Below are 144,179 nucleotides of genomic sequence, written 5' to 3'. Positions count from 1 at the left end.
AAAAACGATTGGTTATAGCCCATGTTTTTTGAAAATTTGAAAAAAAAAGTTAGCCTCGTTTCTCATCATTTTGGACCATGGGCTATAGCCCATATCGTACGGCATACTATAGCACGCCGTTTTTCATCATTTTGGAGGATTTGAAAAAAATGAAAAAATGAAAAAACTATGGGTTATAGCCCATGTTTTTTGAAAATTTGAAAAAAAAAGTTAGCCTCGTTTCTCATCATTTTGGACCATGGGCTATAGCCCATATCGTACGGCATACTATAGCACGCCGTTTTTCATAATTTTGGAGGATTTGAAAAAAATGAAAAAATAAAAAAACGATGGGTTATAGCCCATGTTTTTTGAAATTTTGAAAAAAAAAGTTAGCCTCGTTTCTCATCATTTTGGACCATGGGCTATAGCCCATATCGTACGGCATACTATAGTACGCCGTTTTTCATAATTTTGGAGGATTTGAAAAAAATGAAAAAATAAAAAAACGATGGGTTATAGCCCATGTTTTTTGAAATTTTGAAAAAAAAAGTTAGCCTCGTTTCTCATCATTTTGGAGCATGGGCTATAGCCCATATCGTACGGTATACTATAGCACGCCGTTTTTCATCATTTTGGAGGATTTAAAAAAAAATGAAAAAAAAAAAAACGATGGCTTTTTATAGCCCATGTTTTTTGAAATTTTGAAAAAAAAAGTTAGCCTCGTTTCTCATCATTTTGGACCATGGGCTATAGCCCATATCGTACGGCATACTATAGCACGCCGTTTTTCATCATTTTGGAGGATTTGAAAAAAATGAAAAAAAAAAAAAACGATGGGTTATAGCCCATGTTTTTTGAAAATTTGAAAAAAAAAAGTTAGCCTCGTTTCTCATCATTTTGGACCATGGGCTATAGCCCATATCGTACGGCATACTATAGCACGCCGTTTTTCATCATTTTGGAGGATTTGAAAAAAATGAAAAAAATAAAAAACGATGGGTTATAGCCCATGTTTTTTGAAAATTTGAAAAAAAAAAGTTAGCCTCGTTTCTCATCATTTTGGACCATGGGCTATAGCCCATATCGTACGGCATACTATAGCACGCCGTTTTTCATCATTTTGGAGGATTTGAAAAAAATGAAAAAAATAAAAAACGATGGGTTATAGCCCATGTTTTTTGAAAATTTGAAAAAAAAAAGTTAGCCTCGTTTCTCATCATTTTGGACCATGGGCTATAGCCCATATCGTACGGCATACTATAGCACGCCGTTTTTCATCATTTTGGAGGATTTGAAAAAAATGAAAAAATTAAAAAACGATGGGTTATAGCCCATGTTTTTGGAAAATTTGAAAAAAAAAGTTAGCCTCGTTTCTCATCATTTTGGACCATGGGCTATAGCCCATATCGTACGGCATACTATAGCACGCCGTTTTTCATAATTTTGGAGGATTTGAAAAAAATGAAAAAATAAAAAAACGATGGGTTATAGCCCATGTTTTTTGAAATTTTGAAAAAAAAAGTTAGCCTCGTTTCTCATCATTTTGGACCATGGGCTATAGCCCATATCGTACGGCATACTATAGCGCGCAGTTTTTCATCATTTTTGAGGATTTGAAAAAAATGACAAAATGACAAAAACGATGGGTTATAGCCCATGTCTTTTGAAATTTTGAAAAAAAAAGTTAGCCTCGTTTCTCATCATTTTGGACCGTGGGCTATAGCCCATATCGTACGGCATACTATGGCACGCCGTTTTTCATCATTTTTGAGGATTTGAAAAAAATGAAAAAATGAAAAAAACGATGGGTTATAGCCCATGTCTTTTGAAATTTTGAAAAAAAAAGTTAGCCTCGTTTCTCATCATTTTGGACCATGGGCTATAGCCCATATCGTACGGCATACTATAGCACGCCGTTTTTCATCATTTTGGAGGATTTTAAAAAAATAAAAAAATAAAAAAACGATGGGTTATAGCCCATGTTTTTTGAAAATTTGAAAAAAAAAGTTAGCCTCGTTTCTCATCATTTTGGACCATGGGCTATAGCCCACATCGTACGGCATACTATAGCACGCCGTTTTTCATAATTTTGGAGGATTTGAAAAAAATGAAAAAATAAAAAAACGATGGGTTATAGCCCATGTTTTTTGAAATTTTGAAAAAAAAGTTAGCCTCGTTTCTCATCATTTTGGACCATGGGCTATAGCCCATATCGTACGGCATACTATAGCACGCCGTTTTTCATAATTTTGGAGGATTTGAAAAAAATGAAAAAATAAAAAAACGATGGGTTATAGCCCATGTTTTTTGAAATTTTGAAAAAAAAAGTTAGCCTCGTTTCTCATCATTTTGGACCATGGGCTATAGCCCATATCGTACGGCATACTATAGCACGCCGTTTTTCATAATTTTGGAGGATTTGAAAAAAATGAAAAAATAAAAAAACGATGGGTTATAGCCCATGTTTTTTGAAATTTTGAAAAAAAAAGTTAGCCTCGTTTCTCATCATTTTGGACCATGGGCTATAGCCCATATCGTACGGCATACTATAGCACGCCGTTTTTCATCATTTTGGAGGATTTGAAAAAAATGAAAAAAATAAAAAACGATGGGTTATAGCCCATGTTTTTTGAAAATTTGAAAAAAAAAGTTAGCCTCGTTTCTCATCATTTTGGACCATGGGCAATAGCCCATATCGTACGGCATACTATAGCACGCCGTTTTTCATAATTTTGGAGGATTTGAAAAAAATGACGAAATGAAAAAAACGATGGGTTATAGCCCATGTTTTTTGATTTTAAAAAAAATTTGCGGAGTATTGCAGAGGAGTTGCAGAGTGTTGCGGAAAAATGACTTCAATGACTTCTGAGACCATGGACCAATGAACCATGTAAATACAACACATTGAGCAGGGCACTGCAGGGAGTTGAACCCCGTTCCAGTAAACCAGAAGTACGACACCAGTGCCTTAGTTTTTGTGTTGTCATTTACAGGTCCTTTACATTTCAACAGTAAAGTAATATATAAAGAAGAGAAATACAAAAGCACAAAAATAAAATTTTCGAATTACCGGTATTTGCTTTGATTTTTTTAACTTTCTCTTGCCGACCTCCCACATTTCATTCGATGATTAACAAAAAACAGTGTTGGATCTGTAAGGATCCATTTGGTTACACGTGCGTGCGCGCGTGCGTGCGTGCGTGTGTGAAATTTTGAAAAAAAAAAGTTATCCTCGTTTCTCATCATTTTGGACCATGGGCTATAGCCCATATCGTACGGCATACTATAGCGCGCAGTTTTTCATCATTTTTGAGGATTTGAAAAAAATGACAAAATGACAAAAACGATGGGTTATAGCCCATGTTTTTTGAAATTTTGAAAAAAAAAGTTAGCCTCGTTTCTCATCATTTTGGACCGTGGGCTATAGCCCATATCGTACGGCATACTATGGCACGCCGTTTTTCATCATTTTTGAGGATTTGAAAAAATTAAAAAATGAAAAAAACGATGGGTTATAGCCCATGTCTTTTGAAATTTTGAAAAAAAAAGTTAGCCTCGTTTCTCATCATTTTGGACCATGGGCTATAGCCCATATCGTACGGCATACTATAGCACGCCGTTTTTCATCATTTTGGAGGATTTGAAAAAAATGAAAAAATAAAAAAACGATGGGTTATATCCCATGTTTTTTGAAATTTTGAAAAAAAAAGTTAGCCTCGTTTCTCATCATTTTGGACCATGGGCTATAGCCCATATCGTACGGCATACTATAGCACGCCGTTTTTCATCATTTTGGAGGATTTGAAAAAAATGAAAAAATGAAAAAACGATGGGTTATAGCCCATGTTTTTTGAAAATTTGAAAAAAAAAGTTAGCCTCGTTTCTCATCATTTTGGACCGTGGGCTATAGCCCATATCGTACGGCATACTATGGCACGCCGTTTTTCATCATTTTTGAGGATTTGAAAAAAATGAAAAAATGAAAAAAACGATGGGTTATAGCCCATGTCTTTTGAAATTTTGAAAAAAAAAGTTAGCCTCGTTTCTCATCATTTTGGACCATGGGCTATAGCCCATATCGTACGGCATACTATAGCACGCCGTTTTTCATCATTTTGGAGGATTTGAAAAAAATAAAAAATAAAAAAACGATGGGTTATAGCCCATGTTTTTTGAAATTTTGAAAAAAAAAGTTAGCCTCGTTTCTCATCATTTTGGACCATGGGCTATAGCCCATATCGTACGGCATACTATAGCACGCCGTTTTTCATCATTTTGGAGGATTTGAAAAAAATGAAAAAATAAAAAAACGATGGGTTATAGCCCATGTTTTTTGAAAATTTGAAAAAAAAAGTTAGCCTCGTTTCTCATCATTTTGGACCATGGGCTATAGCCCATATCGTACGGCATACTATGGCACGCCGTTTTTCATCATTTTGGAGGATTTGAAAAAAATGAAAAAATAAAAAAACGATGGGTTATAGCCCATGTTTTTTGAAATTTTGAAAAAAAAAGTTAGCCTCGTTTCTCATCATTTTGGACCGTGGGCTATAGCCCATATCGTACGGCATACTATGGCACGCCGTTTTTCATCATTTTTGAGGATTTGAAAAAAATGAAAAAATGAAAAAAACGATGGGTTATAGCCCATGTCTTTTGAAATTTTGAAAAAAAAAGTTAGCCTCGTTTCTCATCATTTTGGACCATGGGCTATAGCCCATATCGTACGGCATACTATAGCACGCCGTTTTTCATCATTTTGGAGGATTTGAAAAAAATGAAAAAATAAAAAAACGATGGGTTATAGCCCATGTTTTTTGAAATTTTGAAAAAAAAAGTTAGCCTCGTTTCTCATCATTTTGGACCATGGGCTATAGCCCATATCGTACGGCATACTATAGCACGCCGTTTTTCATCATTTTGGAGGATTTGAAAAAAATGAAAAAATGAAAAAACGATGGGTTATAGCCCATGTTTTTTGAAAATTTGAAAAAAAAAGTTAGCCTCGTTTCTCATCATTTTGGACCATGGGCTATAGCCCATATCGTACGGCATACTATAGCACGCCGTTTTTTCATAATTTTGGAGGATTTGAAAAAAATGAAAAAATAAAAAAACGATGGGTTATAGCCCATGTTTTTTGAAATTTTGAAAAAAAAAGTTAGCCTCGTTTCTCATCATTTTGGACCGTGGGCTATAGCCCATATCGTACGGCATACTATGGCACGCCGTTTTTCATCATTTTTGAGGATTTGAAAAAAATGAAAAAATGAAAAAAACGATGGGTTATAGCCCATGTCTTTTGAAATTTTGAAAAAAAAAGTTAGCCTCGTTTCTCATCATTTTGGACCATGGGCTATAGCCCATATCGTACGGCATACTATAGCACGCCGTTTTTCATCATTTTGGAGGATTTGAAAAAAATAAAAAATAAAAAAACGATGGGTTATAGCCCATGTTTTTTGAAATTTTGAAAAAAAAAGTTAGCCTCGTTTCTCATCATTTTGGACCATGGGCTATAGCCCATATCGTACGGCATACTATAGCACGCCGTTTTTCATCATTTTGGAGGATTTGAAAAAAATGAAAAAATAAAAAAACGATGGGTTATAGCCCATGTTTTTTGAAAATTTGAAAAAAAAAGTTAGCCTCGTTTCTCATCATTTTGGACCATGGGCTATAGCCCATATCGTACGGCATACTATAGCACGCCGTTTTTCATCATTTTGGAGGATTTGAAAAAAATGAAAAAATAAAAAAACGATGGGTTATAGCCCATGTTTTTTGAAATTTTGAAAAAAAAAGTTAGCCTCGTTTCTCATCATTTTGGACCATGGGCTATAGCCCATATCGTACGGCATACTATAGCACGCCGTTTTTCATCATTTTGGAGGATTTGAAAAAAATGAAAAAATAAAAAAACGATGGGTTATAGCCCATGTTTTTTGAAATTTTGAAAAAAAAAGTTAGCCTCGTTTCTCATCATTTTGGACCATGGGCTATAGCCCATATCATACGGCATACTATAGGACGCCGTTTTTCATCATTTTGGAGGATTTGAAAAAAATGAAAAAAAAAAAAACGATGGGTTATAGCCCATGTTTTTTGAAATTTTGAAAAAAAAAGTTAGCCTCGTTTCTCATCATTTTGGACCATGGGCTATAGCCCATATCGTACGGCATACTATAGCACGCCGTTTTTCATAATTTTGGAGGATTTGAAAAAAATGAAAAAATGAAAAAACGATGGGTTATAGCCCATGTTTTTTGAAATTTTGAAAAAAAAAGTTAGCCTCGTTTCTCATCATTTTGGACCATGGGCTATAGCCCATATCGTACGGCATACTATAGCACGCCGTTTTTCATAATTTTGGAGGATTTGAAAAAAATGAAAAAATAAAAAAACGATGGGTTATAGCCCATGTTTTTTGAAATTTTGAAAAAAAAAGTTAGCCTCGTTTCTCAACATTTTGGACCATGCGCTATAGCCCATATCGTACGGCATACTATAGCACGCCGTTTTTCATCATTTTGGAGGATTTGAAAAAAATGAAAAAATAAAAAAACGATGGGTTATAGCCCATGTTTTTTGAAATTTTGAAAAAAAAAGTTAGCCTCGTTTCTCATCATTTTGGACCATGGGCTATAGCCCATATCGTACGGCATACTATAGCACGCCGTTTTTCATAATTTTGGAGGATTTGAAAAAAATGAAAAAATAAAAAAACGATGGGTTATAGCCCATGTTTTTTGAAATTTTGAAAAAAAAAGTTAGCCTCGTTTCTCATCATTTTGGACCATGGGCTATAGCCCATATCGTACGGCATACTATAGCACGCCGTTTTTCATCATTTTGGAGGATTTGAAAAAAATGAAAAAATAAAAAAACGATGGGTTATAGCCCATGTTTTTTGAAATTTTGAAAAAAAAAGTTAGCCTCGTTTCTCATCATTTTGGACCATGGGCTATAGCCCATATCGTACGGCATACTATAGGACGCCGTTTTTCATCATTTTGGAGGATTTGAAAAAAATGAAAAAAAAAAAAACGATGGGTTATAGCCCATGTTTTTTGAAATTTTGAAAAAAAAAGTTAGCCTCGTTTCTCATCATTTTGGACCATGGGCTATAGCCCATATCGTACGGCATACTATAGCACGCCGTTTTTCATAATTTTGGAGGATTTGAAAAAAATGAAAAAATGAAAAAACGATGGGTTATAGCCCATGTTTTTTGAAATTTTGAAAAAAAAAGTTAGCCTCGTTTCTCATCATTTTGGACCATGGGCTATAGCCCATATCGTACGGCATACTATAGCACGCCGTTTTTCATAATTTTGGAGGATTTGAAAAAAATGAAAAAATAAAAAAACGATGGGTTATAGCCCATGTTTTTTGAAATCTTGAAAAAAAAAGTTAGCCTCGTTTCTCAACATTTTGGACCATGGGCTATAGCCCATATCGTACGGCATACTATAGCACGCCGTTTTTCATCATTTTGGAGGATTTGAAAAAAATGAAAAAATAAAAAAACGATGGGTTATAGCCCATGTTTTTTGAAATTTTGAAAAAAAAAGTTAGCCTCGTTTCTCATCATTTTGGACCATGGGCTATAGCCCATATCGTACGGCATACTATAGCACGCCGTTTTTCATAATTTTGGAGGATTTGAAAAAAATGAAAAAATAAAAAAACGATGGGTTATAGCCCATGTTTTTTGAAATTTTGAAAAAAAAAGTTAGCCTCGTTTCTCAACATTTTGGACCATGGGCTATAGCCCATATCGTACGGCATACTATATCACGCCGTTTTTCATCATTTTGGAGGATTTGAAAAAAATGAAAAAATAAAAAAACGATGGGTTATAGCCCATGTTTTTTGAAATTTTGAAAAAAAAAGTTAGCCTCGTTTCTCATCATTTTGGACCATGGGCTATAGCCCATATCGTACGGCATACTATAGCACGCAGTTTTTCATCATTTTTGAGGATTTGAAAAAAATGACAAAATGACAAAAACGATGGGTTATAGCCCATGTTTTTTGAAATTTTGAAAAAAAAAGTTAGCCTCGTTTCTCATCATTTTGGACCGTGGGCTATAGCCCATATCGTACGGCATACTATGGCACGCCGTTTTTCATCATTTTTGAGGATTTGAAAAAAATGAAAAAATGAAAAAAACGATGGGTTATAGCCCATGTCTTTTGAAATTTTGAAAAAAAAAAGTTAGCCTCGTTTCTCATCATTTTGGACCATGGGCTATAGCCCATATCGTACGGCATACTATAGCACGCCGTTTTTCATCATTTTGGAGGATTTGAAAAAAAATAAAAAAATAAAAAAACGATGGGTTATAGCCCATGTTTTTTGAAAATTTGAAAAAAAAAGTTAGCCTCGTTTCTCATCATTTTGGACCATGGGCTATAGCCCACATCGTACGGCATACTATAGCACGCCGTTTTTCATAATTTTGGAGGATTTGAAAAAAATGAAAAAAAAAAAAAACTATGGGTTATAGCCCATGTTTTTTGAAATTTTGAAAAAAAAAAGTTAGCCTCGTTTCTCATCATTTTGGACCATGGGCTATAGGCCATATCGTACGGCATACTATAGCACGCCGTTTTTCATCATTTTGGAGGATTTGAAAAAAATTATAAAATGATGGGTTATAGCCCATGTTTTTTGAAATTTTGAAAAAAAAAGTTAGCCTCGTTTCTCATCATTTTGGACCATGGGCTATAGCCCATATCGTACGGCATACTATAGCACGCCGTTTTTCATCATTTTGGAGGATTTGAAAAAAATGAAAAAATAAAAAAACGATGGGTTATAGCCCATGTTTTTTGAAATTTTGGAAAAAAAAGTTAGCCTCGTTTCTCATCATTTTGGACCATGGGCTATAGCCCATATCGTACGGCATACTATAGCACGCCGTTTTTCATCATTTTGGAGGATTTGAAAAAAATGACGAAATGAAAAAAACGATGGGTTATAGCCCATGTTTTTTGATTTAAAAAAAAATTTGCGGAGTATTGCAGAGGAGTTGCAGAGTGTTGCGGAAAAATGACTTCAATGACTTCTGAGACCATGGACCAATGAACCATGTAAATACAACACATTGAGCAGGGCACTGCAGGGAGTTGAACCCCGTTCCAGTAAACCAGAAGTACGACACCAGTGCCTTAGTTTTTGTGTTGTCATTTACAGGTCCTTTACATTTCAACAGTAAAGTAATATATAAAGAAGAGAAATACAAAAGCACAAAAATAAAATTTTCGAATTACCGGTATTTGCTTTGATTTTTTTAACTTTCTCTTGCCGACCTCCCACATTTCATTCGATGATTAACAAAAAACAGTGTTGGATCTGTAAGGATCCATTTGGTTACACGTGCGTGCGCGCGTGCGTGCGTGCGTGTGTGAAATTTTGAAAAAAAAAAGTTATCCTCGTTTCTCATCATTTTGGACCATGGGCTATAGCCCATATCGTACGGCATACTATAGCGCGCAGTTTTTCATCATTTTTGAGGATTTGAAAAAAATGACAAAATGACAAAAACGATGGGTTATAGCCCATGTTTTTTGAAATTTTGAAAAAAAAAGTTAGCCTCGTTTCTCATCATTTTGGACCGTGGGCTATAGCCCATATCGTACGGCATACTATGGCACGCCATTTTTCATCATTTTTGAGGATTTGAAAAAATTAAAAAATGAAAAAAACGATGGGTTATAGCCCATGTCTTTTGAAATTTTGAAAAAAAAAGTTAGCCTCGTTTCTCATCATTTTGGACCATGGGCTATAGCCCATATCGTACGGCATACTATAGCACGCCGTTTTTCATCATTTTGGAGGATTTGAAAAAAATGAAAAAATAAAAAAACGATGGGTTATAGCCCATGTTTTTTGAAATTTTGAAAAAAAAAGTTAGCCTCGTTTCTCATCATTTTGGACCATGGGCTATAGCCCATATCGTACGGCATACTATAGCACGCCGTTTTTCATCATTTTGGAGGATTTGAAAAAAATGAAAAAATGAAAAAAACGATGGGTTATAGCCCATGTCTTTTGAAATTTTGAAAAAAAAAGTTAGCCTCGTTTCTCATCATTTTGGACCATGGGCTATAGCCCATATCGTACGGCATACTATAGCACGCCGTTTTTCATCATTTTGGAGGATTTGAAAAAAATAAAAAATAAAAAAACGATGGGTTATAGCCCATGTTTTTTGAAATTTTGAAAAAAAAAGTTAGCCTCGTTTCTCATCATTTTGGACCATGGGCTATAGCCCATATCGTACGGCATACTATAGCACGCCGTTTTTCATCATTTTGGAGGATTTGAAAAAAATGAAAAAATAAAAAAACGATGGGTTATAGCCCATGTTTTTTGAAAATTTGAAAAAAAAAGTTAGCCTCGTTTCTCATCATTTTGGACCATGGGCTATAGCCCATATCGTACGGCATACTATGGCACGCCGTTTTTCATCATTTTGGAGGATTTGAAAAAAATGAAAAAATAAAAAAACGATGGGTTATAGCCCATGTTTTTTGAAATTTTGAAAAAAAAAGTTAGCCTCGTTTCTCATCATTTTGGACCGTGGGCTATAGCCCATATCGTACGGCATACTATGGCACGCCGTTTTTCATCATTTTTGAGGATTTGAAAAAAATGAAAAAATGAAAAAAACGATGGGTTATAGCCCATGTCTTTTGAAATTTTGAAAAAAAAAGTTAGCCTCGTTTCTCATCATTTTGGACCATGGGCTATAGCCCATATCGTACGGCATACTATAGCACGCCGTTTTTCATCATTTTGGAGGATTTGAAAAAAATGAAAAAATAAAAAAACGATGGGTTATAGCCCATGTTTTTTGAAATTTTGAAAAAAAAAGTTAGCCTCGTTTCTCATCATTTTGGACCATGGGCTATAGCCCATATCGTACGGCATACTATAGCACGCCGTTTTTCATCATTTTGGAGGATTTGAAAAAAATGAAAAAATGAAAAAACGATGGGTTATAGCCCATGTTTTTTGAAAATTTGAAAAAAAAAGTTAGCCTCGTTTCTCATCATTTTGGACCATGGGCTATAGCCCATATCGTACGGCATACTATAGCACGCCGTTTTTCATAATTTTGGAGGATTTGAAAAAAATGAAAAAATAAAAAAACGATGGGTTATAGCCCATGTTTTTTGAAATTTTGAAAAAAAAAGTTAGCCTCGTTTCTCATCATTTTGGACCGTGGGCTATAGCCCATATCGTACGGCATACTATGGCACGCCGTTTTTCATCATTTTTGAGGATTTGAAAAAAATGAAAAAATGAAAAAAACGATGGGTTATAGCCCATGTCTTTTGAAATTTTGAAAAAAAAAGTTAGCCTCGTTTCTCATCATTTTGGACCATGGGCTATAGCCCATATCGTACGGCATACTATAGCACGCCGTTTTTCATCATTTTGGAGGATTTGAAAAAAATAAAAAATAAAAAAACGATGGGTTATAGCCCATGTTTTTTGAAATTTTGAAAAAAAAAGTTAGCCTCGTTTCTCATCATTTTGGACCATGGGCTATAGCCCATATCGTACGGCATACTATAGCACGCCGTTTTTCATCATTTTGGAGGATTTGAAAAAAATGAAAAAATAAAAAAACGATGGGTTATAGCCCATGTTTTTTGAAAATTTGAAAAAAAAAGTTAGCCTCGTTTCTCATCATTTTGGACCATGGGCTATAGCCCATATCGTACGGCATACTATAGCACGCCGTTTTTCATCATTTTGGAGGATTTGAAAAAAATGAAAAAATGAAAAAACGATGGGTTATAGCCCATGTTTTTTGAAAATTTGAAAAAAAAAGTTAGCCTCGTTTCTCATCATTTTGGACCATGGGCTATAGCCCATATCGTACGGCATACTATAGCACGCCGTTTTTCATAATTTTGGAGGATTTGAAAAAAATGAAAAAATAAAAAAACGATGGGTTATAGCCCATGTTTTTTGAAATTTTGAAAAAAAAAGTTAGCCTCGTTTCTCATCATTTTGGACCATGGGCTATAGCCCATATCGTACGGCATACTATAGCACGCCGTTTTTCATCATTTTGGAGGATTTTAAAAAAATGAAAAAATAAAAAAACGATGGGTTATAGCCCATGTTTTTTGAAATTTTGAAAAAAAAAGTTAGCCTCGTTTCTCATCATTTTGGACCATGGGCTATAGCCCATATCGTACGGCATACTATAGCACGCCGTTTTTCATCATTTTGGAGGATTTGAAAAAAATGAAAAAATAAAAAAACGATGGGTTATAGCCCATGTTTTTTGAAATTTTGAAAAAAAAAGTTAGCCTCGTTTCTCATCATTTTGGACCATGGGCTATAGCCCATATCGTACGGCATACTATAGGACGCCGTTTTTCATCATTTTGGAGGATTTGAAAAAAATGAAAAAAAAAAAAACGATGGGTTATAGCCCATGTTTTTTGAAATTTTGAAAAAAAAAGTTAGCCTCGTTTCTCATCATTTTGGACCATGGGCTATAGCCCATATCGTACGGCATACTATAGCACGCCGTTTTTCATAATTTTGGAGGATTTGAAAAAAATGAAAAAATAAAAAAACGATGGGTTATAGCCCATGTTTTTTGAAATTTTGAAAAAAAAAGTTAGCCTCGTTTCTCAACATTTTGGACCATGGGCTATAGCCCATATCGTACGGCATACTATAGCACGCCGTTTTTCATCATTTTGGAGGATTTGAAAAAAATGAAAAAATAAAAAAACGATGGGTTATAGCCCATGTTTTTTGAAATTTTGAAAAAAAAAGTTAGCCTCGTTTCTCATCATTTTGGACCATGGGCTATAGCCCATATCGTACGGCATACTATAGCACGCCGTTTTTCATAATTTTGGAGGATTTGAAAAAAATGAAAAAATAAAAAAACGATGGGTTATAGCCCATGTTTTTTGAAATTTTGAAAAAAAAAGTTAGCCTCGTTTCTCAACATTTTGGACCATGGGCTATAGCCCATATCGTACGGCATACTATATCACGCCGTTTTTCATCATTTTGGAGGATTTGAAAAAAATGAAAAAATAAAAAAACGATGGGTTATAGCCCATGTTTTTTGAAATTTTGAAAAAAAAAGTTAGCCTCGTTTCTCATCATTTTGGACCATGGGCTATAGCCCATATCGTACGGCATACTATAGCACGCAGTTTTTCATCATTTTTGAGGATTTGAAAAAAATGACAAAATGACAAAAACGATGGGTTATAGCCCATGTTTTTTGAAATTTTGAAAAAAAAAGTTAGCCTCGTTTCTCATCATTTTGGACCGTGGGCTATAGCCCATATCGTACGGCATACTATGGCACGCCGTTTTTCATCATTTTTGAGGATTTGAAAAAAATGAAAAAATGAAAAAAACGATGGGTTATAGCCCATGTCTTTTGAAATTTTGAAAAAAAAAAGTTAGCCTCGTTTCTCATCATTTTGGACCATGGGCTATAGCCCATATCGTACGGCATACTATAGCACGCCGTTTTTCATCATTTTGGAGGATTTGAAAAAAATAAAAAAATAAAAAAACGATGGGTTATAGCCCATGTTTTTTGAAAATTTGAAAAAAAAAGTTAGCCTCGTTTCTCATCATTTTGGACCATGGGCTATAGCCCACATCGTACGGCATACTATAGCACGCCGTTTTTCATAATTTTGGAGGATTTGAAAAAAATGGAAAAATAAAAAAACGATGGGTTATAGCCCATGTTTTTTGAAATTTTGAAAAAAAAAGTTAGCCTCGTTTCTCATCATTTTGGACCGTGGGCTATAGCCCATATCGTACGGCATACTATGGCACGCCGTTTTTCATCATTTTTGAGGATTTGAAAAAAATGAAAAAATGAAAAAAACGATGGGTTATAGCCCATGTCTTTTGAAATTTTGAAAAAAAAAGTTAGCCTCGTTTCTCATCATTTTGGACCATGGGCTATAGCCCATATCGTACGGCATACTATAGCACGCCGTTTTTCATCATTTTGGAGGATTTGAAAAAAATAAAAAATAAAAAAACGATGGGTTATAGCCCATGTTTTTTGAAATTTTGAAAAAAAAAGTTAGCCTCGTTTCTCATCATTTTGGACCATGGGCTATAGCCCATATCGTACGGCATACTATAGCACGCCGTTTTTCATCATTTTGGAGGATTTGAAAAAAATGAAAAAATAAAAAAACGATGGGTTATAGCCCATGTTTTTTGAAAATTTGAAAAAAAAAGTTAGCCTCGTTTCTCATCATTTTGGACCATGGGCTATAGCCCATATCGTACGGCATACTATAGCACGCCGTTTTTCATCATTTTGGAGGATTTGAAAAAAATGAAAAAATGAAAAAACGATGGGTTATAGCCCATGTTTTTTGAAAATTTGAAAAAAAAAGTTAGCCTCGTTTCTCATCATTTTGGACCATGGGCTATAGCCCATATCGTACGGCATACTATAGCACGCCGTTTTTCATAATTTTGGAGGATTTGAAAAAAATGAAAAAATAAAAAAACGATGGGTTATAGCCCATGTTTTTTGAAATTTTGAAAAAAAAAGTTAGCCTCGTTTCTCATCATTTTGGACCATGGGCTATAGCCCATATCGTACGGCATACTATAGCACGCCGTTTTTCATCATTTTGGAGGATTTTAAAAAAATGAAAAAATAAAAAAACGATGGGTTATAGCCCATGTTTTTTGAAATTTTGAAAAAAAAAGTTAGCCTCGTTTCTCATCATTTTGGACCATGGGCTATAGCCCATATCGTACGGCATACTATAGCACGCCGTTTTTCATCATTTTGGAGGATTTGAAAAAAATGAAAAAATAAAAAAACGATGGGTTATAGCCCATGTTTTTTGAAATTTTGAAAAAAAAAGTTAGCCTCGTTTCTCATCATTTTGGACCATGGGCTATAGCCCATATCGTACGGCATACTATAGGACGCCGTTTTTCATCATTTTGGAGGATTTGAAAAAAATGAAAAAAAAAAAAACGATGGGTTATAGCCCATGTTTTTTGAAATTTTGAAAAAAAAAGTTAGCCTCGTTTCTCATCATTTTGGACCATGGGCTATAGCCCATATCGTACGGCATACTATAGCACGCCGTTTTTCATAATTTTGGAGGATTTGAAAAAAATGAAAAAATAAAAAAACGATGGGTTATAGCCCATGTTTTTTGAAATTTTGAAAAAAAAAGTTAGCCTCGTTTCTCAACATTTTGGACCATGGGCTATAGCCCATATCGTACGGCATACTATAGCACGCCGTTTTTCATCATTTTGGAGGATTTGAAAAAAATGAAAAAATAAAAAAACGATGGGTTATAGCCCATGTTTTTTGAAATTTTGAAAAAAAAAGTTAGCCTCGTTTCTCATCATTTTGGACCATGGGCTATAGCCCATATCGTACGGCATACTATAGCACGCCGTTTTTCATAATTTTGGAGGATTTGAAAAAAATGAAAAAATAAAAAAACGATGGGTTATAGCCCATGTTTTTTGAAATTTTGAAAAAAAAAGTTAGCCTCGTTTCTCAACATTTTGGACCATGGGCTATAGCCCATATCGTACGGCATACTATATCACGCCGTTTTTCATCATTTTGGAGGATTTGAAAAAAATGAAAAAATAAAAAAACGATGGGTTATAGCCCATGTTTTTTGAAATTTTGAAAAAAAAAGTTAGCCTCGTTTCTCATCATTTTGGACCATGGGCTATAGCCCATATCGTACGGCATACTATAGCACGCAGTTTTTCATCATTTTTGAGGATTTGAAAAAAATGACAAAATGACAAAAACGATGGGTTATAGCCCATGTTTTTTGAAATTTTGAAAAAAAAAGTTAGCCTCGTTTCTCATCATTTTGGACCGTGGGCTATAGCCCATATCGTACGGCATACTATGGCACGCCGTTTTTCATCATTTTTGAGGATTTGAAAAAAATGAAAAAATGAAAAAAACGATGGGTTATAGCCCATGTCTTTTGAAATTTTGAAAAAAAAAAGTTAGCCTCGTTTCTCATCATTTTGGACCATGGGCTATAGCCCATATCGTACGGCATACTATAGCACGCCGTTTTTCATCATTTTGGAGGATTTGAAAAAAATAAAAAAATAAAAAAACGATGGGTTATAGCCCATGTTTTTTGAAAATTTGAAAAAAAAAGTTAGCCTCGTTTCTCATCATTTTGGACCATGGGCTATAGCCCACATCGTACGGCATACTATAGCACGCCGTTTTTCATAATTTTGGAGGATTTGAAAAAAATGGAAAAAAAAAAAAACTATGGGTTATAGCCCATGTTTTTTGAAATTTTGAAAAAAAAAAGTTAGCCTCGTTTCTCATCATTTTGGACCATGGGCTATAGCCCATATCGTACGGCATACTATAGCACGCAGTTTTTCATCATTTTTGAGGATTTGAAAAAAATGACAAAATGACAAAAACGATGGGTTATAGCCCATGTTTTTTGAAATTTTGAAAAAAAAAGTTAGCCTCGTTTCTCATCATTTTGGACCGTGGGCTATAGCCCATATCGTACGGCATACTATAGCACGCCGTTTTTCATCATTTTTGAGGATTTGAAAAAAATAAAAAATAAAAAAACGATGGGTTATAGCCCATGTTTTTTGAAATTTTGAAAAAAAAAGTTAGCCTCGTTTCTCATCATTTTGGACCATGGGCTATAGCCCATATCGTACGGCATACTATAGCACGCCGTTTTTCATCATTTTGGAGGATTTGAAAAAAATGAAAAAATAAAAAAACGATGGGTTATAGCCCATGTTTTTTGAAAATTTTAAAAAAAAAGTTAGCCTCGTTTCTCATCATTTTGGACCATGGGCTATAGCCCATATCGTACGGCATACTATGGCACGCCGTTTTTCATCATTTTGGAGGATTTGAAAAAAATGAAAAAATAAAAAAACGATGGGTTATAGCCCATGTTTTTTGAAATTTTGAAAAAAAAAGTTAGCCTCGTTTCTCATCATTTTGGACCGTGGGCTATAGCCCATATCGTACGGCATACTATGGCACGCCGTTTTTCATCATTTTTGAGGATTTGAAAAAAATGAAAAAATGAAAAAAACGATGGGTTATAGCCCATGTCTTTTGAAATTTTGAAAAAAAAAGTTAGCCTCGTTTCTCATCATTTTGGACCATGGGCTATAGCCCATATCGTACGGCATACTATAGCACGCCGTTTTTCATCATTTTGGAGGATTTGAAAAAAATGAAAAAATAAAAAAACGATGGGTTATAGCCCATGTTTTTTGAAATTTTGAAAAAAAAAGTTAGCCTCGTTTCTCATCATTTTGGACCATGGGCTATAGCCCATATCGTACGGCATACTATAGCACGCCGTTTTTCATCATTTTGGAGGATTTGAAAAAAATGAAAAAATGAAAAAACGATGGGTTATAGCCCATGTTTTTTGAAAATTTGAAAAAAAAAGTTAGCCTCGTTTCTCATCATTTTGGACCATGGGCTATAGCCCATATCGTACGGCATACTATAGCACGCCGTTTTTCATAATTTTGGAGGATTTGAAAAAAATGAAAAAATAAAAAAACGATGGGTTATAGCCCATGTTTTTTGAAATTTTGAAAAAAAAAGTTAGCCTCGTTTCTCATCATTTTGGACCGTGGGCTATAGCCCATATCGTACGGCATACTATGGCACGCCGTTTTTCATCATTTTTGAGGATTTGAAAAAAATGAAAAAATGAAAAAAACGATGGGTTATAGCCCATGTCTTTTGAAATTTTGAAAAAAAAAGTTAGCCTCGTTTCTCATCATTTTGGACCATGGGCTATAGCCCATATCGTACGGCATACTATAGCACGCCGTTTTTCATCATTTTGGAGGATTTGAAAAAAATAAAAAATAAAAAAACGATGGGTTATAGCCCATGTTTTTTGAAATTTTGAAAAAAAAAGTTAGCCTCGTTTCTCATCATTTTGGACCATGGGCTATAGCCCATATCGTACGGCATACTATAGCACGCCGTTTTTCATCATTTTGGAGGATTTGAAAAAAATGAAAAAATAAAAAAACGATGGGTTATAGCCCATGTTTTTTGAAAATTTGAAAAAAAAAGTTAGCCTCGTTTCTCATCATTTTGGACCATGGGCTATAGCCCATATCGTACGGCATACTATAGCACGCCGTTTTTCATCATTTTGGAGGATTTGAAAAAAATGAAAAAATGAAAAAACGATGGGTTATAGCCCATGTTTTTTGAAAATTTGAAAAAAAAAGTTAGCCTCGTTTCTCATCATTTTGGACCATGGGCTATAGCCCATATCGTACGGCATACTATAGCACGCCGTTTTTCATAATTTTGGAGGATTTGAAAAAAATGAAAAAATAAAAAAACGATGGGTTATAGCCCATGTTTTTTGAAATTTTGAAAAAAAAAGTTAGCCTCGTTTCTCATCATTTTGGACCATGGGCTATAGCCCATATCGTACGGCATACTATAGCACGCCGTTTTTCATCATTTTGGAGGATTTAAAAAAAATGAAAAAATAAAAAAACGATGGGTTATAGCCCATGTTTTTTGAAATTTTGAAAAAAAAAGTTAGCCTCGTTTCTCATCATTTTGGACCATGGGCTATAGCCCATATCGTACGGCATACTATAGCACGCCGTTTTTCATCATTTTGGAGGATTTGAAAAAAATGAAAAAATAAAAAAACGATGGGTTATAGCCCATGTTTTTTGAAATTTTGAAAAAAAAAGTTAGCCTCGTTTCTCATCATTTTGGACCATGGGCTATAGCCCATATCGTACGGCATACTATAGGACGCCGTTTTTCATCATTTTGGAGGATTTGAAAAAAATGAAAAAAAAAAAAACGATGGGTTATAGCCCATGTTTTTTGAAATTTTGAAAAAAAAAGTTAGCCTCGTTTCTCATCATTTTGGACCATGGGCTATAGCCCATATCGTACGGCATACTATAGCACGCCGTTTTTCATAATTTTGGAGGATTTGAAAAAAATGAAAAAATGAAAAAACGATGGGTTATAGCCCATGTTTTTTGAAATTTTGAAAAAAAAAGTTAGCCTCGTTTCTCATCATTTTGGACCATGGGCTATAGCCCATATCGTACGGCATACTATAGCACGCCGTTTTTCATAATTTTGGAGGATTTGAAAAAAATGAAAAAATAAAAAAACGATGGGTTATAGCCCATGTTTTTTGAAATTTTGAAAAAAAAAGTTAGCCTCGTTTCTCAACATTTTGGACCATGGGCTATAGCCCATATCGTACGGCATACTATAGCACGCCGTTTTTCATCATTTTGGAGGATTTGAAAAAAATGAAAAAATAAAAAAACGATGGGTTATAGCCCATGTTTTTTGAAATTTTGAAAAAAAAAGTTAGCCTCGTTTCTCATCATTTTGGACCATGGGCTATAGCCCATATCGTACGGCATACTATAGCACGCCGTTTTTCATAATTTTGGAGGATTTGAAAAAAATGAAAAAATAAAAAAACGATGGGTTATAGCCCATGTTTTTTGAAATTTTGAAAAAAAAAGTTAGCCTCGTTTCTCAACATTTTGGACCATGGGCTATAGCCCATATCGTACGGCATACTATATCACGCCGTTTTTCATCATTTTGGAGGATTTGAAAAAAATGAAAAAATAAAAAAACGATGGGTTATAGCCCATGTTTTTTGAAATTTTGAAAAAAAAAGTTAGCCTCGTTTCTCATCATTTTGGACCATGGGCTATAGCCCATATCGTACGGCATACTATAGCACGCAGTTTTTCATCATTTTTGAGGATTTGAAAAAAATGACAAAATGACAAAAACGATGGGTTATAGCCCATGTTTTTTGAAATTTTGAAAAAAAAAGTTAGCCTCGTTTCTCATCATTTTGGACCGTGGGCTATAGCCCATATCGTACGGCATACTATGGCACGCCGTTTTTCATCATTTTTGAGGATTTGAAAAAAATGAAAAAATGAAAAAAACGATGGGTTATAGCCCATGTCTTTTGAAATTTTGAAAAAAAAAAGTTAGCCTCGTTTCTCATCATTTTGGACCATGGGCTATAGCCCATATCGTACGGCATACTATAGCACGCCGTTTTTCATCATTTTGGAGGATTTGAAAAAAATAAAAAAATAAAAAAACGATGGGTTATAGCCCATGTTTTTTGAAAATTTGAAAAAAAAAGTTAGCCTCGTTTCTCATCATTTTGGACCATGGGCTATAGCCCACATCGTACGGCATACTATAGCACGCCGTTATTCATAATTTTGGAGGATTTGAAAAAAATGGAAAAAAAAAAAAACTATGGGTTATAGCCCATGTTTTTTGAAATTTTGAAAAAAAAAAGTTAGCCTCGTTTCTCATCATTTTGGACCATGGGCTATAGCCCATATCGTACGGCATACTATAGCACGCAGTTTTTCATCATTTTTGAGGATTTGAAAAAAATGACAAAATGACAAAAACGATGGGTTATAGCCCATGTTTTTTGAAATTTTGAAAAAAAAAGTTAGCCTCGTTTCTCATCATTTTGGACCGTGGGCTATAGCCCATATCGTACGGCATACTATGGCACGCCGTTTTTCATCATTTTTGAGGATTTGAAAAAAATGAAAAAATGAAAAAAACGATGGGTTATAGCCCATGTCTTTTGAAATTTTGAAAAAAAAAAGTTAGCCTCGTTTCTCATCATTTTGGACCATGGGCTATAGCCCATATCGTACGGCATACTATAGCACGCCGTTTTTCATCATTTTGGAGGATTTGAAAAAAATAAAAAAATAAAAAAACGATGGGTTATAGCCCATGTTTTTTGAAAATTTGAAAAAAAAAGTTAGCCTCGTTTCTCATCATTTTGGACCATGGGCTATAGCCCACATCGTACGGCATACTATAGCACGCCGTTTTTCATAATTTTGGAGGATTTGAAAAAAATGGAAAAAAAAAAAAACTATGGGTTATAGCCCATGTTTTTTGAAATTTTGAAAAAAAAAAGTTAGCCTCGTTTCTCATCATTTTGGACCATGGGCTATAGGCCATATCGTACGGCATACTATAGCACGCCGTTTTTCATCATTTTGGAGGATTTGAAAAAAATTAAAAAACGATGGGTTATAGCCCATGTTTTTTGAAATTTTGAAAAAAAAAGTTAGCCTCGTTTCTCATCACTTTGGACCATGGGCTATAGCCCATATCGTACGGCATACTATAGCACGCCGTTTTTCATAATTTTGGAGGATTTGAAAAAAATTAAAAAATTAAAAAACGATAGGTTATAGCCCATGTTTTTTGAAATTTTGGAAAAAAAAGTTAGCCTCGTTTCTCATCATTTTGGACCATGGGCTATAGCCCATATCGTACGGCATACTATAGCACGCCGTTTTTCATAATTTTGGAGGATTTAAAAAAAATGAAAATATAAAAAAACGATGGGTTATAGCCCATGTTTTTTGAAATTTTGAAAAAAAAAGTTAGCCTCGTTTCTCATCATTTTGGACCATGGGCTATAGCCCATATCGTACGGCATACTATAGCACGCCGTTTTTCATCATTTTGGAGGATTTGAAAAAAATGAAAAAATAAAAAAACGATGGGTTATAGCCCATGTTTTTTGAAATTTTGAAAAAAAAAGTTAGCCTCGTTTCTCATCATTTTGGACCATGGGCTATAGCCCATATCGTACGGCATACTATAGCACGCCGTTTTTCATCATTTTGGAGGATTTGAAAAAAATGAAAAAATGAAAAAACGATGGGTTATAGCCCATGTTTTTTGAAATTTTGAAAAAAAAAGTTAGCCTCGTTTCTCATCATTTTGGACCATGGGCTATAGCCCATATCGTACGGCATACTATAGCACGTCGTTTTTCATAATTTTGGAGGATTTGAAAAAAATGAAAAAATAAAAAAACGATGGGTTATAGCCCATGTTTTTTGAAATTTTGAAAAAAAAAGTTAGCCTCGTTTCTCATCATTTTGGACCATGGGCTATAGCCCATATCGTACGGCATACTATAGCACGCCGTTTTTCATCATTTTGGAGGATTTAAAAAAAATGAAAAAATAAAAAAACGATGGGTTATAGCCCATGTTTTTTGAAATTTTGAAAAAAAAAGTTAGCCTCGTTTCTCATCATTTTGGACCATGGGCTATAGCCCATATCGTACGGCATACTATAGCACGCCGTTTTTCATCATTTTGGAGGATTTTAAAAAAATGAAAAAATAAAAAAACGATGGGTTATAGCCCATGTTTTTTGAAATTTTGAAAAAAAAAGTTAGCCTCGTTTCTCATCATTTTGGACCATGGGCTATAGCCCATATCGTACGGCATACTATAGGACGCCGTTTTTCATCATTTTGGAGGATTTGAAAAAAATGAAAAAAAAAAAAAACGATGGGTTATAGCCCATGTTTTTTGAAATTTTGAAAAAAAAAGTTAGCCTCGTTTCTCATCATTTTGGACCATGGGCTATAGCCCATATCGTACGGCATACTATAGCACGCCGTTTTTCATAATTTTGGAGGATTTGAAAAAAATGAAAAAATGAAAAAACGATGGGTTATAGCCCATGTTTTTTGAAATTTTGAAAAAAAAAGTTAGCCTCGTTTCTCATCATTTTGGACCATGGGCTATAGCCCATATCGTACGGCATACTATAGCACGCCGTTTTTCATAATTTTGGAGGATTTGAAAAAAATGAAAAAATAAAAAAACGATGGGTTATAGCCCATGTTTTTTGAAATTTTGAAAAAAAAAGTTAGCCTCGTTTCTCAACATTTTGGACCATGGGCTATAGCCCATATCGTACGGCATACTATAGCACGCCGTTTTTCATCATTTTGGAGGATTTGAAAAAAATGAAAAAATAAAAAAACGATGGGTTATAGCCCATGTTTTTTGAAATTTTGAAAAAAAAAGTTAGCCTCGTTTCTCATCATTTTGGACCATGGGCTATAGCCCATATCGTACGGCATACTATAGCACGCCGTTTTTCATAATTTTGGAGGATTTGAAAAAAATGAAAAAATAAAAAAACGATGGGTTATAGCCCATGTTTTTTGAAATTTTGAAAAAAAAAGTTAGCCTCGTTTCTCAACATTTTGGACCATGGGCTATAGCCCATATCGTACGGCATACTATATCACGCCGTTTTTCATCATTTTGGAGGATTTGAAAAAAATGAAAAAATAAAAAAACGATGGGTTATAGCCCATGTTTTTTGAAATTTTGAAAAAAAAAGTTAGCCTCGTTTCTCATCATTTTGGACCATGGGCTATAGCCCATATCGTACGGCATACTATAGCACGCAGTTTTTCATCATTTTTGAGGATTTGAAAAAAATGACAAAATGACAAAAACGATGGGTTATAGCCCATGTTTTTTGAAATTTTGAAAAAAAAAGTTAGCCTCGTTTCTCATCATTTTGGACCGTGGGCTATAGCCCATATCGTACGGCATACTATGGCACGCCGTTTTTCATCATTTTTGAGGATTTGAAAAAAATGAAAAAATGAAAAAAACGATGGGTTATAGCCCATGTCTTTTGAAATTTTGAAAAAAAAAAGTTAGCCTCGTTTCTCATCATTTTGGACCATGGGCTATAGCCCATATCGTACGGCATACTATAGCACGCCGTTTTTCATCATTTTGGAGGATTTGAAAAAAATAAAAAAATAAAAAAACGATGGGTTATAGCCCATGTTTTTTGAAAATTTGAAAAAAAAAGTTAGCCTCGTTTCTCATCATTTTGGACCATGGGCTATAGCCCACATCGTACGGCATACTATAGCACGCCGTTTTTCATAATTTTGGAGGATTTGAAAAAAATGGAAAAAAAAAAAAACTATGGGTTATAGCCCATGTTTTTTGAAATTTTGAAAAAAAAAAGTTAGCCTCGTTTCTCATCATTTTGGACCATGGGCTATAGCCCATATCGTACGGCATACTATAGCACGCAGTTTTTCATCATTTTTGAGGATTTGAAAAAAATGACAAAATGACAAAAACGATGGGTTATAGCCCATGTTTTTTGAAATTTTGAAAAAAAAAGTTAGCCTCGTTTCTCATCATTTTGGACCGTGGGCTATAGCCCATATCGTACGGCATACTATGGCACGCCGTTTTTCATCATTTTTGAGGATTTGAAAAAAATGAAAAAATGAAAAAAACGATGGGTTATAGCCCATGTCTTTTGAAATTTTGAAAAAAAAAAGTTAGCCTCGTTTCTCATCATTTTGGACCATGGGCTATAGCCCATATCGTACGGCATACTATAGCACGCCGTTTTTCATCATTTTGGAGGATTTGAAAAAAATAAAAAAATAAAAAAACGATGGGTTATAGCCCATGTTTTTTGAAAATTTGAAAAAAAAAGTTAGCCTCGTTTCTCATCATTTTGGACCATGGGCTATAGCCCACATCGTACGGCATACTATAGCACGCCGTTTTTCATAATTTTGGAGGATTTGAAAAAAATGGAAAAAAAAAAAAACTATGGGTTATAGCCCATGTTTTTTGAAATTTTGAAAAAAAAAAGTTAGCCTCGTTTCTCATCATTTTGGACCATGGGCTATAGGCCATATCGTACGGCATACTATAGCACGCCGTTTTTCATCATTTTGGAGGATTTGAAAAAAATTAAAAAACGATGGGTTATAGCCCATGTTTTTTGAAATTTTGAAAAAAAAAGTTAGCCTCGTTTCTCATCATTTTGGACCATGGGCTATAGCCCATATCGTACGGCATACTATAGCACGCCGTTTTTCATAATTTTGGAGGATTTGAAAAAAATGAAAAAATTAAAAAACGATAGGTTATAGCCCATGTTTTTTGAAATTTTGGAAAAAAAAGTTAGCCTCGTTTCTCATCATTTTGGACCATGGGCTATAGCCCATATCGTACGGCATACTATAGCACGCCGTTTTTCATAATTTTGGAGGATTTAAAAAAAATGAAAATATAAAAAAACGATGGGTTATAGCCCATGTTTTTTGAAATTTTGAAAAAAAAAGTTAGCCTCGTTTCTCATCATTTTGGACCATGGGCTATAGCCCATATCGTACGGCATACTATAGCACGCCGTTTTTCATCATTTTGGAGGATTTGAAAAAAATGAAAAAATAAAAAAACGATGGGTTATAGCCCATGTTTTTTGAAATTTTGAAAAAAAAAGTTAGCCTCGTTTCTCATCATTTTGGACCATGGGCTATAGCCCATATCGTACGGCATACTATAGCACGCCGTTTTTCATCATTTTGGAGGATTTGAAAAAAATGAAAAAATGAAAAAACGATGGGTTATAGCCCATGTTTTTTGAAATTTTGAAAAAAAAAGTTAGCCTCGTTTCTCATCATTTTGGACCATGGGCTATAGCCCATATCGTACGGCATACTATAGCACGTCGTTTTTCATAATTTTGGAGGATTTGAAAAAAATGAAAAAATAAAAAAACGATGGGTTATAGCCCATGTTTTTTGAAATTTTGAAAAAAAAAGTTAGCCTCGTTTCTCATCATTTTGGACCATGGGCTATAGCCCATATCGTACGGCATACTATAGCACGCCGTTTTTCATCATTTTGGAGGATTTAAAAAAAATGAAAAAATAAAAAAACGATGGGTTATAGCCCATGTTTTTTGAAATTTTGAAAAAAAAAGTTAGCCTCGTTTCTCATCATTTTGGACCATGGGCTATAGCCCATATCGTACGGCATACTATAGCACGCCGTTTTTCATCATTTTGGAGGATTTGAAAAAAATGAAAAAATAAAAAAACGATGGGTTATAGCCCATGTTTTTTGAAATTTTGAAAAAAAAAGTTAGCCTCGTTTCTCATCATTTTGGACCATGGGCTATAGCCCATATCGTACGGCATACTATAGCACGCCGTTTTTCATCATTTTGGAGGATTTTAAAAAAATGAAAAAATAAAAAAACGATGGGTTATAGCCCATGTTTTTTGAAATTTTGAAAAAAAAAGTTAGCCTCGTTTCTCATCATTTTGGACCATGGGCTATAGCCCATATCGTACGGCATACTATAGCACGCCGTTTTTCATCATTTTGGAGGATTTGAAAAAAATGAAAAAATAAAAAAACGATGGGTTATAGCCCATGTTTTTTGAAATTTTGAAAAAAAAAGTTAGCCTCGTTTCTCATCATTTTGGACCATGGGCTATAGCCCATATCGTACGGCATACTATAGGACGCCGTTTTTCATCATTTTGGAGGATTTGAAAAAAATGAAAAAAAAAAAAACGATGGGTTATAGCCCATGTTTTTTGAAATTTTGAAAAAAAAAGTTAGCCTCGTTTCTCATCATTTTGGACCATGGGCTATAGCCCATATCGTACGGCATACTATAGCACGCCGTTTTTCATAATTTTGGAGGATTTGAAAAAAATAAAAAAATAAAAAAACGATGGGTTATAGCCCATGTTTTTTGAAATTTTGAAAAAAAAAGTTAGCCTCGTTTCTCATCATTTTGGACCATGGGCTATAGCCCATATCGTACGGCATACTATAGCACGACGTTTTTCATAATTTTGGAGGATTTGAAAAAAATAAAAAAATAAAAAAACGATGGGTTATAGCCCATGTTTTTTGAAATTTTGAAAAAAAAAGTTAGCCTCGTTTCTCATCATTTTGGACCATGGGCTATAGCCCATATCGTACGGCATACTATAGCACGCCGTTTTTCATCATTTTGGAGGATTTGAAAAAAATGAAAAAATGAAAAAACGATGGGTTATAGCCCATGTTTTTTGAAAATTTGAAAAAAAAAGTTAGCCTCGTTTCTCATCATTTTGGACCATGGGCTATAGCCCATATCGTACGGCATACTATAGCACGCCGTTTTTCATAATTTTGGAGGATTTGAAAAAAATGAAAAAATAAAAAAACGATGGGTTATAGCCCATGTTTTTTGAAATTTTGAAAAAAAAAGTTAGCCTCGTTTCTCATCATTTTGGACCATGGGCTATAGCCCATATCGTACGGCATACTATAGCACGCCGTTTTTCATCATTTTGGAGGATTTAAAAAAAATGAAAAAATAAAAAAACGATGGGTTATAGCCCATGTTTTTTGAAATTTTGAAAAAAAAAGTTAGCCTCGTTTCTCATCATTTTGGACCATGGGCTATAGCCCATATCGTACGGCATACTATAGCACGCCGTTTTTCATCATTTTGGAGGATTTGAAAAAAATGAAAAAATAAAAAAACGATGGGTTATAGCCCATGTTTTTTTAAATTTTGAAAAAAAAAGTTAGCCTCGTTTCTCATCATTTTGGACCATGGGCTATAGCCCATATCGTACGGCATACTATAGGACGCCGTTTTTCATCATTTTGGAGGATTTGAAAAAAATGAAAAAATGAAAAAACGATGGGTTATAGCCCATGTTTTTTGAAATTTTGAAAAAAAAAGTTAGCCTCGTTTCTCATCATTTTGGACCATGGGCTATAGCCCATATCGTACGGCATACTATAGCACGTCGTTTTTCATAATTTTGGAGGATTTGAAAAAAATGAAAAAATAAAAAAACGATGGGTTATAGCCCATGTTTTTTGAAATTTTGAAAAAAAAAGTTAGCCTCGTTTCTCATCATTTTGGACCATGGGCTATAGCCCATATCGTACGGCATACTATAGCACGCCGTTTTTCATCATTTTGGAGGATTTTAAAAAAATGAAAAAATAAAAAAACGATGGGTTATAGCCCATGTTTTTTGAAATTTTGAAAAAAAAAGTTAGCCTCGTTTCTCATCATTTTGGACCATGGGCTATAGCCCATATCGTACGGCATACTATAGCACGCCGTTTTTCATCATTTTGGAGGATTTGAAAAAAATGAAAAATTAAAAAAACGATGGGTTATAGCCCATGTTTTTTGAAATTTTGAAAAAAAAAGTTAGCCTCGTTTCTCATCATTTTGGACCATGGGCTATAGCCCATATCGTACGGCATACTATAGCACGCCGTTTTTCATCATTTTGGAGGATTTTAAAAAAATGAAAAAATAAAAAAACGATGGGTTATAGCCCATGTTTTTTGAAATTTTGAAAAAAAAAGTTAGCCTCGTTTCTCATCATTTTGGACCATGGGCTATAGCCCATATCGTACGGCATACTATAGCACGCCGTTTTTCATCATTTTGGAGGATTTGAAAAAAATTAAAAATTAAAAAAACGATGGGTTATAGCCCATGTTTTTTGAAATTTTGAAAAAAAAAGTTAGCCTCGTTTCTCATCATTTTGGACCATGGGCTATAGCCCATATCGTACGGCATACTATAGGACGCCGTTTTTCATCATTTTGGAGGATTTTAAAAAAATGAAAAAATAAAAAAACGATGGGTTATAGCCCATGTTTTTTGAAATTTTGAAAAAAAAAGTTAGCCTCGTTTCTCATCATTTTGGACCATGGGCTATAGCCCATATCGTACGGCATACTATAGCACGCCGTTTTTCATCATTTTGGAGGATTTGAAAAAAATGAAAAATTAAAAAAACGATGGGTTATAGCCCATGTTTTTTGAAATTTTGAAAAAAAAAGTTAGCCTCGTTTCTCATCATTTTGGACCATGGGCTATAGCCCATATCGTACGGCATACTATAGCACGCCGTTTTTCATCATTTTGGAGGATTTAAAAAAAATGAAAAAATAAAAAAACGATGGGTTATAGCCCATGTTTTTTGAAATTTTGAAAAAAAAAGTTAGCCTCGTTTCTCATCATTTTGGACCATGGGCTATAGCCCATATCGTACGGCATACTATAGCACGCCGTTTTTCATCATTTTGGAGGATTTGAAAAAAATGAAAAATTAAAAAAACGATGGGTTATAGCCCATGTTTTTTGAAATTTTGAAAAAAAAAGTTAGCCTCGTTTCTCATCATTTTGGACCATGGGCTATAGCCCATATCGTACGGCATACTATAGGACGCCGTTTTTCATCATTTTGGAGGATTTGAAAAAAATGAAAAAAAAAAAACCGATGGGTTATAGCCCATGTTTTTTTAAATTTTGAAAAAAAAAGTTAGCCTCGTTTCTCATCATTTTGGACCATGGGCTATAGCCCATATCGTACGGCATACTATAGCACGCCGTTTTTCATAATTTTGGAGGATTTGAAAAAAATAAAAAAATAAAAAAACGATGGGTTATAGCCCATGTTTTTTGAAATTTTGAAAAAAAAAGTTAGCCTCGTTTCTCATCATTTTGGACCATGGGCTATAGCCCATATCGTACGGCATACTATAGCACGCCGTTTTTCATAATTTTGGAGGATTTGAAAAAAATGAAAAAATAAAAAAACGATGGGTTATAGCCCATGTTTTTTGAAATTTTGAAAAAAAAAGTTAGCCTCGTTTCTCATCATTTTGGACCATGGGCTATAGCCCATATCGTACGGCATACTATAGCACGCCGTTTTTCATCATTTTGGAGGATTTGAAAAAAATGAAAAAATAAAAAAACGATGGGTTATAGCCCATGTTTTTTGAAATTTTGAAAAAAAAAGTTAGCCTCGTTTCTCATCATTTTGGACCATGGGCTATAGCCCATATCGTACGGCATACTATAGCACGCCGTTTTTCATCATTTTGGAGGATTTGAAAAAAATGAAAAAATGAAAAAACGATGGGTTATAGCCCATGTTTTTTGAAAATTTGAAAAAAAAAGTTAGCCTCGTTTCTCATCATTTTGGACCATGGGCTATAGCCCATATCGTACGGCATACTATAGCACGCCGTTTTTCATCATTTTGGAGGATTTGAAAAAAATGAAAAAATGAAAAAACGATGGGTTATAGCCCATGTTTTTTGAAATTTTGAAAAAAAAAGTTAGCCTCGTTTCTCATCATTTTGGACCATGGGCTATAGCCCATATCGTACGGCATACTATAGCACGTCGTTTTTCATAATTTTGGAGGATTTGAAAAAAATGAAAAAATAAAAAAACGATGGGTTATAGCCCATGTTTTTTGAAATTTTGAAAAAAAAAGTTAGCCTCGTTTCTCATCATTTTGGACCATGGGCTATAGCCCATATCGTACGGCATACTATAGCACGCCGTTTTTCATCATTTTGGAGGATTTTAAAAAAATGAAAAAATAAAAAAACGATGGGTTATAGCCCATGTTTTTTGAAATTTTGAAAAAAAAAGTTAGCCTCGTTTCTCATCATTTTGGACCATGGGCTATAGCCCATATCGTACGGCATACTATAGCACGCCGTTTTTCATCATTTTGGAGGATTTGAAAAAAATGAAAAAATAAAAAAACGATGGGTTATAGCCCATGTTTTTTGAAATTTTGAAAAAAAAAGTTAGCCTCGTTTCTCATCATTTTGGACCATGGGCTATAGCCCATATCGTACGGCATACTATAGCACGCCGTTTTTCATCATTTTGGAGGATTTTAAAAAAATGAAAAAATAAAAAAACGATGGGTTATAGCCCATGTTTTTTGAAATTTTGAAAAAAAAAGTTAGCCTCGTTTCTCATCATTTTGGACCATGGGCTATAGCCCATATCGTACGGCATACTATAGCACGCCGTTTTTCATCATTTTGGAGGATTTGAAAAAAATGAAAAAATAAAAAAACGATGGGTTATAGCCCATGTTTTTTGAAATTTTGAAAAAAAAAGTTAGCCTCGTTTCTCATCATTTTGGACCATGGGCTATAGCCCATATCGTACGGCATACTATAGGACGCCGTTTTTCATCATTTTGGAGGATTTGAAAAAAATGAAAAAAAAAAAAACGATGGGTTATAGCCCATGTTTTTTGAAATTTTGAAAAAAAAAGTTAGCCTCGTTTCTCATCATTTTGGACCATGGGCTATAGCCCATATCGTACGGCATACTATAGCACGCCGTTTTTCATAATTTTGGAGGATTTGAAAAAAATGAAAATATAAAAAAACGATGGGTTATAGCCCATGTTTTTTGAAATTTTGAAAAAAAAAGTTAGCCTCGTTTCTCATCATTTTGGACCATGGGCTATAGCCCATATCGTACGGCATACTATAGCACGCCGTTTTTCATAATTTTGGAGGATTTGAAAAAAATAAAAAAATAAAAAAACGATGGGTTATAGCCCATGTTTTTTGAAATTTTGAAAAAAAAAGTTAGCCTCGTTTCTCATCATTTTGGACCATGGGCTATAGCCCATATCGTACGGCATACTATAGCACGCCGTTTTTCATCATTTTGGAGGATTTGAAAAAAATTAAAAAATGAAAAAACGATGGGTTATAGCCCATGTTTTTTGAAATTTTGAAAAAAAAAGTTAGCCTCGTTTCTCATCATTTTGGACCATGGGCTATAGCCCATATCGTACGGCATACTATAGCACGCCGTTTTTCATAATTTTGGAGGATTTGAAAAAAATGAAAAAATAAAAAAACGATGGGTTATAGCCCATGTTTTTTGAAATTTTGAAAAAAAAAAGTTAGCCTCGTTTCTCATCATTTTGGACCATGGGCTATAGCCCATATCGTACGGCATACTATAGCACGCCGTTTTTCATCATTTTGGAGGATTTAAAAAAAATGAAAAAATAAAAAAACGATGGGTTATAGCCCATGTTTTTTGAAATTTTGAAAAAAAAAGTTAGCCTCGTTTCTCATCATTTTGGACCATGGGCTATAGCCCATATCGTACGGCATACTATAGCAAGCCGTTTTTCATCATTTTGGAGGATTTGAAAAAAATGAAAAAATAAAAAAACGATGGGTTATAGCCCATGTTTTTTGAAATTTTGAAAAAAAAAGTTAGCCTCGTTTCTCATCATTTTGGACCATGGGCTATAGCCCATATCGTACGGCATACTATAGGACGCCGTTTTTCATCATTTTGGAGGATTTGAAAAAAATGAAAAAATGAAAAAACGATGGGTTATAGCCCATGTTTTTTGAAATTTTGAAAAAAAAAGTTAGCCTCGTTTCTCATCATTTTGGACCATGGGCTATAGCCCATATCGTACGGCATACTATAGCACGTCGTTTTTCATAATTTTGGAGGATTTGAAAAAAATTAAAAAATAAAAAAACGATGGGTTATAGCCCATGTTTTTTGAAATTTTGAAAAAAAAAGTTAGCCTCGTTTCTCATCATTTTGGACCATGGGCTATAGCCCATATCGTACGGCATACTATAGCACGCCGTTTTTCATCATTTTGGAGGATTTGAAAAAAATGAAAAAATGAAAAAACGATGGGTTATAGCCCATGTTTTTTTAAATTTTGAAAAAAAAAGTTAGCCTCGTTTCTCATCATTTTGGACCATGGGCTATAGCCCATATCGTACGGCATACTATAGCACGCCGTTTTTCATAATTTTGGAGGATTTGAAAAAAATAAAAAAATAAAAAAACGATTGGTTATAGCCCATGTTTTTTGAAATTTTGAAAAAAAAAGTTAGCCTCGTTTCTCATCATTTTGGACCATGGGCTATAGCCCATATCGTACGGCATACTATAGCACGCCGTTTTTCATAATTTTGGAGGATTTGAAAAAAATGAAAAAATAAAAAAACGATGGGTTATAGCCCATGTTTTTTGAAATTTTGAAAAAAAAAGTTAGCCTCGTTTCTCATCATTTTGGACCATGGGCTATAGCCCATATCGTACGGCATACTATAGCACGCCGTTTTTCATCATTTTGGAGGATTTGAAAAAAATGAAAAAATAAAAAAACGATGGGTTATAGCCCATGTTTTTTGAAATTTTGAAAAAAAAAGTTAGCCTCGTTTCTCATCATTTTGGACCATGGGCTATAGCCCATATCGTACGGCATACTATAGCACGCCGTTTTTCATCATTTTGGAGGATTTGAAAAAAATGAAAAAATGAAAAAACGATGGGTTATAGCCCATGTTTTTTGAAAATTTGAAAAAAAAAGTTAGCCTCGTTTCTCATCATTTTGGACCATGGGCTATAGCCCATATCGTACGGCATACTATAGCACGCCGTTTTTCATAATTTTGGAGGATTTGAAAAAAATAAAAAAATAAAAAAACGATGGGTTATAGCCCATGTTTTTTGAAATTTTGAAAAAAAAAGTTAGCCTCGTTTCTCATCATTTTGGACCATGGGCTATAGCCCATATCGTACGGCATACTATAGCACGCCGTTTTTCATAATTTTGGAGGATTTGAAAAAAATGAAAAAATAAAAAAACGATGGGTTATAGCCCATGTTTTTTGAAATTTTGAAAAAAAAAGTTAGCCTCGTTTCTCATCATTTTGGACCATGGGCTATAGCCCATATCGTACGGCATACTATAGCACGCCGTTTTTCATCATTTTGGAGGATTTGAAAAAAATGAAAAAATAAAAAAACGATGGGTTATAGCCCATGTTTTTTGAAATTTTGAAAAAAAAAGTTAGCCTCGTTTCTCATCATTTTGGACCATGGGCTATAGCCCATATCGTACGGCATACTATAGCACGCCGTTTTTCATCATTTTGGAGGATTTGAAAAAAATGAAAAAATGAAAAAACGATGGGTTATAGCCCATGTTTTTTGAAAATTTGAAAAAAAAAGTTAGCCTCGTTTCTCATCATTTTGGACCATGGGCTATAGCCCATATCGTACGGCATACTATAGCACGCCGTTTTTCATAATTTTGGAGGATTTGAAAAAAATGAAAAAATAAAAAAACGATGGGTTATAGCCCATGTTTTTTGAAATTTTGAAAAAAAAAGTTAGCCTCGTTTCTCATCATTTTGGACCATGGGCTATAGCCCATATCGTACGGCATACTATAGCACGCCGTTTTTCATCATTTTGGAGGATTTAAAAAAAATGAAAAAATAAAAAAACGATGGGTTATAGCCCATGTTTTTTGAAATTTTGAAAAAAAAAGTTAGCCTCGTTTCTCATCATTTTGGACCATGGGCTATAGCCATAGAGTTATTATACAATAGAGAAGACACCCAGAGAAAATCCTGAAGCGCAATGGACATAGTGGCCGAAGAAGGTATTGCAGTTTGGTAAGGTTTTGCCCTCAAACACATGAACGCGCACTAGGCTCCGCCCACTCCAGCAAGTTTCAGCCAGCTCTCTGAGCTCTGCCCCAGAGCGGAGCGCTGAGAGACTGACCGCATTAAAACCAGGAAATGTCTTATCAGGACTTTTGCTCATTACTTATTATTCTGTGTATATAAAATATAGATAATTTGTCTAATCTCTAGTTACATCAATATTGTTCTTGTAAAATAGTTGGTTTGTGACCAAGTATTAAGATTATAAAGATCGCTTATGTCATTTTGACGGCCAGGGACTTCCCATTCACTTACCATAGGCTTCTGCTGTAGAACTCCCGAGTCCGAATTCTTTTTTTTTTTTTTTAAATAGCAGCTGTACATGAAATGTTAATGTTGATTTAGCATCAACATGATTATTTACCGATATAAATACATGGTTTGATAACCTACAAGTAGGCGAAAGTCATTTTGTGTGTAAATTACATTTATTCTGTTTGGACAAAGTGCAGTTAAGAAAAGGTGGAGATCAAGGAAGAATTTCTCTATGTCACATGTGAAGTGTAAAACTGGGAATTTCACCCAAGGAATCCATGATGAAGTGCTAAGATAACCACAATAATAACCCAGATTCGTATTGATGTGCTTACCGAGATAATCAAAATGCTTTCATTTTAAACCAACCTCTGAATTAAAACATTGGGTTCTGCAAAAGTCACAGATCAAATTGCAATGATTTTTAAAATAATCTATTATTCACACTGGATAAACAACAGTGGGACTGGAATACTGTACATCCAAGGTACTCCTTCCTGATGGGATGCTATGGCAATGCTTACTATCAGAATATTTAACGTTTTCTTTTAAACATTTTTAACTAAATATCTTCCTTGGGTCCTATTAACAGAATAAGTGAACTTGGACACTAGGGGGGGTCAGTGCCTTAGAGTATATATACTCTAAGGTCAGTGGAGAACACATTTCCCTTAGGCACCATTTACACTGACAGCCAAATCTAGCCTGAATCAGATCTATCTGTGCCACATCCAGATTGGAATCTGATTTGTTTAAATAAGTCTAAATGGACAGGTCACATGGAATCTGTTTTTTTTTCCAATCCCCATTTAACATTCAGAGGTGAATTGTTAAAACCTGGTTCAGGAACATGACACCATATGCTGGATATATTTCATTAACCACTTTGTTTTACATTAAATAGCTAAAGAAAATGGAAAGCTCACATGCTGTGAGCTTGTACTCGTTTGTTTAGATAATCGATATATTTCATTAGGCACTTGTACTATATGTTCACCAGATTAGATTATGTTATATATTTTAGAATATTTCTATTATTACCAGAATTAAAATACCTAAAAGACAAAACACATTATTTTTTTATAGTCCATGTGATTCCACAAAAATGATCATGAAGACGCATAGTTTTGACATGATGATATCCAGTTCTGATATCCAATGAGAACAGAATGAGAATGAAACAATAAATGTATGTCTTAACCGATTGAGTAAGCTGCATGTTGTGGTAAGATTGTCTCCCTGTAATTTAAATTTTAGCTTGAAGGTCACAGGTGTCCCAGCTTAAACCAGAAGATGAAGTAATCATACAATCATCATCATACAATCATACAAACATCAACACAGTATGGCTCTATTCTGGATAGAATTATCCAATTATCCATTGGATAGAATATACATTGAAGTGAGGGGCACTCTTATCATCATACATCATCATACATCACATTCCGTGCTCAGTCAATGAAATCATCACTATGTGGTACACACAAACACAAAGCTGGGCATAGGAGGGGCTGGCACCCCTTGAAAATACCAACAAAACACAGACACAGTATTTTGGCTTAATCTCTTGAAGCGAGTTTAAGTGTGTTTTTGACACACTCATGACGGACAATCGGACATATAGGCAATGAAACGGTCAGTAAAGTGGAATGAATCACAGCATTATATCGCCCCTTGCTGCAGAATGGGAAAGAATGCAGAATATTTTCATGGCTTATAATCTAGGACAGGTCAGACGATCAGTTGAGGCAATTTATTATTTGGTACAGAGTCACACTCAATTCAATTCAATTCAATGGGCTTTATTGGCATGAGAAAACATACGTTTACACACACTCAAAGAGTACGGCAATTTCCCCGTTTTGATGTGCCTTCTCATCAATTCATTATGCATAAACAAACATTTCACATGAACAAACAATATTGGTAAAACTAACACATTTGAGTACGTTATATACATTTTATTTTCACACATTTAGAGTCCGACCGGCTGAGAGCAGCCTGCATGACTACCAGAGGCTATACCGTGTGCGCACTAGGCTGTGCCCGGCCGGTGAGAGGGGACAAACGGACGTGAGCAGGGCTGCATCCCAGCTCTCTGCCGCAGCATGGAACTCCGAGTGCGAAATAGCGATTATGCAACAGCTTACCCTAAGACCTACACGTCAACTCAATGTCATTGTAAGGAAGCTTTTCGAGCAATAAAATAATTTTTTTTATTACACTTTCACTTTGTATGACGCAAAAGGCCACCTCAAAACCACTAGCCTTTACTGCGCTAGCCACTCAGCTCGGCTAGATGCTAGGTCACGTCAGAGCCTGAGATATAGACAACATAGCGATGCGCGTTCACCACGAGTAGCACGCACACGCACACACGCACGATGCTAGTTCATGTGTCGGTCGTCGCGCGTTCATGTGTTTGAGGGCAAAAATCCAGAATGCACAGGGCTCCTAAACCGGAAGGAGGAGTGGATTCGCCTCATGCGCTTCTGAGCAACTCAATGCAAGTGGACGGGAGGAGAACTTGGGTGCCGTCTCTATTCATATATACTCTAAGGCTATAGCCCATATCGTACGGCATACTATAGCACGCCGTTTTTCATCATTTTGGAGGATTTGAAAAAAATGAAAAAATAAAAAAACGATGGGTTATAGCCCATGTTTTTTGAAATTTTGAAAAAAAAAGTTAGCCTCGTTTCTCATCATTTTGGACCATGGGCTATAGCCCATATCGTACGGCATACTATAGGACGCCGTTTTTCATCATTTTGGAGGATTTGAAAAAAATGAAAAAAAAAAAAACGATGGGTTATAGCCCATGTTTTTTGAAATTTTGAAAAAAAAAGTTAGCCTCGTTTCTCATCATTTTGGACCATGGGCTATAGCCCATATCGTACGGCATACTATAGCACGCCGTTTTTCATCATTTTGGAGGATTTAAAAAAAATGAAAAAATAAAAAAACGATGGGTTATAGCCCATGTTTTTTGAAATTTTGAAAAAAAAAGTTAGCCTCGTTTCTCATCATTTTGGACCATGGGCTATAGCCCATATCGTACGGCATACTATAGCACGCCGTTTTTCATCATTTTGGAGGATTTGAAAAAAATGAAAAAATAAAAAAACGATGGGTTATAGCCCATGTTTTTTGAAATTTTGAAAAAAAAAGTTAGCCTCGTTTCTCATCATTTTGGACCATGGGCTATAGCCCATATCGTACGGCATACTATAGGACGCCGTTTTTCATCATTTTGGAGGATTTGAAAAAAATGAAAAAAAAAAAAACGATGGGTTATAGCCCATGTTTTTTGAAATTTTGAAAAAAAAAGTTAGCCTCGTTTCTCATCATTTTGGACCATGGGCTATAGCCCATATCGTACGGCATACTATAGCACGCCGTTTTTCATAATTTTGGAGGATTTGAAAAAAATGAAAAAATGAAAAAACGATGGGTTATAGCCCATGTTTTTTGAAATTTTGAAAAAAAAAGTTAGCCTCGTTTCTCATCATTTTGGACCATGGGCTATAGCCCATATCGTACGGCATACTATAGCACGCCGTTTTTCATTATTTTGGAGGATTTGAAAAAAATGAAAAAATAAAAAAACGATGGGTTATAGCCCATGTTTTTTGAAATTTTGAAAAAAAAAGTTAGCCTCGTTTCTCATCATTTTGGACCATGGGCTATAGCCCATATCGTACGGCATACTATAGCACGCCGTTTTTCATCATTTTGGAGGATTTGAAAAAAATGAAAAAATAAAAAAACGATGGGTTATAGCCCATGTTTTTTGAAAATTTGAAAAAAAAAGTTAGCCTCGTTTCTCATCATTTTGGACCATGGGCTATAGCCCATATCGTACGGCATACTATAGCACGCCGTTTTTCATAATTTTGGAGGATTTGAAAAAAATAAAAAAATAAAAAAACGATGGGTTATAGCCCATGTTTTTTGAAATTTTGAAAAAAAAAGTTAGCCTCGTTTCTCATCATTTTGGACCATGGGCTATAGCCCATATCGTACGGCATACTATAGCACGCCGTTTTTCATAATTTTGGAGGATTTGAAAAAAATCAAACGCAGCTTGCGGAGTCAGTTCAGTCAGTCAACCTCAAGGGAAGTTCTTGCCATGCTCAAAGGCCCATGCTATGCTCAAGGGGTTAACATGCTGCATTACTATGTGGGAGTATACGTGTGTACAAGTCTCACACGTCATTCGCCGATGCGGCAGTCAGCTGACTAACTGGGCAGGCTACTTAAGCTCACTAGTCTCCATGCTCTTCCTGCCTTCCTCTGCTCATGGTTCCCAGCTGCATGTGATGTTTTCTGTTCCTCGTGGTTGTTACTACTGCTTTTGCTGTCTGCGGGTGCAGCTACTGCGTCTGCTGCTTAAATTATGCTTCTCAGCTACTGTCCATGCTGTGATAAGGGCCTGCAGGTTGTATGCAAAATATTGAGTTTGATATGATTCTGCTGATGCTGAGTTCTATCATGTGGCTTCAACAAGCTTCATAATAGCCTGTTCTGGTTATTAAGCCGGATGCGCAGACAGTGCTGCACCTTCTATTGTATGTGGTATATGTGTCTACAGTCAAAGCCACGTTTTCATTTAGCTGATGTTTGCCAAGCCAGCTCAGGCGCAGTGTTTGTCCCCTCCAGCTATGGGTTCTCAAATCATGTGCAGTGGTTGCCACGTGCGCTTTTATAAGCAACGTTGGGCTTGTTTTCTGTAGTCAATGTTTGTTCTGGTTTTGGTCAGGGGCCCAAATGACCTTGTCCAATGAAATGTGTTGTTCAAGTCAGCATAGTCATTGGGGTGTATATATATTGTAAGTTAAGTTCTCATGTGGTGAGTCCTAGTCGGGCATGGGATGGTTCTACACCTAGTTGCTTTCTTTCTCAAGATCTGGCAACTCAGCTGCCTGTTGTGTCTCCTAACAGTTTCATTCATTTTGAAGCTAGACTTCAGTCACACTCTGCTTACCAAAGTATTAACAAGTATTACCTAACACTTTCTATATGTGCTTGGAAAGTATTGCTGTGAGTTAACTACCTTAATGGCAATCTCTATATAGATTTGGTGCTTTAATACTGCTTGTAGCCATGTGGTTTGTTGAGGTTCCTCATTGCCACGAGGGTTGTTCATGCTAAACTAATGCTAAAGCTAGCACCCTTTTCACCCTGTGATGTATCATGCTTCAGTTTATGCCTGGCTAACACTAATACTTCTATGCAGCAGCAGCTGTATAAGAGCTTTCTGCCCGTCAATTAATTCATACGTGGCATTATTAATCTTAAAGTTTTTTCCATGTTTCCAAGGACCGTATCATACGTTATTGTTAATTCATCTCAATGGATTTCAGTCATGCGCAGTGTCATATTAAAGTAGGTTAAGATTGCAAATTGCATTTGCAGTAATCTCATGTCAAGTGTCATAGCCTTCTGTCTAGTTTATTTACTTCCGTAGATTTGTTTCTAGCTGTTATTTTGGATGTATTTCTTATTTATTTAATTAGTGCTTCCTTTGTCGTTCTATCATGTCTCAGCTTCACTATCCGGGTTGAGCTGTCTTGGAGAAGAGCTAAAAGCTTAACAAACTGCTGCCTCCGTCCGCCCCTCAAGCCTATCTAGCTGTCGGTCCAGTCACTCTAGCGTATACCCTCCTCACTCTCTTTGAGGTCAGAAGTTCAGATTAAAATATACGTATACGTATATAGCGTCCTGTCACCGTGCGTCCCATTGCCCATTCGTCACTTTAAATGTCTCAGATTCATATTGTATGTTCTGTTGATCAGTCCTCGAGTAAGATTAGGTAATGGCAGTTGCTTTGTGGGACTGAAGATGTTTCAGAAGGTGGTAGGCTAGCAGCTTGCTGTGTCGCTTCATTTCTGCACAGCTAACATCCACTGCCAGGAGCTCTAAATTGAAACTCCTAAGCATTAATTCATCACTTATCTGCGAGAGGATCTGGGTTGAAGGAAGGCAGCCATAGACTATGTCTATGTTCGCAGCAAGCTTGGCTTCTGTGTCGCAGTGCTTGTGCGACCTATCGGTTGTGGTTTCCCCGGTGCAGTCTGGGAAATGTACTCTGCCAGTTGTATTCAGATCAGTAATCGATTTGAAGTCGCTCAGTGCCACTATAGTATTGAGTAACAGCATTAGGAAAATGTAACCAAATGTAACCAAGTGTAACCCTAACCCTAACCTTAACCCAACAGGATAATTATGTCATGGTATACATGGAGGCCTCATATCTGGTCTCGAAACGAGCCTCCAGATTCCTAGGCTGCCCCTGGTTAGTTGTGTGACCTCATGCAGCGTGTCATCAGGACGACGGATCCAAATGTTTGGCTCATGGTGCTCATTAAACGTTAAAGTAGTCTATAGTAGTGCAAGATGGCCAGTATATCTTGTTAACCTATTCACCGTTGCAGTTAGTAGGGATGGGGCAGATTTTCTTGTGGCTGCTTGGTAGCTACTTTTTCAGGTGGAATCCTACTGTAAGCCTGCATTTTCTGGTACCAGCTCAGCGGCCTCGTGGTTAGACCCGGACTGGGAGGTTGCGGCTCGATCACCGGCTGGGTCATTCCAAAGACTAAAAATAAAATGGGACCCAGTGCCTCCTTCGATCCTCGGCACCAATGGTCGGAGTGGAGTAAGTCCCTGCGTCATACTAGTGTCACGTCCAGGGGCTGTACGTGTACATCAATCTGCTCACTCTGCTGAAACAAGTTAGGCTCCTGCCCTCGGGCCTCATGACTCGGCAAGGCTGTTTTCTGCCCATCTTAGTTATTGCAACTAATGGCATGACAGTAATCAATTCATAGTTAATTGCATAGATGTTGTCAAACAACCGTAACCTTTGTCATTGCTTCTTCATAGAAGCTGTTTGGCGTTGTGTTAAATTAATTTATAATATTAATTAATTATTAATACTAATTAATATTTTATACAAAAGTGGCTATTCAGGACAGGCACATATCTAGGCATGCTTTCTCTCAAAGCATATCATGTTTTATCTGTTATCTGTGGCTCATCCGTTCATCAGGTCATGACCCCCAGATGATCTTCTGGTCCTAAGCTTTCTTTCAGCACAATCACAGATGTCCTGGGTCGCTCAGTCAGGAGATTCACCAATACTTCTTCAGCCGGTGTGGGCCCGTTGGGGTTTCTTCGAAAGTGATGGTTCTAGTATCTAGCGAAGAAGTAAGTCCATCACCATCACCCACGTGCAGGCTGCAGTTCTGTCGATCCCGCAGCATTATAGATTTCTTGCATGGGACATAGTAGTGTATCTCATCTTAGTTCTGGACGAGGGTGGTCTCGAACAGTTCTCGGGTCTGTATGACATGAAGCTTATTTTAACTTCTTTAAAGCTCATAATCAATTGCTCAAAGGCTGCATGAAGAGCATATGCCGCTTATGTAAGTTATTCATAAAGGGCCTCTATCACTTGGGTGTTTAAATAGTTTAGGATTAAGATCTAAGGCTTCTCTCTTTAAGTATTGGTATCTCGGCTTGCGCGGTGTGGGAAGTCTCTCCTGCTGATCTCGACCCTCAGCATGATCTCTGTTTTCCGATCCGTGCTAGGATCCCCTATTCACTCTTTAATTCATTCATTTAGTCAGGATGAAGTATAAGTAACTCTGTCTCTGCTTGTGTCTTTAGTTCTGCATCGGGCAACCTGCTCTGGCTGTGTTCTGGACTCCGTCAGGTGGCGTGAGCCCTGCTTAATCGGCTATCGGTCTCCTCAGCTCATTCCCTGGCTACTCCCGATTCTACCGCCACGCTGATGCATCAGTCGCCACCTGAAACTCAGGCCAATGGTCCTCAGCTGCCCATGAATCATCATGTGCATCTAATCGGAAGAGCTTTCAGTTGTTTATTCAGAATGTAATGAGTGCAAGTGCTGTATTCGATCAGGGATGGTAATCTTATTTCCTTGCATATACGGTGGTCGCTGGGGGCAGTTAAATTGGTGGCATTTCACAAGCTAATGTTAATAATGGTTCGTTGATGTTCCTCTACAGTGGCATTAAAGGAACATCGGGGTAATGGTGGTTTCCTCACTCTGGCGTTAGAGGGATGTTGGGGTAACATGAATGGTCGCACTACATGTAAGATCTGTTTCGCTGGGTGAAGTTCCTACAGGTCGTTATAAGCTAATGGCTTATAGTTCAGTTTCTCCTCAAGCTCATGTTTATAGTGGCTCTAGAGAAACAGTGCATGCCGATGGAGTTTCCTCATTATGGCATAGATGACGTCGGCATAACGGCGAGCATGCCGATGGCGTTTCCTCATACTGGCGTAGAGGACGTTGGCATAACGGCGAGCATGCCGATGGCATTTCCTCATACTGGCGTAGAGGACGTTGGCATAACGGCGAGCATGCCGATGGCGTTTCCTCATACTGGCGTAGAGGACGTCGGCATACCGGTGAATGGTTGCACTACACGTAAGCCCTGCGAAAGCAGCGTAGAATATTCCTCCATATGCTATGGAGGAATACCGGTGAATGGTTGCACTACACGTAAGCCCTGCGAAAGCAGCATAGAATATTCCTCCATAATGGCGTTATGGAGGAATGGCCTATCGGCTAGCGCAGCCATGCAGGCCTCATTCAGCTTAAGCTTAAAGTCTAGCATGCCTATTCTCAAAAATGGTTTTGAGTCCGGCGCTCACCCCACACATATAACTTTCCCAGATAAGCCTCACGATTACCAGCGTGGCGTCATGGCACACATAGCTCACATAAAGTTAAAATATCCGTGCAGATCCAGAAATTGCATAGCCGTTGCATTTCGTCACTATCGAGTGGGATATCTGCCCGGATGGGTATCGGTTGAGGATTCCCGTAGGTTTGATAGATTGAAATATTTTCAATGTAGGAATACAGTACATTTTAAGCACAAACTCAATACAGAGACTGTCCACTGTGAGTGTAAGCCCCGCGAAGCAGCGTAGAATATTCCTCCATAATGGCGTTATGGAGGAATGGCCTATCGGCTAGCGCAGCCATGCAGGCCTCATTCAGCTTAAGCTTAAAGTCTAGCATGCTTATACTCAAAAATGGTTTTGAGTTCGGCGCTCACCCCACACATTATTTTTCTCAGCTAAGCCTCACGATTACCAGCGTGGCGTCATGGCACACATAGCTCACATAAAGTTAAAATATCCGTGCAGGATCCAGAAATTGCATAGCCGTTGCATTTCGTCACTATCGAGTGGGATATCTGCCCGGATGTGTATCGGTTGAGTCTTCCCGTAGGGCGTTCTCGGTTCTGCTTGTTGGGGGGTTATCCGTGCAGGTTCCAGAAATGCATATTCGCATTTCGTCACTGTGCATTCATAGTGGGTCACCTGCCCGGATTGACGGTGAAGGTTCACCGAAGGTATGCGTGTTGGGGGGTTATTGTATATCTATCTCCCTGCTCTTATGTTTTATGTTGTTGCTAATCATGCCGAGCAGGGAGAATTCCAGCAGAGCCGAACGCCAAGTCAAATATCATATGCACACTTGTTACTCATGCTGCAATAAATATTGTTTAATCTATTCGTGAGTTGTCTGACTGAAATCAAACGCAGCTTGCGGAGTCAGTTCAGTCAGTCAACCTCAAGGGAAGTTCTTGCCATGCTCAAAGGCCCATGCTATGCTCAAGGGGTTAACATGCTGCATTACTATGTGGGAGTATACGTGTGTACAAGTCTCACACGTCATTCGCCGATGCGGCAGTCAGCTGACTAACTGGGCAGGCTACTTAAGCTCACTAGTCTCCATGCTCTTCCTGCCTTCCTCTGCTCATGGTTCCCAGCTGCATGTGATGTTTTCTCCCACCACCACCCCAGCACCACCGGTGGGCTCTGCTATCTATGCTCCCCATGGGGGGTTATTGTATATCTATCTCCCTGCTCTTATGTTTTATGTTGTTGCTAATCATGCCGAGCAGGGAGAATTCCAGCAGAGCCGAACGCCAAGTCAAATATCATATGCACACTTGTTACTCATGCTGCAATAAATATTGTTTAATCTATTCGTGAGTTGTCTGACTGAAATGAAAAAATAAAAAAACGATGGGTTATAGCCCATGTTTTTTGAAATTTTGAAAAAAAAAGTTAGCCTCGTTTCTCATCATTTTGGACCATGGGCTATAGCCCATATCGTACGGCATACTATAGCACGCCGTTTTTCATAATTTTGGAGGATTTGAAAAAAATGAAAAAATAAAAAAACGATGGGTTATAGCCCATGTTTTTTGAAATTTTGAAAAAAAAAGTTAGCCTCGTTTCTCATCATTTTGGACCATGGGCTATAGCCCATATCGTACGGCATACTATAGCACGCCGTTTTTCATCATTTTGGAGGATTTGAAAAAAATGAAAAAATAAAAAAACGATGGGTTATAGCCCATGTTTTTTGAAATTTTGAAAAAAAAAGTTAGCCTCGTTTCTCATCATTTTGGACCATGGGCTATAGCCCATATCGTACGGCATACTATAGCACGCCGTTTTTCATCATTTTGGAGGATTTGAAAAAAATGAAAAAATGAAAAAACGATGGGTTATAGCCCATGTTTTTTGAAAATTTGAAAAAAAAAGTTAGCCTCGTTTCTCATCATTTTGGACCATGGGCTATAGCCCATATCGTACGGCATACTATAGCACGCCGTTTTTCATAATTTTGGAGGATTTGAAAAAAATAAAAAAATAAAAAAACGATGGGTTATAGCCCATGTTTTTTGAAATTTTGAAAAAAAAAGTTAGCCTCGTTTCTCATCATTTTGGACCATGGGCTATAGCCCATATCGTACGGCATACTATAGCACGCCGTTTTTCATAATTTTGGAGGATTTGAAAAAAATGAAAAAATAAAAAAACGATGGGTTATAGCCCATGTTTTTTGAAATTTTGAAAAAAAAAGTTAGCCTCGTTTCTCATCATTTTGGACCATGGGCTATAGCCCATATCGTACGGCATACTATAGCACGCCGTTTTTCATCATTTTGGAGGATTTGAAAAAAATGAAAAAATAAAAAAACGATGGGTTATAGCCCATGTTTTTTGAAATTTTGAAAAAAAAAGTTAGCCTCGTTTCTCATCATTTTGGACCATGGGCTATAGCCCATATCGTACGGCATACTATAGCACGCCGTTTTTCATCATTTTGGAGGATTTGAAAAAAATGAAAAAATGAAAAAACGATGGGTTATAGCCCATGTTTTTTGAAAATTTGAAAAAAAAAGTTAGCCTCGTTTCTCATCATTTTGGACCATGGGCTATAGCCCATATCGTACGGCATACTATAGCACGCCGTTTTTCATAATTTTGGAGGATTTGAAAAAAATGAAAAAATAAAAAAACGATGGGTTATAGCCCATGTTTTTTGAAATTTTGAAAAAAAAAGTTAGCCTCGTTTCTCATCATTTTGGACCATGGGCTATAGCCCATATCGTACGGCATACTATAGCACGCCGTTTTTCATCATTTTGGAGGATTTAAAAAAAATGAAAAAATAAAAAAACGATGGGTTATAGCCCATGTTTTTTGAAATTTTGAAAAAAAAAGTTAGCCTCGTTTCTCATCATTTTGGACCATGGGCTATAGCCCATATCGTACGGCATACTATAGCACGCCGTTTTTCATCATTTTGGAGGATTTGAAAAAAATGAAAAAATAAAAAAACGATGGGTTATAGCCCATGTTTTTTGAAATTTTGAAAAAAAAAGTTAGCCTCGTTTCTCATCATTTTGGACCATGGGCTATAGCCCATATCGTACGGCATACTATAGGACGCCGTTTTTCATCATTTTGGAGGATTTGAAAAAAATGAAAAAAAAAAAAACGATGGGTTATAGCCCATGTTTTTTGAAATTTTGAAAAAAAAAGTTAGCCTCGTTTCTCATCATTTTGGACCATGGGCTATAGCCCATATCGTACGGCATACTATAGCACGCCGTTTTTCATCATTTTGGAGGATTTAAAAAAAATGAAAAAATAAAAAAACGATGGGTTATAGCCCATGTTTTTTGAAATTTTGAAAAAAAAAGTTAGCCTCGTTTCTCATCATTTTGGACCATGGGCTATAGCCCATATCGTACGGCATACTATAGCACGCCGTTTTTCATCATTTTGGAGGATTTGAAAAAAATGAAAAAATAAAAAAACGATGGGTTATAGCCCATGTTTTTTGAAATTTTGAAAAAAAAAGTTAGCCTCGTTTCTCATCATTTTGGACCATGGGCTATAGCCCATATCGTACGGCATACTATAGGACGCCGTTTTTCATCATTTTGGAGGATTTGAAAAAAATGAAAAAAAAAAAAACGATGGGTTATAGCCCATGTTTTTTGAAATTTTGAAAAAAAAAGTTAGCCTCGTTTCTCATCATTTTGGACCATGGGCTATAGCCCATATCGTACGGCATACTATAGCACGCCGTTTTTCATAATTTTGGAGGATTTGAAAAAAATGAAAAAATGAAAAAACGATGGGTTATAGCCCATGTTTTTTGAAATTTTGAAAAAAAAAGTTAGCCTCGTTTCTCATCATTTTGGACCATGGGCTATAGCCCATATCGTACGGCATACTATAGCACGCCGTTTTTCATTATTTTGGAGGATTTGAAAAAAATGAAAAAATAAAAAAACGATGGGTTATAGCCCATGTTTTTTGAAATTTTGAAAAAAAAAGTTAGCCTCGTTTCTCATCATTTTGGACCATGGGCTATAGCCCATATCGTACGGCATACTATAGCACGCCGTTTTTCATCATTTTGGAGGATTTGAAAAAAATGAAAAAATAAAAAAACGATGGGTTATAGCCCATGTTTTTTGAAAATTTGAAAAAAAAAGTTAGCCTCGTTTCTCATCATTTTGGACCATGGGCTATAGCCCATATCGTACGGCATACTATAGCACGCCGTTTTTCATAATTTTGGAGGATTTGAAAAAAATAAAAAAATAAAAAAACGATGGGTTATAGCCCATGTTTTTTGAAATTTTGAAAAAAAAAGTTAGCCTCGTTTCTCATCATTTTGGACCATGGGCTATAGCCCATATCGTACGGCATACTATAGCACGCCGTTTTTCATAATTTTGGAGGATTTGAAAAAAATGAAAAAATAAAAAAACGATGGGTTATAGCCCATGTTTTTTGAAATTTTGAAAAAAAAAGTTAGCCTCGTTTCTCATCATTTTGGACCATGGGCTATAGCCCATATCGTACGGCATACTATAGCACGCCGTTTTTCATCATTTTGGAGGATTTGAAAAAAATGAAAAAATAAAAAAACGATGGGTTATAGCCCATGTTTTTTGAAATTTTGAAAAAAAAAGTTAGCCTCGTTTCTCATCATTTTGGACCATGGGCTATAGCCCATATCGTACGGCATACTATAGCACGCCGTTTTTCATCATTTTGGAGGATTTGAAAAAAATGAAAAAATGAAAAAACGATGGGTTATAGCCCATGTTTTTTGAAATTTTGAAAAAAAAAGTTAGCCTCGTTTCTCATCATTTTGGACCATGGGCTATAGCCCATATCGTACGGCATACTATAGCACGCCGTTTTTCATAATTTTGGAGGATTTGAAAAAAATGAAAAAATAAAAAAACGATGGGTTATAGCCCATGTTTTTTGAAATTTTGAAAAAAAAAGTTAGCCTCGTTTCTCATCATTTTGGACCATGGGCTATAGCCCATATCGTACGGCATACTATAGCACGCCGTTTTTCATCATTTTGGAGGATTTAAAAAAAATGAAAAAATAAAAAAACGATGGGTTATAGCCCATGTTTTTTGAAATTTTGAAAAAAAAAGTTAGCCTCGTTTCTCATCATTTTGGACCATGGGCTATAGCCCATATCGTACGGCATACTATAGCACGCCGTTTTTCATCATTTTGGAGGATTTGAAAAAAATGAAAAAATAAAAAAACGATGGGTTATAGCCCATGTTTTTTGAAATTTTGAAAAAAAAAGTTAGCCTCGTTTCTCATCATTTTGGACCATGGGCTATAGCCCATATCGTACGGCATACTATAGGACGCCGTTTTTCATCATTTTGGAGGATTTGAAAAAAATGAAAAAAAAAAAAACGATGGGTTATAGCCCATGTTTTTTGAAATTTTGAAAAAAAAAGTTAGCCTCGTTTCTCATCATTTTGGACCATGGGCTATAGCCCATATCGTACGGCATACTATAGCACGCCGTTTTTCATAATTTTGGAGGATTTGAAAAAAATGAAAAAATGAAAAAACGATGGGTTATAGCCCATGTTTTTTGAAATTTTGAAAAAAAAAGTTAGCCTCGTTTCTCATCATTTTGGACCATGGGCTATAGCCCATATCGTACGGCATACTATAGCACGCCGTTTTTCATAATTTTGGAGGATTTGAAAAAAATGAAAAAATAAAAAAACGATGGGTTATAGCCCATGTTTTTTGAAATTTTGAAAAAAAAAGTTAGCCTCGTTTCTCAACATTTTGGACCATGGGCTATAGCCCATATCGTACGGCATACTATAGCACGCCGTTTTTCATCATTTTGGAGGATTTGAAAAAAATGAAAAAATAAAAAAACGATGGGTTATAGCCCATGTTTTTTGAAATTTTGAAAAAAAAAGTTAGCCTCGTTTCTCATCATTTTGGACCATGGGCTATAGCCCATATCGTACGGCATACTATAGCACGCCGTTTTTCATAATTTTGGAGGATTTGAAAAAAATGAAAAAATAAAAAAACGATGGGTTATAGCCCATGTTTTTTGAAATTTTGAAAAAAAAAGTTAGCCTCGTTTCTCAACATTTTGGACCATGGGCTATAGCCCATATCGTACGGCATACTATATCACGCCGTTTTTCATCATTTTGGAGGATTTGAAAAAAATGAAAAAATAAAAAAACGATGGGTTATAGCCCATGTTTTTTGAAATTTTGAAAAAAAAAGTTAGCCTCGTTTCTCATCATTTTGGACCATGGGCTATAGCCCATATCGTACGGCATACTATAGCACGCAGTTTTTCATCATTTTTGAGGATTTGAAAAAAATGACAAAATGACAAAAACGATGGGTTATAGCCCATGTTTTTTGAAATTTTGGAAAAAAAAGTTAGCCTCGTTTCTCATCATTTTGGACCGTGGGCTATAGCCCATATCGTACGGCATACTATGGCACGCCGTTTTTCATCATTTTTGAGGATTTGAAAAAAATGAAAAAATGAAAAAAACGATGGGTTATAGCCCATGTCTTTTGAAATTTTGAAAAAAAAAAGTTAGCCTCGTTTCTCATCATTTTGGACCATGGGCTATAGCCCATATCGTACGGCATACTATAGCACGCCGTTTTTCATCATTTTGGAGGATTTGAAAAAAATAAAAAAATAAAAAAACGATGGGTTATAGCCCATGTTTTTTGAAAATTTGAAAAAAAAAGTTAGCCTCGTTTCTCATCATTTTGGACCATGGGCTATAGCCCACATCGTACGGCATACTATAGCACGCCGTTTTTCATAATTTTGGAGGATTTGAAAAAAATGAAAAAAAAAAAAAACTATGGGTTATAGCCCATGTTTTTTGAAATTTTGAAAAAAAAAAGTTAGCCTCGTTTCTCATCATTTTGGACCATGGGCTATAGGCCATATCGTACGGCATACTATAGCACGCCGTTTTTCATCATTTTGGAGGATTTGAAAAAAATTAAAAAACGATGGGTTATAGCCCATGTTTTTTGAAATTTTGAAAAAAAAAGTTAGCCTCGTTTCTCATCATTTTGGACCATGGGCTATAGCCCATATCGTACGGCATACTATAGCACGCCGTTTTTCATAATTTTGGAGGATTTGAAAAAAATGAAAAAATGAAAAAACGATAGGTTATAGCCCATGTTTTTTGAAATTTTGGAAAAAAAAGTTAGCCTCGTTTCTCATCATTTTGGACCATGGGCTATAGCCCATATCGTACGGCATACTATAGCACGCCGTTTTTCATAATTTTGGAGGATTTGAAAAAAATGAAAATATAAAAAAACGATGGGTTATAGCCCATGTTTTTTGAAATTTTGAAAAAAAAAGTTAGCCTCGTTTCTCATCATTTTGGACCATGGGCTATAGCCCATATCGTACGGCATACTATAGCACGCCGTTTTTCATCATTTTGGAGGATTTGAAAAAAATGAAAAAATAAAAAAACGATGGGTTATAGCCCATGTTTTTTGATATTTTGAAAAAAAAAGTTAGCCTCGTTTCTCATCATTTTGGACCATGGGCTATAGCCCATATCGTACGGCATACTATAGCACGCCGTTTTTCATCATTTTGGAGGATTTGAAAAAAATGAAAAAATGAAAAAACGATGGGTTATAGCCCATGTTTTTTGAAATTTTGAAAAAAAAAGTTAGCCTCGTTTCTCATCATTTTGGACCATGGGCTATAGCCCATATCGTACGGCATACTATAGCACGTCGTTTTTCATAATTTTGGAGGATTTGAAAAAAATGAAAAAATAAAAAAACGATGGGTTATAGCCCATGTTTTTTGAAATTTTGAAAAAAAAAGTTAGCCTCGTTTCTCATCATTTTGGACCATGGGCTATAGCCCATATCGTACGGCATACTATAGCACGCCGTTTTTCATCATTTTGGAGGATTTAAAAAAAATGAAAAAATAAAAAAACGATGGGTTATAGCCCATGTTTTTTGAAATTTTGAAAAAAAAAGTTAGCCTCGTTTCTCATCATTTTGGACCATGGGCTATAGCCCATATCGTACGGCATACTATAGCACGCCGTTTTTCATCATTTTGGAGGATTTGAAAAAAATGAAAAAATAAAAAAACGATGGGTTATAGCCCATGTTTTTTGAAATTTTGAAAAAAAAAGTTAGCCTCGTTTCTCATCATTTTGGACCATGGGCTATAGCCCATATCGTACGGCATACTATAGGACGCCGTTTTTCATCATTTTGGAGGATTTGAAAAAAATGAAAAAAAAAAAAACGATGGGTTATAGCCCATGTTTTTTGAAATTTTGAAAAAAAAAGTTAGCCTCGTTTCTCATTATTTTGGACCATGGGCTATAGCCCATATCGTACGGCATACTATAGCACGCCGTTTTTCATAATTTTGGAGGATTTGAAAAAAATTAAAAAATAAAAAAACGATGGGTTATAGCCCATGTTTTTTGAAATTTTGAAAAAAAAAGTTAGCCTCGTTTCTCATCATTTTGGACCATGGGCTATAGCCCATATCGTACGGCATACTATAGCACGCCGTTTTTCATAATTTTGGAGGATTTGAAAAAAATGAAAAAATAAAAAAACGATGGGTTATAGCCCATGTTTTTTGAAATTTTGAAAAAAAAAGTTAGCCTCGTTTCTCATCATTTTGGACCATGGGCTATAGCCCATATCGTACGGCATACTATAGCACGCCGTTTTTCATCATTTTGGAGGATTTGAAAAAAATGAAAAAATAAAAAAACGATGGGTTATAGCCCATGTTTTTTGAAATTTTGAAAAAAAAAGTTAGCCTCGTTTCTCATCATTTTGGACCATGGGCTATAGCCCATATCGTACGGCATACTATAGCACGCCGTTTTTCATCATTTTGGAGGATTTGAAAAAAATGAAAAAATGAAAAAACGATGGGTTATAGCCCATGTTTTTTGAAAATTTGAAAAAAAAAGTTAGCCTCGTTTCTCATCATTTTGGACCATGGGCTATAGCCCATATCGTACGGCATACTATAGCACGCCGTTTTTCATAATTTTGGAGGATTTGAAAAAAATGAAAAAATAAAAAAACGATGGGTTATAGCCCATGTTTTTTGAAATGTTGAAAAAAAAAGTTAGCCTCGTTTCTCATCATTTTGGACCATGGGCTATAGCCCATATCGTACGGCATACTATAGCACGCCGTTTTTCATCATTTTGGAGGATTTAAAAAAAATGAAAAAATAAAAAAACGATGGGTTATAGCCCATGTTTTTTGAAATTTTGAAAAAAAAAGTTAGCCTCGTTTCTCATCATTTTGGACCATGGGCTATAGCCCATATCGTACGGCATACTATAGCACGCCGTTTTTCATCATTTTGGAGGATTTGAAAAAAATGAAAAAATAAAAAAACGATGGGTTATAGCCCATGTTTTTTGAAATTTTGAAAAAAAAAGTTAGCCTCGTTTCTCATCATTTTGGACCATGGGCTATAGCCCATATCGTACGGCATACTATAGGACGCCGTTTTTCATCATTTTGGAGGATTTGAAAAAAATGAAAAAAAAAAAAACGATGGGTTATAGCCCATGTTTTTTGAAATTTTGAAAAAAAAAGTTAGCCTCGTTTCTCATCATTTTGGACCATGGGCTATAGCCCATATCGTACGGCATACTATAGCACGCCGTTTTTCATAATTTTGGAGGATTTGAAAAAAATGAAAAAATGAAAAAACGATGGGTTATAGCCCATGTTTTTTGAAATTTTGAAAAAAAAAGTTAGCCTCGTTTCTCATCATTTTGGACCATGGGCTATAGCCCATATCGTACGGCATACTATAGCACGCCGTTTTTCATAATTTTGGAGGATTTGAAAAAAATGAAAAAATAAAAAAACGATGGGTTATAGCCCATGTTTTTTGAAATTTTGAAAAAAAAAGTTAGCCTCGTTTCTCAACATTTTGGACCATGGGCTATAGCCCATATCGTACGGCATACTATAGCACGCCGTTTTTCATCATTTTGGAGGATTTGAAAAAAATGAAAAAATAAAAAAACGATGGGTTATAGCCCATGTTTTTTGAAATTTTGAAAAAAAAAGTTAGCCTCGTTTCTCATCATTTTGGACCATGGGCTATAGCCCATATCGTACGGCATACTATAGCACGCCGTTTTTCATCATTTTGGAGGATTTGAAAAAAATGAAAAAATGAAAAAACGATGGGTTATAGCCCATGTTTTTTGAAATTTTGAAAAAAAAAGTTAGCCTCGTTTCTCATCATTTTGGACCGTGGGCTATAGCCCATATCGTACGGCATACTATAGCACGCAGTTTTTCATCATTTTGGAGGATTTGAAAAAAATGAAAAAATAAAAAAACGATGGGTTATAGCCCATGTTTTTTGAAAATTTGGAAAAAAAAGTTAGCCTCGTTTCTCATCATTTTGGACCATGGGCTATAGCCCACATCGTACGGCATACTATAGCACGCCGTTTTTCATAATTTTGGAGGATTTGAAAAAAATGAAAAAATAAAAAAACGATGGGTTATAGCCCATGTTTTTTGAAATTTTGAAAAAAAAAGTTAGCCTCGTTTCTCATCATTTTGGACCATGGGCTATAGCCCATATCGTACGGCATACTATAGCACGCCGTTTTCATCATTTTGGAGGATTTGAAAAAAATGAAAAAAATAAAAAACGATGGGTTATAGCCCATGTTTTTTGAAAATTTGAAAAAAAAAGTTAGCCTCGTTTCTCATCATTTTGGACCATGGGCTATAGCCCATATCGTACGGCATACTATAGCACGCCGTTTTTCATCATTTTGGAGGATTTGAAAAAAATGAAAAAATGAAAAAACGATGGGTTATAGCCCATGTTTTTTGAAATTTTGAAAAAAAAAGTTAGCCTCGTTTCTCATCATTTTGGACCGTGGGCTATAGCCCATATCGTACGGCATACTATAGCACGCAGTTTTTCATCATTTTGGAGGATTTGAAAAAAATGAAAAAATTAAAAAACGATGGGTTATAGCCCATGTTTTTTGAAAATTTGGAAAAAAAAGTTAGCCTCGTTTCTCATCATTTTGGACCATGGGCTATAGCCCACATCGTACGGCATACTATAGCACGCCGTTTTTCATAATTTTGGAGGATTTGAAAAAAATGAAAAAATAAAAAAACGATGGGTTATAGCCCATGTTTTTTGAAATTTTGAAAAAAAAAGTTAGCCTCGTTTCTCATCATTTTGGACCATGGGCTATAGCCCATATCGTACGGCATACTATAGCGTGCCGTTTTTCATCATTTTTGAAAAACAATGAGGAAATTACAAAAACGATGGGTTATAGCCCATGTTTTTTTAAATTTTGAAAAAAAAAGTTAGCCTCGTTTCTCATCATTTTGGACCGTGGGCTATAGCCCATATCGTACGGCATACTATAGCACGCAGTTTTTCATCATTTTGGAGGATTTGAAAAAAATGAAAAAATAAAAAAACGATGGGTTATAGCCCATGTTTTTTGAAAAAAAAAGTTAGCCTCGTTTCTCATCATTTTGGACCATGGGCTATATCGTACGGCATACTATAGCGTGCCGTTTTTCATCATTTTTGAAAAAAAAATGTAATAATGAAAACAAAATTTGTATGTCTACTTGGAAGTTATGCACATTTTATGATAGGCCACTCCCATTGCATCTCCCCCACCCCTTTTAGCCAATTGGTCTGAAAGCACATGACCTTCATGCAACATTTCAGTCTTCTACAGCAAATATTGTAGCTGCTAGAGGGACGTTTAGGAAGATTTGACAAAACCGCTGGCGGCCATTTTGAAAAATGGCTGCCACACCCACCAGAATAAGAATTTGGGATGGCCCAATATCCAGTTTCGTTACCAATATATCGGTCAAAACTTCTGCCAAATTTGGCGCTTACGTCATAAAATGAACGATAGGTTAGCTATGCCGCCTCACTATGGAACGAAAATCATTCCGAGACCATGGGCTATAGTCCATGATCTTGGAATGATTAGTCTATTTTTTCAAATCCTCCAAAATGAAAAACGGCATACTGAAAAACGAGGATTTGAAAAAAGTTCCATGGACTTCTAATATGGACCCCCAACCCCCAACTGACTGCCGAGTGTGACCGTGGACTGCCATTTTTGGTGGAAGGAGAAGAGAAAACCAAGAGTACCTTCGGGCTTGTCCCTAAATAGACTTGTAACCCAAATGTAGAGAGTACAAACGCAGTAAAGAACCTGGGGGTTATCATCTCTGAAAAGGCAACAATGAGCAGAAAATGAACCATGTAAATACAACAAATTGAGGGCACCGCAGGGAGTTGAACCCCATTCTGGTAAACCAGTAGTACCACACCAGTGCCTTAGTTTGTTTTGTTGTAATTTACAGGTCCAAAAGCAATCACATTCATAATAATTTGAATCATAATGGACTATAAATGATAGCCATGATTATGTCTTACAATTGAAATCGAGAAGAAGACTAAGGAAAACTCCTCAGACATAAACTAAGAAAATATTTTATTTTTCCGTGCTCATAAAGAGCTGCAAAGTGCTAAAAGTGAAAAGTGCAGCAGAAAACCTTTGGGTCATAGGCCCATCGTCAATGCCTCGCCTACTGACCGGCATGAATTAAGTTTTAGCTGCAAATGGCAGCATAAATAAATCACATCAATACACACCACATAATGTGATGTGAACTGACACGATGAAGCTTCACTCGCACATTATAAAAGACATACATCACATCAATCCACATCACATACCTAACCCTAGCCCTAACCCTAAATTCATCATGTGATGTGGGGATGACGTGATGAAGCCTTACTCACCAATGTGAAATGATACGAGACATAAACACACATCACATACCGGGCCTGTGTTCATATGTGATGTGGGCTTAGATGAAGCTTTACTCACAAATTGGATCTGATAATATAGCACAAACAATGCTCTTATGACCTAGAGGTTTGCTGCTGGACTTCTCACTTAAAGCACTTGGAGCGCTTTATGAACATGAACAAAACAAAAAGATTCTTGGTCTCCGCCCAAGCAGTTGGCCTTAGGTTTGTGGCCAGTCTTTCTAGCCAGTTGTCCCACATTTCTATTTTAAAATCTACATGTTTTCAAAAGAATTGCCCACATTTAAATATACATTACAATTTATGCCATTTGTGGACGATTGACAAATTATACGAGGTGCAAATTATGCAATGGCAGAAGCATTCTTTGGACCCCAGTATTTGTCAGCAATACAGCAACACTATGAACATGAGAACACAACATACATACAACACTGAGGATGACATTAGAACACAAGAGCAATGAACAGAGTGCATGGCGTGCAACGAGCTATCCGCAATTTGTGAAATAATCACATAAAAATATCACATAAATGCACATCACATACCGGCTGTGTTCATATCTGATGTGAACTGACGTGATGGCGCTTTACCAGCAAATGACACAACGCAAATGACGTGAAACGATACAGCTCCAATCAAATGATTAGAAACTGTATGAGAGACACGACCCGACACACGCACCACATACACTAGTGAAGAACTAGTGATAGATAGGAAAGAAAGAAATGACTTATGAAAAATAAAGCAAAATGCGATTAAAAACTCTGACCAGAAAAAACAATAACTTTATTAAAGCAAAGAATAGAAGAGAAGATGAAAGGTCGGGGTAGAAACCGTGCATGTTCGATACTAATAGGTTATATTCAATAATGGATGATCTTTGCATCGTGAGCTTGTAGATCAGCTATTTGCTACTTTAGTGTGTGACACTGTAGCATGACCAAGTAAGGAAATTAATTTACAAAAGGTTGAACTATGGAGATACAAGGTTTCTGCCCGACATCAAAAGATAATAAACTACGCCCACTTACCTTCAATATCAGCACTAAACAAAACAAACTAACCAACGAAGAAAATCTGCCATAATTTTCTTCCTGTTAGTTTGGACAGATCTACAGCATAGAAGGCTGTAAACAGTGTTAAGCAGGCTACATGCTACCATAATGATACCGGAAATAAGTTGCATGACGCCAAATCACATTTTGTACACAGTCCACTAGTGAAGAACTAGGGCAATGGGCAAGGAGAAATAAAAAAAATACTTTTTTTTATTAAAAGAGAAAGGAAATAGAAATTCGAATAACTCGACACAGAAAACAGCACAGAAAGACTACAACAGAACATACATAATGTGATGTGACGTGACGCGACAGCTTTACCCGTAAATTATGTTAAACAATACATAAATCACATTGCGGCATGTGATGTAGAGTGGCATTATACACAGATTACGTGAAACGATACACGGTGCGAATGACAACCTATGGTAGCATGTAGCATGTAGCCCACTTACACAAGCATCAGGAATCAAAAGGTTCATTACTAACCTTCACTGCCAACAGCACCCAGGAGTGGCAACAGCACTGTACCTTCAATACCGACGTCGCCTTGTCAGCTTCACGTTCTGAAATGACAAGAAAAAAATATATCTATTTAGTTGTCGGCCTACAGGATGACATTTTGTAAGTCATAACAGTCACTGAAAGCTGTGTCACCAATATCTTACTTTATTATTGTCACAAATTGTGATTAAAGCTCCTATAAGCAATAATGTCAATTTTAATGATTTTTATTTCATTCAGCAATGAGTAAAACACACATGATTTAGTCTCTGCGATACATCTAGGGGCCACAATCTGCAGTCAAAGATATTCCTAGAAGCTTTGTCATTGGTCAGAGAAAAAAAAAGAACCCGGTCAAAATGACTGACCAATCAGGAAGTAGACAGGCAAATCGACCAATGACAAAGCTAGGAACATCTTTGAATTCAGATTGTGGCCCCAAGATGTGTCAGAGTCGAGACAATATTGTTTTACCCATTGCTGGTAGTCTGAATACCAATTTTTTTTTTAAGTAATTACATTTGACATATTGCTTATAGCAGCTTTAATGATTCAACCCATTAAACGGCGACTTCACCCCTTTTGCAACCAGAGCTTATTTTAATGATGTTTGGGAGACAAGAAACACTTTCCTGTGTTTTTTATGTGGGTAATCGTCGTTTTTAGATATGTAGTATTTCAAAAGTGTCCATGGGCTCCATGATGTCATGGACAATGGGCTCACTTCCTCCCTAGACTACATGTTGTCTCAGTAAGACAGCCCTCCCCTATGCACAAGGAGCAGTGCACCAAAGCATTATGGGAATTGTAGTCTGGGTAGGAAGTGTCCATGAAATCATGGACACATTGAAATACTAAAAACACATAAAAACCTCAGTAAGGTTTTTCACCCAAACATATGTAAAATCATATGTATGACAATGAATGGTCAACTTGACATGTAATGGTGACACTGCCCTTGTTTCTACTACAGCCACATGTAATCCAGGTACATACCATGGGGGGGCTTCCGTCGCTCAGTTGAAGATAGCCGGTATTAATAGAGCCGCGTAGGTTGTATGGCACAATACGTCCCGAGCACCGTACGCCTCGTAATCTCAGGGAGCGTTCGTTGACACCGTTATACGTTTCAGCTCAGCCGAGTAGACACTCTATTATCAATACCAGCCATCTCCTGATGACCCCATCCAAGGTCACACATGACACCAAGGTCACATGATTAACCTGCAAGACATAAATAAAAACAACATTACTCTTTATCCAGATTTCATACATTGTAAAATTCATATAATATTTCACTTTATCGTCTACTCAGGCTTATGTGAACACTGCAGACAGCTTTTAAGTTGCTTGATTCAGTATTTAAATATTCATTTTAGCTTTTTAGCATTTTAACTTAAAAACTGTCTGTAGTGTTCACATAAACCCGAGTAGATAATACAATGACAAAAAGTTCGTTTTTTAAAGTGAATTGTCCCTTTAAGATATTGGTAAAAAAAAATCTAAACTTCAAAATCTACATTATATAACTTGAGTCAAAGTTAAAAGGTTTTGGCATCAAAATGTACTTAAACATTTCAAATGGGACAATCTGCATACTTGGTCATTTTGAACAGAAAAAAACCTTTTGAAAATAGCAGATCTAAAAGCTCACAATGTGTCACATCACATTCACAATGCATTGTGAGCTTGTAGATCAGCCATTTTCACAGACAAGACAATGCTTTTGTTGCGATCAAGGCCCAAGGCCTCAGTCACACATAAGCATATGTTCTGGGCTCTGCCTGCATGTGTTTGATTGCCCCCCAAAATCAAACACAAATGTTTGGTCAAAGCATGTGCCTCCCATTGGAAATGCATTGGGGCGGCCATGTTTTTTTTGTGTGATCGAGGCCCAAGGCCAAAGAACGAGTCCTATAAAAGGACAAACATTGCTGACATTGTTGTCCATTTAGTGTCACAATAAACAACAGTCTTATAAATACTCTGTTTAAACAATAAACAGTGATATAAATCATCTTAATGTCTAAACAACAACAGTGCTCAAGGATAAAACCGTGTTTCTCAAACAAACGCTTCTTACCTTGGAACAAACAGCTCTGCTCACAGACAGCATGAAGTGGATCCCAAACCAAACAGCATGCTGGGAAAAAACATGGCGGCTCCTATTTAAATCCAAAGCCCCGCCCACTGGATCCGGTCACCTGTTCAACTAGTCCGTCCGTCATTGGTCCGTTAGTCAGAGTGATTTGTGTTTGGATTGTTGATGTAACTGCTGTGTGCACCACACACACACACGCACGCACGCACACACGCACTCATGCACTCACGCACGCACGCACGTGCATTATTTCACCCTTTGGTTGGTTATAAAGGCTTATATTAATAAACACAAGGACGTGTGTGTCTGTGGCTGTCTGTATCAGCCTTTATAGGTTTGTTTATTCCGCCATCTTGTTTGATATTTGTTTGAGTGTCACCACCATCAGCCTTTAACAGGTGTTCAATCAGGCAAATGAGCACCAGCAGCCATCTAGCAGCTGATGCACTCTGGGAGATGTAGTTGTTGAGACTGTAGAAGTTGTCTGAGGTGTCTTGTAGAAGATCCATGCTCCATTTATGAGTTTTAACTCAACAATAACGATTCATTATGAACTAATAACCTATAAGCTCATCAAGTGTGGTAGGACAAGGTGTCAAATCTTGAGGTCCTGCAGAAGTGTGGTCTACCCAGTGTTGAAAGCCTGATCATCAAGGCCCAGTTCCGGGCAGTAATGATACTGCCTGTGATACTGACATGATACTGATACGATGTAAAACTTTTCTCAACAATATGACCCGTAATTACATTATTAACTGTGAATTGAGCGGCTACATGTAACACATTATTACATGATTACATTATGCAAAAATCCATTATTATGTTATGCTCTCATGATGTATTACATTGTGACCTTATTAGCCTACATTATGGGCCTTTACTACATTTAGGTTATCACATTATGAACTGTTATTACATTATGTGCCGTTATTACATTATGAGTTGCTATATTAGACTCAGTATAATTATGATATTCTAACTACCATAACATCCCTGAAACTGGCACTGCTGGGAAGGCAATTCCCAGCTGCCTTTGGTCTAGACCTCTGGGTTTAAGTAGAAGCGTTTATGACTGATTGGACTTGATGGCTCGTGCTGTTCTTTGGTCTTCCCCGTGTCAGGCTAGTTCAGGATAAAATGCAATTATTTCACATAGCCATCTTTGTGTTTCTTTTAATACTGGTACCAGACACCATTTGTTTTTCAAACAGTACAATACGTATTATACATGCAAAGTACTATTACTACTAGCAGTTTTTCACACGATTTAAGGAAACGGATGACAGAAAGATACAAAAAAGAGAGAAAAGCAAGACTATAAAGTTAAAATAAAAGCTGTCAATGTGATCTTCTACTTCATGTTGATATTTTTTTGTCCAGTAGTTTCAAGTGGGGAGAAATCATCCATAGTAATAGGCTAAATAACAAAATAATAAAACAATGCAAGAAACCAATTTAAGCTTAAAGTTGTTGCTTGTGCAAAATAATTGGAAACTTTAAAAAGTAGGCCTGGTTTCCAGCCCATAGACCCCGCCCACTAACGTCGTTGTAGCTTCCTTGTTGTAGTCACGGAAACAGTTGACAGCGTGACGTCAGATTAATGTATATAGGAGAATAGAAAAGAGAATCGCATTTGTACTGTACAAATGCGATTCTGTACAAATTGTACATCATAGAATTAATACAAATAGGACAGTGAACAGGATTAGTGAAGCTAAGGTTGCACCGTTTTCACCGGCAATATTTAGGTGACGGACCTGGACAAATTACTTCCTTCCGGTGGCCACTGTCAACATGTTAAACAAACAACATGGCTGCATCACCTTCATCAAACGAGGAGATCATATTATCAACTCTGATCGGCTTGTGCGACGGGGAGCTGCTGGACACCAGGCATCATCATCACTCGTCTTCTTTCTCCACCAACAAGATCGGGGACTTGCCGGACATCGTGCCCGCGGTGTGCTGGCAGCATCCCCGCTGCAGTGTGTGCGAGGCGGCGCTGGTGCATGTGGTCCAGATCTACTGTCCGCTGCACTCGTCTCCATATCATAGATGCATACATGTGTTTGCGTGCTGCAGTCCCTCCTGCAACGGGAGACAAGACACCTGGAAGGCTGTGCGATCTCAGTGCCTAGAGACCGACTTGAAAGCTACAAAAACCCAAGTGGTGGAAGGTAATGTACTGTTACAATTTCAAATCGGATATATTTTTTGAATATACCCAGTACTAGTAGCCTACTTTTAACCCAAGTAGAAATTTAACTTTCACTTTAGTAACATTTGACCTAGCCTAAGACTTAGACTCTCATAGATGTATTTATCGATTCATGTCAGAATCGATAAATACATCTACGAGAGTCTAAATCGTAGCCCCTCTCGGAACTCTAAAGTTTAGCCCTGGTGGCCCAAAATAGCAGATTGTAGATCTATTTATGTGTGACAAAGTGATTTGGTGTAGACTGAAAAGCCTACACAAGTCCAGTATAGGATGGAGGACAATTTTACAATGAATTCACATCTCCACGATATCATTATTTTGGTGGCATAATTGTATAATAAATGCATCCCTATGTTTGTGCCGAATCTGGGGGAATCAGAATCAAAAGTGGCGCTCCCTGCCTCCCTCTGTGTTGTGCCAATGGGCATGTAATGATTATGGTCCCATCCCTCCAACCAAGCAGTGAATGGTCTTCCAGTGAGCAGCAGCACAGACTGGTGTGAAGATGCTGATGACTGGGGCATGGGCGATGAAGACCCCCCAACACACCCCCACAATGCAGCACCAATACACACAGGTATATCCATCATATCGATATATGCCATAACACCAATCAATTTAAAATCACCAGGCTGCCAGAGTGTATGCCATTTTTTTAAATGATTATACAAAATAAATGCTTTTGGACAAAGGTTAATTCCAATTGTGTGCTTGTCCATATTATCCAGCTGCAGAGTTGGAGATCAAGGCACCTATAGCCGTTGAGTGTGATGTCAGCGAGGAGCTAGAGGATCTGAGAGTGACTGAGCAGCAGAGTGTTCCTGTCCTTCGTCCATTCTACATCAGTGTGACGGAGGAAGATGACCTGCATGCACAGCAAGGTTTTGTTTTGACTTTGTTTTCAATTTTGTTATTAATTGATTTTATTTTGGTAAAAGAAATACAACACAATATAACTTAAACCCAGGATATCGTCTTTGTTGGGAGGGAGCATCGACAGAAACGATATACACAGTACACACAAGTGTAATGAAACACTTATTTCCAATGTTGTCCTGAAAATATATGAAATAAATAGTCCAATAATTAACATAATAATGACCCTGGGTGCAGAGGATGTCTTGGAGCATCATGTACGGCAGCTGTTGAAGGAGTACGAGCGAAGAGAAGGAGTGAGAGTGGGGGAACTTGACGACTGCGACACTGGTGGAGACGGAGAGAAGTATGAGAAGGCCAAAGCCAGACACGGTGATGCCGTCTTCTCTAGGTCAGTAGTTCTCAAACCATTTTGGGCAAACAAACATTTTGATAAAACACAATTTAATTGTTAATCAGTTTTCATGATGGCGTTCTTCTCCAGGTTCATGAAGAAGATCTCCATCTGTCCGGAACAAATCCTACGCTACAGCTGGAACGGCAAACCTCTCTTCATCTCGGAGCCTCCTTCTAACATGAGCCAGATGGTTCCTCCCTGTAGCTCCTGTGGAAGCCCCAGGACCTTTGAGTTCCAGCTAATGCCTGCTCTGGTGAGCCTGTTGCGGCCTAAAGACTCTACCACCACAAACTGTGACCCGGCAGCGGTCCTGGAGTTTGGAACCGTGCTGGTGTATACGTGTAGGAACAGCTGCTGGCCCTCTGGCTCCAGCAACACGCCTCGAGAAGAGTTCCTTTTCGTCCAAGCAGACCCTGACCAGAAATTCTTTAAGTGACTCAATGTCAGGTCCGGGAAGACCACCATGGTTCTAAATTAGCCTGAAAACCAGACTAATCTGCTGCTACAGAAGAATGAATAAATAAATATATCTCTCTAATGATATTAGTCTGACCATGCTAGGCTAGTTCCAAATCAGTGCAACGTTACCCATTTGGTCTGCTGCAGACAGATTAAAACCCTTGTTTTTAATATTTAAGTAATTAATGAAATAAAGGATTTTTTTTCTACTTCAACTGGACAGAGCTGCCTTGGACCCTCTTTTAAGTTCGCCACCTTATATCTCCTTCCACAGTGACATTGACTCAAGGTATAGAACTTTTTAAGAACTCTTGTGCTTTGCCAGATTAAAACCGGTGTTTTTTCACAGAATGTCTTATTTGGCGGACATTTTGACCACATTTTTCCTTTTATTGTCGATGGCAAATATGAGACGTGTGGGGACAAGATGACGTAATTTTTCCCTTCATTGTCAATGGCATTTAATGTTTGTGTTGCAGACATTTTGTGGGGACAAAAGCTGTAGATTTACATATCATGCAGTGTTGTCAAATGAAGGGTGCACATCAGGGTTAATGTTACTTTAAGGTTCAGGTAAAGGGAATACTACCGGTTAGCCCTGATTGAAGGCTGCTATAAGTGGAAACATGTTGGTTTAATAAAGAGTCTTCTCTTAAATATTTGGATTGCTCTGGATCTGTCTTTTTTTTAGTGGTGCAACCACTCCCTTACGCCTTACGGAGCTGTGTGTGGCTGGCTGGCTGCCTGCCTGGGTGGGTATGAGCACGAAAATAGCATGGTTGTTTTTCACCACCTGTGGATGTTCCGGAGACCCCCACATGGTAACTGTCATTTCTCTACCGTTTTGGACGTGGGGTGGCTCGCCGGAACCGGGCCGGAACCCTGGGCGTGGTCCTGTGGGTCTGGAACTTCCGGGGACCCCCACACGGAGTTGCACCACTCACTTCACACGGGTGTGATTTTTTTGTTGACAATTGTTGTCCAGGATTAGCACCTTACTACTTTTACATCTTTTATACCTGCACGGCTCAGTTGAGCACCTGGTTGTTTGCTTGCCTCTAAAGGGAATACTAGTTGAACTTAAGGAGTGGCGTCTGTTAACACAGTGGTTCCCAAACGTTTTCATGTCAAGGACCCCCAAATCGACTGAATGGACAATTGAGTGTTTGTGTAAAAAACAAACATTGAAGACGAAGGTGAGTACGCAAATTCGGATTGGCCGGAATGAGATGATGTATGATTTCTTTCTGTTTAATATCAACATAGGCCATAATGGTGAGGTAATTCTTCTTTCTCACAGAAGCCTAAAGAGCAGATTTTCTACATCTTTTATTTTTGATTTGAAACTCAAGATACACATTTAAAAAGTTTAAGTAGCTTTAGCTTCACTCAAAAACATACAAGTTACACTTGATGGGGAAATGTTCTTTTGAAAGAAAAATAGAAAAATGTACAGAAAATATACAGGAAAAAAACAAACCTACAAAAAGTGGATATTCCAAAGCACGTTTGTTTTTAAATCTGCAATATCCAGAGTATCAAAAATAGATTCATCATTAAATGAATTAGTCAATAAATAACACATTGTCCTCATTTTGGGGCAAACCTCAGCCTCTGTACCTACATCACAAATTGGTTCTTATAAATTATGTAACATTTAACCTATTGCTTAAATTAGGCTAATTCAATTTACAGATTTGTGCTATTCTTTAATTTAAATTAAAAGTGAATTGTCAGGTAAAATCTTTGGTTATGTAAATGAGGTATTATAACCATCTTTGCTACAAAAAGGCTTTTTATAAATGTTTCAATCCAACTAAAACTCCTGAGATGCATGAAGCAAACAAAATTTGGCCTAATAACCAGTGGTGGAAATTTTAGATTATTTTTTTAATGCTTTATACTTTCACTCCCACACCTCAGAGGCACATATCGTAGTTGTTTACTACAATTATTTGAAAACCTTTATAGTTACTGTAGATTATTACAAAACTTACATTAACCAATTAATCTATCAATTTATTTTGGAGCCATCAAGCATGTTGAAGCGATTTGGACATTTGCTTTATTATTTGCTATGAATTATGCCTTATGAAATGTTTTATGTTGGCCTTATTTTGTTTATTGCTGCCAGCTATTATTAATATGATGATCATCTGATTATGGCGATGTGATGTCCCAGAAGGTGACATCTGGGTGTCACAAGTTTACATTTGGGTGTCACACTGTGATGAGACAGGTGACTGCAGGTGATCCAAAACGGAAACCAGAGTGGCTGGGCAAACATTTTCAACCACATACCTGTACGTATTTATAAACAGAATAAGCCTTCTACGAATTCCTTTGTTTATTTTACTTGAATCGAAAGTCAGGCTGTTCATATTTATGTTTAATAAATTACCTGAAATGACAGGAAATGTTATGTGCGTTTTTAATCCGAAGCCGCTCTAACAAAGGTTAACAGGTACGGTCGCCCCTTTTCCATCTCGCCCCACTACTTTTCCTAGCTGTAAATAACAAACTTAATTCATGTTGGTGATTATATAAAAGGTATTATCATATTAATTTATCATTGTTAACTAAGTTCACTCTGTATATCCACAGGCATAATAGCATGATGCCATTACAAAACATGAAATTACACGAAATGAACTGCTAGAAGGTCCTAAATTAACCTAATTAAGCAGTCGCCGTCTGTCTCATGTTATTCTTTCTTAATCTTACAGAGTACTACTATACAATCAAATAAATCTATATACAAGAACATTTCAGAGAGGGAGGGAAATACTAAATTAACTGTTAACTACATTAACACAGTTCGCGGGGCGAGTTGGTAAAGGGGCGAGTCGTTTGGTATTCTAACAAAGTATGCTTTCCTGCCAATACTTTGTATACAAGCCTTTTGCTTGTAAGAAGAGAATGTTGTAGGTAAATTGTTTTATTGTATTGCTACTTCTGATCTACTACTCTGTAAAATAATGGGAGTACTTGTTCCACCACTGGTAATAAATAACCTCATAAAACTAAACTGCAGACATGCTGCGTCTAGAAGAGGCACTGTAGTTTAGCCACCCATGATACGTAAAGTACAAAAACCCTTAGTTCAGTCAGTGGTTCTCAAGCTGCGGGCCGCAAGGGTTCTGCATATCATTGCTGACAGGGCAGAAACCTCTCATCTCCATAGTCTTAACCTTTTGGGTTTTTTCGTAACTCCCTACTTGTACTATTACTACAGTGTCACAGAAAAGTATCACAAGTATCAGATGTGCAAGCTCGAAACGAAATCAGCTGCAGCTGTTCTAGTCTAGTAGGGGTGAGATAGGTCCCCCTGCATCCGAATGAATGTAACCATTTTTAGGACCCATTTAAGTGATCGATGGGTGAGTCGCAAATATTTTCTTAGTTAACCCATTCTGCAGGGCGGGAACCCCTTTTGGTGTTTTAAGGATTATGTTATACTGTACTATTGAAAAATAGCAGATCTACAAGCTTATAGTGTGGCACTTGGTGCCGCGCTATAAGCTTGTAGGTCTGCTATTTTTTTTAAATCGTGATAATAAATCTTTGCTTCTGTGGGTCTCTGGAACTACATATTTTCAGATGGGGTCGGCGACGAATTTCATATTTTTGGGGTCCTTGACATGAAAAACCTTGAGAACCACTGACATGTTTTTTTTTAGAAGACATTTGTAGAATCGTCCTCAGGTCTAAATGGGTTAAATGCATAAAAATAGCACCGGCATCGACACGTGAAGATGCCTTTATACGCCACCACACAACTCCGTCGTGAAGATGCCTTTATACGCCATCACACAACTCCGTTGTGAAGATGCCTTTATACACCATCACACAACTCCGTCGCTTGCAGACAGCGACTGACATTCAAGCTAACTTGTTTTACTTCAGGTTTTGTCGGCAAGTGACACCTTGGAGCAGTGGCGTATAATCGTCGCTGTCAGGGCGGACACATTGTATGTCCAGAACAGTTACTTTTGAGGAAATCGGGTTGAGTTAAATATTTACTCACAAGCTCTTGTGAATACTCATTGGTTCAATATTTATAAAAACTTCACAGATATAACCACTAAACACTTTCAAAATGTTTGCGATGCCTTGTGAGCTTGTAGATCGGTTATTTTAGCCACTTTTGCACCGCGCACTTGTATGATGAAGTAGTAGGGTGTTAAAATGTACGAAAACAAACCATAATAGCTTGAAATATGGAGATAGATGGTTTTGTGCCTCGACAGCGACGATTCTAAGCTTGAGCAAGGAGAACATAATTACTGAAGGCTTCCGCAGTATTGCAGTGCTGTGTCAGCAGAGTTCTGGTCCCAGCCATACGGGTCCTGGGCTCCCAGGACCATGTCATCACTGCTGCTCAGCTGGAAGGTGTCTCTGTCGATGATTTCGTTCACTGTGAGAAGGAAACACAGTAACAAAATTGTGTAAGTGAAGTTATAATTCACCCTTTGTCAGACATCTGATTGGTCCCTGACTGACTAACCAGCAGGCCCTGGTTCAGCCTTGTTTATGTTAAATTTGCCAAAACATCATTTTGGAAAAAACTAAAAACAAACATGATATGTCCAGTCACCATGCTGCACCTGTAAGGCTGTACCCTAGCCCTGTTTTTAGGACTCGAACTTCAGGAAGGAAAGAGCAGGAAGAGCATGCAGTCTAGTGAGCTTACTGTAAGTAACCCGCCCAATTGGTCAGCTGACAGCTGCCACATCAGCGAAAAATATTATAAATAATATTTTCGGTTCATTAAGAGCTGGAGAGACATAAATGTCCCTATGTTTGGGTCGTGCCATAGGCCAAAGCAGGTAATGTTTTTCAAGAATAGCCAAAATGTTATCAAAATGTTCTAGATTAGCAATTTTCTGAATACAAATTTGAATGTATAAAACTAGAATTTCATGCCCGCTACGCGGGCATTCATTCCAGATTACGTTGCCGCGCACTATGGGAAGAAGGAAATTGCGGGAGTTGACTCCACATGTAGTAACGGCGCGCATGTTGTAGTTGCATTCGTCCAAAGCAAACTTCAATTGAAATAAAAGAAATGGTTTTTCATTTTCAGGTCATTAACGCTTTTCATGAGACAAAAATAAATCTAAAATGCAATTTATAGCCTATTATAAAATCCCAGGTTGATATAATACACAATCCTCTGTGATCACCAACTCACCAGAACATCTCACATTAAAAACGTTTGGATTGTCATGTTTGAAAGTATTGTACATGCAACACTGAGCCTGTAAGCTGTGTGATGCTAACGCGCTAACACCGTTAGCATGGTCTGTCTTGGTCAAATAAAAAACGGGCAATGTAGACACACAAGGTTACATGAGTTTATAATGTTACATCGTGTGTTTCTGTGGTAAACAACTCATGTTAGGTCTGCGCACACTGTACGTTGCTATGGCAACCTGTCATCAAATGCTGCTAACGTTAGCATGTGTGCTATCAGGCAAAAGCTGAGATAGATATAAAACTACTACTGGGGAAAATGTCATACAAAACACAACACCTAAAATCGGAATGTTATTGTGACCTATTGAGCACAAACAGACCATCATGATTTGCTTGCTGGACCTATAATTAATTTATTTGCATTACATTTCCACTCGCCCATATAAATGAAAAGCAAGATGGCTGCGACAGATTGTGAGATAGACGGAGAGAACAGAGCTGGTGACGTGTGAGCCAGGGCAGTGTTGCCAGGTTTGCGAATTGTAAGCGAGTTGTAGTGTATGTAAGTAGCGTGGTTTAAAGGCCTTGTTTCTGGCCCTGTTGGGGCAACAGCATACTCGGGGGTGTGGGTGATTGGTGTATTAAACAAATGCATTGCCGGCGTGAGTGTGGAAGTGAGGCATTAATTTGGCAGTGCAAAGACTAATGTTTGACGGCTGGTGGTCTGCTTTGTGGTTGGGCGCCTTATGAGGAGATAGCTTTTGAACACTGCGAAGGGTAAGTGTGTGACGTCACTGCCCGTGTGAGTGTGTGTGTGTGTGTGTGTGTAGTGTGTAAGATGGTGTTGTGGGTGTTGCAATAGCGACGTAGCTGTTGTGGCTTTGGGTTTCTTCTGGGTACAACGTATTGCGTACAGCTTTTTGGGTACCTTTTGGGGCTTCTCCAATGTATAATAGATAGGGCTTAAGTGGTAAATACAACCAATAAAATAGATCTATCTACCTATCCTGAAAGGAAAGTCTGGTGGATTTGAAACTTCTGAGTCAGTGCACTGACCTTTAACACGTAAACATTTAACTTATTTAACACTTAAACACTACATTTAACTCTGTTTAAGACATGAGACCTGGACTTTCTTTTCTCTTTCTTTCTTTCTTTTAAGTTTCTAGGATCTGCAGGTTCAGCCACAGGGGGGTAGCAGAGTGCCTTTAGGGCGGCTGTGGATCAGGAGGTAGAGCAGGTCGTCCAATGATCCATGGGTCAGCGGTTCGAATCCCGGCTCCTCCTGTCCACATCGAAGTGTCGAAGTGTCCTTGGGCAAGACACTGAACCCTACATTGCCTCCAATGAGTCGGTCGGTGTGTGAATGTGGGAAGTGAGGACGCTGGCGTCGACTGTTCGCCGCCTCACCTCCCAATGTATGAATGAATGAACCATTGTAAAGCGCTTTGAGCACTTGGAAAAGTGCTATGAAAATGCAATTCATTATATATTGATTATTCTAATTTCAACCACTTAAATTATTTTTTATTAGCAAAATATAGGCTATTTGTATTGTTGCAACATTTATGTGGTAGTGTGTATAACAAAGTAGGGCGTTAATTTATAAGGAAAAATAGTTGAAATATGGAGATACAAGGTTTCTGCCTCGTATCTCGTATTCTGACATGGCAACTAAAAGAATGGCTCCAAACAAATTAGCGAGTGTATTAATACTCCCCCAGTGCTGCTGAAAACAAGAGGGAATGGTTCTAGATAGAACCTCTATACATAGCACTCGCCACTCTCACAAAGGTGCTGTGGTTTTCTGAAACCTGAGCTTATGTGTGACAGCAGATGAAAGCCAGCGCACATCAACATGCACTCAGGCTGTGTGTTTATTTTTGAAGTTTTCTAAATTTGTAAATTGTATGAAACAGATGCCGGGCACATTTATGCTAAACAATTTGACTTGTTCAATTACAAATAGTGATATATTCAAGAGTAAGAGTTTTTGTTGTGCGGTGATCTCAGTCAATTGGTTTCTCAATCAACCGTAACGTAAGCTACACCCCTCCATCTTCCATTTATTTTAAGCTCAGTCCACACCAATGATTTGCAGTGGTCTAAATTTGATTTAATTTGAAAAGAAAAAAATATAGGTATAACGAAAACTGCCATGTTGAATTAAGTTTTTGTTAGATTTTTACTTTTCAATACTTTTCAACACTTTTCAATACTTTTCATTGGTTCAATATCTTTTTAACCAACACACAGACATAAGGGCATTCATTGATTTATGGAAAACCTGAAAATGGAGTTAGCTGGTTTCTGCCGGACAGCAACGAATATTAATATATAGCCCTATTTTATACTTTGGGGTTCTAGGGCAACTGCCTATCCAGCCGACTCAAAGCTATCCACTGCGCTGACTGAGTTTGAAGTCGGTCGGTCGAGTTCTACAGATACGTGAACTACAGACGTACAGAGATGCTGTGCATTTATTGTAAAGATGAAAACAGGTGAGGCGGACCTTTAAGTTGAAAAAGAAACATTGGAGTAACTTCTTCCATCACTGCAAACAAAGCAAAGAGAGACAGGACTAAATAAAGCGGGTGAATGTCAAGTTCAAAGCCCTACAGCCCGTCGCACGTGGCTCTTATTTCCATCGCCTCGTAGGGCGGGAGTGGCCATGGCGTCTTTTTGGAGTTCCCGTCATAGTTGCCCTATGCTAGGACAGCTGGCATATTGTCACTGTTGGGTGGAAACCTTGTATGTCCAAAACTGTTACTTTTCAGGAAAAAAAGAAAAAAGAAAATTATCCAATGGATCCATCCATTGTAGTTATTATTTAGTCACACGCTCTTGTTAATACTTTAACTTTCACATTGAATAATAGCTAAAGTAACGCAATGTGACACGTTGTGAGCTTGATCAATACTGTTTTGCTTCATAGATGACATCAATTCGTGAACAAACATAAAATGTTGAAACATGGAGGCAGGTTTTTGCCTGACAGCTGGCATTCGGTAAGTGTGGCAGATTAAAATGGGAGGTATCTTTAGCACGCCTCCATCAGCGGCACACACACACACTCACACACACACCCCCACAATTTAGGCATTTGGCACACGCGCACACACACACACAATTTAGGCCTTTACCACACACACTTTAAAATGAAAGCATTTAGCACGCGCGCACACACAGTCATCACACACAGTCATCTCCTCAGCCAAGCAACCAGTGATGGAAGAACTACTTTGATTATTATTAGTATTAGTATTAGTAGTGGGCTGTTATAAATGGGCTAGTGGGGCTCAGTCCCCCTATCCTATGAAAGAAAGATGAGAAATTAAATTGTTATTAAAATGTTTTAGAAGAGTTTATTTTATATGCTGGTATAACCTAGAGCAGCAACAGCTGCTTGAGTTAGGGTTATTAATGTTGGGGAAAGTCAATATGGAGACTCAAATTGATGGGGGCCACCGAATTGCAACACAGAGGCACACTGAGCCGGTGAAGAAGAACAGGCATGCATTATCACATTTCTGTAGGACACATGAGCTCGCTCTACGGGGGTCAGACGAAACAGCGACTTCCCTCCATAGAGGCGTGTTTCTGGACCTAGTGGATCAGTTACAATCTTTAGACAGCCATTTAGCTGATCACCTGTCCAGCACAAATGTTGCAACGTACACGTCTTAAGACCAGTCAAAATGAGTTGCTTGATTGTATGCTATCTGTTTATGAACAACAACTGGCTCATGATATCTCTACGGCACCATTTGAGACACAAATGGTGCCGTGGAGATATCATCAGCGCAAGCCGACGAGACAACGGATGTGGCCTGCACATGCCAGTGCGTATTTGTGCTCCGCTATATCATGAAGGCTCCATTGTGGAGCGATTTTTGGGTTATTTCCAGTTAGTGAACAGAACTGCAGCGGAACTTGAACAACTCATCACAGAGAAGCTTCAGCCGTATGAATTGGATAATAAGTTGATTGCACAGACGTAGGATGGGGCAGCAGTAATGAGTGGCGCGACATGCAGGCTTACAGGTCAGACTGAAAGAAACCTATCCACGACACACACTTTCTAACTGAGAACAATCTTCGCAACACCTTTTCTGAAAACTTGAAATTGACCCAAATAGCCCTCACAACCCCCATGGCAAGTGCTGATTCAGTGGAGTAGAAGTATAACATAACAAACAAAAAAGGAAATACTCAAGTAAAAGTACCTAAAAATTGTACCGAGGTACAGTACCCGAGTAAACGTAGGCTACTTATAGTTACTTTGCACCACTGCCCTCAAAACTATAATTAACCCAGATCAGTTGGCAATAGGGGGTCGGTCAGGCCAACATGTCTCTCAGTAGGAGAGCAAACACACGGCTCAGTGCTGTGGGCATATGGTGACAAGCAGACTGTTTCACAACTGTGTGTTCTGGGCAAACACACAGCTTGTGTGACAAGAGGTGATTAATTAAATCTGCTAGGCGTGGGGAGAGCAGCCTGAGGGCCTCATGGTCCACTTGGAATCACAGCCAAACCGTTACTGGGAACAACAACAGCACCCCTGCTGTGCGTGCGTGTGCGTGTGTGTGTGTGTGTGTGTGTGTGTGTGTGTGTGTGTGCGCTGTGCAATGGCATCTTTTTTGGTTTCTCTGCCTTCCATCATCAGGCGATAACGTCGCTATCAGAATCTCCACTTTTTGTGTTTTTCTCGTAAATTAATACCCTACTTTGTCATACTACAGTAAAAAAAACAATTGGGATTTTTAAAAGGCAAACAGAAATGTAATTTTCTGAATTAAATTTACTTGAATTTGCTATGCTCCAAAGTTGAGTGCCAAAAACACAATAAAATTGTTAATCACACCGTTTCTATGACAATTCACCCTTTGTCAAGTCCCGGCCGTGGCTGTGCCCCTCTTCACACCCACTGGTTGGCGTTTTGTGGTTGGACAAAAATCCTCTCTCTCCATCCACTACCATTGAAATAAGGTGTTTTTCAGTTGCTTCGTATTGATATTCTGTGCACTCAATTCTTATTTTAAAGTTGGTGTCAGCAAAAAGGAACATCACAGGTGCAGCATGGTTACTGGGCATATCATTTGTTTTTAGTTTTTTGCTTTAGCAAATTCAAAATAAACAAGGCGGAACCAGGGCGGCACAAGGCAGGAAGAGACTGCTATATTGGTCAGTCAGGGACCAATCAGAAGGCTGACACAGGGTGAATTATTTGGCAATGCCTACAAACGTACCGTCATCCAGCGTAATCTCCTGGAGGCCCATACAGGCCTGGTGTGGCAGCTCGTCTGGTTCCTGCTTGATGCCGACCACATCTCCAGAGCTGGAGAACAGGGAGTGGGGTGCCGACGCATGCTGCTTCTGGGGGTCCACACAGCTGAGGAGGAGGACTCTCCTTGGAGATCCAGGAGAGGAGACCTGAGGCTTCTGGGGGGAGGAGGCGGCAGCCTGGGTCGGGATAATTATGAAACAAAAAGGCTGGTAAACGAGGCTAGGGTCAAGAGGAGGCTTGGTTCTTATAGTGAACTAATAGGCCTACTTAACCAAATAACGGAAACATTTTAGTTAACTGAAATAAAAATGTAAATGAGGCTTTACAAAATAAATTATCATAATAATAATAATAATAATAATAACTAACTGAAACTGTGTTGTGCGTTTACAAAATAAAACAAAATCCCTGTTATCCCTGTCAATATTTTCAAAAATAGTGAAAATGTACATCAGAAGCTCACTCAGCGTCACAACTCGAGCTTGTAGATCTGCTATCTTCTGACTACACCTTATTGCATCAACAACTAAAACTAACACTAAACCTAATAAGAAGTTAACTAAACTAAAACTAAACCATACCATCTTCGACTGTTTCTCCAGAGTCGGGGGATGAGGGCTACGAGTGTTCTCCTACTAAAGTGGCTATTTTGGTCACCCGTCTAAATCCATAAAACACCTCCGCTACCGGTCACATTATGCATAGGTGTGGTTTGGACTTTGGGCGTTACAATAATTAAACCAATCACCGTGCCACACTGCCACATGCCATTTAGTCGGGGGCCCCGGGGATATTTTGGTTCAGATTCTCGCAAATTCGCCAAATTTGGCACAGATGTTGTCCATACCGTACTTAATCATTTTAAGATGGGTGCCAAGATTGGCGCCCCATGGTACTGCCATATTGCGCAATCCAATATGGCTGCCACCCGGAAAAAAACGGAAAGTCATAGAATCATAAATGATACAACTTTTTACGGGGTTTCTGGGTCGTAGAATCTGATTCTGGTGTTGTTTTAATCATTTGAGGTCAAGATTACCCCTCAAGGTCAAGTTTACTCATCAAAGTTAGTATATAAAGGTAATATTGGGGTAAAATCCAATATTTCTGGTGCGCCATGCCAGATGCTACCCCCAAAAAGTTATTTTTTTTCCATTATAAGTTGTAGTTGTATATGTATCAATGTTTCACAACTCAAAACAGTAGATTGTTTATTATAAACAACAAACTAAGTCCAACTTCAACAACAGTAAACAACAGTAGGGGACAATGTAATCAAAATAGTTACTCCGTAAAACTTGCTAAAATCAAAAAGTTAGATCACAATGTTGTCTTTCACATTCTTTGTGTCTCCATCCCTTGCAAGGTGTGGAGTTACTGGCTGTCATCTTCATTATTAAGGCACCCACCTTCGCATTTGCAGAGGATTGTGCATCGGACACCGATACGGTGGCATTTGCACCTTCCCATGCATCCCTTGAGGCAGCCACAGCGCACAAGAAGGTCACATGCTGCTGATGCATCACTAAGAGTGGTCCACAGTGGTTGCCATGTGCCAGTGCCATCTTTGTGCCAGCCCCACTCACTGAAGTCAGGAATTTCCTGCTGGACCAAGGTTGCCTGATTCCACCGAGAGCCACCAAGAGAGCCACCGAGAGAGAGCACCGAGAGCCACCGAGCCTGGCGGACAGAGGGTCTCTGCGATCTGGGACAAAGTCTGACATTCTTCAATGCCTCAATGCTAGCACAGGTCATGCAGCTTCTGCCAAACAAGCTACCGTTGTGGTGTTGGATATGGCAGCAGTCATCCACATGGTGCGCCCCACAACAGCAAAGACATTCAGCGAGTATGTCTTGCTCAACATTACACCATTTCTGGAGGCCCAAATGACAACTAGTACCCAACGCATTGATGCTGTATGGGACAACTACCCAGAGGAAAATAACCTAAAATATCTTACACAGAAACGGTGTGGGAATGGTTCACGGACAAAAGTCGTGATGGTAGCACTCCAATTCCTAAGCATGAATGGAGTGGCTTCCTAAAAAACGAGGACAACAAAAAGGAGCTCTTCTCATTCATCAGCACACAGATCTCAAAGAATGACATGCGTGGAAATCTCCTTCTGACTACCCGCTTTGAGACTGTGCTCTCCAACATGCCTTGTGATGTCACAAAACTACAGAAGTGCAACCATTCTGAGGCAGACACCAGGATCCTCCTGCATCTGGCACATGCAGCAGAGCAGGGTCATACAACAGCCTTTGTTCGCACCGTAGACAGCGATGTTTTGGCAATCCGGTTTTTCGAGACCCTTGGCCTAACCGAGCTCTGGGTGTGTTTCGGTACTGGTCGAAAATATCGTGACATACCAGTCCATACCATCTACTCTGATCTCGGTCCATCAAAGTCATTGGCACTACCCCTCTTCCACAGCTTAACAGGGTGTGACACAACTTCCCAGTTTCTTGGATGTGGCAAGAAGACAGCTTGGGCAGCCTGGAGAAGCATACCAGACCTCACCAACACACTAGTTGCTCTCACAAACACCCCTGACCTCTTCAGTCTTGAGTCTGTGCATATGCAGAACATGTACAGCAAGGGGTGTGGTGCAGCTGGTGTCAATGAGGCCAGACATTGCCTCTTCACCACTGGAAGTAGATCACTGGAAAACCTCCCACCTACCCAAGCTGCACTGTTCCAGCATGTCAAGCGAGCGCTACTGCAGGCAATTTTCTAGTGGAATCAGGCAACCTCGGTCCAGCAGGAAATTCCTGACTTCAGTGAGTGGGGCTGGCACAAAGATGGCACTGGCACATGGCAACCACTGTGGACCACTCTTAGTGATGCATCAGCAGCATATGTGACCTTCTTGTGCGCTGTGGCTGCCTCAAGGGATGCATGGGAAGGTGCAAATGCCACCGTATCGGTGTCCGATGCACAATCCTCTGCAAATGCGAAGGTGGGTGCCTTAATAATGAAGATGACAGCCAGTAACTCCACACCTTGCAAGGGATGGAGACACAAAGAATGTGAAAGACAACATTGTGATCTAACTTTTTGATTTTAGCAAGTTTTACGGAGTAACTATTTTGATTACATTGTCCCCTACTGTTGTTTACTGTTGTTGAAGTTGGACTTGTATTAGTTTGTTGTTTATAATAAAGAATCTACTGTTTTGAGTTGTGAAACATTGATACATATACAACTACAACTTATAATGGAAAAAAAAAAACTTTTTGGAGGTAGCATCTGGCATGGCGCACCAGAAATATTGGATTTTACCCCAATATTACCTTTATATACTAACTTTGATGAGTAAACTTGACCTTGAGGGGTAATCTTGACCTCAAATCATTAAAACAACACCAGAATCAGATTCTACGACCCAGAAACCCCCTAAAAAGTGGTATCATTTATGATTCTATGACTTTCCGTTTTTTTCCGGGTGGCAGCCATATTGGATTGCGCAATATGGCAGTACCATGGGGCGCCAATCTTGGCACCCATCTTAAAATGATTAAGTATGGTGTGGACAACATCTGTGCCAAATTTGGCGAATTTGCGAGAATCTGAACCAAACGGCCCTTTTTTCCCCCTGGGGCCCCCCACTAATTGCCTTTAAGAGATCCCTTATCCGTTGCCTGTTGTGCCCAGTGCTATATTACTTCATAGCCTTAGCTTAGCCTTACGGCCTATGCTCATAGCCCATGGAATAGTGATTCTTTGCTGCCTTGAAGTCTCACTTGTGCTGCACCCTACCTCCCTTGCGGTTTTCTTTTTCTTCCCACCGCGCAGAGCCAAGAACACTCATCTTTTCATTGAGTCACAACTCGCTCAGATCAAATTTTTTTAATTTCAAAGTGCTGTGTAATCTCCGAAATTCAAGCTTTCATTTGGTATATAGATTGTGCGTGTAGGCCGTCTCTACGAAAGGGTATCAAGCGAAAAATAAAGTTCGGGAAATCGGATTAAACCCCATTTGTTGCGCTATGCCTGGGGTGATGAAACTGAACGAGCAAATGGAATCGCGCACAATGCCTGGCACAAGTTAAATAACTTCTTTGACTAGACAATTATATAAACACAATGGACACAAGGAAGTGACAGGCACTGTCACTTTTTTTTATAGGACAATTACAAAGAGATCCGTATGAGAATAAGCAGAGATGAAGCAGCCTGACTCCGCAGACATCTCCAATGCAGGCGCGCAGCACACGCCGCTCTATACCAAACTAATTTGGCATTACGTTTACGGGTGCTTTTAAACTCCACTATGCGCCTTCCCAAATGTGGTGACCAAAATAGCCATTTAGGGGAAAGTGTGCCAACACACCCATGACCACACCTCTAGGCGCAAATACCGGTGTCTGCATAATGGATAGCAGCGCAGGTGACGCTGGACCACCATAATAGCATTTAGGGACAGAGCAAGCTCCTATACTCGGAATTTTCGGACAGCGGCTGACTTGCGGGCAGCGTCGCGAAAACAGAGCCCCTTATCCGTAAACTACTTTGCCTTCTCTTTTTACTATTTTAAAAAACTTTTTTAAATAGTTCAAATAGCCAATCTACAAGCTCACAACGTGTCATGTAGATCGGCTAGTTGAACTATTAAAAAAAATATATAAAAAATAATACATTTTTAAAAAAGCCAAAGAAGTTTAGGGATAAGTGGTTTTGCACGGACGAAAATAGACCATAATCCCCCATCTGGTCCTTGGTCTGCCTGGGGGCCTCCCCCCAGGACCTCCCTAGGGACACTCAGGAGGCATCCTTACTAGATGCCCAAACCACTGGCTCCCTGCCAGGTGAAGGAGCAGCGCCTCTACTCTGGGGCTCTCCCGGGTGACTGAACTGAAAGGGAGATCATTTCAGCCACTTTGTATCCACAATCTTATTCTTTAACCCCAGCATCTGTATTCTGGGAAAACCCAGAACTTCATGACTATAGGTTTTAAAAACTAAACTAGCGGAACCGCTTTAAATACTAATGTAAAATAAACTGTCATTGATAACACAAACTCAAAATGATAAAGATAACATAATAATAACGACAAAGACAAAACTATAATAACCTTGGTTTGAGGAGCTGAGAGGTGCAAGCTGGTTGCCCCCGAGGTGGAGAGGGACTCGGGGCGGCCCGTTGAGGGGAAGCGTGCTATGGGATGGCTGGTGACGGAACAGACCGGGGCAGGGTGGTGGTGCTGGTGCTGATCAGGCCTGAGGGGACCACTCTGGTGTTCAGACCGAGTGGCCGGGACGACAGGCGATCTTACGGGAGAACTGGACTGGTGGCTGTAAGGCACGGTTTTGGGCGAGGGCATGGTCTGTGAGGCCAGTCCAGGGTCTACGGTTTGCATAGTGTTTATCCGCGGCTGTCCCGCCACGTCAGGACCAAAGCCACGCTGAAGGTGAGAGGGGTACGTAAGTGGAGAAGGACCTAAAAGAGAAATCAGAACATTATTGTCATGTCACATGTTTATAGGTGTAACAAATAATCTTGCCCCATGAAGTCCGTATTAGGGCATTAAGCAACTAGTCGTCTAGTTTACTACCGTAGTCGACTAGTAAATCCACTAGTCGACCTTGTTGGTCGACTAGTGATATAACTATAAATAGTTATATGCGTATATAACATTCGGAACATCTCGCAGGCAGGACATAACAGAATAGTCATGAAGATGATTGGGTGGTTAACACAAAAAAGTCTGAGATTGTTATGAGCGAGGAGAATTTAACCTGCTGATAATTATTTCATTGGCCCAGTTTGAAGCTTTGCTATATTGCTGCCATATAAAGACAACACCCTCTCGATCCTCGATTGTCCCTTTGATAAAGTGTGTTTCTGTTGCTGCCTCAAAAACACTGCAATATACAGAAAAAATGATAAAACCTTGTCTGAAAACAAAACAAAACATGAATAACAGACAAAACGTTCAGAGGCAGTGGGTAAAAGTGATTGACAAAGTGAGGTCGAATCTTTTAGATAAAAAAGGTCAAAACGTGTCGCACCGCAGTTCAAGCTTGCAGATCTGCTACTTTTGATGCTTTTGCGTGACGCTGTAGTATGATTAGTGTAGGGCAGCAGTGTCTCGGGGGTAGAGTGGCCGGTAGAGCGGTCGGAAGGGAAAGCGGGCTCCTCCCGAGTTAGTGTCGACTCTGAACCCCTAATTGCTCCCGATGTGAAGGTTGGTGCCTTGCATGGTTTCCCCCGCCATCTGTGTATGAATGTGTGTGTGTGTGTGTGTGTGTGTGTGTGTGTGTGAATGGGTGAATGTAATTCACAATCTATGTAAAGCACTTTGGATAAAATAAAGCGTTTTATTATAAATGCACCATTTAGCTTATAAAGCAGGGTGTTAACTTACGAAAAAAACTCAAAGATATGGCGGTTTCTACCCGACAGCGATGATAAGCTACAGTACATAAGATGCAGCAGCACACATGTGGCACACAGGGCCTTTGTGCGGAAAAAGGAAAAGTTCTCACGTGCAGGTGAATATGCCGGCTGCGGCGGAGCCGGGTAATCGTAGAGCGGCCTGTCAGGACAGAAGGCTCGGTCGGGGGAGGGCAGCTGAGCCACCATCATTGAATAGACGCCAGGTGGATTATGGGCCGGCATGTAGTCCAATTCACAGCGCTCCTGCTTTATCAGCGGAGCTCCGGCGGCGCCGCGGCCACCGGCAGGGACGAAGCAGAACGGCGCCGCAGTGGCGCCCGCCAAGTACGTGAAGCTCTGAGTTAGGCTCCTTTTCCTTCTGCCGTTGGACACGTAGAAGTGGACCTGTGCTGCGCTGGTGCTCTTATTGTTGTGGTATGGGGGGATCTCCACCACGATGCTGCACTGAAACACACAAAGGAGGATGTTGCCATTATGGCCTGTCACAATTTTACATAATATCTCCATATTTATTGTAACGAAGTGGTCCTCCGTTACTTATATTTTGCACATTTATGCTTATTTTGCACACATATTGTACCAGTGTTTGATTGAAGTATTTATATTTGCACAGCATAATGCACTTTAGTCAGTTGTATTTGCACACAAAGGAAAAGTCATGAGTTGAACTGGTTTATTGAACGTATTATGAACATGGGAGTTGTTTCCTATCTGGCAGGATAGGTAATATGTAATATTAGACTGTGTTATGCGTAATTGAATACTCTGTCTGTTCCAGTGTGTTCGGGCAAAGGAGTCCCCAGGCTACCAGAGCACCATATATTGGTCTGGACTGGACCACAGTGAAATGGCCAGGGCGTGTTTGAGTTATGCATTGGAGCTGCTAATGATAATGGGATATGTGATTTATCTTGTAATAGTGGGCATAATTGATATTTACTTACCTGTGTAGTGATATAGATTTATAGGCTCATGTGATGTGGGTTATGTGGGGTTCAGAAGTGTTGCATGTTTGACCGGTAATATGGTAGAGTCTGCACTGATTGTTTCAGCTGCCTATCAAAGGCTGCCAGGAAGTATACCTACCCCCTTTTTTGAAACTCCTCGCCGCTCGTCCTACACACTTCCACTTGGTTTGAGCATAGATATATAAATAATTGAGACGGCACCGGAATTCCCCTCCCATCCACTTGCATTGCGTCTCTATTATTTATATATCTATGCTCAAACCGAGTAGAAGTGTGTAGGGCGAGGGGTGAGGAGCTAGTTTAAAAAATGGCCTCAGTGTTAGATCAGTGAGAGGACATGGTGGAGCTGCACCAACATGTCCTATGTCTTTGCTGCTTGTGTCATGCCATTTCCCATGCTGTAACCTTTTTTTCTGAATAAATCACGGTGTGGCTGCATTTTACCTCCTGACTCTGTGCTCATTTCCTGCCGCTTATTGGGCCGACACTACATTTATATCCAACCGTTTTAGTTTTTTCCCCATAAATGAATGCCCTACTCCTACTTGATCATACTACATCGTCACACAAAACATCAAGTTGAAATAGCAGATCTACAAGTTCACAATGCAATTTGGAAAGTATATTAAATATGTCAGTCATGACTTTTTATTATATATATTTTAGGTTAATTGTCTGGCCTTGTTTTAAAGGGAATTCATTCAACATGCATTAGTTATGTTGGTAAACTTACACTTTTGCTCTTTTCAGGAATAGCTTTCACATCTACTTCCCACTGCGTTCTTCCATCTGAGGGACAAGAAAACAGTTACTCACAGCTCCCTCTCAGCTAAATTCTTACACTGTCATGCTTAAATTAAAGCAATACTTCACCCTCAAAATGACTAGAACTTGAATACAAGATTTGATTGGGCCCGATGCTGATCTCGAAATTATTGAGGTTTTGACCAAAAGATAATCAAACATGTTTTAATCTATTTGAAAATCTTTGTGGGTCCTTGGCAAGAAGAGTTTGAGAACCACTAACAAATAACAATATCGTCTAGACAGTTTCAAACCCCCCAAATGATTATACTGTATATATTTTTTTAAACTAAAACAAATACATTGCATGGATGCACCTGGGACGTATCCTCAGTGATGTTTCCTGAGGTCAACGTGGTTTCGGGTCTACCAACATCATACCCCTCACTCAGGCGACCCAGACGGGGTTGATCAAATCCCGACTTACGTCCCAGTAGCTACCCTCAATCAGTCCATCAGGGAATGAGCAAGGCCACACAATCCGTTGCTCCGGAACTACTCTGGAGCAACGGATTGCGTGGCCTTGCTCATTCCCTGATGGACTGATCGGGGGTAGCTTCATCACAAAATCTAAATATCCACCAGTTAAAAAGTACTCATTTTAAAAGTCAGTGTACTGTAAATGCATGCACTCAGTCTTACCGGGACCCTTCTCCACAAAGATGACCCTGGATTCAGGGGACAGGTTGGAGCCAGTGATGACCATCTCCGGCCCCCCGTCAACAGCACAGCTAGATGGGCTGAAGCCATCTACCTGGGGAAGCTCCAGAGCTGAACGCTGGGCTGAAAGGGAAAATCATTTAGTACACAATACTTTGTCTACACTCATGGTCCAGATCTGGGCTACAGCAGAGGAAGACCACACTGGGTGATACTCCTGTCAGCTAGAACAGGAAACTGAAGCTATATTACGCAGAAACAAAGATTGGTGATTAAAATGTTGGAAAAAACATTGCCTGGTCTGATACATTCTTGGATGAAATTGGAAACCCACCTGTAAATGTATTTCCCGTTGATAAAAGAACTTGATAGACAGGGAGACCCATTACTGAACAGTCTATAGGCTATATAGCAATGGTTAAACTATTTATTTTAACAAAAGAATACCTCTTACAGCACTTTTAATCACCTCGTTAACCAGTGTACCCCAGGGGTCTACTTGGCCCCCTCATTGTCTTCCTAGTCTACACCAACTCTCTTCACCGAGCCGATCAGCAAGCTCACAACGTGTCACTTTGTGAAGCGGTATGAGCTTGTAGATCGCCTATTGCCGCCAAATGAACTCACAGCATTCTATGGGGACAGAAGCTGCCTGCAGACACAGGGCTCTGCCGTCGGGCTGAGGGATGTAGACCCGAAACACCACACGTGCTCGTGTGTTCTTCCGCCCAATATCTGTCTCTCCTTTCCGCAGCTCGATGTCTGAGTTCCGCAGCTTCAGGATGCCTGCGCAGTCGATGCTGAAGATCAAGAAATACATTTCATTTAGTTGACATGCTTTCTTTCCTAAAAGCATCATTGTCTCCACCAGGCCGAAGGCATGGGGAGAGTATGTTTTGCACTCCGTCCGTGTATCCGAACCTCTGCCCCAAATTATCCAGAACGGCCTGTTATAGCACCACCATGAGGCCTATAACTGCACTGATCTGCGTAAAAGGTGGATTTAGGAACGAAATCAAAGCCGTAAGAATAAATGGCACCCTCTGTTGTGCAGACAGACACACACACACACACACACACACACACACGCACACACACACACACACACACACACACACACACACTTGAAATGTTTATTTATGTCCACATAATGAGAAGTACAGGAATACCTTGTACAAAGGACATAAACACTGCCAGTGCAGTTTGACAGTGGGCAGCCAGTTACACACACACACACACACACACACACACACACACACACACACACACACACACACACACACACACACACACACACACACACACACACACACAGTACAGTACAGTACAGTACAGTACAGTACAGTACAGTACAGTACAGTACAGTACAGTACAGTACAGTACAGTACAGTACAGTAACACGTAGTTCAGACGGGTCTGTTTTTTCTTTCACATTTAGTCATTAACATTGATAACGAGGTTATATATTGTTAATTTGTTAGAATCAGCTTTTTAGTTATTTTATGTGCTAAAAGAGTGCATTCGAGAGCCGTTTCACTGTGCAATGTAAGTCAACGAATAAGGAGACTATTATTGGAATACTATCCTCCTAACCCAATGGGTTGTTGGGCCACCGCAAACAAATGTCTGTAGAACGTACATTTATAACCAACGGTGCAAGATGTCTTTCCAATCGGACTAGTTACATCATGTCACTATAACTACACAACAACCTCTACCAATGTGTACTTGTGCTTTAACCGCTCCTTGGCTGTGGCTCACCGCTCCAAGAGATGGGTAAAATGCGGAGAACAAATTTGACTGTGGTAACGTGTGTGACAAATCGTACGACAACAAAAATAAAAGAAACATTACCTGATCGTCATGCCATTTTCTGGCAGAAGAGGTATCTCTAGAGCCTTTGTGATGCCTACAGTCTTCTCCAGGCACAGAGTCGACACGGTTTTCCCAGTGACTCTGTGTACTTGGTAGAAGGCGTGAGGTCTCAGATATCTCTCGTCAGCTGTTCCTATGAACACCTGCAGGTTGACTGGCTGAGCACTGTAGCCACTCAACTGTAAACAAGCACAAGCATTGCATTGCATTAAGGCAGGCAGTGCCATAATGATTTTTCAAAAATAACAGACCTACAAGCTGAGCTTTTAGATCTGCTATTTTTCAATAGCTAAATTATAACATAATGTTTAAAACACCAAAAGGGGTTCCCGCCCATAATGGGTGAAATCAATGGTATCATAATTACTTTTAGTGATGTGGCACACATACAGCACGACGACGTGCTATTAAAGAGCTCTTAACAAGTCTTCTCTCATGTGGTCAACGAGTTGACAACTTACATTTAAGTTGTTTATGTTCGGATATGGGCCAAAATGTCAATATTGTGCTCGTTTTTCCTTTTCATACAATTAATATCAACATCAGTAAATGTCGGTCATCGACCATAACAGCAATGTTTCACATCGGTGATCAATTTGGGGGGTCCTTGACATTGAAAATGTTTGAGAACCGCTGACCTTGACGACAGGGTGGCCTCCAGAAGCTGCCTTGACAGACCCCCGGCTCCCCTCCGTCTCATAGTGGGCCCTGTGGTGGGCTCTTGGCTGCACCTCAATCTTCAGCTCACAGGGGCCATACTTGCTGGGCAGGGGCCAGTCCAGAGGGGGCAGCGATGAGCTCCTGGAGACGGGAAACAATACATAAGGCTTAGACCAGCTTTTTGCAGAGCGCGAATTCTGTACCCAAGATCTGTCTGTCTCCCATTTGTGCCTATGCATAATGTTATCAACAACAACAGCAGCAGTCGATGCATCGTTTCTGACGTGCGTCGTCCCGGAGTAAACCGGTCTAGTGGTAATATTAAGGAACCAAAATGAAGATAGTGTTAAACACGATAGCTACTTCTACAACTACAACCTCTGCTTCTGCCAATGATAATGAAAGAAGCACCAACCTGAACAGGGGAGTGGTGCCAGGTGTGGGCTTGTTCCAGCTGAAGGAGGGGACCGGGAGAAACAGCTCAGCCAGACCGGCATCCTGTTGGACACACGCCTCTCCTCCTCCTCCTCCCGGTGAGTCCAGGAAAGGCAGCGACGCTCCCAGCTCCTCTCCCTGGCCACACAACGCCGACAGCTGAGGAGTACTAGTGGTCCTCCTGGTTTTGGAGGGAATGTCCAGCTCAGGATAGCAGCCATAGAGAACGGGGCCCAGGGTGGGGCTTCCGATCCAGGAGTCCTCGGTCACGCTGCCTCTGGGAGAGTGACCTGGAGACAGGCCTGTCCTCATTATGACGGATTTATATTATATATTAGCCCATTTAGACCTAGGAACGATTCTACAAATGTCTTCTAAATCCTGACAGTTTTCTGAAAAACCTATGTTGTATGTTTCCATGTCAAGGACCCCCAAGATCATATGTAATTGGCCGCTGAACCCCATCTGATAATATGTTGCTCCAGGGACAATTTACAATTTAGGCATTTAGCAGACGCTCTTAATCTGAAGCGATTTACATTAAGCAAGAACAAAAAAGCATGGGAATACATCACATCATCACATCAAAAAGCATTTATCATGAAGCTAAGAACGTAACAGTGGAATATCTATATAATGAAACTATACATATTAACTATACAATATACTATACTATGCTATACATATGTACTATGACGTGCTATGACTACATACAATGCAATTATAGTGCTGTCTACATAGCATTTGATACAGACTTATAGCATGTTATCTAAGTCTACAAAGATGCTATATAAGGGGGTAGGGTAAGTGCTATGGGCCATGATGGAGTCTGAAAAGGTGGGTTTTCAGACTACGGCGGAAGATTGGGAGTGATGCTGCAGTTCTGACTGCAACGGGAAGTGCATTCCACAGTTTTGGAGCCAGAAGGGAGAAGAGTTTGGGACGTGTGGAGTGTTGTCCCGGTGTTTTTAGTGAGGGTACTTCCAGCTTCCCTGTGTTGGCTGATCTGAGTGAGCGGGAGGGTTTGTAGGGTTCATATCATTGAAAGATATGGGGGAGCCATACCTTTGGTTGCTTTGAATGCCAGCATCAGAGTTTTGTATTCTGTGCGGGCAGCGACCGGGAGTGGAGTGGAGGGAGCGGAGCAGGGGGGAGACATGTGAGAATTTTGGGACGCCCCAGAAGCAAAGATTTGAGTTAAAAACGTTGGCTCTGAAATATATATTTATTATATATATAAATATATATTCGAGGATTTGTGCCACATTTTCATGGTTTTTCAAAAATAGCAGACCTACAAGCTCGTAGCGCGGCACAAAGGGGTTCCCGCTCAGAATGGGTTAGAATTTTTAAAGTAGCAGATCTACACGCTCAAATGCATCACGACTTTTGATGCTTTCGTGTAGTATGATAAAGTAGAATAAAATATTTTCGAAAAAAAATACAATATAATAAGTGACGATAAAATACAGATTAATGGAAATGATTCTGACTAATAAAGCAACAATAATAGTGATTACGTAAAATAATTGCCATATGTATAATAATAGTGCCGGTGCTCACCTGGAGTAGGACTGGGTGAGTGGTGAGGGGAGGGGGAGCGTGCTCGTCCGTCAGCGCTGGAATGCCGCCTCTTACCACAAGGGGACGTGGGCCTGGAGTTGGACCTGGACCAGTGGTGGAAAGTAACTGGACTTTAGATGTTTAAGTACCTTTACAATCTATGTAAAGCGCTTTGGAAATCAAGCGCTATATAAATGCACCATTTACCATTACAACTCGATCTATCATAACCACTATAAAAGATCAATTGCCGTACATCTACAGCAATGGCAGGGGGCCGTATTAATTCCATTTTCCGTACATCTACGCAGATGGCGCTAAGAATAGCAATATAGGTTGTCTACCATACAGATTGGACAAAATGACATTTTGTTCACTAAAACAAGTTATATGATGCAACTTTAAGAAGAGAAATCAGAGTACTCCTTCCACCACTGACCTGGATGTGGGCCGTGGGTTGAGCCAGTTGTCTTCGGTGACACTGTTGCGTGGCGAGTGGCGTGGGGACGGGCAGGGCGACTGGCGGGGAGACTGGTGGGGGGAGAGGGCCTAGGTAAAGGCCAGGGTTATTACACTTTACTAAATCTAACAAAATAATAAACAGGGCTTTACAAAAAAGACAAACTATAACTACAGTAACTGAAATTATATAGTGTTTACAAAACTACCTCAAACTGACTGAAATCATAGAGAAAATATCCGTAGTTTTTCTTCATACATAATATTTAGCTCTGCTACTTTTAAGCCCCGTTATCAAACTAATTTCCCAAATTGAAAACTATAATAACCTGGGTGAAGGCCAGTGTGTGCTGGTACTGCTGCTGCCAGATCTCCACGCCAAACGCCCCTCCGCCGCAGCCCGGCGAGGGCAGAGGAGAGGGCGTGGTCCCGTGCGGGGAGCACAGCGTGAAGCGAGCCGCCGCCTCGTTCAGCTCCCCGTCAACGTCGTCGTACACATGGGAGAAGGACTCGCAGGACGAGATGTCCGACAGCCAGCTACGCGACGACAGGCTGCTGCCCGGGCTGTGGGTTGAGACGGGGATATTAACTCAAACTAATGAAATAAGGAAAGAATAACTAGGTTTTTACAAAAAGACGATAACTCACTGATACTGTATTATGTATAATTCACAAGAGTAACTTCAACTAAAATCTTCGCCGAATCTCGCCCCTGACCTGACCATATTACAATTAAAACAACTAAATCCAACACTAAAAGTAATACAAACTAAACTAAAACCACCTTTTCTTTTCACCCCTTTTTCTCCCCAACACATTTGTGTGTCGTCACTGCTTTTGTATCCTACTACCTGCCAGTGAGGAGCCCCCACCGAGAGGACATAAAGCCTTAGTCCTGCTGACAGGCGCGGCCCAAGCCCGTAGGAGTACGTGCAGTGACAAATATCACCCCTCCCCCGAACACTGGCCAATTGTGTTCGTAATAGACGCTCAAACCCACAGCCTATGCGGTGGTGGGCAGTGGACACTGGACAGACATTTAGGCTAGAACTGCGCCAACTGAGCGCCTAAAACCACCTTTTCAAAACATTCAAAAAATTTATCTGCGTAAAAAGCTAAAAAACAAAAAACTTTAAATTAAATAAAAGAATAATAAAAAGGAAAAATAAAATAAAATAAAAAATAAACTATGCTAACCTTGGGTTGAGATTAGCATCCCTGTAGTAGGGATCCAGAGACAGATAGAGGTTATCTCTGTTCCAGGTCTGCTGCTCGGTGCCCTGGCTCTCCGCCTCGCCGGACCCCTTGGCATCCTGGAAGCTGCCCGTGTCTGGATGGCTGTTGGTGATCTGAATACTGGGGCAATCAAATGATCTGAGGTTCCCCACAGAGGCGTACCGGGGACCTTGTACTTCGCCATATCCTGGATGCAGAGAGAAGTCACGATCATGTCATTTCAGCTAGCCCCTTTCTATGTATCAGTTATTTTAAAAGTATAGATGCCTCATTGGCCGCTGCAGTTCGTTGAAGCGACCCGTCTACAACGGGAGAAGGAAGTCAAGCGGAATCTTGAAGGCACGCGCTACTGATTGGTCTACCGAACATCCCCTACCGTTCTTCCGTTTTGCTTCTGCTATGCTTCGCAAGGAATCTTGGGAAAGCCTGCCAATTAATCACACATCGCTATCACCTCCCATTTTTCTACAACTACATCACAAGATTAAGTATAAAATAGGGCTAGTGGTTTATTATCATGCCAATATATTTAGCCGATTGTGCAGTAAATCCATTCCATTTAATTTGCGTTGATTCGTTTGACAAAAGCAAAGAAGGAGTCTGCAGAAATTAATTTAATGATACATTTCGGTCGCTCAGAACTTGGGATGAATGTCTGATGGAATAAAAGTATCATTCAATTTCTGCTCAAAGTGAAGACAGTGTTCATTGAGCTCCATTGCTTTTCTCATGTTGACTACTCCTACGCACCTGTCCCTTGACGTAGGTGAGCAAAAGGACTTTTTTTACTGCGTCGAAGAGAAAAAGAAAAGACGCTTCACAATCATTAAATTAATCTTGCAGTAGTAGAAGTGAACCATTAAACAACCTACTGTATGAGGGCCGAACATTTGCAATGCAAACTTTCATTTGTGGTTACACAGGTTGCAGCAGCTTTATGAGCAGGGGTGGAAAGTGCATGTAAAGGCATAGCACAGTGTAACTTTCCCCCGTGTTCACATAACATTCAATATTGTTTTTACCCCTCATTTCCCTGTATGCCAGCAGTTATCAGCCAGTGGAGTAGTGAGGTGGTGTTTAGCTTGCAGAAACACACCGCCTTCTGGCTGTATTTTGGTGTTTTCACTGTTTATTGTAGTCAAGTCGAAAAACATTCCCGTCTACCAAAATAAACAGTGAAAACACCAAAATAGAGCAAGAGGGCAGTGTGTTTCTACAGCTAAACACCACCATTCTGCCTTGGACCCCCTGGGGTTCCTGCATGGCCTGGACCTCACTCTGGGAACCACTGATCTAAAGTTCCATTAGCCAACAGACAGCTGAGACAGTAGTAAAATGAAAACAAATAGGCACGACATCAATGCCATCTATTGTCCTCAGTCATTTGTTTTGTGTGCCAACATATGCCACAAGAATCCATCAGTATATTCTGTAGGCGGACTGGGGATCGGCTTGCAACTACTCAGCAAGCTCACTATCGCTGCTGCAGCCCTGTGGTTTGTCAAAATGAGTTCCGGGGACACCCAGGGGGGTCCAAGTGGTTCAGAGGGTCCGCCCAACAACACCACCCTAACAAAATCACTTCAGCTATTTGAAAATAGCACATACAAGCACATTGGCCATTTAAAAAAGATATACCCTGGACAAAACACGTGGCATTTTGGAAGATCTTTGAGACATTTTTAACACATTGTATCTTGTACGAGGGTCCCTGCACTGCCTGGCACAACATATAATCAGATGAGGTCCATTCCACAAGGCCAAATCCATATACATTTGTGGGTCCTTGATGATATGAAGGATGCCATGGTCAGATAGGTGGGCATTTTCAGAGCATGTTTATTTTAATGATCAATCGTGTTCTAGCTTGTAAAAAAATATCAGTAAATCTTAGTGTTTCACCCATTATTTGGGGGCCAACTGGCAATGTTCTCACAGGAGTGACAGGACCTACGTGTGAGCCACAACCCATAGGTTGAGAAACTGTGTAGCCAACATGCTGGCCGTGTCCGCAGAGCTACCCCACTATGAATACCACAGTTCACATAACACAGACACCCACGCACCTGCTCTGAATGCCAAATGCAAAAAGGCCCAGAGAGACGGCTGATTGTGCCTTGATACGGGAACATGAAATGGGTCTCTTTACTTGTATGCAAAAACCCATGAATGTAATGAATGTCAATGTGTTATCTGATGCAACAGTGTGTCCCTGGGGGGCAGTGCCACTAGTGTGGCCATGCCAGCTGCCAGGGTAACTATCAGGAATAGCGGGCACCTGATCACATTTATATTTTATAAAAGGAGGGGATACATCATTGTAATAACATTTAAATTAAGGTCTCCAATTGTTGCAAAACCTGTGGATAGCTAGCCATTATGGACATAAACAAGATAATGATGCAACTGTGCACGTTCAAATCATGTACATACCTTTATATTATTTTATAATTATTTCTGACCTGCATTTTCAAAAGCATACATTTATTTATTATTATATTATATATTTACATTTTGGGGTAAAGAAATAGCCAATTTAACATTGAGGTCAGGTGCCCATTCGACCTGTATTCGCCCTGGCTGGGGAGCTGTCAGAGCCAGAGTGCACTGTGTAGTTAGTGCCACAGTGCCAGTTGTCTGTCCGGCACTGTGGCTGTTCTGTTAGGGCGGGTACAAAACAAGGAAGCAACACTTGTAAAAGCCACACTTCCCTGCTTTGACAGGCTGGGTGTCAACTTTCATTCGGTTTGTTTCTCATTTTGTGCAACAACCACTGACCCAGCTAGCCGCCTACTAGAGCCGCTGCGCTGGACCATGCAGAAGACACTTCTGCAATCTATAATGCAACACGTATTCACCTGAACACTCACCCCATTTAAACTTAACTTGAAGTTTAACTATTTAGGAATTTAGTTTAGTTCAAAGGCGGTAGACCCGCTTGTAAACAAAACAAGTGTAATGCTTTATGGTGTCGTCCACTCAGTTACGTTTCTGTATCGAGTTGTGCTTGAAATGTACTGTAATTCTGTAAACTGTTAATAAATACTTCAATCATTGGATATGGCAATTGTATAAGACGTATTTAGTTCAGTTTATGGCACTTTAACCGCTGAAGAAAATAACTTTAGTAGGAGAGAAACGCAATTAATCTGATGGCGACCTCGTCAGAAGGGATATAACTAGTCTATAAATAAAACAGATTAATAATCCAGATCTGTCTCCAGTGGTGTAAACTGTAAAGTAACTAGTAGCCTACGGTTCTTCGAATTTGAGGCATTTTAATGTCTTACTTTGCTGGATCGCATTTCAAATGTTCAGTACTTTTACTTCTACTCCACTACATCTCAGGCACTTGCACATCTATTTTGATGCGAATACTTTTGTACTTTGGCTCAAGTAACATTTGGAACACAGGCCTTTTACTAACTTGTGTTTGTGGTATTGCTACCTTTACTTAAAGCAAAACATCTGAGTACTTACCACCACTGCTAATAATGAACAGTGTATAAATACAACAGATGAATAATAACCCATACATAAACAGATCTGTCTCCCTCACCTGCAGCATTGGGGCCTGGCGCAGCCTCAACTAGCGGCTGTCGAGCCGCGTCTTCTCCAAAAATGAGTCTGAAGTCCAGCTCCTCGTTGCCGCTACAGTTTACAGTAGTCATGGGACTATATAGTGGCTGCTAGGACGACAGCACCGGGACAGCCGCGCGTCTCAAGCCGGCCAACACAACACCCATACGGGACACTTTTGTCTCGATCACGGACGCAACAAGTCCGATCTGGCGGCCATCCACCGGAGCAAAGTTGTTAAATGACACCCAACACACAACACGACGGCTTCGAGCCCGATCTGGTAGCCTTACACGTGCGACATCAGCCTTTCTATGATGTTGAATGTAATCGATGCGTTATGCGTTGTTATTAATTAATGACGGGTTATTAAGTTGATTAAAAGTAATCCGCGGAGAGGATATACACTGTAACTTCCACGTTACAAACAAAGCAGCGGCAGTCCTCCTGTCCGTGACGTCAGCAAACTAGACAGACTGCCTGGGGCTGGGAGGGAGTGGGGAGGATCATAAAGTATTATTTAATTACCAAAACTACGCATTCATAATTAAATACTTTAATTAAAGTAGATATTTGTTTTTATCCAACACCAAACTTATAATGCAAATTAAGTTTCATTTTCTTTAATTTCTTGAAACGAACAAAACAAATAAGATGAGGGGGTTTGAATTATTAACGTGGAGAATTTGCGCCGATATAAAAATAAAATAAAACACATTCTCCTGTAAGGCCCCAACTTCCCCCAAGTGATGTTTGCTACATGAAAACTTAAATGAATAAATAAAATGAAATTTAAAAAAAAACATTGTAGGCCCCCTATATCCCTTCGGCATTGCCCTCTAGTGGTTGGGGGAAGTTACCACCGCTTTTATGGCGCTAATAAACATTGTAACTGACCTGTCTGTTAAAAAAATAAAAATAAGACTGGGTTACTGTGGGCGTGAACAGATCGAGCCTCATGACCACATCCTCTGGAGAAAATAACACAAACTGTGAAACTGATGCCAAACACATGTGATCTGTGTCCAGAGTTTAAACAAAATTTAACCACTTGTATTTTATGGTTTTTGGGGTATTTCTGATTCTGGGAGCTGGTTCTGATTTGATAATGGCTCATCTACAAGCTCACAACGCATCACAAAGCACCATGAGCTTGCATATAGTCTAATAAAAAAGTAAAAATAAATCTTTTGAAAACGTTTTAACACAACTCTTCTCGTATGGGGGTCCCTGGCACAAAATCTTTTCAGATGAGTGTTCAGTGGTTAAATACACATCGATCTGAAGGTCCTAGAAGTGAAAATGTTTAAGTACATTTTCCTTGTCAATAGCAGTCGGGGGATCTCATGCCCACCTCCGTTGGAAACCAAAGCAGCATGTCATCTTGTGGTCTTTCATCCATATTTATGAGTTGTTTTTTTAAACGTTTTATTCTATTCTGTCAGTCATGTTGATCCAAAGTTGTTCCCGTGTCCGGCTTGCGATGGTTCCCATTGTGTGCTACTGCAGCGGTCCCCCTGGCCTCTTCGTCTACCTGTGGCTGTGACTCAGAATCAGACAAGTGTCTTTTCTTGGTCACATCGTCCTCCGTGGTGCCGTTGGTCTTGGCCTCCCTCTTCCTCTTACAGACCAGGCCAGAGTTCTCTTCGCCAATTTTTCCCTCTGGAACTCCCAGAATACGGAGGCACACTATAGCTGCTGCCTGCTCCGCGAACTTCTTCGACTTCTCCCTGTGTGCAATGAAATCAAGACTTTTTGTTTGTCGGTTTTACGTGCAACACTAATGGGGATGGCAGAGCGCAAACACTGCCGGGGGTTGGGGTTGGGGGGGGCTGCAGTGGAGGGTTAGATTGCAACGGTAACTCTGAAAATATATGTACTGTATAACGGGTCAATGCAACTGAAAGAATGAATTTTGCCTATTCGCTTCAAAATTTTGCTTCACTGTTGTCATCTCGACAGCTATATTTATTTATTTTGCCACACCAATAATGAAACTGCAACTCACATGGGAAAAACGCACTCGCTGTGTGCCTTTGACACCCTGATTGTAAAAGGTCGATACATTTTAGACATGAAATGTAGTAGCTCACTGCTCAGCCATTCTTATTTTTATTTTAGGTGCTAGATTAAAACGTTGTTATTGGTACAGTGATTGATAACGTGCATGCATAGGAAAATGGGTGAATACACGAAAGAATACAGCAACCAAAATCACACTAAAGAAGTGACTAAAAAAATATTTCCGTCTCTAGTTTGAACACACACAATCTCGTTGCTGTTGGGAGGAAACCTCATAACTACATTTTTGAGTTTCTTTTTTTTAGCATAAATCAGTGCTATTGAACACCTTACGTCTGTGTGTTAAAATATTGAACCAATGAGAAGTAGTAAATAGTGCTTTGGACAAAATCTATTAACTCCAAACTGTCTGCTAAAGCAACTAACTCCACCACTATATAAATATACAGTTTTCTTAATTTCCTGAAAAATGTATATTTTTAATTTCCTGAAAATGAACATTTTGGAGTTAGGTGGTTTCCTCCCGACAGCAGAGATATGCTTTCTAGAGACAACTCTGTCAGGTGGAAACATCATATGTTAAAAACTGTTACTTTTCAGGATTCAAATTCAAAAGCAGCCGATCTACAAGCTGAAAATGTGTTTAACGCTTGTGGATCTGCTCCTTTTGATGCTTTTGTGTGACACTGTAGTATGATCACGTCGTAGGGCATTAATTTATGAAAAAACACAAAAAAATTGAATGGAGATGGGAGGTTTCTGCAACAATAAATCTGGCCGTTGTGAAAAAGAAAAGAAACACAAGAAAAACATGACAAAAACATTGGCATATTTGCAGTGATGTTCTATTTCCTTACCACAAGGTCGATCTGTATTTCTTATCTGCTATCGTTACCGTTGATTGGAAACCTCTGTCTTGTGAGCGTTGTACCTGAACACAAGAATCAGAATGAACCCATATACATCAGTGAAGTTGATGCATTTCAATGAATTAGAAAGGAAAGAAAGGAAAACTAGAAAAAGTGCACAGGTCTCCACCAGGCAAGGTCAGGTTGTGGCCTCCTGGTGGCGCTATAATAGGCCAATGTGAAAAGGGTGCCACTTCTTCTTATGCCTTTGATGGCAATTGGATGATTTGAGGCATTTTGTTCCAAAAATGTGTTTTGCTAAAATCCACCTGTTGGTGGCGCTATAACAGGCCAATGTGAAAAGGTTGGGATATATTCCTCAACCTAGTAAAATAGGTGCAAAAGATTGCACATAAATTGCATGCTGCGTTCATGATTAGAGGCTTTTTGTTCAAAACGGGCCAATCCTGCAAACTTTGAAAGCCAATGTTAGCCAATTACGATGGAATATGAAATATCGGACAGATCCGTCTTGAACACATGACTATAGAGATACTGTGTAACGATTTGCGGGATTTTATATTTATAATAACAAAAATTGTGTTTTACAAAAGTCGGACTCCTGGTGGCGCTATAAAAGGCAGATGTGAAAAATGCAGGTCAAAGGTTTGTCCTTGGCCTCTAGGGAGTGTGCATGCAATGTTTCACGCAGATCTGTGCAGTTATGGTAAAAAGCTGCCTCATGGTGGCTCTATAACAGGCTGTTCTGGAAAATATGGGGCAGAGGTTCATCGTTGGTATCCAGGGAGTGTGTGTGCAAAGTTTCGCATCGACCGTGCCGGAGATTAGCTGTTAACGGATGGACGGACACACACATACACGGACGGAGGGGTGTGTGTGTGTGTGTGTGTGTGTGTGTGTGTGTGTGTGTGTGTGTGTGCGTGCGTGCGCGTGCGTGTGTGTGCGTTGACTGATTACAGTCTGAGTATGCACTGTAATTGCTCAACAGCAAATAACGTTGCGTCCAAGACATATTTTCATCAGGACAATAAAGTCTATCTTATCCTTTATTTCTTGCTGCATGTACACATAAGGTGTAGTCTAGTATCTATATTCTTAATTACACTAATTATGTACACATGGGTATTTGAAATTAAACTGGTTGATTATCACTGCTAGAGCCGTAAAATCTTCTCTTATGGGGTCCTTGGCATATACTTTTCTAATGGGGTCCGCAGGCTAATTGGTGTCCCTTTGGGGGACCTTGACATAAAATAGTTTGGGAACCACTAGCATAGTGAGTGCATAGTTTAGACCAGAAACTTGAGCAACCGTTTGTTAGATGAGCGCACCACTCTTTGTCATACGAAATAGGTCGTTAAATCAGCCTCAGCGGCCTGTAGACAAAACATGAATGTGTTGCCATGTAAAGAGACAATGCAGTGTGTAATCTGCATGGATTAAAGCCAAATACAATCTCACAACTGATTATTTTTTATATATGGCCACTTCAAATGCTCTCATCTTATAATAATAACTAGTCTACAAGCTCTCAATTGAGTTTGTAGAATGGCTATTTCCGCGAACATGCTTCCGTAGCATAAATGCTGGTTTCTATCGCACAACATACTTCCTGTCTCCCATAGAATATATTACATTATGCTGGCTTCTAATGCGCAACATGCTTCAATAGAAGACATGCTTGCTTCTTTGGCATCTAAATGAAATCAGTCGTGGCGACTGCAAACTTGAATCCATGAATCCATCTTACAGTTTCATATAATGGCTGCTCCAGCTTCTCCTTGCGGGTCCATTCCAGCAGATACATCTTAGGAGTGATCTGCGGCGGGTACTCCCTCCTAGAAAAAACACAGTGTTAGAAGTATTTAAATACTGTTACAATAGACTACAATTCCTTTTTTTATTGTCTCAGACAGACTGAAACCGTGGCCGAGACAATGTTTTTGCATGTGTCTGTCCGTGTGTGAGCAGCTAATCCCCGGCACCATTGGACAGATCGGCGTGAAATTTTGCATGCAGACTCCCTGGAGGGCAAGGAAAATGTTCCACATCAGTGCCACCAGGAGGCAGACTGTAACTAACCAAACAACCAACCAACGTACCTTTCAAACCTGACGTACATGGTAGTTACATCTCCATCCATGACGGGGTGCTCAGGGTGGCTATGGACCTGGATGGCCTCTCTCTTGGTTTGCATTTGGGTCTCCATCTTCTCATAAAACTCCTGCATCCCGTAGGCGTCACTGCAACACACATGGTTTCACTTACAGGGTGGTTTAGGTATTTTTTTGTTGGTTTACAGTCTGTACACATAAAAGCCATGATATGTTCCTTCTAATGCGCATAGGACTTACTTTTGAAAATCTACTTAATTTAATGAATGTGATGTGTGTATTTATTCATTCAATAATCTACAAGCCGATCTACAGGCTTACAAATAGTGAGCTTGTAGATCGGCTATTTTTGATTAGAATAGACAGAGTATTTTTAAAAGTACCTCAAAATTATACTTAAGAGTAGGCAAGTAAATCAGAGTAAAGGGCCTTGCAAACGTGAAGCGAGGAACGCAGGCATTGTTGCCTGGATCAACAACGCAAGCGGTAAAAAAAAAAGACCTGGAAGAAGGATGGCTGAGGTGGAGCGCAACACCTACCTACCATCAGCTCCCAGTACAAGTACCGCACAACATCAAGCCGTGCTCCTCATACACCGAGTTGGTGGTGCCTGGGATCGAACCCATGACCTTGCGGTCTACCGACACTTAAGAGTAAAGCCTGCCAAATATTCAGCATCTGCAAACACCTCCCCCAAGAATGTATACCTAAACCATAGACTGTAAAAAAAACATGGACGTAAAATGAAGCCTGTAATTCCTTGCACTGTAAGTCGCCATATTTCTAGATCCGTTTGGGCCCAGCTGGCCATTGGCTGGCCCAGACAACGAGGCGGGACTTCACCCCTTACTCTTCGTTGGTTTTTATTTTGACTGAACGGGGGGTGGCTCCCGTTCATAGACTGTAACGGTAGCCACGCCCCTCAGAACATACGCGACTTTATGGTCATTCTTTTAATAAATGGGACCATAATTTTCCCAATGACAGCGCCACAACAGGCCATTATATGAACTGTCAGGAAGTCCCGATTTCTTTAGTGGCTTCACGAAATATCTGTCTGACTGCCCCCCTGACCTAAACACCATATCCAAGGTGGCACAAAGCAGGTCTTCCAGAAAATGTTGCCCAATCCTGCCCTCTAGTGGATGAAAGGGTTGAACCTCCACTTGCCAACATTGGTTTTGAACTCTCTGCATCCTCAAACTTTGGTACTTGTGCATGTGCATGTGCATGTGCATGTGCCTGTGTCCGTCCGACCACTTTGATGTTTTAGTGAAGTATGTGATGGAAAAGGATCAATGCCACTTGTGCACTGAATGCATAGTTGCTAGGGCTGTCACGATTCGCCTAGTCCACGATTCAATTCAATTTTCGATTTGCAGCTCACGATTCGATTCGATGTTCGATTCGCTATCACGATTCGCCTAGTCCACGATTCAATTCAATTTTCGATTTGAAGCTCACGATTTGCTTCGATGTTCGATTCAATTTTTTCAATCTATTTTAAAAAAAAAACTCCTTTTTCAGCATTGAGGGCTATATTCATTATAATTTAGGGCAATATCTTGGTTTGTAAAGAAAAACACTTGTTTCCCAATAAGTCACATTTATTTTCTATAAATAACAAATCAGAATGAGAATAATAAAAGGTTTAACAACTTTGGGTTTTATGCCCTAACATTTTTTTAATGTTTCTTTAAGATGAGATGACTTGTAACATTCTTGTTAAGCTCTAAGTAAGTAAAAGAAAGAAAATAAAAGACAAATAGTATATAGACCCATCTGTTAGTGCAATTTGATCTGCATGGCTCAGCCCTTCAGTGATTTGTGCCCTCACTTTATCATACATGCCAGGCAACACACGCGTGGTCATATGCGACCTGCATGGCATTTTGTAACGTCGTTCTGCAACTCTCATTAAATATTGAAAGCCAGCGTTTTCCACCATTGAAAGTGGTCGCATGTCTGCAGCTATGCAGACCGCAACTCCGTGCGTTAATTGTTTTGCACGGGGCGAATTAGCTGAGAGCTTTTCTCTATAAGAATCTAGAATATAGTTGGCTGTGTTGTTGTCTTTGTACAATCATTGGACAGATCGATTTCTTTGTGATGTCTGCTAAGATGCTGGCCCATATTTGACGTGTTGCCTTTGGGATACAGCACTCATTTGGAGCATAAACGACAAACTGAAGCCGTTTTGTCAACGATGCGTCGTGTGCCATCATAATCACTGGGAAGCCAAAATATTTCCACACTTTTGACTTGAAGGAAGGTGGGGGGTTTTCCAATTCTTATTTCCGTGTATCGTCGTCGCTGTCTACAATAGCACTGGCCATGGTGAACGCAACAGCGGTCTCGTTCTCTCACTTCTGTCAACTCCTCTCTCTCTCTCTCTCTCTCTTTCTCTCGCTCTCTGTGTGTGTGTGTGTGTGTGTGTGTGTGTGTGTGTGTGTGTGTGACTGACTGTGTGTGTGTGGCACGGCTCCGATTCAGCTGGCTTTTCGTCTCTTTTTTCTCTCCATGCATTCGCATGGGCGGAATGGCCCGGCCGCTCGCGGAAGTAAAAATATAAAAAATCGCGAGACGGTGCGTCATTTCGATACACTGAATCGAACGTCAATTTCGATTCAATTTCGATTCGTATCGAGAATCGTGACAGCCTTAATAGTTGCATACCGTATATTACCAAATAGTAGCCCGGGCCGTTAATATGCAAAATCGATTCGGACCCCGGGCTGTTATAAGGAGCCGGGCCGAGGGTGGTTATTTGATGGAGGCGGTTATTACGCAAAATGGTGTCGGAACCTGGGCCGTTATTTGGTGCTGGGCGGTTATTTGCACATGGGCTGTTATTTGGTAATATACGGTACTTACAGATCAGTTCTGAACAGAGTATACGTGGGGTACAAATGGGGTAAGACATAGTGTATCGATATAATGTTGAATATTCTTGTATGGAGATACCAGTCCGTTTCAAGATCTCAGACTGTAAAAGTGAAGTGGCAAGCCTGAAAATAGCCCATCTACAAACTCACAACACGTCACAATTAGCAAATGACTGAGTAAGAAAGTATAAATGAAGCAGGACTCACCAGAGCTCTTTATTGGTCTGGGATGATTGGACTTGTTTTCCCATTGGAGATTCCACTTTGTCCCTCAGCATCTGACACAGACAGTACTTGCTGTTGAACACATTGTTGTCGTATTGTATTGCCTGAGAAAAGGAGAACATATTACTAGTCTTAACTAGAGCCATATGACGGAATCTAGGAAATGACCAATAAAAATGGAATTGGAATAAAACGCGGAATATTGTGGAATTGGCCCTAATCTGGGCTGAAATTCAGTTTTCGGGAGAAAATGGAACATTCAGTGGTCAGGTTTGTTCAGAAATCAAGTGAAGACGGAGGAGCGAGCTTTTTAGCCACACATGCTAATGTGCACATACGCAGTAAGCATGTCGTTGTTGTTTACGTTGTCAGTTGCTGTGCGTTGCTGTGTTGTGCCGTCACGGTGTGCGGCATGTGAGCGGGCTAGCGTGTTGCGGGTGGAGAATTGTGTAGGTTAGTGTGTGTGGTGTAGCCGCAATGGGTGGTGAGAACATGAGGGGGATGTTGCACAGCAATCGGTGACCCCTACATTAAGCTGTGTCCTTCCCAACATGTTGGCAGGGCTAGTTGTGTGTTTTGGGGTAAATGTATTAAATGTGGGTATTACACGCAAGTTTGCGCGGCATGTCTGGCGTGACCATTGGTGCGGATCGGAGGGTGTGTTTTCGTGAGGTCCCGGAAGGCTGGCCGTGGGCCGTGGTGTGTGATCCTGGCGGCCGAAGTGTGCTGCTTAGTGCTTAGTTAGTCAACATTCTCAAACACAAATCACAAATCCTGAGTGTTATCTTATAGGTCTGAGAGAGTAAAAATGGCAGTGACTCACCTAGTCAGGTGTGTGTGTGTGTGTGTGTGTGTGTGTGTGTGTGTGTTTTCAATTAATCGATAATGGCAATAATAGTATCGTATGCCTTGCCGATAATAGTATCATATCGTACCATGGTTGCGAATGCAGTTAGCACTTACTATGAGACCTAGCAGATCATGTCTGTGCGTGCGTCTGTCTGTCTGTCCGTGTGTCTGTCCCGCTATCCAAATATGGAGTGTGTTGCATCAGCAATCACTCAGCTCCATATATGGGCACAAAAGGGGCCAGGTCCACTCAGCTCCATATATGGGCACAAAAGGGGCCAGTGATTTGTTTGTTGTGGACCTGGCCTCTTTTGTGCCCATATATGGAGCCGAGTGCGTTCGCTTCCCGCGTTTGCGCGTCTTACTCGTGATATGGCAGGAAATGCTGTGTGTGACGTGGCTTTAAAACAAACAAACATCAGTTTTTGGCAGTTACAATAATATATTAATAAATCTTTTGCATTTATCCATCATAATGTGTGCAGAAAATGGTAAGCAGCGTTCTTTTTCTGAACCGCAGTGGGAGGGAACGTGACTGGAGGCTGGAGCCTGTGGGTGAAGTTATGTGGCTGCCGTCCGACCAACACAAACAGCTGAGTGTGGAGAAAGTTACAAAGCACACCATTTGCTCCAAGGTAAGTTGTTAGTTGTTTATTAGACGATTGATTTAAACATTGTTTCGTAAAAGTTGACGTTAATAGTATGATTTAGTAGCAGGGAGGGTGAATGAGTGACCACCGCGTCCTCCACCTCCAGAATGTAAACATTGACATGTGCGCACCCACGGGAAAAGGAATAAAAAGAAATTCCCCAAACGTTCTGGGTACTTATTAAGCACTGTTGCAGGACGCCAAAAAGCAACGTTTCACCATGGCGTTATTATAGTATGAATGTTGGTGATATGAATGCTTCTATTCCTCTTCGGAAAAATGCCGAAATAACACGGTCCTCAATGGAGGATCGCTGATGTTTGTCCTGCTTAACAATGGTATCGAGGCAGATGAGCGAGCGGGCGGGGCTTACCGCACGGTCTATTGGGGAAAAAATGAAACCGATTTCATATGGCTCTAGTCTTAACCACTGAATAGTCAGGGGGCCACAACTGAAAAGCACTTCAGAAATTATTTTTTTCTAACATCTTTGGGTACAAGCTGACAACCTATTTGTTTGGTTAGAAGGTACCCATAGTACAGTGGTTCTCAAAGTGGGGTCCGGGGACCCCCAGGGGTCCTTGAAGGAGTTCCAGGGGGTCCCCAGCTAAATGATAGTTTGGAACCAAATGGACCCCTATGGGTCTGTAACTCTGAGTGTACACATGGAACAAAATGGACCCCAACGGGTCTATTTGGTGTGTGTACACTCTCACTCTCTGTGTACACTCTCAGAGTTAAATTAACATTGCTTTTACAATATAAATTGGGGCTCTCAGAAATAGAAATGCCATTAAATGGGGATCCGTAGTCTAATTCAGGTCTAACCTGGGGGTCCTTGAAACTAAAACGGGTTGAGAATCACTGCTAGACTCTTCTCTTATGGGGTTCCTTTTCAAATGGGGGTCCGCAGGCTAATTAGTGTCAATTTGGGGGTCCTTGACATGAAAATGTTTGGGAACAAATGCCATAGAAGATGTTTTCTGGTGGTTTTCGAAGTCCCTTAACTTTTTCTGTGCCGCTAGGTGGCAGCATACACACACCTAAGGAATGCCACCCGTCCACTCTAACTCTACTATCCTCGTTTCCTTTCCGGGTTATTCAGGTAGGTGGGGGCTTTTGTTATGAGCAGTAATCACTCGCATTAACTCAGACCCCTTAGCTATCATTACAACCAGTTACATGTGCTCAGCGATGTGGTACAAACTCACTAATGATTCACGATCGGCGGGTGCGCGCCGGCTCACCATGGACAGCGCTCGAACCTTTTGAGATACAGCGCTTTGAAAATCCTGTCATAATGTAGGCTCAAAATGGAGTCGAAAAAGTCCCAGAGCTGGAGGGGACGGAGGCTCGCCATACTAACCGGAGGAATGAAAAAAAGGGTAAACTGAAGGTCGCTGCTTTCATATGGTTGTCTACGAACATACGCATAGATAGCACTCTGATTAAACATCATGCATGTGCTAAATTCTTTACCTTGAAATGTATTTCATATTAAAGGACATAGATAAAAAACACACACACACACACACACACACACACGTATATACACAATGCTGGTATGCTCAAAATATATACGAGCATAAATTGCTTAGGGAATCATGCCCAGAAGACATTGTGTGCTCACATATTTGAGGTACTCCTCCATCACTTCTTCCACAGGCTGCAGGCCGTGGCTGCGGAACACAGAGGCGTTCCACATGGCGGCCCGGGCCAGCATGACCGACGACGCCCCTGTGGCCCGACGGAACTCCTCGATGTCACACTGACTCTTCACCAGGTCCAAAGAGCCTCCACTGTTAACACAGCCATGGACACAGACACGGTTTAGGGCTGCTGATGGACAGTCAAATATATAGAGGGTATGCGCATGCATAAAGTGAATCCGTTTGGATGCATGGGCTGTCAAGGCCAGAAAAGTGTTTTTTTGGCATAACTCCCGCGTATGATGATGTCACGTGCATACCCTCTATTGTTTTCACCATCGTCATCATCTGTTTAACCACTTGATTGGTATCCATATAATATCCAGATATTTCATAGCTCTGACTAAAACGGTTCCGACAGGCCTTTATTTCATGACTGGATATGAAGATTTTGACAGCATGACTGAACGAATTAACCTACCTATATACCTTGTCATAATAGTGAAAATACTCTCTCACAGCCATTGTGATGTGATGTAAGCATGGAGATCTGCTATTTTAAAATATGGCAACTTTTTCTGCCAGGAGAACGGTAAGGAGTCTTACTTAGCGATGACGGGGACAGACACACTGTGAGCCACAGCCTGTATGAAGTCACAGTGAACAGGGTGCCTCGGACGCTCATCTTTAAACCTAAACACCAGTGAGAAATGTGACAATTTTGACAATATCATGCACATAGACAAAATGTATATAGACATATCATATAGAAAGATTACAAATAGTAGATGGACATGTAGCCATAGAGTGGATAGGATATATATCGTTGCTGACAGGTGGAAACCATAACATGTCTAAAACATGATCAGGACATTTTTTTAAAGAACCTGTGTTCCAAAGACCATGTAGTTATTAGTCACAAGCTCATACAGTAATACTTTTAACTGGTTGAATCTATAAAACCCACAGCCAGACTCTGATTAAATAACAACATTGGATCCATTGAACACAGGTTATTTTTTTACCCATTTCCTGAAAATGTATGCTTTTGGACATAAAAAGATTCCACCTGACAGATTATCTGATAAATGCGCTAAAATGGGGATGTAGAATGCTTGCATGAAAGCGTTACCTGCCATGAACCGCAATAGCAGCTACTCCCGTCTTCTCAATCCTTTTGACCAAAGTCACCGTCTCCTCCACCTAAAATCAATCACGTCAGCTTAGTGGCCCAAGGACGCCCAGGGCTTCTGGATTTCATTATATTTATTTTTATTTAACTCTAATAACACTGCACCATCAAGCACTTACAGTAGATAGGATTCTGATTTTACATGTCACTGGTTTGGACACTCCTTTGACAAGTTTCCTGAGGATCTACAGTTGAGAAAAGGAATACATCTGATCAATGTTCTTATTCAACTCAGTTAGATAGATTGGATAGCTCTGAACAAATTATTAAATAATCCAGTAGTTCCCAACTGACTTTCAAATCATGTTTTAATAATTGATTAAATTGATTAGCCTGATTAACCACATAATCCTGTCTTATAATTTGTTGCGCAATGGAGGCAAAAGTCTGAAATAATATTGGGCCCTATTTTCACCAGTGCCTTACCCCTTAAATCCCTAAACGTCTTTGCCTTTTTTACCATTTTGATTTTTTTTTTTTTAATTGTTCAAATGGCCGATCTACAAGCTCACATGTTGATATAGATTGGCTAGTTGAACAATTTTAAAATGTTTTTCAAAATAAAGGAAAAGAAGTTTAGGGATACAGGTATGGGAAACGGACCAAAAATAGGGCTACAAGCTTGCAGGTCAGCTATTTTAGATATTTGTGAAACATTAAGTGGATGGAAGGAAGGATGTTGAACTGATCTCCAAATAGACATGGCATCACGCAATCCCCTATGCCCTCATAGGTTGGGAACCAATCAGTGGAAAGAAGAGATACTCACAGCCTCAATCTTATCAGGTTCTGAAAGAAGTGCAGCCCCCATTCCTCCCTACAAAGCAGAGAGAAGCAGAGCCCACCGATAGATCAAATCTAACTCTGACGTTGTGCCATTTTATCAGCTGGTATTGGCCTATCACAGGTATATATGTATGTTTTCCAAACTTTTTATATGGTAGAAAAATATGCTAAAAAGATTATTCTATTTGTGTTCGTACAATAAAGTTTATTGTTAAACTTAAATATGTTATATCACAGGTATTAACTCACCTTAGTGGAGTATTCTTTTGGACAACCCATATTCACATCAATAGCAGCTACATCCTTCTCCCTGCACAGAAAACCAAATACACAAGTAATCAGAAGTTGCTATACATTCGGTGACATTGTTGTAGTCGCAGTGAGTGATTGATGGAGTTGATGTCTGCGATACATTTGGCTATCATTTTGATTCATAGGCCCTCATTTATCAACCGTGCGTACACCAAAATATGGGTGCACGCCGACATTTTTCAAAACCCACGTCTGCTCCGCAGCTGGCGTACGCTGTTTTTCTGTCTTACACAAGCGGAGCAGCATTGTCTGAACTGCTGACACGCTGTCACAGGCATCTAAACATATGTTTTCGCTCCTAAAATGTTAATATAAAACGGTATGTGTATGTAAAAAAAAAAGGGAGAGATTTCCAACTTTATAAGTAATTAAAATCGCGCAATTAAAAACAATATAACATGTTTACAATGTATTAGTTTGTGCTTAATCAAACAGTGATTTACTGGCCTTGTTATGCAAGCCACTTGTGAGATGATTTTGGAGCGCATGCGGTGATGCGGCTTATGATATTATTTTAAAAAAGGCATAAATGGACTGCACGCCTTTATTTCCAAGTGACAATGACAAGCATACAGCTTGCCTATTTGTAGTAAGTACTAGCAGGCTATAGGCGTAAGGGGCTTAATCATTCACCATTTAAATAAGTGCTTAGACAGGTTTTGACAGTTCAGATAAAAGCGAGATCATTTTCGGGGCTCGGGAGGACGGGACCGCGCGGCGTGCGTCGCCAACACATACCAGCACACATGCAAGCGGCAAGCCTTCATCCATATGTTTATGATTCGTTCATCAATGATCAAATCAGAAATCACTACATAAACGTTGATTATGACTGCCTTGACGACATGATAGCCTCTCTCATGCTGCATGAGAGAGCTAGGCTATCATGTCGGCAGTCACCTACAGGACTTTAATATCACAGCAGTGTGCAGTCTTCGCCGTGCACTGCGCACGAATGGGTAAAATTAATATAGGCCAGCCTACAAACTAATTCCATTCATGGCGATGCGATGTCGATGTGTCATGTATATGCGTGCATGCGTGGACATGCAAGGCAAGCGAGGTGAGAGGGAAACAGACAGGGTAGGCCTACAACTTTATTTAATTCATGCAGGTGTTCGTTCTTTGCGTGTGCGTCTGTGTGTGTGTGTGTGTGTGTGTGTGTGTGTGTGTGTGTCAAGAGAGGGGGGGTGTGGGCAGCAAGAGAAGACGGGATAAACTTATTTTTTCCTGTAACCCTGGTTACCAAACTTACCAGCCGTCGTATTGCAATTGTTCATGTCGCAAAAACGAGGGCGAGGCTTGATTTCATAGGGCGTGCCAGATAGATTTCAGCCGTCACATTTATTAACGTCAGAACGAAATTAAGGAAGGATCAGCTGTTTGCGATCACTTTATAAATGCCGTGGCGACGTGGGTGTACTACGAAACCTGCACTCGAATCTGTGGCAGATTTTACACTCGATATATATATATATATATATATATATATATATATATATATATCCTCTCTTCATAATGTGAATAGTACCCCAAGAGGCACACTTTACTACTTATTTCGATGGAAAAACCCAACCCCCATTGAGGGCTTATATTAGGGGAAATAGCCAATAATGCACTTTTGCACAAAATAACACCTGGACCTCTTTGGTGGGGACGTAACAACTACAAATAAAGGTAAGAAAGCCTTCTAGCATGGAATTCTCTTTTAAGAGTTTGAGGAATGAGGTTGAGGGTTCAAAGAAATGCATCCAAGCAATTGAGGAAAAATGTACTGTCAAGCCAAGGGATCTGGGTGCAAAATACTGTACAACATGATCACATTGCCCTAGGTTCCAGACCAGGTCATTCTGTCTCTGCCCGACTCTATTCTGTCATTCCTTACAATAGTGTTTCTCAAAGTGGGGTCCGGGTACCCACAGGGGTCATTGAGCGGGTAAAGTGAAGCACAGCGATTAAAGTCTAATAACGTGGACTCACACAAGCTGTGCCACAACTAGCGCTCTCTCTGGATCAGCAGTTCCCTGCAAAAACATAAAAGAAAGAACTTATTGCAGAAAACCTGTCAACTCTGAACCAACATAGAAGCAAAAGCACACTGGATCAGGACTCTCTCACCATTTGAAAGACAACTCTGTCCCTCTCCCTCTCACAGGTCCTAAACATGACTCTGTCATCTGGAGCTACAAAATCCACCGTGTCCAGCAGCTCTGTCAAACACACAGACAAAGACACAGACAGACACACGTCACTGGGCATAAATGGGCAGCCTTATAGATTCAAAAGATAAAATAAAGGAGAGAATAATATACTAACCATTTACCACCCTGTGACACTGAGCCATTTTTATATCAATGAGTTCCTGCAATGACATGGATGACATTTAATTTAGCACTGTTCTCAAACAACAACTCTGTAGTAACTCGCAAAATAGCAGATCTACAAGCTCATAGCACATGGGTTTTTCAGAAAACTGTCATGATTTAGAAGGCATTTGTAGAATCGTCCTCAGGTCTAAATGGGTTGAAGAGGAAACCTGTCTTCTTATTATTTTGAAATTAACCAAAGCTAAGATTGGGCCATAACAAGTTATTAAATAGACCCACGACACAACAGCAGTAAAAACATCCAGCATGTACGCGGTCGGCCAATCAGAAGCAGTAACTGAGGAGACCAATGTTTGAATTAAGACATAAAATGTTCAGCTTCACTCATTATATTATAGCCTTGTGCTACTCACCTCACAGTAGACTATGTCGGCCCCATAATCCAGAGCCAGCAACCTCATGGGCAGGGTCCCGACTCGAACCATCGGAGCCAGGGCTGTGATGTTTCTGAAACACAGTCTCCCTACTGTACCCGATGTCATGGTTGGTTCCTTCTCCTAAAAAGCAACAATCAGCAGTTGGATATAAATGTAATTGCATGAGTTAAAATCAACATCAACAAATTCGATATTGACGGGTTGTAGATGTGCAATGTCTACTTTTGAACAAATTATTTCATCAATGAGCATGGCATGGAGGCGATCAGCCTGTGGCACTGTTGAGGTGTTATGGAAGCCCAGGTTCTTTGTTAACAGCCGTAAGCTCATTTGTATTGTTGAGTGACCACCGGTGGGCTGCTATTTCTGTTTTTACTTTTACTATGAAAACCTGCATCTCACGTCATTTGGTCAGTCGGTCAGTCACTCCATATTTGGTCACACCTTGTGTCATCACACCTCATGACATCACACCTCGTGACACGTCATGCCACCATATATGGCCATCTCCATATTATATGGAGATCACAACACTGACCTCATCAAACCCTGGATAGACATACATGTAGATTAGAAGACTCGATCATCACCTAGATCTGCATACCGGTATATGGATTGGAGCCGGCCAGCAACTCTACATCTGACCTCAAACCCTTAGATCTCCATATATGGAGCTGACCTGTTCTGATATTCCATAATTGATCCTTTCCCACCCTTCCTTCCTCTTCTATGTCTCCCTTTTGACTGATACCTGTCCATTGAAACTCTAGACGGACCCGCCCCAAAGTTATTAGTGCAGCCGCACTAACTAGAATTCTCAACAGGCCCGAAAATTAAGGCCCTCATCAAACCCTGTACAGTGTACACTATGCCTTTAGGGCGAGGTCGCTTCTCACCCTCAGGGCATCTTACTGGTTGTAGTATATCTATCTCCCTGCTCTTAATGGTTATATAATAATGTGCAGAGCAGGGAGAAAAATGTAGCAGAGCAGAACGCAAAGATAAAATGTAACGGTATATGCACTGTTGCACACTTATCTGACTGAACTAGTAGTTTTGGAACTGTAGGCAGCTGCCAAATCTAGTGGAAAGAAAAATCAGCATCTCCAAAGCAAGCTTGTCAACATAGTTACTGAATCACAAAGTGCTCTAAAATATCCAGATAGATGGCTGTGTTGACTCTGGACTTGACACAGTGGACCAACACCAGCAGATGACATGCCAGACATGGCACCCCAAATAATCACGACAGTGAAAACTTCACACAGCCATTTACCAGATTCTTTCCAACTGGATTTGGCACCTGCCTAAAGTGCCTACAGTACCAAAATTATAGCCTTACAGTACCAAAACTATAGCATAGGCTATCAAAACTACTAGTAATTGGTGTACTGACCATGAGATTACTGTGCTCAACTGGCCTGACAAGTGTGACAAGTTGCACCACTGCAAGTATACATACTTCAAATGAACAAGTCTGAGAACCACTCACTGTGCTATGCTAACGTTAGCTTACTCCACAGTCGTTCACTGAGATGACCGAATAGAAATACTACTAGTACCACATCTTCCTTAAATGTGGGGATATATCTGGTGTACCTGGCAGTAAATAAAACTCACCGCCATGTAGTAAACGGTGTGTGGTTAATAATGGACAATAAGAAGCTGTTTTCATGTGGAACTCCACGCGTGTTCACTTCACAACCACCACTACGACACACACTCACACAGTGAGCCGGATCATGTCACATGTGTTGTTCACTTCCTGTTTTGAAAATTACGTCATTAAGCCTCGCCCACTAAGACCGCCCATCGCAGAGTGCAGAGTGACTCAGTTACGACATTGATGGGGCAGAAAACTGACCACCATTATAAGGACATGTGTCATGTGTGGCCATAATTAATCGCATGTGTCTGCTCGCTCATACATACAGTAAGTTACAATGAACAGCAACATGAGTTTAAACAGCAACATGAGTTTAATATGGAAGGTTAATCCCCCCCCAGGTGATTCTCAGTCAGGGTGGTGGTCCCTGGTTCATAATCAGTTGAAAACTCCTGATCTATCACATTGATTTACGTGATTGATGTCCTCGGCTACAGTCGCACAGTTTTTCGCGCAGACGAAATGAAAGCCTGGGTATCGAGGCTAGTCGCACAGTAGCAGGGAAAAAACTGTTAGAGAAGCGTGTTGTGTGGGTGGAGATGCTTTCTGGCCGGTGGTGTCTCAGGTTCTGTCCTGAGTCCCTCCCAGGTCCCTCCAGTGGAGCACAGAGCATCCTTAAGGATCCACACCATCCTGCTCTCTGTTCGTGTGGAGTCCACACGAACAGAGAGCAGGATGGTGTGGATCCTTAAGGATGCTCTGTGCTCTCCTCCTACAGCGCTGTGTGTAGATTTAATCCAATAATTCTCTCTGCACTTTTGACAACTCATTGCAGCGATTTCCTCTCAGCTTGGGTAGTGTTTCCAAACCACACCGTGATGCCGCTATGGTGAGGATGCTTTCAACGAGTCCTCTGTAGGCCAGAGTAAGGGGCTGAGGACCTTCTTCAGCATCCTAATAAAGTACAGACCTGCTGCTGTGCTTTTTTCACTGTAGCAACAGTGTTTTCCTTCCAGCCCAGATGTTTTGACACATGAAGGCCAAGGAACTTGAAGCTGTCTCAGCCTGTCTGCCTGCTCCACCTCTGTCCCCCAATTGATGGTGAGGGGTTCCAGTGTGTGAGGTCCCTTCCTAAAGTCCTCTCCGTAGCTGATGATGTTGTTCACATGTTCCCTGTACGCTGATTCGTTTCCACCCTTAATAAGGCCCAGGATGGTCGTGTCATCGGCATACTTTATTATGATGTTACTCAGTAAAGTCTAGGACTTAGGCAGCAGCCCTGAGGTGTTCCAGTACTAACTGTGAGCTCGGCTGAGGTCTTACTTCCCATCCTAACCACTTGTGGCCTGTTTATTAGGAAGTCCAATATCCAGTTGCAGGTGCAAGGTTTGCCAATTTCACAATTAGCTTCATAGGCCATATTGTGTTAAAAGCCGAGCTGTAATCCAGAAAGAGCATGCGTGCATATGTCTTGCTTTTGTCCAGGTGTTCCAGTGTGGAATGAAGTGCCCGTGCCACTGCGTCATCCTCATCCACAAACCTATTTTTGCGGTAGGCAAACTGTAGGGGGTCCAGTGCCTCAGCCAGGGATAGCAGAGAACCAGCTTTTCCATGCACTTCATAATTGCCACTGAGGTCAGTGCCACTGGTCTAAAATCATTCATTGTGACTGTGTTGGCTTTTTTTGGGACTGGTATTATGACAGAAGACTTGAAAGACCGGGGGACAACTTCCTGTGCAAGGGAGGTGTTAAAGATGTCTGTATACACCTCCGCCAGCTGCTCAGCACAGGCCTTCAGGACTCTTGGTGATACTCCCTTAGGAACTGAGGGCCTGCTGCTTTTCTCACCTGAAGTGCCGTCTCCCCAGGGTTGTGGGGAGATTTTGATGGGATGTCTCCATTTTGTCTATAAAATCTTGCATAGAAGCGGTTTAAGTTATCCGGCATGTTGTTGTCACAGATCTCTGTCCCATTCGTGCTTCTCTTATAGTTAGTGACAGCTTGTATCCATTCCCCTGCCACATACTATGTATGTTGTTATCCAGATAAAAGCTCTCAAGTTACCTTTTAGTATAGTAAGTATAGCCTTTTTGCGGCCTTGATGGACCTTTACGAGCCCGGCTTCCTCCTTGGGAGGACACAGGCTGGGGCGCTAACCCATACTGCGTCTACATTCCCATGTCACCCGTCTCTCCCTCTCTCCGGTGGTCACCAGACTATATCCGGTTGTCACATAGTCTATTCCTATGATGAGTCACTATAAATAGAATAACTATAACTAAAAATACATCGCATGGATGCACCTGGGACGTATCCTCAGTGATGTATCCTGAGGTGTGAGGTCAACTGGGTTCCGGGTCTACCGATAATATATATTTCAAAGTAATCTTGTAAAAACAAAGGGATGATGCAAATCCTAATTATCATGGAATTGGGAAATAAATAAAAAATATTAGTAGTTTGGGATCTCCTGGCCTAATGAATACTGTAACCCAAAAAATAACAAGTGGTTAAAAAAGTAGGCCAACTTTCAGTTAGTGTCCTACAAAAAAGTAGTGAAAATAGAAGATCTACATCTACAGGTAAAAGCTCACGGCGCGGAGTGACACGTTGTGAGCTTGTAGATCAGCTATTTTTCACAACTTTGTCTCTATATTCTTTTCAATATAGGCCTATATATTTATTTTTCAATGATATTTTGTCTATATGTCCATATTTGTAATATGGACATACAAGGTTTCCTCCTGATAGCAACGTTATATCTTTTGGTTGCTGTAAAATATATAAATATATAGACTAAATAAAATATTCTCATCTACATATCCACAAAAAACTGAAAGAAAGCACACTCACAAACATGCAGAAGAGATTTATATTAGATTTACACCCATTATAAAAAGAGAAATACAACCATACTAATAAGCACACATTGTTCTGCATTGTCAAAAGTACTCAGTGCGGAAATGAAACTACCGTATGCATACAAATGGACCAAAAAAACAACAATAAAACACTGGAAGACAAATGTACTCAGTACCACTCATAGTCATGCCACAAAATATGCTTCCTAGTTAAAGGTGATAAGTCTATACGTACTGTAATATTAGTGGATAAAAGATGATATAAACGTTAAAGGACCACTTTTCAACCTATCTTCATATAATTGGTCCTCACTAATGTTCATTATAAAATAAAAATATATATACCGGTATCTACTCAGTCTGTCTCTCATAGGAGGGCTGTAGGCAGTTCAGAAACCCGTCCACCAGTGACATCATCGTTAGGCAGATATATAAAATATATATTTCGACTTTTATTATCGTGAGAACGATGGCTTCCATTTTCGCATTGCAACTTTTCAGGAATAGTCTAATAGAAAGCCTGCAGTTTCTATTAGCTTGGATTCCCCATCGATAATGACACTCGTGGACAGGTTTCTGAACTGGTTCCTATGAGACAGACTGAGTAGAAAAACATTTGTAGCATTTTATCATGAACATTAGTGAGGACCAATTATATGAAGGCAGGTTGAAAAGGATTTTTTCTTTATGGGAAAGCAAGGTAATATTGCACGTGTGTTCTTATCATATCTTCTAATACTGCTACAAAAGGAGGATTTGAACAGTTGCACACACAATTTGGCAAAGGAAGCTCTTTTTGTATTCTTCAAGGTCTGAGTTCTCTTTTTTTATGCCTGGGCATGCCAGGGTGGTGGACACAGTAAACTCTACCCTTTTCATGTCGCACACCCCCTAGAGGGCGTTCGCGCACCACAGTTTGGGAACCACTGCCCTATAGAGTCAAAAATATATACTCTGTCAAACATGTACAGTACTTGAGTTACTGGATTATTTGCATTTAGAAATAACTAAGTATTCAAATATAACGTTTTTTTTTTAAATAGCATACTTAATTATTAAAAAAAACAGATTACAAAGTAGATTTTCTTATTATCAAAGCATTGCTGAAATGTAGACACTTAGACATTTAAAAAGAAAAGATTTGCCAGACATTTTGCCAGACAGACTTCAATATTAATAGTGAAAACAGCAGATCTTGTGGGCTTGTAGATCTGCTATTTTCACTATTAAGTAGTTGGTTAATAATGTACCTGTCCCTTCCTAGGAGTAGTGGAGTAAGTACAACCTTAACCGTTTTAATTGTGGGACGCTGTCTAATTAAGTATCGTTGAGAAAAGTGCCACTGGAAAAAGCAAGCACACATCATACACTTCCAGCCACAAATAACTAACTACAACCCATTACATACACACTTGCGCTCGTGTCATTAAGGTCAAACCTACCACAAAAAGACAGGGTACATTCAGACCAGCTATCGCTTGCTATTGCTAACAACTTACTCATGTTTTGAGTATGACAAAAATAGTACATTTCTTTGGGTGGTAAATAGTTTTACAGGGAGTGAAATCTAGTTTGAATCGAAACACGTACCTTGTTATGCTTTGAGTACAGAACGGTTAACGACTTCAGATTAGTAAAACTAGTACAAACTTCTACCTACTGTATGGATATGAAAATGCTACAAATATGTAAATAGACACACAAATCATCCTTAAGATGGCCAGTTTGACCACTTGACCTCCAAAGCCCCCTCTATTCTGGGGAAAACCTTTGCCAAAAGTATTTTTGGTGAAGGGATTTGATGTAAACAAGAGCGTACCAAATACAGTTGCAACTCAAGTCTGTTTTACTAAGTATAGAGGCATTAAAATGGCATCGTCACATATTGCTACTTGACATTGAGAACACCATTGTCTTGACTGTTTGAGAATATACTTCATAACAAAGCACTTTTAGAAACGGTTTATTTATTTTTCACAGAATAACACTAAAGCACTTGTAACCGTGCCAAAAAAGTAAAAAATAAAATAAAAAATAAAACATCTGTAGGCCTAGTGCAACAGAAAACAAAACTGAAAATGTTCAGGAGAACTGCAAGGCAGACAGAAGCAAGCCTATAGACGTTGTCAGTGGGACTTTGTTGCTAGTGAACATATTTGACAGTTTATTGTCAGCTGTTGATATTCACATTTACTGCAACGGAAGATAAACTTGGACCCATTTAGAATGTTTATAAATGACTGTATAAACTGGTTCTTAACGTCAGGTACGGGGTACCATCAGGGGTCCAAAATGGACCGTTATGAGTCTATAACTTGGAGAGTGTAAAAATGGAACCCGATGGACCCATAATAACCATTTGTTTACCATCACATCATCATTGACTGATTCACATTAGGGCCAGAGATTAAAAGAATAATTATCCAATGGGGCTCAAAAGGTTTAGAACGGTATACTAAACTATACTTTATCCCCAATCTACACTGTAAAATCTTCAATGTTCAACTCAAGAGTATACAATGGTTTCACTTGTATACTTGTACACTCCCGACTGAGTTACAGCCCTGTAAGGCTCCATTTGGATCACTAGTGGTCTCCAGATGTTGAGAAACTGTGAAATAGACCTTTAATCATCCAAGAGGGGAAACTCAGGTGTCAAAGAGGCATGAAGAGGTCTATTAATGCCAGTCTTTCCATCTTCCGAGTCTCTCCACTGTGATCAAACTCTTGACTAGCCTCAGTATTTTCGTTCGCGTTTGGCTCAAAAAATGAAAGCTTGGGGGAACCACATTTCCTGGTCTAGGAGAGTAGGAGGGGGAGTGAACTACAGTGCAGAGGGGCGTCGCTTTCCTCCGCCGATTTCTACCAGGGAGGGGAGGGGGGCTCTGATCGGTGAACCAATATTCTTCAGTGGTTGCTCCAAGAGCTACCCGCCCCTCTAGACCAGAAAGCACACTGGCTAGGCCAGGCTAACTCTTGACGGACTAATCAAGATTTTGTATTTTGGCTTATTTGTATGCTAAGAAACATCCTAACAATCTAGCTTATTCACCATTGAATGAGTACAGAGACCACTTTACTCGTTATCGAATGTAATCGAGCTGATTAGGAAATTGGATGGAAATCCAAGGAGTAAGTAGGGTCGTCTCAACCCTCTGGAGCACATTTTGTTTTCCAACTCGTAAAAAACATAGCTATTTATTAAAATATATCTATCTTTGTGTGTGTGTGTGTGTGTGTGTGTGTGTGTGTGTGTGTGTGTGTGTGTGTGTGTCTGTGCGCATGTTGTCTGTCTGTCTTGTGTATTTGTGTGGATATGAGAAAATAATTGACATCTGTAAACTTCTCTTTCACTCTGTGCAAATTGATTTAAGGGGAAGCGGGGTGAGAAATGGGGGGAAGAAATGCAGCAGGTTAAATTTGGCAGCGCAACAGTTGAGAGGGTGGATAGGGAGTTCTCGCTATCTCTCTGCCAGGGACTATGTATTTCCCCACACTGACCACGGTTTTCTATGTCTACTGATATCCAAACTGTAATGAGAATAAATATAATTTTGCTACTCAACGGAAATAAATGGCAGTTGTGTTGGTGGTCAGTATAACATCATAATGAAATGTTATGGCCAAAAAGTAGATTTTACACAAAAGGTGTGGATGTGAGAGGCATCCCACCACGAACAAATTGCTTTCAACACAACAAAATCGCCATTGTTTCTGGGAGTAGCGAATTTATACTACAGTTAAGATGACGATAGCGGGGCCAAAGCAAAAATAGTCGTTAGAGAGAACTCTTCAACGCTATGGACGAGAGCTAGCTGAGTACAGTTTAACTAGTTGGATATTCTTGTTTTTCTTATTCTTTTGCCTAGCTCTGAAGGAGGACGGGGTCCTCCAGCTCGTGGAAGCCGGGCACCGAGCTGCTCTGGCTCTCACCGGAGTCGGAGTCGTCAAAGGGCATTTCGGGCAGCTCGGCGAAGCCCCACGCCACCTGGTCGTCCTCCAAGTCGGAGCGTGGCAGCGGCGGTTGCACGGGCACGTCACTGTAGTCCTCCTCCTCCTCGTTGGAGCGGAAGTCCTGCGGGATGTAGAGCATCTCGGGGTAGTTGCGCGACACCAGGTCGCCGGTGGTGGCTGCCGACACCTTGCGGAAGGCCACCAGGTGCATGTGGGAGAACTTCACGTACTTGTAGCGCTTGAAGCCCAACGACTCCACTGCCACGCGCCAGCTCCGCATCATGAGCGCATGGCGGTTCTGGTGGGAGGAGTCGGGCGTGATGATGAGCAGCAGGCCATGCAGCGCCAGCAGCTCGTGGGCCTTCTTGCAGCAGATCCAGCGCTGGTAGGGCGAGGGGAAGTAGGACAGCAGCAGGGAGAAGACCACCACGTGGAAGAGCTGTGCAGGCAGAGTGTCGATGGGGCTGTGCAGGTGGCGGAGGAAGGCCTCCACCGCATCATCCGCCAGCTGGACGGGCTGCTGCAGCTGGAGGTTGAGGAAGTCACATTTGTACACGCTCTGGTGGGGGGGGGAGGGGGTGACAGGAAACACACATTAAACTCAGCTACTGTTGGGATTTCTCCTGGGGGACCATATACCTTTCCCTAACTTTAAACCAACATTAATCTAACAAAAACTATGCCTAAACCAGAGATCATCACCATGCTAGCTTGTGGTGGATATTTTGATCAAAATATTGTTTTTGCCACGGACATAAAAGATGAGTGTACAATATTACCAGAAACGCATAAAGAGTGTTGAATGACCCTGAATGACAAAAAGGTCTGTAAATGTGAGAGTGTACAAATGGAACCAAATGGACCCGTAAGGGGGTCCTAAAATCTAAAATTTGCCATGGACCAAGACCAAGTCTTACCATAACCTCGGGGGCTGTAATAGCAGATCTACAAGCTCACATGCTGTAGATCTGCTATTTTTGATGCTCACCAAAGATTAAGTATATGGGGCTGAATTGGTTAACACGTTTGAAATTGAAAAACAAAAGTGTGAGTGAGAATGAATGAATGAATGAATATTGTATTTTCGTGTCTGGACAATTTCTTGACCCATCCCACATGGGATTATGAGACACAGCAACAAAGACATTCAGTGAGTGAGTGAGTGAGTGAGTGAGTGTGTGTGTGTGTGTGTGTGTGTGTGTGTGTGTGTGTGTGTGTGTGTGTGTGGTGGGTCTCATCTTGTGTAAAAGGTATGGGGGGCTGCAAGAAAAAAACTAGTAATATTCACAGAGAAACAACACGGACACTTGCCGTATCAAACAATTTAAAACTACCGTATCTTCATATAATTGGTCCTTGTTAGTGCAGGGGGGCCAACACTGATATTTGGACAAATTGCTACCACCTAAGGTGACTGTAAAATGTTTGCATTTTTGTATTATGTACCGGTAGTATGTTTTGATATGATATCTATTCCAATTCAGTAGCTTAACCCATTTTGATCGGGAACCCATTTTGGTGTTAGCTATTGAAAAATATTTGGTCATTTTTATATGCAAGAACAATGGCTTCTATTTTAGCACATACATTTTCCAGGTAGATACCACTAATGCTCCGTCGGAATTACCATCGGATCCCAGAGAAAAGCTGTAGTAGCAGTCTATTAACTTGGAATTTCCATTGATGTCACTGGTAGGCAGGATTCTGAACAGTTAGTTCATAGCCCACTAATGAGATGCAGAGTGAGTAGACAATGAATGAATAATGAGCATTAGTGAGGACCAATTAATATGAAGATACAGTTTAAAATGGGTAAACTGTGAAGTGCACGCTGAATTAATGTTGGATACCTCAACTGCAGGCACTATGTCAATGCCAACGGTAAGGAACTCATCAAACTTCAAGAAGGGGTTGAAGCAGCTTCCCACGTCAAGCAGGCGCATTTTCCCAGGCTGGGATATAGAACTGCAACACAAAGCAGCACAAGATGATCTCAGAATTTGGGCTGGAAGCCTGGAACTATACATTACCTTCTATGGCAGGGGTTTTCAACTGATTGTGAACTAGGGACCACCACCTTGACTAAGGATCAACCTGGGGACCACTGTTGTGTTGTAATGGGATATGGGCTAAGATTAGTGCTTTCGTAACACTTGTTATGGAATGCATCCCATGTCTTATACTGTTTCTCAAACAATGCACATTACATACATTATGGCTATTATCGGCTATTTGAACTATTTTAATAATAGTAATAATAGTATATATATATATATATATATATATATATATAGTAAAAATGGCAAATACGTGCAAGATATAGCACATGACAACATGATTATATGGGCACATTTCCTAATAATGATGACTCAATCAGGCAAGCTGGTACACTTCACCCTTCTTGAGATTCTAACTGCCTTTTCTGTGGAATTTCTTAACCTCAGACTTCCCAGTAATTCTGATAACATTGACACACAAGAAAATACAAAATCTTCACTTTGCTACATTACTAAATGCATGGTCAGGGACCACATGCAATACATCCACGGACCACCAGTGGTCCACGGACCACCTGTTGAAAACCCCTGTTCTATGGAAACAAATCCAGAACCTGTGAAATATGTTAACTCATGGCACAGCTAGTAGGGCTGTCACGAGTATGTTGATTGAATTGAATTGAATTGTGTTCTTGGCATTGAACACCGTAACATAACAAAAACAATTTCTGTATGGCTTTTAGGTTTGAAGTTGCACAGGTCAGATATGACAAATAATATAAATATACAAAGAAATTACTGACATATTTAATAACTTTATACTTTTAAGAAAACATTAATAGTGGAAATAGCCGATCTACAAGCTAACAAAGCGTCGCATTGCAATTAGGTGATTATGTAATAATTGTGACAGGCCTAGGCACAGCACAGTTCACTTTTAAAGTATTTTGAAATAAATGTTGAATAGCTCTATATTCTGAGAGAGTTTGTTCAGTAACAACAAAGTCCCCCAGTCTCTCCACCTCTTCAGTAAACAGAAAATGCATTTTCACATAGCAAGCCGGCGGTTGGTTGATTTCCGGTTCATCATAACGTGTACGCCTCGTCACAATGTCCGCGACAAAAGCGGATTTTCATAATAACCATCTAACAACGGCGAATTAAACACATAAAACAAAGAGCGGGTTTAGCGTGGAAAGACAATGGGATAAACGTCGTGGTGAGGTGACCACCGGAGCTGAAATAACGTTGAGCGGTGGTGAGTAAAAACAGAGAGAAGGGCTGGGCGGTGGAGGTGGTTTGCTCTTCACTGCGGCTCGTGATGTCATGTTGTAGTCCGGTGGTCACCTCACCAACGAAAATCCAGACTATGAATGAGCCTTAAGTGTTCACGCAGTAATACTGAACAGCAACAACAAAACAAAACACAGAATATCTTGGGTCAGAGTAAGCCTCTAGCAGTTATTTACCTAGGGATGGTGCTGTGTTGCTCGACACTCAAAGATGCTGTGGCCAAACCCATGGCAAGCTTGGCACTTTTCTCATCCTTCTCCAACATTCTTTTCATCCCGCCGTCCAAGAAATATTCCTGACAAACACTGTGGAAGAAGAATCAAAACATATTTCTCACACCTCGCCGTTACATTGACATCAACATGTTAAAAAGTGATGCTGGAGTACTAGGGAAGCCAGGTTGAAAAGTGGTTAAAAGAGTATGGACAACAACATGGAAATTATGATTTTATACTGATTAATGGAAAAGACCTAATCTAACGATTATGCTAAATAATTGTGGTGATTATGTAATAACAGGCATACCGGTATGTGTGATTAAGAATGCACTACCACTGAAATTGCAGTACATGAAAAAGTCTCTTCCTTTGAAGTGAGTCATACCTGCGACACCATTCAATGCGTCCCTCTCCTTCACATTTTTTGGTCCAGTGGTTGTCGGCTAGATTCTTCATGGCCAGGGCATACTCACTAAGTGTCTGCTCATCCTCGCAATGCTCCCGCCAGATCTTGTCAAAATCTCCCACTATGGAAAACAATAACATTATGAAATTAACTGCTAATCTAAAAAAGGGGGAATATCACGTTTTAAAGCATCAAGAGCCACACACACACACACACACACACACACACACACACACACACACACACACACACACACACACACACACACACACACACACACACACACACACACACACACACACACACACACACACACACACACACACACACACACACACACACACACACACACACACACACACACACAATCATAGTATACAGCAAGACAACACCTACTTGCTAATCGTGGTCACAGGACATCCAATTTAGTGTAGAAGAATTTAAAGTGCTCCTCCTGGTAATCAGCTAAAAAAGCAAAAAGGCTACTGATGTCTTTGCACTACTTCAAAATTTCGTCAGTGACAATGCATCATCTGGCAGCAAGAGAAGTCCAATAATTTCCACTCTTTGCCATTTCATGTTAGCAGAAATATCCACAAAGAAAATTCCCTTCACCACCACATCTTGCTAGTTTGTTGTTGAGCCTCTGAGTTGCAAATAAAGGCGTACATGCTGATAAGGGAGAAATCCCATGACCACAAGGAAAACAGGCTATATCAGATTTGCACAAAAACAAAACGGGGTGGGAGTAAACAGCACAGTGCCTGGTCCGAGCATGACTGCTGGGATACAATGCCAAGCCTACAAGATCATGCTTTACTTATTAACCAATCATGAGGCCCTGTCAAAGAGACCGCGATCTTGTCTACATTCACAGTACATCACATTCAACATTACCTGTTGTAAGCTCAAATCAAATCATCATATAAATCATATCAAAGCGATGGATAAAAAAAATAAGTACTGCACTATGGGTTTCTTCAGCATGGAAATATTTTGCTTTATGTTTTTGCATTTCTGTTGGGTCAAACAGGTTAGCGGTTAAGTGCAGTTGCCACATTGTTTTGTTTTTGTTTACTCTTGAGATTTGAGAGCAGGGAAAAAGTGAAATGCATGTTTTTACTAGAAGGCGGTATTATGAAATGAAAATGAACCAGTCTGTGAAGGCTCTTTAAAGGGGTGCGGCATGAAAACAACAACAAAGAACAACTAGCATCCAGTCCAGAACACCTAAATGATGCCATTATGGTCATGGTGGCACGCTGAAGACAGAGGCGGCATTAATGATGTCCAATTAACCAAACAACTAGTAATAGTTCTGTGGGTTCTGTGGGCTTTCATGCATATCCCATCTACACGGGCAGTCACAATTAGGACATTTCCGTAGTTCTGCACACACAAGCAGTTCAGATTTTTTTTATGCTCCTTACGGAGCTATGTGTGTGTGTGTGGGTGGGTGGCTGGCTGGGTGGGTCTGAGCATGAAAACAGCATGGTTGTTTTTCACCACCTGTGCGCAACCCAACACACACGCACATATTAACTGTGGTGATTTTGGGTGTGCCAGTACAGTACAGTACAGTACAGTACAGTACAGTACAGTACAGTACAGTACAGTACAGTACAGTACAGTACAGTACAGTACAGTACAGTACAGGGACCCCCACACAGTAATGCTGTCATTTCTCAACCGTTTCGGACGCGGGGCGGCTCGCCGGAATGGTGCCGGCACCCTGGGTGTGTTCCTGTGGGTCTGGAGCTACCCCCCCCCGCCCCTACCTATGTTGCTATTATAGATCATTGCTGTCGGGCAGAAAGTTGGAAACATCGTATCTCCATATTTTAATGACCTACTTGATCATACAACAGTCATGCAAAATCATCAAAAGTAGCAGATCCACAAGCTCGAAACACGCAGCAAATCAACAGGTTTTGATTTTGTAGACTTTTTCTACTTTTGAATTTGAATCCTGAAATGTAAAGTTGTTGTTGACATATGAGTTTTCCACCCGACAGACAATTTATACTAGCTCAAATCTAAAGTGACAGATGTTTTCCTGGATTTAATGGGTTAATAATTTAGAACCCGTCTGGTTTGACACAACTGGTTGACAAGTGGCACTGCCTGTAAATTTCTATTCTCAATCTATTTCTCCCCTCAGCAAGCCAAGCACAGGCCATGGTCCATTAGCTGAGCTTAGTGGTAAAAATGTCAGCATTTGCGCAGGAGACCCGGACTCTGATCCAGGGTAGAACATGAAAGTTACAGTGTGCAGCTTTAAGGTCATTCTTCCACATTAATATATGATCTAGGCATTTGGGGGAAATAAATAAATACAGTAAAGTCTAAAAATAAGAGTTGGGTGATCCTCTCCACAGGTAGCGTACATTACATTTGCCAAGTCTCTCAGCCAAAACGTCAATATGCATTGCATTATGCATACATTGTCATCACCTTCTCCATTAACAATGAACAAAAGACCACTCACTATGTAGTGTGTACAGTATCAGTGGTGGACAAACAAAGTACTCGACCCCAGTACCTACGTCATAGTATAGAGATACTCATAACTACTGTATTACTCAACAATGTCTCAGTCAAATTTGTACCTTAAGTTAAAGTAGAGGAGTACTTGCTTGCTTAGTTTACAAGCCTGTGGATGTGGATCTGCAATTTTCACTGTATTTTGAAATGGGGCATAAGTGGTTCATTCATATAGTGTACTTAAGTAAAGGAGAAATACTTCATTACTGTCTGCCACTGACATGTACAGTGAAGATACCAAAGGTGACTGTACCTACTTACAACTAACTTATAACCACTTTACAAGACCTGAAATTACAACCTGCAACATGTCTGCTAAAGTATACAAACTGCTCACATTACATGAATCTGTTTCTTCTTCTTTTTTTTTAAAGAGGCTTATTTCTATTTGCCTTCTTCCATGTAAAGAGAAGCAGACACTGCCTTGGTATTTCAGTTCATATTCAGTATTCCAGGCCTACCTGAACTACACCATCCAATCATAGCCCTTAGTTTGTTTTCTTCCATTGCAGTTGAGTCTCATTCACTAACCTGTTGAGGTCCAGGTGTGCATGTTTATACTGTATGAGCCTTCATGTGTTGCACTGGCTGCTGCTCTGCTGACTGCTGACCATGCATCCAATTTGATAATGTGCTTCACAAATCAAACTAGAACAAGTTCCCCTCAGGGCACAGGTCACCACCAGGATAATAGCGTTTGTGATGTGATTCTTAGGAGTAATAATATGAAAAATCAAACAGATGTGTTGAACACATGACTATTGAATATTGACTATAGAGGTAGTGTATACCGAATTACGTGGTGTATGGATAAAATCTGTAAGGTTGCTTCTCGTCCTCCAGGTGTCTCACTGGTAGGTAAGAACATGAATTAGCCTGTTATAGCTAGATTTGAAATATTTGAAGTGGCATTTCTTCCTCAGCCTAGTGGAAATGTGTGTGTGTGTGTGTGTGTGTGTGTGTGTGTGTGCATATTTTCACGGAAATCGTACGCTGTGTCCATGATTTGTGGCATTTTGTGGCAGGACCAATCCTGCAAACTTTGGAAGACAATCTTAGCCAATGGGGATGGAATATGGGGAAGTGGACAGGTCCGTGTGGATCACATGACTATAGAGATAGTCACTGTATACCGATTGCCGTGATGTATCGATAAAATGTGTACGAGTAATGTAATGAAATGTGTTTAGCAAACATCGGCCTCATGGTTGCGGCGTGGCGCTATATATAACAGGCCGTTCTAAAGAATTTGCAGCAGAGGTTCACTGTTGTGTGTGCAGAGAGTGTGTGGCCAGGCCAAATGTGCCGGGGATTAGCTGGTAACGGACGGACGAGGGACGGATGGACGGACGGACGGATGGACACACACACACACACACACACACACACACACACACACACACACACAGTGCAAAACACTCTCTCCACATGCCTTCGGCCTGGTGGAGACAATTATAGATTTTTACGTGTGGACAGTGGGCTGACCTCCACCCACAGTAACAGTTTTTGTATTGACTTGTGATTTCGTGTACGTGTACCCAGTCTACATACTGTGAAATAAAGATTTCAATCAATCACCGATACTGTTAACATAACTACATTTGTAAGGTAAATAATGGTCTGCCTCCATAGCTGTGGTTCTCGAAGTGGGGACTGGGGACTATTTTTTACTTTGGCTATTCGAAAATAAATAGCCCATTTACAAGCTCAAAGTGGGTAGATCTGCTATTTTAGAAAAAGACAAATATTGAAAATCTATGAAGAAATTTGGAAAGTGTTGGTGTCCTAGCCATCCTAGCCTTGCATCAAGACTATCATATATCTATACCGGTATGTATTAATTTATCGAGTCTGTCTTATATGCAAATGCCAAAATCGATAAAATACATGATCTATTGATTGATTGATTGATTGAAGTATTTATTAACAGTTTGCACTTTGCAGAATTACAGTACATTTCAAGCACAACTCAATACAAACGCTATAACGCTATTTTCAGACAGACCCAGGGATCCAGGGGGGGGGGGGGGGGGGGGTACAAAATGTACAAAGTAACTATACTAAAATAAACTTCAAACAATTGAAAATGTAATGATTGTAAAAGTAAACGTACTGAAAACTGGAAATAGTACGTAAGAAATACCGTAAAAATGTACTCAAGTACAGTACTTGAGTAAATGTACTTGATTACTTTACACCATTGATTATAGCTAACGTTAACTCTGGTTTCGTTTAGCCCCACAGCCAGCCAGTGAAAGGCCTGGGAAGAAGGGTTAGTCCGTCTGTTCCTCACCTTCTCTGTATTTCCTACGCAGTTTTCTGTGGACGTTTTTCACCACCCCCGATAGCTTGTCCTGCTCTTTCTTGCACGGCGGCGGTGGGTTCTGGTGGTGGTGGTGGTGGTTCTGCTTGTTGGGAATGAGCACGTAGAAGAGCGGCTCCGGGCTGCTTGTTGTTTCTGTCTCCCCGGTCTCTACGTTGTTCGTGGGGTCCATGGCACCGCGACGAACCTGCCGCCTGGCCGCTGCTTGCTTCCCCTTTCCCCGCAGGCAGCTGCACTCACACACCGGTAGAGGAGAGAGGAACCACCGGCAGTGTTGCCAGGTTTTGAGAGAGGAAAACAAGCAACCAACCAACCAGGTCTATGAAAACAAGCCCAGAAGAAGGGAACCCTTCGCCCTTTTAAACATAAAAATGGTAATACATTGGCTGTATATTATTATTATTATTATTATTATTATTATTATTATTATTATTATTATTATTATTATTATTATTATTTACAAGCAGCTTTACAGAAAAAGAAGCCCAACGTCGCTCATAATAAGCAAACATGGCAACAAATGCCGACGCACAGTATTGGTGCGACGGTGTCCCTGACGCGTGTTTATGAATCCCACCAACGTTCTAGGTTAGACCCGCCTTAACATGTCTGATTGGCTCCCGGGCAGGCATAGTTTTACTGAGGTTAGGGTCAGGGTTAAGGTTAGGTTTAGGCTTTACAGTCTATGGTTTAGGCATAGTTTTGGTTTTACTGAGGTTAGGTTTATTCATAGTTGCAAAAACGAGAACTGGGAGTGTGTTACAATGACGTAACAGTTACATGGGCATGACTGGCGGCCCTGGGGCCACATGCGGCCCCCACCTTCACTGTTAATCTGTCCCGCAGGTTAATATTGGAATACTGATATATTATTGATTTATTGATGTTACAATTCCAAACATGCAAACATGACCCGCTTTAATTACTTCAGTCTATATTAGTAGCTTTTTTATGTTAATAAATTAATTCAATTATGCGTTTTGAGCTTGTAAGATTGGCTATTTTTGCTACTTTTGTGTCATAGAATGACAAAGTAGGGCATTATTACGATATAGTGGCCATCTGAATCATCAAGGTTGCCCCAAACCCTGGATACATAACATGTCGACGACGCTGCATGCCCCAAAAGAATAGATCTAGGTAACAATGAGTCGCATTTTTTTGTAGATCCGTTATTTTTGGAACGCGATACTCTCGCACCCTGGTGCAACCAGCCAACACCACCGCTGCTGGTTGGTTGGTTCTTCAGAGAGCCAGAAGAACAGATCTACAAGCTAGCAACCACTCGTGATACAAAGTATTGCTATAGCTTGTAGATCTGTTACTTTCGGCAGGGTTACAGTGAAAACAGTGACAGGTCGAAATATCAAATATGTAACCATCTTGTGGAATTCAAATTCAGTAAGAGCCGAACAATACGTGGCCTAATAGTAAAATAACAATAGGTTTAACCAGAGCCTATAGTATACTCTATGGCTCTGGGTTTTATATTCTTCTAATAAACAAACAGCAGTGATTTTATGTTAGGACATTGATGTTATAGGTGAAGTACACTGTCCAGGGGCAGCGGAGGCCGAAAGGTTTGCGGAGCGGTCTTGATATCGGAAGGTCGCTAGTTCGTATCCCCGGACCGGCACGTTAAAATTACCACCACTGAAGTGCCCTTGGACAAGGCATTGAACCCCTACCATGAAATGTTCTATGAACAGCACACCACACCATCCATGAAGTTTACTACAAGATGGTGACATATTTCGAGAGGTCGACAATTTGCACTGTAACACTGCCATGCCTTAAGCCCTAACCACACCAAAGGGTCACCATGCAACTTCTTGGGTCCAAACCGTGGCAAAGAGTTAACGCTAAAACCGTCTCGACCCTTTGGTGTGGTTTGGGCCATTGTCATTGAATTCCATCCGTTGAATCACTAGGGTCAACGTGGGTCAACGTGCAACAAATACATATCACACTGCAGGGACAACGCTATCTATCTATCTATCTATCTATCTATCTATCTATCTATCTATCTATCTATCTATCTATCTATCATTAATCTGGGTTTGGGACCCCTGGGTTACTGGGTAATTTGAGTCATGTAATATGTCTGTCCATTCCTCAGGAGAGCCATAGCAATGTACATAGTGCCATCTAGTGGTTTAAAAAGGTCACACAGTTTCAAATTAATTTCTCACGAGTCACGACCTATGAAGGTCACGACGAGTCATCTGGATTAAAAATAGATTCACACTCTAACAAAATTGAATGAATACAGGAAATCTGGCCTCCGTGTTTCCCAAACAATGGGTCAGCCTAGAGCCCACAGACCCCAATCCTAACTTTATTTCCATGGAATAAAAAATCATAATAACAACTCACAGAGTTCATTTGGGTCAATGTGTTTCCTAACTATCAATAATTGACCTAGTTAGAATACTTTATTGGCAAGCAATAAAAAAATAACCAGTCACCTTTCAAAAACGCCAATTTGTGGATTAGACACAAAAAAGCTGAAGATTCTTTCCATTGTGGTCAGACTCCAGACCACAATATGACACAATACAACACTCAACAGACTATTCAAGCAACCACAAAAATAAATCGTAATATGTTCTGTTTAGAACCAGTGGTGGGAAAAGTAGGCTACTCAATTGTACCAATACGTAGAACTATAGGCCTACGCCTACTGGAATGGAACACCTTTCCAGAATGGAATTTCAAGTAGGCCTACTGTACTTTTAGGCAGACATAGCTCGCCCCAAACCGTGGATATCCATATTCCCAAGCCGTGGGGCGAGACTATATTTTTACTTGTACTTTGAGATTGTTCCTGTACTTTTAAACAGAGAGAACAGGTGGCGCTGTAACTGGCCAATGTGAAAAGGGTGGGATATATTCCTATATTCCTATATATTCCTATATATTCCTAGTATGAAAGTCTGTGAAAGATTCCACGTAAATTGCACACTGCCTTCATGATTTGAGTCATTTTAAAAAATCCACTTTTTGGTGGCGCTGTAAGTCTGTGAAAGATTTCAGACTCCAGGTCCCCAGCTAAATCTTTAACTCTAACAGTACTGTACTTTTAGGCCGACATAGAATAGTACCAATAGACGTACGTCTAAACAAACAACTAATTTCAGTAATTTACAAGTAAAAGTCTGGAATTCAAATTGTAGGCCTACTACTTGAGTAAAAGTACAAAAGTCTCGCCATCATAATGTACTTAAAGTACCAAAAGTAGAAAGTATCATATGCACAATGTGTCGCGATGCGGCGTATTGTGAGCTTGTAGATTGGCTATTTTCAAACGGTCGAAATATGTATATTGTAATCAAAATCTACAAAGTATAACTTTAGTAACTAAATACATAATAATATTTATTAATATTTGTATTTATTATTTATTTATAAATAATAATATAAAGTCCAAATACCTTAAGATTGTAGCCTACTTAAGCACATTAGTTACTTTCCACCACTGTAGAACACACATAGGACAAACTACTTAAAACAGAAATAGTGTGTTGTCTAACTAATTAGACTGGGTAGATTGGGTACAATGGGTATCATGGGGATACATTTATCCAAGTTCAATTAGTTAGCTGAAACCCCTACCCCTGGGGGCCCCGGACCCCAATATGAGAACCCCTGCCATTCAGACCATAACAGTTATAAATTCCCCTCTGATCCCTTTACTCGCAGTCCTAAAAATAACAAGCACATGATGGTTCTGCAGCACTCTGCATATTTAGGTTGACTGGATTTAGGGTCAGAGAAATATTAGCTCTGATGTTACAACGTGTAGTGACACTGCTCAGCAGCTCAGATTAAGTGTCCCAGGCCCATGGGGACAGGATCTGTGTAATTACCACATGCTGATGAAATACTTTTGCGATGAGTCAGAATCATGTGCTTCTGCTGAGTAAATATCATTGAAGTCAGGCAGAAACCTCTCTTTAGGATGTATGTAAGTGTTGCAAAAGTGTCCCAAGACAAGATAGGCCTACAACCTTTGCATGAGGATGCGAGGATGAGAATGTTTTGGACAGATATAACTGCCTTCTTCAGGGTATTAAGGACACTGTGCAAGTCACACTTACAGGTGACTGAGATAATCAATTAGGCTACAGGTTCAACTAACCAGTCAACATGAGGATAAAAACAAGGGTAATGATGAGACATAATCAATGTGCTAAAATATAGCCCGTTTCGGTATTCCTTTTTGTATTTGGAAGTCGTCTATTGTCCCAAATACAAAAAGGTATACCAGGTGCCAAGGGAACAATTAAGTGCTCAGTCTCACATTCCCAGACAATTAAGGAGGATTACAACATGAATTACCATTATACAAAAGATCATGAAAACAATTCCTTGCCAACAAAGTCAGCTAGATCTGAAGAAGGTACAATATATACAAGTAAATGTCATGTGTAACAATGAAGACACTAGTAGTATTGATCATCAAACACAGTATCAAAGATGGATGTGCATGAGGTAGATCGCCTACTACTGTATACTCACAGAAAAAAAAGATGCAAAAAGTTTGTCTACTCTAAATGGTCTAAGCCTTAGATCGAGTATATAGACAAACTTTTTGCAAAACTTAGTGTTTAAATGTGATTTCTTTTCAGTCCCTTTAAACATTAGCGCCTTTTGGGCTTAATGTTGACTTTGACCTTAGGTCAAAGTCAACATTAAGCCCAAAAGGCGCTAATGTTTAAAGGGACTGAAAATAAATCACATTTCAACACTAAGTTTTGCAAAAAGTTTAGACTGAAAAAAATCACATTTCAACACTAAGCTAACCATTCTGTTGTGCTCCTCCTTGACGCTTAAAGTATGCATAGTTGTGTGTCAAAATGTCAATAATCCTCTGAGGACTCCAACAATCCCCTGGATAGTACTTGCAGCTGTGCAGTGCTTAAACCATGCACGTCACCATACGTCAAAAGGGATCAGTCCAGAGGTCTGGAGCTGTAATCAAGTCTCTTCAGTAGCCTAAAATTCAGTGGTGGAAAGAAACTAAGTACATTTACATTACTTGAGTATGTCCATTAAGGATTAAAAGGATATACTGACATTTATTTCTCAGTGCTTTATACTTCTTCTCCGGTAGGCTATACATCTCAGAGGCAAATATCACAGTTTCTATTATTAAATCCACTGCAATTATTTAGGTTTATTAGTTACTTTTTACTTTGCAGATTTAGATAATCAAAAATGTATCAAATTAGTTAGGTAAACACCACCTTCGGTGGCTAACAACTGCTGGTATACACAGATACACAGAGCACTGCCCTGTAGTTGCACACTTATTATTGTCGCTTGACACTGACACCGCAGTTATGATTGCCATTATGTGGATTAGTCTATATAGCCTAGAGCCCTAGACTAGAGGGAAATGATGAGTACATTTTAGGCTATGTAAACATAGGGCAAAGTTTCATAGGCTACTTCCTCCAGCAGTGTCATCTTAACAGGTGGTCAGTGCAAGCTGTCAGAAGAGACATCTGTCAGTGCTGCCAGTGGCATGTCAGAAATTTCCCTGCATTTTGGCCACGTCAGGGTTTGTCCTCCATTTGGCAAGAGTTTGCTCATCCTCTGATTCTCTGAGAAATAACGACAGACTGAGAGAGTCACAGGACAGAAGGGGAGAGCAAAATCAGTAAAAGTAATCAGGATTTAGCATAATCCCTAAGAACTATTTGGTGACCAAGAAGCCTGTTTGTTCAGGTTTAAATCAGTAGCAAAATAAGTACTCCAAAAGAAGATGGTTTTGCTTAAGTAAAAGCACAAACGTATAGGCATCAAAATATACTTACTGTACAGTTGCAGTACCAAAGTAAAAGTACTGAAATTGTCCTCAAAATTGTACTTGTAATTGATTAAATTGATTTAAATATTGACTTTGTTGATGTGGACCTCACTTTGAAAACCACATTAACACCACAAACTGGAACGTTTGAATGTTGGGTTCATGTTCAAATTATTGAAGCTGGCAAGTGTATATCAGAAATACAACAGAGAACAGACACTGTATTGTACCAAATACATTCTAAGCATCAGATAAGGATTTAGCTTTGTCATGCCACTGATAACATTCACTTCTGTAGTCCAGCGAGCTGATAAACTGTAGCAAACTGATGTGCAACTGTAGCTGTTCAGTCATAGGCATGCACTGCAGCCTGCAAGCATTCAAAACCACTTTGCTTCGGAGAGGCAAGGACCCCCAAATTAATTTGTATGGTTAAAATGTATTTAATGGGGTCAAGTGGTGTTCATACTGTAATAATTAATGTCACTAGGGACCCCCTCAAGGACCCCCAGACCACACCGAGTTGGCAGTGCCCAAGATCAAACCCAGACACTTGTGGCCCAAAGGTGAGTCAGAGTGCTCTACTGATGGGCTACTTGTGCCATATACAGTAGGTGAAAATGGGAAAATATTTTCAAAACTACCGGTATTTAAAATTGTGAAAACGTAGCAACATAGCCGATCTACAAACTCACAACCTGCCGCAATGTGTTGTGAGCTTGTAAATCTGCAATTTTCATAATTGTCATGGCACTAACACATTTGTAGTGCGTCGTTAAATATACTAAAGTGTGTTGTATTCAATCACAGCACATCGTTATTATAGAATAATTATATACATGAAACCAACATCAAGACAACTTCAACACAATAAAGCCAAATCCAAAAGTGAATATTAATTCAATAACACAATACGTCATATTTTATTGATAGTGCTATTTACTCATTTGATACAAATCAAAGTAAATGTAATGCACACAAATATTCCAACAAATTAGAGTTGTTGGTGGCATTGATCCAAACAGTCTCTTACAGGTTTGCATACCCATACCGGTAATAATTGTTTTTGTATTGAGTTGTGCTTAAAAAGGTACTGTAATTCTGCAAACTGCTAATAAATACTTCAATACAACAATCAATCAATGATATGAAACAGTTTAGTACTAATCAGCTTGAGCAATGGTCCACAACCTTGTTGGTTTGACTAAACAAGGGTTTTTGTACAGCGTACAAGGGAAATAGGTAGGAGTGCAATAGTTAATCCAACTAACCGATTTAATCAATTTTAATAAAGAAATATAATTGATAAGGGAGGGAATAATCATTTAACATTTCACTTTTTTCTTTCAATTTTTACTATTTTTAATAGCTGTACTTTTAAATTATTTAACAGGGCTTAAGTGTTCAATCAGACTAATTAATTTAGTCTGCGTTGATTTGCTGATATATTAATAAATAAAAATCTAATCAAAATATGCTTCACAAGTATTCGTTAATTGAAAAAGTAATTGATAGAATACTCGCTACAAAACCAAACGATAGTTGTTGCAGCCCTAGAAATGTACTCTGACATTAGAGGTAAACTCAATAGCATGAATAGCATCAGTAACCCTTATTTGAGAACTGATGATAGATTTTGTAGACTGTTACCATTAAACATGAAAGTTACCGCATGCACAAACAGAACAAAATACAGAAAAGGGAATACACACTACAGTGTATTATATATAATACAAAGGTTTTTAATTTCACGTCATGGACCCCCAAATTTGGATATATAAGAAAAGATATGTTGTTTTGACAACAGCGGATCTATAAACTCACAACATGTGTCGTGAAGCATTGTGGGTTTGTAGATCAGCTAATTTCAAATGGCTGAAAAATAACCGACCCCCTAGAACCCCCTCAAGGACCCCTGGAGGTCTCTGCAGGACTACTGAATAAAATCTGTATTGGGGCATGATTGTCTCCCTGCTCTTGAGACATTGATATCCTGCATCTAGATTAGACAAGACGTTTGACACAATCCTGGTTTGACACGAATTATGACCTGAAGGTCAAAATTACATTTCTCCCCCGAGCAAGCAAGGCTCCATTAACTCAGTGGTAAAAAGGGGGTAGAACAGGAAAGTAACATTAGCCACTTTAAAAGTGATATCATCACAGTCGGTTTTAGATCATTCAAATCAATGGTCATCCGTCTCCATTTAGACTGTTATTGTCCAGAAACATTAACAGTGAGTCATTCTATAAATAAGCTAGTGTTCTTTTCACCCCTGACCCTATATGAGCACATGATTGTAGGGGTCTGCCGGGGTCTTCTTACAAACAAGCACACACACGCTCAATGAGTGCTTTGTCACCTCATGTGAAAGCTATCTTCAGCTATTTGTGACACGGATCAACCAGGAGTGCAACATTTTTCTCTCTCTTTTAAATTTGTCTGAAAATGTCTGAAAATCGACAAGCTCACAATGCATTGTGCCTAGCGTAGCGATGCCACCCGTTGTGATCTTGTAGATCGCCTAAGGTGTAGTTTTCTCGTCGAATAGTTTATATATTTATTTATATATATTAACAAATTATCAAGAAAGTGCTTCTAACGATTATTTGATTAATCAAAAAAGTAATCGATAGAATCATAGGTATGAAAATAATCTATAGTTGCAGAAACGGTTCAAAACCATATTAACTCTTAACTCTTTTGTCCAACGCATTTTGCTGAACAAAACGTTGCTTTTTAACTGGCTGTTTCTCTCCCTGCCCGTATAGCCAGATCACGGACAGCAAGTACAGAGCGAAATAGGCGAGAAAATTATAGTGGTACGCCACAAGGAAAAAAAACAGTATCATGCCTGTGTAGAGCAATGCTTTGGAGATATTACTGCAAGAAAATGTTTCCCTCCACCATGCAACCGTTGTGTTGGCTCTTTCCAGTCCACCTGTTACAGGTAGGCCTAGAGGTGTGGCTGCAGGCGTGGTTTCCTCTTGCTCTGTGTTTTCTGTGTGATGTTGAAGACTGCCAGAGGGCTGGTCTTCGTCCACAGACTCGCTGATAGACGGCATAGACAAGGATCTGTTCCTCCCAATGGAGGGCCTTTTACCGGCACTCAAGCTCTTCTCTTTGCCGTGATTCAACATGGCCGGCCTGAGGCTTTGCTTGTGTGTGACCCGCAGACAGTGCATATACAGCTCCACCTCGTCGTCTGACTGCGAATCCGTTGAAGAAGCACCGTCCTCGCCATCCGTTTGGTCACTTTCGGTTTCTTCCATTAAGTTGGGTGACACTGTGTCTGTGGCGGCAGGATGGTCCCTCACACTCTCCGAATGACACACAGCTTTTGATAGGCCTGTCGGGACGGTGTCGCTCTGATCGTATCCCTCTGTGTCGATGTTCATTTCATCCTTGCCACATGTGTATTCTGTTGTGTCACCTTCTCTCTCACCTGCATCCTCGTGCACTTTATTTATCGGTGTGGATAAGCTCTGGTTTAAAGCTGGTGCCTCGTCTCTCTTCCCAACCACAATCTCTCCATCTCCTTCCTCTGTGATGACCTCCTCCATATCTTCTCTGTTCGCTTTCATCTGTTTCGCCTCCTCTCCCTCCTTCACGTCCCCTTCCTTCTCTTCGGCCTCAGTCTCTTCTTCAACCTCCCCTCTCCAAATAACGTCCGCCTCCTGCATCCTTGGGACATACTCTTCCACAGAGACCTCCCCTGTCTGCTCCTCCTCTCTGATCCTCCCTTCCTCCCAAACGATTAATTCCTCTGTGTCGATGTTCATTTCATCCTTGCCACAGATGTATTCTGTTGTGTCACCTTCTCTCTCACCTGCATCCTCGTGCACTTTATTTATCGGCGTGGATAAGCTCTGGTCTAAAGCTGGTGCCTCGTCTCTCTTCCCAACCACAATCTCTCCATCTCCTTCCTCTGTGATGACCTCCTCCATATCTTCTCTGTTCGCTTTCATCTGTTTGGCCTCCTCTCCCTCGTAAACGTCCCCTTCCTTCTCTTCGGCCTCAGTCTCTTCTTCAACCTCCCCTCTCCAAATAACGTCCTCCTCCTGCATCCTTGGGACATACTCTTCCACAGAGACCTCCCCTGTCTGCTCCTCCTCTCCGATCCTCCCTTCCTCCCCAATGATTAATTCTTCAGCCATTGTTTCTTCTTCCACATTCTCCTCAGCATCAGCGTCACCATCCTCTTCCGGCTGCTTCTCTGCAACTGTGATCTCCTCTATTGTTTCTTCCTGTATATGTTGTCTCTCTCTCCCTGTCACGTCTGACTCTACATTCTCTAACACTCTTTCTTGTGACAGCTCCTGCTTCTGTTTGTCTTTTTCTTTGGTTAGCGACTCCATCACTTTTTCTGGCTGGTTCCCTGTCGTCTCACGTCCCTCGTCGTCTCTCAATACATCCACTTCCTCCTCTTCGACCATCATCTCCCAGTTTTTCCCCTCGGTTTCCACTTTGACCTCCATCGGTTTAGTGACCACATCTGTAACCGGAGTAGATTCTGGTTTTCCTGGCATAATATTTGCATTGTCTTCTACAGGGATTTTGTCTGTAATATCAGTGTATAAGTGACAGGTACTCTTCATGTATTTTGTCATCAGGTCAGCTATCTCTCCACTGTCGACATTTTCGAGTGACATTTTTGTTTCCTCTTTACTTGAGTCGTCTGTTAACACGTTTCTCTTGTTTGTCTCCATCTTCGACACCAGTGATGAGTTAAGTGCTATATCCATTAGATCTTGTCCCTCGATGGTTTCAATCGAAGACAAAATACAAGTAGTGCTATTCTCAGCTGATGTTGTAGCTAAATCATCTCTGCAGTCACCATTGAAATGTTCAACATAGACCATTTGTGTTTCCTGCTCAGAATACAGTGTTCCTGCAGTTACAGTGGCATGAATGTCTTCATCTTCTTTTGACTCATGAATATATTCATGGTCTATTGGTTCATCACTGGTTGTCACCCAGCCATTGAAATGGTCTGACACTTGGGAAACTTGAGGCTGTGAGGAAAGGGTTTGTATACAGGCTAAATCTGAATTTTCCTTTGAAAGTGTTGAATCCAGTACTGTTTTAATTTGTGAATGTTTGTAATCAGGATGTTGCACTTGTGTTTCATCTTGTGTTTGGACAAGAGCCTTGTTTTCCACATCGTTAGTCAGAATGTCCTCCTGATCTTTTCCTTGGAAATGTGAACTCTGTCTGGGGATGCTGTGCATTTTTAACTCCTCAGCATTTGAAACATTTGCAACATTTGCAGGACCAATACATTGTTGGTGTGATTCTAGAATATTAATGGGGTGCCCTGGAATTTCTTCACTGCTGTCATTTGGTGAAACACTCATAGTAGCTTCTATTGTTTTGGAGAGAGGATAATTAAGAGAGGTATTTCGATACCACTTTGAATGATCCTCACTCCAAACAAATTCTTGGTGTGATTCTTGATTTTCATTCCCAAGTCCCCCTGTAATTCCTGCAGGTTTGTCACATTGAACTGCTGTGTGAAGACACGTCTGAGCTGTATAAAAGGATGAGATGCCTTTATTTACCCGTCCCTTAACCGGATTTCCCATATCTGCCAAGTTCCGACTCTCCCCATCTACTGTCCCCACCACCTGATGATACAGTGGAGCCACCACAGTTCCAAACGTAAAGCCAGTGGCCTGATTAAAAAAGCCTTCGATTCTCTCTGCTGAACTGACAGTTCTATATGAAGTATCTGCTGTATGAGATTCGTCACTCATAACTCTGCTATTACTGTTCATGTGATTCTGGATTTCTGCAGCTAGCTTCCCTCCATTTTCTGAGGTTTCTGATGGTCTCTGGTTTTGCAATGACTCCATGCTCTCAGATTTCCCTGAGTCAATGTGAGCCTGTATTGTTGAGGTCTTACACTTGACATCTGGGTTACCGGATGTTGGCAGAGAGTCTGTAATGGGTTCAGGATGGCTATATTTGTCGAGCTCCTCTGGAATCGATTGCATTGATGTTTCGTTTGAATGTGTTTCTGGTGATTTTTCTCCTTGTGCCGTCGCCGTTGTGTCTGGAAGGGATGCTTCATGTTCTATGTGGCCAGGCTCTCCATCTCTTTGAGTAAAGTGGTCTTTCATCCGGGCAAGTCTCGCTGCCCTCCGTCTGTTTCTTTGTTTGCTGTTGCGGCTGTTCTCCACCTGTTCATCAACGAGAGGAACAAGTTTCATGTTAGCTTGTTTACACAATAACTATGCCATTTAGAAAAGGGTGACATTTGAACTGAAGACCCATACCATAACATGCCCAGATTAAATACTGAAAGTTTCAAGTCAATGTGCTTACACAACAACTTTGCCATTATGGAGAGGGTGACATTTGAAACCCCAAACCGTAACATGTCCAGACTAAATACTGTAGTATGAAACATAGCCCTCATTTTAATTAGAATGGCAATTGTTATTATAACAACTATGGCACAGTATAGAGCAGCACTATACATTATGTGTACAATAAACACTGTTTATAAATACATTTGACTTGACTTGACTTGACATGACATGACTTGTCAGTGTGTCATGTCAGCCTTCCCTCACATGACTCAGTTGGTGTGAGATTCTCTGTGAAAGGGCATGCCGCATGATGAATATCTATTTCTCCTGCACGTAGTTAACCACTTGAATCCTAGTGTCCACATTCTGGGGAGAACGTTCCGAGATCAGCTATTTTGGGAAAGTAGTGTAGTGGGAAAACGATTAGGAGGCCCAGTATAGACCCATCTCTTCGGTCAAATATGTATAGGCAAATATTGTATGTGTCTTTATAAACAGATCCAAATTGTTATAAAATACAAAAAAGGACTAATTCATAACTGCAGTTTGTTTAAAACTCGGCTATACAAGTGGGTGACGGAGGCTTACCACAATGGAAAAGTAACGTAGCAGCCTTTTTCAAACGAGTTTGTTGTCAATTCTTACTTTGATAGGATTCCATTCCTCAAAACAATATATAATTGTTTAAATATATCTTTCCGTTATTGACATGTCATCTTCATGATGTCTCTCAAAAGTATTTTTCTCTTTCTCTTTTTTTTAAATTTTAGAATATGCAAGACATAAAAGACACAAACAATAAAATAAAAACATCAACTGAAAAAATAACCCCAGAGCTGAATAAAGTAACCATACTCGTACATATTATGATATTACTCACTAGTAATTTCTGACGACTTTCTTCCAAACTTCCTGACAGAGAATCCGAGCTTTGCTGAGCTGTTACACTGGACGTGACTGCCTCGTGTGTTGATACACCTGGAGAATAAAGACGGAAGTGTTTCTTATTTATCATGTGATCATAGATTGACTGATATATTTGACTACTTAATTGTTAAAAAAAATAGTCACCCAGTGATGAGTTTTCCAGCGATGAGTCATGTTCCCCAGTGGCGAAGATGTGACTGTGAAATGATAGAGTATATTATAGTTTAAGACAGTTTATGACATTACGTCGTTGACTCGCTGTCTGTCAGGTGTAAACTGGATTTTTATGTCCAAAAAAATATCCTTTATTATTAATACTATTAAAAAAGAGAAGTAAAATTGTGAAAGCTGAACTCACTCACTTACGAACTCACAAAAGCTTGTAGGATTGCTATTTTCACTAATTTTGTGCGACAATTCATGATGTCATTCGATCTTGATGTCATTCATTTACAGAAAGCTCTCTGCAGGACAACTGGCCCAGCTTGTGGTGATGCTTCAAAATTTGGTAACACTTAAAGGGATAGTTCAGATTTTTTTAACCTAAGCTGTATGAAATACTTGCCATTAATATAGTGGTTGCAACTGTATTAATTGATTGCCCGAGTCCCGTGGTGGGAGTTCTGCTCTGGTGAAATATTAAGTAGTTCCGGTCATTTTGTGGGGGGCACAGGGGGCCCACGCATTAAAAGTAAATGAATCCACAAAACTAACGTCATTTGTATTGTTGACCTATTTCTAAAATATTAGCGCAACTTTCGTTCATTTTTGACCCCTCTATCACACAGAACTATGTTTTTTGTGTCCATATCACTACGCCCAAAAAATAGTTCCATGTGATAGAGAGGTCAAAGTTGAACGAAAGTTGCGCTAATATTTCAGAAATAGGTCAACAATACAAATGACGTTAGTTTTGTGAATTAATTGACTTTTACTGCGTGGCCCCAGTGCCCCCCACAAAAAGACCGGTTGTTATATGTTTTGCATAATTATAAACATTTATAATAACATAGTACAGTGCATTATGATCCATAAATGTGATTATAATGCATTGTCAATGTAGGCCTCTCTCCTGGCGCCACCGAGCCCTGACCTCTGTCATAAAGGTAATAATCCTTCATGTCAACCTCCTCAGCATCTGCAGAGATTACAGGAACCTCAACACGAGCAGGCAGCAAATCCTCAAATTCAGTGAGTTTTTCAGGGCTAATCCAGTTGTTGTGAGAGAACTGAACCTCAAACTTGACAAACAGGTCTCCTTTCTCGAAGGGGTTTCATAGAGGCATTACTTCGCCTCTATAGTACTTGGATTATTAAAAGTTATAATACTTCATAAACCTTGTTATAAGTTGTTATACACAATCATAAACATTTAAAGCAAGTGTTATAATCCTTATAAGTACATCCTAATGCAAATGTGGTTATAATGTTGTTATATAGACCTGACCCAATCTAAAGTCCCTTCATTCTATTAGTAATGCAAGCACGTCAACTTTGTAAGTAATAATGAAGTCATGGGTCATAATAAAGACTCACTTACGTTATGTTTTTACGTCAATACATTTTTACTTAACACAGGCCTTTTACATTTCTACATTGTGGTATTGCTACTTTCACATACCGGTAAGTAGCATAAAACAATCTGATTGCTTATTATAAGATCCCCTTTATGTGTTATCCTTCACTGTACCATGTGCTGATGACATTTCTGACTTCAATCAAACCCACTGCTCCTCACCTGCTGGTCTTGAGACAGCTCTTCTTGCATACCGGTATGTGTTGTTCTTTGGGGACTTCCTCCTTGGTTTCTTTAGCTCTCTGGTGACAGAACAGCACGTAGTTCTTATCTCTGTTATTTTCCCAGAAGGTCCCCACTGAAGTCTCGTAACGCAGACAAAATTCCACTCTGGCCCCGTGCTCCTCGAACGGGGGAACCAGGGTAAGCTTAAACGCGAAACAGTCCGTGACCCCGTCACTGGAGTCTGGGACATACTCAGCCAGCAGGTCAAAGTGGCTGGCCCAGGCGTCCAAGGTGGTGCGTACGTACACTGTCTTATCAAAGGACAGGTTGAGCACGCGGATCACCCCTCTCAGCGTTGTGGTCCCAGGGATGAACTCGACGGTCTCCAGCCCCAGCTTCCGTTCCTGAACTCTCGTGGCCACCTCCGCGGAGGGCAGCGGCAGGGAGAACGGAGCAGACACACAGAATTCCTCTGGATCTTTGATGTCACTGTCCAGTAAAGCAAAGCCGGGAAGGTTTGGGATGTCCCACTTGTCAAACTCCTTAACACGCTCCAAACTGAGGCCCTTGGCGTCCGCGAAGGACACCCTTCTGGAGCGGGACGGCAGAGTCTCGGGCTCCGAGTCGCCATCAGAGAGATCTCCACTCCTTCTCCGCGGAAGTGGAGAGGATTTAGGTCTGATCCTGATGACCACTTCTTCTGCTTCGTCATATTCCACGTCTATGGCGCAGAACTCCGGGCTAGGGACCCCCAAGAGGCTCCATGGCTCGGGGAAGGACCTCGGTTCACCCACGACCTCCATTGGGCTCCCTGTAAGAGAGTGAGGAGACAAATTGCAGTGTCCCTGTTTCTGGCAACTGACATTCAACAAGCTGTGACTTAACAGATGGAGTCGAGTTACAGAGCACAACACTGTAGCCGGGGCCAACACTATAAATAGGCCAGAAAGGCTGTTTAAACTATGTGCAGAAGTCTCTAAGCTCAGTGGAACACTGAAGAAAATGGCATTGTAATTGTACAATGGCATTTTCCGTGAGTATTAGTTCTATAATGTATATGAAACTCATAAGCATCATACTGTTTCAAGAATACAGCAGAAACTACAAATTATAAGTTCTAAATTGTCTTTCTAAACTAATCCTTTTTTCTCTTTTGGGTCCTTGGTTCTCCCTAGAGAGTCATAAGACATACTATTTATTCAGCTAGTACTCTATGTTTGTATGTTTTGTTTTGGCTGATACTGGGTCACTGCATGGGTCCAAGCTCTGTGACTTCCAGAATGAACACCTAACACCAATGACACTAAGCTTGATTGTGTAATACCAATACATAATCAGAATAACAAAAGCAAATCCCCAATCCCCAGTGGTAGAGGAAGTAGGCCTACTCAGATTTAAGTAACAATACCACACATGTAAAAACACTTTGTTATAAAGTAAAAGTCCTGCATTCAAAATCTTACTCAAGTCGCAAAAGTATCAGCATAAAGAATATACTTAAATAAAAAGTAGCAGAAGAAAAATTACTCATTGGACTATAGTTATCTCTCATTAACACAATTTTAGTGATCAGTCATTTGATTGCAACGCTAATTTATACCTGTGATCTACATTCTGTAATAGCAAACGGGAGTAGCCTGCTAGAGTAAATGTACATACCCGGTAGTTGCTTTACGCCAGTCACTGAGAAAAGAAAATAACATACAGAGAAGCTCATTCCTGTAATTCAACTATACCGTATAGGAATAGAATGACCAAGAATTACTTAGTTTACACTTACTGTACAGTTCTACAGTTAATACATTTGGATTGCACTGCTGTTGCACCAGTGTTTACCTTCCACCTCTGAGGCGGTGCCATGAAAGCCTTAAGCTGGAATCTTGTTGAGCAAATAAAATACTTTTTGTATGAGCAGCACTGTCTTAACCAAATAATGGTTTGTCCCTCCCATAGCATGAATAGGAGCAGGATAAAACGACAAACTATGACAACCAGGCAAGACGAGCTCTGAAACAGGATATTCTGAACTGTATGTATAGCAGCGGGGACTTTTGAGGGAATAATAATAAAATATACTTAGATATTAATATACCTTTTTCTAGAGGGAAGGTCCTCTTTAACAATAGAAAGCACAGGTTCGTGTGACCAAGGTTGAGCATGGAAATAAGACATATTGAGATTTCAAACAAAGGCATTTTATTCTCTTTTCCTTTTTTAAACAAAGTAGTTATTCTTTTAAAATACTCCTAAGGGTTGTCAGAACAAGTCTATGAAATGGATAGAAGGGTGCTGCTCTCAGCCTGGGAGATTAATCAGGGAGGGCTGGGAATATTCTCCTGGCTGCTGGGGAAATGACCGTCCTTCCCAGAGGTTCCCGACCCAGACTCACATGATAGAGCTATAGTTGGAAGATGGCACCCCAGCCTGCATACCAGGGACATGTATGACCCCCAGCTCCGACCCGCGAAGGATTCACATGACAGCCTGTTCTTTACACAATTGGGAGTGGGACGCAAACCTTCAAAGACACACTCAAACCTATAATGTCAACTATTTATTTCAACTCTAAATATTTAACTACCACAAATCATGAAGAAGGGTTACTTACTAGGCTGCAAGCATGCAGCAAAATGTTGGTGAGACCTGTTCCGCACAACTGCGCTTAGTAATACAGCACAGCAACAAGGCCATGGTAGTAGTACCAATGTGTGACCACTTTTGCACATTATTTTTAACCTTGTACTGTAGGCTATCTACTGGTCTATTGCTGTGTACTTGAAAAAAGGCCAAGAACAAAAGGGTATTAATACTGGAATGATATGGTTAGGGTCTTGTCTTAAAGAAAGGTACAATATAGCAATAGTGTCAGAAAGTTGCAAAAGCAGAGGCATAACATATCTCCTGTATTCTTTATAACTTTAGCTAACAGCTTTATTTCACATGCAGCACAAGAGAAGCATAGGTAAAATGATCCACTAGGGGGCAGAAAGTCACAAAAACCTTCAATAGAAACTTGTTATAGTATAGTCTGTGTGTCCCTCTAGGCCTTCACTGGTGGAAGAACTACTCTCAGTACTCTGAATGTTTACATAAGTAAAGGGATCGTGACATTAAAAAAAGGTTTTTGTAATTTTCTGAGCTAAATTGCACAAAAAAAACCCTGGCTCAAACAAGTGCTCTGATTTGCCTGTGGATTGTGA

General features: G+C 39.6%; 5 protein-coding genes across 9 annotated transcripts; 1 reads left to right on the top strand and 4 right to left on the bottom strand.

The window, feature by feature from the left end:
• Positions 1–61,259: 61,259 nt before the first annotated feature.
• pdcd2l (programmed cell death 2-like) lies at positions 61,260–64,673 on the top strand. 2 transcript variants are annotated; one of them, XM_080762328.1, is made up of 5 exons: positions 61,260–61,753; positions 62,258–62,374; positions 62,526–62,678; positions 62,911–63,064; positions 63,158–64,673. In XM_080762328.1, exons 1-5 carry the CDS (start codon positions 61,387–61,389, stop codon positions 63,504–63,506), a joined length of 1,140 nt encoding a protein of 379 aa, XP_080618454.1. In that variant the 5' UTR covers positions 61,260–61,386; the 3' UTR covers positions 63,507–64,673. The 2 variants fall into 2 exon arrangements, with proteins under 2 accessions (XP_080618454.1, XP_080618455.1); XM_080762329.1 differs by having other exon boundaries at positions 62,261–62,374; positions 63,158–64,658.
• Positions 64,674–64,764: 91 nt separating this feature from the next.
• On the bottom strand, positions 64,765–93,105 carry LOC308314686 (nuclear factor of activated T-cells, cytoplasmic 3-like). 3 transcript variants are annotated; one of them, XM_080762316.1, is made up of 15 exons: positions 92,642–93,105; positions 89,044–89,269; positions 88,176–88,410; positions 87,827–87,936; positions 87,388–87,491; positions 85,805–86,126; positions 85,368–85,530; positions 84,709–84,908; positions 83,482–83,654; positions 82,837–82,977; positions 82,124–82,179; positions 80,512–80,866; positions 79,098–79,462; positions 73,981–74,194; positions 64,765–67,946 (listed from the first exon to the last, which is right to left on the bottom strand). In XM_080762316.1, exons 1-15 carry the CDS (start codon positions 92,751–92,753, stop codon positions 67,813–67,815), a joined length of 2,910 nt encoding a protein of 969 aa, XP_080618442.1. In that variant the 5' UTR covers positions 92,754–93,105; the 3' UTR covers positions 64,765–67,812. The 3 variants fall into 3 exon arrangements, with proteins under 3 accessions (XP_080618442.1, XP_080618443.1, XP_080618444.1); XM_080762317.1 differs by having other exon boundaries at positions 85,805–86,114; XM_080762318.1 differs by having other exon boundaries at positions 87,827–87,918.
• A 218-nt stretch (positions 93,106–93,323) lies between these two features.
• Positions 93,324–110,695, bottom strand: dus2 (dihydrouridine synthase 2). The gene is made up of 16 exons (XM_080762325.1): positions 110,599–110,695; positions 108,955–109,098; positions 108,531–108,576; positions 108,333–108,424; positions 108,195–108,238; positions 106,152–106,212; positions 105,886–105,933; positions 105,236–105,301; positions 105,057–105,127; positions 104,531–104,617; positions 103,906–104,074; positions 100,759–100,880; positions 97,655–97,795; positions 97,303–97,390; positions 95,541–95,614; positions 93,324–94,391 (listed from the first exon to the last, which is right to left on the bottom strand). Exons 1-16 carry the CDS (start codon positions 110,602–110,604, stop codon positions 94,103–94,105), a joined length of 1,548 nt encoding a protein of 515 aa, XP_080618451.1. The 5' UTR covers positions 110,605–110,695; the 3' UTR covers positions 93,324–94,102.
• Positions 110,696–113,439: 2,744 nt separating this feature from the next.
• samtor (S-adenosylmethionine sensor upstream of mTORC1) lies at positions 113,440–126,412 on the bottom strand. 2 transcript variants are annotated; one of them, XM_080762326.1, is made up of 5 exons: positions 126,152–126,412; positions 121,294–121,435; positions 120,867–120,995; positions 119,251–119,365; positions 113,440–117,959 (listed from the first exon to the last, which is right to left on the bottom strand). In XM_080762326.1, exons 1-5 carry the CDS (start codon positions 126,351–126,353, stop codon positions 117,312–117,314), a joined length of 1,236 nt encoding a protein of 411 aa, XP_080618452.1. In that variant the 5' UTR covers positions 126,354–126,412; the 3' UTR covers positions 113,440–117,311. The 2 variants fall into 2 exon arrangements, with proteins under 2 accessions (XP_080618452.1, XP_080618453.1); XM_080762327.1 differs by having other exon boundaries at positions 113,440–117,926.
• A 6,566-nt stretch (positions 126,413–132,978) lies between these two features.
• ppp1r3ab (protein phosphatase 1, regulatory subunit 3Ab) lies at positions 132,979–141,903 on the bottom strand. The gene is made up of 4 exons (XM_080762312.1): positions 140,977–141,903; positions 139,383–139,435; positions 139,192–139,289; positions 132,979–138,179 (listed from the first exon to the last, which is right to left on the bottom strand). Exons 1-4 carry the CDS (start codon positions 141,780–141,782, stop codon positions 134,685–134,687), a joined length of 4,452 nt encoding a protein of 1,483 aa, XP_080618438.1. The 5' UTR covers positions 141,783–141,903; the 3' UTR covers positions 132,979–134,684.
• Positions 141,904–144,179: the final 2,276 nt, after the last annotated feature.

The sequence above is a fragment of the Protomyctophum bolini genome, assembly GCF_963924005.1.
Source record: "Protomyctophum bolini genome assembly, chromosome: 4".
Lineage (NCBI taxonomy): Eukaryota > Metazoa > Chordata > Actinopteri > Myctophiformes > Myctophidae > Protomyctophum > Protomyctophum bolini.
Note: the sequence above shows the minus strand (reverse complement) of the source record. Positions and strands in the feature narration are given on the sequence as shown.

Bases quoted from the DNA above. Each gene is read 5' to 3' on its own strand.
- pdcd2l (XM_080762328.1), top strand. From the start codon at position 61,387: ATGGCTGCATCACCTTCATCAAACGAGGAGATCATATTATCAACTCTG. The intron at 61,754-62,257 runs GTAATGTACTGT...CCTCCAACCAAG, and splicing joins AAAAACCCAAGTGGTGGAAG to CAGTGAATGGTCTTCCAGTG. The intron at 62,375-62,525 runs GTATATCCATCA...CATATTATCCAG, and splicing joins TGCAGCACCAATACACACAG to CTGCAGAGTTGGAGATCAAG.
- LOC308314686 (XM_080762316.1), bottom strand. From the start codon at position 92,753: ATGACTACTGTAAACTGTAGCGGCAACGAGGAGCTGGACTTCAGACTC. The intron at 83,655-84,708 runs GTAATGTTTCTT...CTTGATCTTCAG, and splicing joins GAAAATGGCATGACGATCAG to CATCGACTGCGCAGGCATCC. The intron at 79,463-80,511 runs GTGAGAACTTTT...TTTCTCTTTTAG, and splicing joins GCCGGCATATTCACCTGCAC to GTCCTTCTCCACTTACGTAC.
- dus2 (XM_080762325.1), bottom strand. The intron at 104,618-105,056 runs GTAACGCTTTCA...ACTGGTGTTTAG, and splicing joins GCTATTGCGGTTCATGGCAG to GTTTAAAGATGAGCGTCCGA. The intron at 95,615-97,302 runs GTAAGATGGATT...TCTTGTGTTCAG, and splicing joins AGCAGCCATTATATGAAACT to GTACAACGCTCACAAGACAG.
- samtor (XM_080762326.1), bottom strand. From the start codon at position 126,353: ATGGACCCCACGAACAACGTAGAGACCGGGGAGACAGAAACAACAAGC. The intron at 121,436-126,151 runs GTGAGGAACAGA...TGTTTTCCATAG, and splicing joins GCGTAGGAAATACAGAGAAG to TGGGAGATTTTGACAAGATC. The intron at 120,996-121,293 runs GTATGACTCACT...CTTCTTCCACAG, and splicing joins CGCATTGAATGGTGTCGCAG to TGTTTGTCAGGAATATTTCT.
- ppp1r3ab (XM_080762312.1), bottom strand. From the start codon at position 141,782: ATGGAGGTCGTGGGTGAACCGAGGTCCTTCCCCGAGCCATGGAGCCTC. The intron at 139,436-140,976 runs GTGAGGAGCAGT...ATCATTTCACAG, and splicing joins AGCTGTCTCAAGACCAGCAG to TCACATCTTCGCCACTGGGG. The intron at 138,180-139,191 runs GTGAGTAATATC...GTTGATGAACAG, and splicing joins AAAGTCGTCAGAAATTACTA to GTGGAGAACAGCCGCAACAG.